Genomic DNA, 144179 nt, shown 5'->3' with positions numbered 1-144179 from the left:
AGGCTTTAATATTGCCTTAAATATTAAACGAAAGAACTCGGCGCTCATCTATTTTTCATTTATTGGGTACGAATGTAAGACGTCATCAATCTCGGATAAATTACTGACATTTTCATCTCAAATAAAAAAGGGTACACTTTATTTAGAGGGAAACGGAATTGGCTGCCGCCCCCTTCTGCGGCATTATAAGCGTCTGGGGTGTTAGTGAGGGTCGCAGATTTTTATTTCGAAACAGCTCCCTGATTTTAACCATTTAAAGCTGAGCAACACTGGAAATGGCCTTTAGCATAATACCCTGTCACACTCGCATTTTATGATTAGCGCCGAATGCATTTCGGTAACCACAGAAGCGTTTCAGGAGAAGATGTTTTTCCCTCTATATCGCTGAGTTAGAGGCTACATGGGAGAAAATTGAGGCCTTTAAAAGGCAAACCTCCCGTTTTTTCATACCGCCGCGCGAACGAGGATAAATCATCGAAGAATTACGCTGGAAATATTTACAAATGACTGCTGCACAGGGAACTTAGCGCCACGTGAATTCATTAGTCATTTAATACAGCCATAATTATATTGTGTTTGAATCGTATATTTCCGAAAGGTGAGATCGGTCAATGTAGGCCTGAGGGCCCGCCGCTGTGTAATTACAACCTGATATACAAATGGGGCCCGTAATGGAGGAACAGTCGCAGCCGCCTAGCCCGTGGTGACCCCACCAGAGGATTACCATACAGGAGGGGTGAGCCTGTCTTTCAAAAAATGAAGGGTAAAAGGAAAAAAATCGAGGTCTCAATCTCAGGCCCTGGGGTTCAGGACCAACCCCCTCCTAGCTTCACACAGCTAGAGAACTTGGCGCAGGGCGGTGGCATTAATCTGAGGGGCGAGCTAATCCGTCATCTCACAGGTACACAGAATGTTGGGGAAACGAGTACAAAGCTAGGCGGTGGGATTTATAACAAAAGCCGCGACGTGCTCAGTTAATTCACCTCGACGGTGCTGACAAGCTACTGCCACATGCATAATTCACATGCTAAAGATGGAGGGAGAGAGAGAGGAGACGTGCACACACAAACCTGGCATTATACTCAGGCCCGAATCTCTATGTCTAGCCTTTTTCCTCTAATTTCCTTAGCAGGATGGATGAATATTTGTTTATCATTCTCTCTCACTCTTTACCAGTCAGCTCTCAGGCCGTACAGCTCATTTGCATAGGCAGATTGAGATATAGAGTGAAAAACGAGATGTGGGGTGAAGCAGAACGTGGGGTTTGTGGCTGATGAATCATTCTCTTTGGCTGGAGCTGCATTACTGTAAATGTTTGATTAGTTGTAAATGGATTACTGTTAGATTTGGAGTTTGGTAGGTTTTAATGTGGTTTTTGCATTGGCTCAGTGTCGGGGAAAGGACTTCTCTGCTGGGTACCAAACCTGTTTTCTCTAGCAATAACTAGGAGATATTTCAGTGTCTTTGTCTTGTTTTCAGGCAAAAAAAAGCACTCCTTAAAAAATTATTAACATGTAATGGGGTTAATGGTTTGAAGATGGTTAAACTATTTGCCAACAGAACATGACAAATAAAAATGCTGCTCAGAATTTCACAAGATGGTTCATGCATGTATGGAAGAAGGTGAAAATGAACAGCGGAAGTGAATGGTGACCAGATTCTCTCCAGCTCTATAAAAGTGGTCCATACACCTCACACACTCTATTTCACCCCATTTAAGGACAGAATGAAATTTAGTTTCCTTTCATTTTTGGGATGCTTTTATTTTTTTGCGATGTGTTTATTAAAAAAAACATTAATTTATTCATGGTATGTGTAGGAACTAAGCCAAATTTGGAGCCGATGCTATACTCTTTTCCTTCCAAATAGTTACAACTTTGAGAATTCTCGAGTGCTGAAATGATTCTTTCATCTCAGACAATCTCATTTAATTTCTCACCTGCCTTTACCTGCATGAGGAGACAAGTAATTACAGCAGTCGAAAGATATTTTTCATTAACTGAAGTTTTGACACTAATCTCATTTTTTACTCCTTTAATTTCATTTCTGCCCACATTCATCTAATTTCTAACACTCTCCCTGGTCTGATTGTTCTTTTTCATCCATTATTCTTAAACCACTTTTTGATACCACTTCGTATTATCAGGGATAAAACGTATACGTTTCCTACACATACCATGAATAAATTATTTTTTTTTTTTAATGCGTTTACGTGCATATGCAATGGAATCCAAAAGATTTCTAGTAAAAAAGGCTTTTTTATGCAATTCTTAAACATTCTTTCCTGTTATGAATTATATTAGCAGCATGATAATATAAAAGACATTTTGTCAAGCCAATCTTAAATAAAATATATAAATCATAATATTTCAATACTATTGAGTAAGAAGAAATATTAAAATATTTCTAATTCATTTTAAATACTTATTTGTTTAAAATTGTTTATATTTTTTAACATCGGAAACATTGCTTATTTCCAGGCTTTCTTCGAGTAGATTGTTATCCCAGATTTCTAATGTGGTCTCTGACTTTTGGACCCCACTGTATGTGCTGGCACCGGGTCAGTAAGTAATCCGGTCTTTACGCCCCCTATCATGCTGTGTTTCCCCAAATCTGTTCGCCTTCCAGTTGTGACCTTTCTCAAGAGTGAGATGTATTAGTCTGGCAGCTCATGCAGGAACAGTGGCCTTAGTCTGGTGACAGCCCCAGGAACTGAGGGCTAATGGCTACAGGCTTGTAGAAACTTCCCTCATGCATCAGTCCTGCTAACACTAATGCATTATTAGTCGCGGATGCCTCACGCAAAGAGAGAGATAGAGAGAGACATCAATGTCTCTCTATCTCCCCGGGTAACATTTTAACTTCCTGTCCACACTTTTCTCTTCATTACCTCACCTTCTTCATTTTATTTCACTCCCCGTTATCTATAATCGCCGCGCTCCTCTTTTCTTTTTCCATTAACTTCTTGTCCTTTTCCCTTCACTTTTACAAACCTCTTTAACTCAATTGCCAATCCTCTCCTCCCTTATCCTTCCTTGCTTCTTTTCTCATGCTGTTCTTGTAGAAGGAAGGAATTAGATATGGAGAGAGAGAGTTTAGCAGCTCATTACTTTGCCCTCTGATTGGGTGGAGTGAGTGAGCTGGGCGATAATAAAGCCTAAATTTTTCAATACGGTTAAAAATGGGTCCGTGACAGCCGAGCAGGGGCCGCCTTAGACAGAGCGCAGAGGGCCACCGAATTAGCAATACCATACATCATAAAATCTAATTAAACCCGGCTGCATGGCCAAATGAGCTCTCTCACTCTGTCGCCATTCTATTAAACGAGCTGGAGAGGGCCGACTGAATTATTCACAGTGAAGGATTTTGCATTTATACAAAAATTGTGCACTTAATTGTCCATGCTATATTACAGATTTGGCCTTATGTTAACAATGAGCCTTAAGCACACTTAGTGGGCCGTATCCAGAGTGTGACAGAGCTTATGCGATCATCATAGTTTAAAGGATAACGGTTGCGCTACGATTTGGGAAGGTGCTCAAAGCAGGTACGAAATTGGGATTCTTTATTACAGGGTTAAGATAACAAAACAATGTATGAAAAATGCAAAAAGAGGGCAAGTATTATCTTGCTGAATGGTTCTGCGTTGCATTTCCATTTTTGCTTAAAGGAACAGTTCTAAAAATGAAAATTCTGTCTTCATTTACTCACCGTCAAGTTGTTCCAAATCTGTCAAAATATTTTTTTTTCTGATGGTCTCCTCAGGGTGTTGACAATTGAACTTTGATGCTGTGTGTGAAGTCTGAAAAAGAAACATTTAGATACAATTTAGACAAAATATCAGTCACATAAATGATATACAGCATACAAACTGTATAATTCAAGAAAAATACAGTACATTTCTTTTGTAGATCTTTGAGATTTTGACAGGTGCGGCTACAATATCCAATGAGCATTCTGGGTAAAAATGTAGTCAACTCGAATTAGAACAGGTTTGAAGCTGAGAACTCAATATATCTTTACAGCGAAAAGCCAAAGTCATTTTGTGTATTATTGCTTGTGTATTTCAAGGCCAAGACTAGGAATTAAAGTGAGAAAGAGTCATCAATCACAACACTTTCACATTTTTCCACCATAACATTTTTCAATCAATGAGCCATTTCACCATATTCCAGAGAAGGGACCTCTGTCATTACAGCTATTGCTTTTTACCCCCCCTTCCCCCCTCTCTCTGCCTGTCTCTTTCTTGCCTCTCTCATCTTCTAAGCTTTCCAGAAACACAACTTTATTATAGTTGCTGTCAATACAGTAATAATAAAGAGTGTGTTTGTAGCTGAGGCCACGGTAATACACTTTTAACAAGAGCGCCGCAGATGCGTGCCCGGTGAATATTGAGTTTTAAACCTCTTCAGCGTGTGATTTGTGGCCCTGTCAGGGTGTGTATTTGTCAGTGTCGGGGCGGTACGGGCTCGTGTTGACAGTTTGCTGGTAAGTTTGGAGTCTAGAAGGCTAAACTCGCTGATCAGCCATTATAGAGAGCCGGCTGGTGACAGTCAGGTGATGGATCTGTGTTTATCGTGGGCCGGGCTTTGCTGCCAGACATTATTATAAAATAAAAGGTAATTTTGTCAGGTTTCAATCAAGCCGCCCGTCATTTGTCATACTATGGTTTTGGCAACCACGTCCTCGCGTTGATGGATCGATGCGGTGCGGTGTCTTGCGTAAAAACCAGCTGTTGTTGAAGTCAGGAGGCGTTAGTTAGTAAGAGATGTGTGTTGTGTGTTATCTCCGTGTAAACGACCCCATGAGGTCTTAATCTCTTTTTTGCGATGGAGTGTAGCAGTTGTTAAAGCAGCATGCTACATGCTAATCCTACATGCTGTGTGACATCTTCCCTCGCTCTGTGGGAGGTATATAGTAGATTCTCTGTTTTAATCTGTTTTACTCTCACTCCTCTCACTCCATTTATCCTATGATGAGTTTTAAAAGTGTTTCCTAGCTTCAGTTAATTCTCTCTCTTTCACGTACCTGGAGGATCACAATTTATGAATTTATGAGAACTGTCTGTGACCTTTTCGAGTTGTTTTTTAATGTGACAAACATTCTTTTTATCAAGACGGTGGGGCATCAAACACTGGTGTTACCATGAGGCCATCCTGGGGTGCTAAACATTATAAGATGCTTTCTCTCAGTAACACCTTATGGCCATGTTACAAAATAAAACTCCAACCTTTTGCAGATCACTCCCATACATATAGTAAACAAAAACCGGATACCCAACATATTTCCTTGCATTTATGCATGGCAGATGCTATTTTCCTAAACAACTTACAGATAATTTAAAGGAACAGTTCACCCAAAAATGATATTCTGCCTTAATTTACTCGCTCTCAAGTTGTTGCAAATCTGCATAATTTTTTTGTTCTGATGAACCGAAAGAAAGATATTTGGAAGAATTCTTGTATCCAAACAGTTCTTGGCCACCGTTGACTGCCATAGTAGGAAAAATTACTTTATACATTTCTTTGTTCTGTTAAAAAAGATATTTTGAAGAATTTGTGGGTCACTTTTTCCTACTATGCTAGCCAATGGTGGCCAAGATGGTTTCCTTCAAATATCTTTGTGTTCGTCAGAAAAAAAAAATTATACATATTTTGGAACAACTTGAGGGTAAGTGTTTATTTTTGGGTGAACTGTCCCTTTAAGGTTCACATTTTTCTTCAGTGTGTTCAAACCCATGACCATGTGATGCTTATGCAATACTCTACTCATTTAGCTACAATGTTTGTATTTGGTCAAATACACTTCTGGATGTTCGCAGCATTTGAAAGCATTTGTAGCATCTTTCCTTCCTGAATGCCTCAAATTTGTTCATCATCTGCTTATTTTTAGGAAAACTTTCTACACAATCCCAAAGTCACAAGCTATGTAAACTTTCAAACAGCGAACACCTTGGCGCAGCACATTAGCTTTAGCACACATCATAGCCATTAGCACACCACAACCAGGGGCAATTTCTATACCGCTTTAAGCAAGAACATTTTCATAATGCGAGTCTATAAAGCCCAGAGTTAAAGTCAGTATGGTGTTCATGTTTTCTGATTCGAAACATTTCAAGCTGACCTTCAAAGTGGCTCCGTCCACAGGCAGAGCAGTAGTTAGAGTTGTAATGGGCTTTTATCTGTGATTAGCCGCTAGCTGCTCCGTCACATTTAAGTCTATAATGCTTTAAAAGTATTAACATTAATATTCATGCACACCAGCACAGGGAGAGCTGTGCTAGCCCAGGACTTTAGGTTTGACTAAGAGGCCCCATTACTGCCCTGCAGTAAGTTCAGTATAACTGCCCTCCACCACGTCACGGTTCAAACTCTGCCTGAATTTACCATACGAGAGAAAAGAAGCTGAACTGCGTTCAATCTCCATCTCCAAATCACGTAATGTAGAGAGATTTTACTAAAACAATTTCAGTTCTTTACACCTCCTGTTGGTTTTTTATTTTCTAAAAAGCATATTTAAACTGAAGTGGACATTACAGTAAAGCCTTCAACAACCATAACCATTAACATGAATGCAGGAAAGCAATGAACTGGAGGAATAATAAACTATAAATGTAGGTCGGTTAGGGCTATTTAGTAAATTGTGGACGTAGTAGCACAGTGTATATGCAAGTATGTGCCTACAATAAATATTAATAAATGATCTTAGCGGTTATAACTCCAAGAAACTTTATAAAAGTATATATATTCAAATATGCAAGGAAGTGCATGTAAACAATTTTGAGAAAATGTATGTTTAAAACTGTAAAAGGCGCAGAATGAACATCAAGGTCTCGAAAAAACTTATTGTAGGCAAAAAGTAAATAAAATCACTAAAATCAATGTAAATCAGGTCGTTGTGCCTCTTAAGACTTTTTATACTGTGTTTGGCTATATAAGACATGTTTTATTGCACTTATGCTTTTTGTTGTCCTTAGGTTGTTCCAATTGCTTCCATTGTTCACCTCATTTGTAAGTCGCTTTGGATAAAAGTGTCTGCTAAATGACTAAATGTAATGTAAATGTAATTCATTCCAAGTTAAGCCAGTCTTTATACATGTACCACTTCTCATAAGAATAAATCTCAAATTATGCTGACTTTCCCCACTTACAGCAAAGTAATTTTACTGCTGCGTTTATAGGTTAAAAACTAGCCAATTTCATGTCAAATAAGCTCTCAGGCAGGAAGTGCTGCTAATATTATGTCTTGCGTGATGGAAAGAGATGTATTCTTTTATCATCAGCTTCTGAAATACTTGATTTGTGTGACATCTCGCCATCAGGGCATCAGCTTCACGGTCAGGAGATAAAATGGTACTTAGGATAATGCGGTTGCCCTTAAGGTATGTGGAGGTGAATTATATTCCGTGATTAATAATCTGGAAATTAAAGACTCACTCATTTTCTAATTTAATTCCATCTCCAATGGAAAAATGTTCACTCTGAGGTAAATTGGCGAATAATGTTTCTAATTCAAATGCAGATGAAATTTCAATTCGGGGTGGCATTAGGAGGTTTGATTGACGAGTCCCCGGTGGATCGTTATCGCTGCCATCCACCATCGCACCAATTCCCCGGCAGTTCTCGTTATAACGGAAACGATGGACAAAATGAGTAGCAGGCATTCCCCTTGTCACAGACTCGTTCAGTCAGTCTCATCGCATGCTCTAATCGTATTTCTGCCCTTCACTCTCTCTCTCTACGCAAAAAATAATGAACAAACGCAGGGAAGGTCAGGAATCATGGGAAATTACAGTATTTGCTCTGCATTTCAGACTGATAGCTCCACGGCCTGCTGTTTCTAATTATTAGCATGTATAATTACTGTCGCCTGCCAAGATGAGGAGAGTCAGGGAAAATAAAATGGCTGCAGTAGAGTTGATTTAATGAAGGGTAAATGTCAAGGTAATTACATGGCAGCACAGGTTAAAAGCAGCGTTAAATTTCCCAGCAGTGAAGTGACATTCACCTGCCAGAGAGAGAGAAAAAGAGTCAATACTCAGCGTAAATGTTTAAAGCGATACATATCCATTAATCTCATTTTCTACAATCTGCATATATACAATAATGGTCCATTTAAAGGAAATTGTCTCTGCGTGACTCTTTCCTTTACCTTCCATCATAGCTGTCTTAAAAGATTTGTTAGACCTTTTACCAACAGGCTTCGGCAAAAACCGACCCATCCTCACCCCGTTCAATTAAAACAATCAATGGCAATGAAAGATATTTGTTCCGACACATTTAACTCTGAACCCTGTGCACTCTCCGCCCGCATGATCGCACTATATCTCCCTTCACAAACACCATCCTTGAACTTTCATTCATATTGTCACTAACAACCTATTGGACCGGCTAATACTGTCGACACTTGTTCTGTAATTCAATGTTTACATTTTGCACGTTTGTTATATTTGAACTTCTAAGGGTATTTAACACTGTTCTTAAAAATACTTGCATTGTGACATCTGTCATTTATGTATCGTATTTTCTCTTTGATTTTGCGTAATTTGAATTATTATTCCTTATACGCTTAATGTCCTGTACTTATTGTAACTGAAGACATTGCGAAAAAACTACTTGGATCTTGAATTTAGAATTTTATTATGCATTATTTCAAAGTGATTTGACTTTTGGAGAAAGTGATATACAGTATACACTGTGCACTCACTAAGTAGTAAGCAAACAAACATTTCATTCTAAACACAACAATCTTAATTTTCCAGTTGCCCCTCTTAACATCATCCAACATATCATCCAGACCTCTGCCTCAACAACCCTTCCCCTTCCCCTCTCTCTCTCTCTTTCTTTCTTTCTTTCTTTACCACCCTGTCACAGAATGGCACAATTCTCAAACATCCAATTCTGAGACATTGTAAAAGTCTATTCATTACATTTGGCATGACAGGTTAGGTGTGTATGAATGAGTGCGGGTGTCACATGAGAAGACAGGAGAGGTCACACCTCCCTTAAAAATCTAATAATCCCTGTGGTCTAATGGTCCTTCACCTCTCCTGCTCTCTTCTTCACTCCCACACGGCCGCACTTGAGCCGGCCAGTGCAGAGAGGGACATTTTCTCACCTTATTGTTCCCGTTTCTTTTCTTCCTTAGCTGAACCTCGGACTGGAGTGACAGAGTGCCACTAGAAAAGCAACCAGTGCACAGAAAGATGAGGGCCACGCAGGGTTAAGACAACAATATGTAGAAGCACTATGTGGGTTATATAGACATATATATACCGTGTGCGAGTCCATCATTGCAGCTGTTGCAATGATCATTTAAAGAGTGCTTTGCTGCAAAATGGCTTAGGATTGTACGGCGAATGTCTCTTTTTATTATAGCAGTGTGTGAACAATTTGGCAATTAGAGGTAAATTTGATCATCAGTCACGTAACTTCGTAGCCTGCGCGGGCTGTAAACAATACTTTTATTTACAAAGCGAGCAGGTGTAAGATGGTGAGCGAGACTCTCACGAAGCAATTCCCTCTTTTAAATACACTGAGAGAGGCACTTTGTTTTCATCCTAACGACCCCATTTAGAACACGTCGGCAAAATTAATGCGGAACAAACTCGGCAGTAACCGGGCCGACTAATTTTTGCTCATTTCGCGTGAATTATTGATGGCGGAGAAATATACCATATGCTCCCGCCGGAGTCACGCACATCCATTTTGCCGCGATATTGCGCCTGTTTGGTGAAAAGCAGAATAAAGTTATGGCTGTGATTTGGCGCGTAAGGTAAGTTATAGCCGCGTGTTAATCGCGTATAAATCAGGTCAGGTAATTACACAACCAGCTGCCGTCTGAAGCAGCACGAGGATCTGTTCCGCAGTATAAAGACTGATAGCATTACTTTATTTATTATCTCTTAACACGAAATTTGACAGAGTTTTTTATCAATGCAGTAGTTGGTAAGCTAATAACAAATATATTAAACAATTAATAGGCCTTAATGATGGAGTGTCTTTATAAAAAATGCGCAGATATGTATCTACAAATTATTATTTATTTTTCCCATACGAAAATAAAAAATACGATTATGGTTTAATCATTTAAAATAAGGTCTCATCACAGTAATTGTAGTTAAATCAATAATGGTTCATTAACAATTACACTTATACCTACACTTAATTATCCCGGTTTTTGTAGCATGTTACAATATAACAGCGATTCCTAAATACACACACAATAAAGCTCATGCGGTTTCTTGGATTAATTTAAAATGTAATACTGGGTAACGATTGGATTAATTCAAAACGTAATACTTGGTAACGCTTAAATTAATACATTTAAATATGTAGGCTATTTGATGTTAATAAATGATCGTCCATAATTAAAGCTCAAGCAGTGTTCGTTTTAAATGCATTATCCATTGAGGAAACTCGTACCGTTAATATATCATTTTACATGTATGCATTTAGCAGACGCTTTTATCCAAAGCGACTTACATTGCTTTATCCTATACATTTTACATAGGTATTTGCAATCCCCTGGGATCGAACCCACAACCTTGCACTGCTCTTACCACTGAGCTACAGGAAAGCTACTTAATTTGATATTATGTATCTTGCATCATTTGCATGATATGTATGCTACGTTTAGTTTCACCTTGGTTGTGACTTCCAAGCCAATGAAGTGTCATAATTGCAATCCATGAAAACAAACCAGTTTGAAATGGCCTGACACGTGCCCTTATTTTCACTGTGAGGGTACGCCACAAATGTCTCATCAACAGCCAGGAATGACAGGCCATTTGTAACTTCCATATAGGCCTTAGTGGCATTCAGGTGGACTGTTACACAGGTCTGTCTTTGTTTGGCTATAACGAGAAATCCATCTGCTAAATGAATTCCCTTCTCCTATTTAAGACCAGTCGATCAAGCAAGAATAGCTAATGATCTAAAAGAACATTTTGTATATTGGGGCCATTACTGTCGGTGATATCATAATCTTATGACATATGACTGCACACTCTGGAGGAGAAGGGGTGACACCTAGTGTTGTTTGTCTGGTATGGTCTCACAACCACTTCATGGTTCCTTTACTAAATCTAATACATTTACAAGCTTTATGTACAGCCTAGAACCAGATATTTCATCCTATATTCTTAAATTGCAGTATAAATAAAGTCAAACGATATATTGATAGTGTTCTATCAATATTTTTGCAACATTTTAATTGAATCAAATCGTTCTGAACAAGATTGGGTCTCCGTTTGATGCCATTTATACAAACAGCCTCTCTCTTCCTCTCCGTCTCTGCCATGTTTTTAAAGGGAAGATTGAGAGAACAATCACTAGTTTGTTTCATACCTGACTGACTTCAGTGATAGTCAAATGGCTGTAAGGGTGAAAGGTTAGCCTGATTCAGCCCAAGTTTGTGCAGCGAATTATGCCTAATTTCCTGGTATCAGCGAAGGGGATTTTGTTTTGTATGTAGCACCAGTAACTTTGCATATATAAACTGCATTTGTATAGCAGACTCCAGCAATGCAAAACTGCTTGGTTCTCTCTGAAGCCGGACAATAACAACCAGCGGCTATTTAACTGAAACTCGCTGTGATGTGAGAAGCTCTTTAGCCCGTTATCCACGACTTTTACTGATAGGCAAATGCGCGAACAAATTTGTTAGTGTGGTGATATTTATCTTCTCTCTCCCTCAGATACGGTCGCCATTTAGACCTAGTGTCTGATAAGAAGACTCTTCAGCACAGTTCAGTACAGAGTGATGACAGTTGTTGCACAGTTCCAGCAATTGCATGGATGACAACAGATTAGATGCTATAAGTCCCAGGATGTCAAAGAAACTACAAGAAAAATCTAAATACATACAGTATGTGAATTACATTATATTCTCATGGCTAATATAATAATCGGTCTTTCACATTTTAATCACAAAACTAAATATACTGTAAACACACCAGTACAGTTTTCAATATTATTTTCTTCTTACTATTATGATTTTATTCTTATCTCTGATTATTTTCCTACGAAGGATAAAGCACACCCTAATGCCTGTGCTTTAGCATGCTCACACACACAAACAAACACAACAACATTTGGAACCGCTAAACACATCGCTAATTGGGACATCAAACAAGTGGGTTTTAATTGGCAGGGAGGGAATGGGTGTAATGACGGGATCAGTGGCAACATCAGTGTCTTTGTATGGTTGAATAAAGAGGTCACAGGCCTTACTGTATACCACCATTCATTGCGCCTTGTAGCAGTGGGCTCAGAGAGAAACACCTGCTGTTTCTAATCAGCCCCTGTTAACCAAATGCTGGCAGCAGGGTGCTGGTCTCTGTTTATATTTTGTGCCTGGAGAATATTGAGAAGATGGGTCACTTAAAGGAGAGGTCAGCGCGTGGATACAAATGCATACAAAGAGCATCTTTAGTGAAGACCACAGGCCACAACAACATGCACATTTTAGGACATCAAATTGAGGCCTGCTGTGTTTGTGTTATCTGAACATGTGCTTATATCTTCCCCACTGTTTTCTCTAGTCTCAATTGCTTTTTCTTCTGTTAAGATGGTAATTTAGGATGGCAGTGCATACTGTATAAACAAAAGCTGCATTCAAACCCTTTTCTGGCCCTGTGACATCACCGTGGTTCACAGTATCATGCGGATACAGAGAAAAATTATAAACTTGCTCTGATCACGAAGTAATGTCTGCTCTACACTCAACAAGAGAAACGTGGGACCCAGCCTCCGTTATTTACCTTCAAAATAAAAAATAAACAGCGAAGGAGAGAAACAACCCTCATATATCTAGTGGCCGTTTTGTTGTTCAGTCCGAGATTTTTTTTTATGTTGAGGTTTGGTTCTGTTTTATGTTCGCCTTTTATTTATTCACACAAATCAGCCGGCCTTTCTGTTGTTGTTTTTTGAAGCGATACGTAATCACACGCTGGCGATGACACGCCATCCCTCATCCGAGTTCAGTTTTCTCTCTCTCAGACTACATTTACACCCACTGTGGCCTTGTGTCATTCACACATCTGCTTTTAGTTATGGCGAGTGGTAATCACATTGCTAAAGTTTAATTGTTCAATTATTGATGTGCTTTGTGAAGGGGAAACACAGACCTATCCCACACCCTCTTCTCTTCCTCTCTGCTCTCTCTCCCCTCTTCTCTCTCTCCACCAAATGGACCATATTTGAAATGGTTAGCAATTAGAGGAAGGGCCCTTTTGGTAAGTTGTGCCTGGTGCAGTCTGCTCAGCCCTAATGAAAAGCTTTTATTACAGAACCCGCTACTGCAGTTAGCAGCAAATTATGGGTCATTTCTGTCAGCCCAGGGCCCAGCCTGCCACGGCTACATTTAGATAAATGACTCGCATCAGGCAATGCCAAACAGCCAGCCGCGGGGACATCCGTCTTTTTTATTTAATACACAAACCCACAGACACTGGCTTTTATCTATCTATCATTGTTCTGGAGGATGGCGTGATGGAGGCAGGTAGACCAGATCAGATTTGTTTTTCCAGGGAGTGATTGAAGTCATCGGGGCCATAAAGCAATGCGCAGACACATGCTATCATTGTCATACACACCATTAGGAGGGCTTCGGGGGGCTTCTGTGCTTAAAATCTCCATCGATGACAACTTGTTTTTTCTTGGTCCTTTTTTATTTACATGAGATGGAAAATAATGGAAAGACAATCTCTCTGTATGTTCACAGACACACAAACCTACAGTCTCTCAACTTGGCCAGAATGGTTGATATCACTTCTAAATTCTTTACCTCATTCTGTCCTTTGAATGGCTTATGACAGGCTAGGGGGATCCATTTCTACTATGGTTAATCAGATTATTGTTTAAGATTACTGTCAGAGCAAATAAATCAATTTATATTATTTCTAAAATGACTAAATCCATGCTACATATACACACAGATCAAGATTTTTTAATAGAGAGAAGATGCTTATACATTTAAAGGCACTTTATTTATCAGTAATTATCCGTGTGTTGTGAGTCAAATACACTCCGCAGGAAGCTCATGGTATCCAGGGTCATTATGTCACTTTTCACGCTGTTCATTACACAAACGCACGTCTGTATATTAATAATGGCCGAGACTCAAAGAGGCAGTTGCCGGGAGACAGCTCGAGCTATGCCGCCAACTTCACCTGCGTAGACGGGTAAACATTACCGAGTGATCCCTCTCTTCATTACACGCGCAGGCTGATCTCTCTCCAGCGCTAATGAAGAGGACACGACTGTCTTTCTCCAGTACTAGAGAACAATCGTTTGCATTCTCCGGCTTTTTATCTGCCAGCGGTAATGAGTGACATATTCACGGAGACGCTCTTGAACATGCCTCCGATCGCGCGCGTCCCCGGATGCAGAAGCGCTTCTATTCAATGCGCACTGACCGCGTCGTGCAATTAGCACATTTCGCACATTTCTCTGCCTTTATGCGCGTGACTTTGTGACAAAATTGTATACCCTTTTCTTTCTGATTTTCAGCCTCTCTTTTGTATGCCTTTTATTCTGTGCACAATAAATTTATTTTGAGACGACAGCTTCTAACAGACGATTACACATATGCGTTGCTTAATGTTATTTTTACTTATTTAGCTGGAAAAACGGAATATAATTTTTGTCATACATATAATCCCTTAATCGTATTGTAGCTAAATCTTGTTTAGAGATGGTTCTTTGACTGAATGGTTCTTTGTGGAACCCAAAATGTTTCATATACACTGTTAAAATTAAATGTGCTTAAAAGGTTCTTCACAGCAACGCCATAGAATAACCATTTTGGTTCCACAAAGTCCATTTAGTCAAAGGTTCTTTAAAGAACCATATTGTTATACCTTTTTATAATCTAAAGAACCTTTTATGAAACAAAAAGGTTCTTCGGATGTTAAAGTGTCTTTATGGAACCATTTAGACAAAAACATAATCTTCTATGGCATCAGAAGACCTTTTAAGCACCTTTATTTTTAAGAGTGCAGGGACAGAGAAAACTGAATTTTGGTGAAACGCAGTTAGAGTAAATGTGTTTCTGCCAGTTCTTCATTAATAAATGATAAATACATAGAAACCTAGTATCAGGCAACAGTTAAAGGCTTTCTTGAACTAAACTTTCCCATGGAGACATTAAACAGAAAATTAGGCACTGTCGCCACCTATAGGTGACACAGGTTACTGTCGGGTCACTTCCAAGCTTTATATTTTTTCTTCAGCATTCTACACTCATTTGACAGATATTCCTTAAAACATATGTATAACCATGTTTTAATAAATACAAACGACTTGAATTCTCAATATGAATGAAAGAGTAAGAGTAATCGATCTATAAAATCCAGGAAAAAAGGCATGCCACTTTCTAACACTGAGGAAATATATAGATATTGACTTTGGGTAATGACTTATCAGATAATAAAACTTGATGTTGTTAAATATCCTCTTTCAAAATGACCAGAGTGCCACACAACTGTCATTTGTTTAACGGTAGTTAAATATAAAGCCTAAAATACTCATAGATGAAGCCGTCATTGTTTTTTTGGAGGTTAGGCAAATCTCAGGCAAATCTTGGCTGTATTTTCGTGACTATGATTCCTCTTTCGAAGTCAGAGTTAGTCTTAATTTGAAAAACATTTTTGCATGGCTATCAGATTGTTGATGAACGTGATGTTTGAATTTAACTGATCTTTATACAGTGCATTCTGTAAGGTCGCCGAAACAGTTCTACAGAACAGATGAGTAATATTATCACAAACAACTAGGACAAAAGAAAACAAGTGACTTGTTTGCTTTGCAGGGGCTTATTTGCATTTAAAAAGTGAACCACTAGAGGATCAGTTATTTGCCATGGCCTCGGTTATTGTGGACTTAACTGTCTCTCTGTAGAGGTTTAATCCTCGCATCCATTGAGTCTAAAGATATTTACAGGCACGACATCCAGAGCTAAACCAGTTCAGTAACAGACATCATAAAGATTACTGACAATTATAAAACTCAAACCTGGCCAATTATCCCACCTTGAAATTAGCCCGTGTTTTAGTTCGCACTGAAGTTACAATACAAGTTAAACAGTTTGGTGTAAATTGAGAACAATTGCATATTCATATGGAGATATAAAGGATGTTGATGATTTACTCTGTAAATAATCGGCATAGCCATAATTAGATTAGGCCATGTTTAAAATTTTCAGTAGTTTGAATGTCACCTACATCATTTATCAAGCTAAAAATTTTAAACATTATATGATGACAAGATTCAAGTTCAAATCCCTGCAGTTTTATTCAGACCACTAATGTTGTGCCAGCGAGTGAGACACTTAACCCTTGACACTGGCCCCACAGACTCCCCCGTCCCCTATTATAATTTCCATCTTCTATTGTGCAATGTAAGTTCAAATGGCTGGACTATCTGCAATGTCCTGTTGACTTACATTTAAGAGACCCTTCAAAATTTTCATTCAATCAGCATTTCTAGCTGTATTGTGGCCATTCAGTGTTGAATTTCAACAAAACCATATTTTTTCTGTTGTTTGACCTGTTTCTCCAGTTTTCATTTTCTGCAAATAAATGCAAATAGAAACTATATTTATATTTGAGAGAAATTTGGGAAAAAAGTTAGTTGTTCACAAAATGAAACAAAAAAACGATAATTTTACCTAAACACATACCTATAAATAGTAAATTCAGAAAAACTGAAAATAATTTAAAAATTGTCTCTTTTTTTTAATGTATGGTTGTATAATAATACAGTACACACACACAAATGTATGAGGCTTCGATACACATTCCCTTTGCTGAACTTTGACCCATGTTGTTATCAAGAGACTGTGTTTCAGACAATAGTGATCTATGCAGGTCCCAGTGGGCCTTTTGAGCAGATATCTCTGTTAGCTGTCCATCGTGTGCCTGTCTCAAAGGCCCTGCTGACTCCAGGTCAGTGTGCTCATACACACATTTATCATGTAATTACCTTGTTTGGGCTGAGTCTCTGATCTTAGGACATCATTACCAGTAATTACAGGACATTTCACGCCTCTCGTCTCTCACAGATGGGGTTCCAGACTGCACACACAAAAGAAGAAAGGAGCGAGAGTCATTTCTTCTACCATTCTGTCTTTTCAACCTTTTTACAAGCTTTCTTTTATCATCGTACCTCTTTAAGTCTGCTCATTGGCAAATTAACTAAACCATATGTGTTCAGCTGTTTGATAAACTGTATGGCACACAAGCTTCAATTATACACAGTGATCTCAGTATTGTAAGTCACGACATGGGTATTTTATATAAAAGTGTTTTTTCAAGCCAGGTATTCATTTTAAAAGGTGCTGTGTGTCATTTTCTGGAGGATCTTTTGAGAGAAATGCAATAATATATACAGAACAAATGTCTTCAGAGGTGTATAAAGATCTTAAATAATGATGTTTTTCTAAGAATGAGCTATTTCTATCTACATACACCATGAGTCCGAGTGCATTTTGCAAATACGTTATCTTCTTTGTCAAAGAAGCGAAAACATGACAGCATCTTAAGTCTGTGTCAGCCTCCGTAGTGCTTCGAAACGGAGGGGTGAAGTGAGCCATAAACTGCACCTTTCAGTGCCATTTTAAGGAAACGTTTGTACTGTAAGAACCCAATACAAAACAGATAATCAAAACCTTCTAATGTTATTCGGGGATAGTAATATTTTCCTTTGGCATTCAAAAATAAACTAACAATAACAATTTTACCCTGGGCAAAATGCACATGTAATCACGTGTGAAATAAATGTTAAGGAATATTTGGGTGTTAATCCCGTGTGAATTCCCATGTAAAATCCATGGGATAACATGTGATCACATGTGGAGACGTATCGTATCATGGGTTTTTACATGTTCTTCACGTCACTACATGTTGAACGTCATCCCATGGGTTTTTACATGTAAATCCTTTGTTTCACATTGGATTCACACAAAAATGTTGCAGAAATCAAGCGTAGACCTGTTCTGGCAGGTCACGTGAGTCTAGCTTGCATCAGCCGATCACATCAGGTGCAGCTAATCAACAATTATCAAAAATCATACAACACACACTAGACTACATTGTATTTAAGTTGCATTTCTTTACTCCTTATCAGCTGCTTAATCCTGCTGCCCTCAAAACCCACCTCCATCCCCATCTCCTCCTTTTCTCCCTGTATCCTATCATTTATTTGAATCTTGTTATGCATAATGAACTGTTCGGTTTCCCCAGGTGGGGGGGGGACATGTACTGCTGCGCTCCCGCTATGTCCATGCAAGGCAACCTTAAATTTGTGATATTGTTTAATATTTGACGACAGTGGTCCTGACAGAAACACACATTTCGAATATGTTTTTGGCACATGTTAAACACGTGTTGTACACATGTGAAAAACACGTGAAATTCATGTGTCTTTTCTGTAAGGGGTTCTTGATTATATCACTATGCAAATAAGCCATATCAACAACAACGCTATAAACTGTGTTCTTGTACTACCAGGGCCTCCCCTCAACACACACACATACATGTATACTATGTACAGTATACAGTACACAATGTACTATTCATTTGGATGGCAACAATGACATCATAAGCATTACAATGTGCTATAGTGGAATAAGATTAGCGAATTAGTGCTGTGAAATAATACCACGAGTGTCAGTGGAGAGCAGTAAAGGCAGATGCATAGATGTCAATTTAAACGGTTATTAACTGCTGGGGTTGTCTGTGCGTGTGCTGAACTGCTTACCTCAGGCAGTATAACGGCAGATGTGGCCTGTGTCGAGACTGTGTGTGTGCGTCAGAGAAAGAGAGAAAGAAAGAGAGAGGCTGGGGGTCACATTAAGCTGTTGTGACCCTCACATGAACTGGGGGAGACAGATCACCCACTCAGCAGGTGCAGCTCAGAGAACTGCAAACAGCCCTCTTCACTAGCGTATTCAGATGTGTGTGTGTGTCTGTGTGTTTGTGTTGATCTGAGCATCTATTCTGAATGCATTACCCCAAAAGGTCTCGCTGTTACATTCCTACTATTACCTGGCCGCCAAAACAGGAGCGTTTCTTTTCTTCTCAGGTTGAAGGGGAGCTTGCTGGCTGTCAGAAAAAAACCATGAGAACGGCACTTTGGCCTGACGGAAACGGCGAAACCCAACCACAGACAGAATGTGAGAAAAACAAGACGAGATACTAGACCAACAGTCCTGTTTAATAGGAAACAAATTGCTCTCGGCTGTCCTGTGACACAGATAGCAGGCCATTGATGCCTGTCCGGCTTTGTTAGGAACAATTGGGAGGAAGTGGTGGTATCCCGCACAGGGATTGGTTTCAGGCCTTACAGCCCGTTATACTGCTCTGAACAAGCCCTTGTGGTGAAGCAGTTCAGGTGCGGCTGCATTCGGAGAGAATGGAGGCGATGGTTACGGCCCTGGCTGGGATCGAACGGGTTTGGGGCAGGGGGGCTGCTCCGCCGGGGGGAAATGTGAATGAATAACGGTGTTGTTTGGACTCACAGAGCGAAACAGTGCTGCTCTCTGCACCACGGAGAGAGAAAGAGAAGAGAGCCTGTTCACATTGCCATCTAGTGAGATTCATTGTCTTTTGCCATTTTTCTAACTTGAATTCTTTCCTTAAATGCAAACTTTTCCCTTTAATGCTTACACGTTCATAATTTTTCACACATGCTAACACAACTAATATAAAACTGATAATATAAAGGATTGTACGATTTGTGTGTGTGTGTGTGTGTGTGTGTTTGGGTTAGGGTTTCAGGAGCGAGGGCCATGTTTCACTAGGTTGAATCTCAAAGACATTTTTGAGTACAGGAAACACACAGCCCCCCCGTCGAACACGGCCCTGTGGGACACACACACTCACTCCTATGTATGTAACCTGGGCCGTGTGTACACCTGTTTTACCAGGGCTGGGAACGTATTGACCTCACCTCTGCCCGGCCACTATCCGCCTGTCAACTGATCACATGCAGTAAGCACAAAGTCACATCACAGAAGCCAAACGGCCGATTCAGAAGCGGAGAAGATTGTTTCACTTTCAAATTCATCCTAACTATTTTCTTCCGACTAACTCTCTGCACTGAATGAAATGGAATGACTGCGAATCCAGTCTGTGGGATTCCAGTCTTCCGCCATGTTTTTATTGTAATTGACTGCCACCTCTGACCATAAAAAGAATTAAATTTTGGAGAAGTGCAGCTTGCACGGTTGTAAAGGCTCACTGAGCAGGCGACTAATGGGAGCTAATCTCATTTCTGTCAGCCGGCTCCCGGGGGTCAAGGATTAAGTGTTTAGGTCAGAGGTCCTTTACAAATAAGGATTCACAACTATTCAAGATAGTAAAGCTCTATATTAGTTTTATAAACAAGAGTTTTTAGGATAGAGCGTTCTGTGGTTTTCTAAGGAAAGGTTAGTTTTGAATCCAATTTTTTTACATATTCAATATTCAGCATTTGTTTGCATATCCAGTTGTGGTTCCTCAGTAAAATGCAAATGAATGGTAATTACAAAGAACAGAGATGCTACAATAGTCTGCTTATTTACACAACCAATGTCCTACTACATTGTCAGGTATGCAACAGAGTTGATATAACTGCGTTCAGTCTTAACTGTTATCCTCTAGTTCTCTCTTTCAGTCCACAGCTTAAAGAAAGTGATATCCCTGTGAACGGCACACCATCTGATTCCTGAACATTAAAGCAATAGTTCACCTTCAAAATTAAAATGATATCATTATTTACTCACCCTGGTATCATTTTAAAAGTTATTTTCTTCTGCAAAATATTTAAAAAAAATTTGGTAATCAAAAACCCATTGACTTCTATTGTATGGACACAAAAGTCGATAGGGACCAATGGTTTTCAGTTTCCAACATTTTTCTTAATTTTTCTTTTGTGTTCCGCAAAAGAAAAAAGTCATGCAGGTGGGTGTAAATAATTTTCATAACAAAAATTCTCCACCTATTTAAGCCACGGCTCTCTTCTGAATCTCTTCTCAAACACCCTGCTGATCCTTTGAATAGATCTGCATGGATAGTTGTGGCAAGAGGAATAGATGAATAGATCGATTGATAAATTTACCTACGTTCCACAGAAAGATCTCGACAACTGATAATGAACCGGCCTTCAAGGAAACAGAATAACAGTGAATTGTATTGGTACTTTGCAGCAGTGAACTGAGGGAATAATACCTTTTACTTTCGTGCATTTAAATAGGCAAGATATTTGCATCAGACCTACTGACGATGTGAATAGCAAAATCAGTGGGTTATATCTGATGTTTCCAGGTGAATAGCGAAAGCGAGAGACCCAATGAGACAACCGACTGAATGTCCATTTCTTTATGGCCTATAAACTATATTAAGTGTATAATAATGTTTACATGTGCTGAGAAGTTTATGTGACAGACAGGAAAGCCCCGAGTAATATTACATGTATATTACGGGTTAAACAAATTAAATGGCACAGTGTGACTTCAAATGGGTGTTTGTGGCTAGTTTGTTGCCATGTTCTGTAGTCAAAAATGAGCAAGAAATGTAAAATGTTTACCTACACTGCCACCTATGTATCATGTATGGAATAGCACAGCGATTAAACATGTAAAACTGCTGGTTATCTATTTCCTGTTATTTTTGGTGCATTAAAAATATAAATTGAAAACAAATGTGCCACAACTTATTTACGTTTACAAATGCAAATATCTATATCACTACGAAATGTTAACAGCAAACAGCTGCAACAAGCTACCACCAGGTACCAGACTCTGATACCATGTTTTTTTACATGGTAGTACCATAAAACTATAAATGTAACCAGCAATACCAAATAAATACCATGGTTACGTATATATTAAATTTGCCATTTAGCCCAGTTTCTGTATCAGAGCTCCACCAGAATACTTTTTTGTATGGAAAGGCAGGTTTGAGGTTGGAAAGAACAAGGGAAGTTTTGTGTCTCGGTTAAAATTACCTTCTCTAACAGAACTTCGCCGATTCTAAATAGCTGAAATGACTGTACAACTGATCCGAGCAGCATCTCTCACTCTTTCAGCATTCTCAAAGGCGGATTATATGTGGATGTGGTTCTTTTCAAAATATTGCCTCCGTTTCTCTTTTAACAAGGCAATTACCCTGTCAGACACACACCCATATCCAGCCACGGATGCACACACACAGTTTCTTTGTCAATTAACCTCTGTTTCAGCCCAGCCAGGGGAAGAGAGCTCCTGTCAGTCTTTCAGTGCATGGACATTCCTCTAATAAACCTGGTTGACAGTATGATCAGATTATTCTGGTTGCCAGGTTGCGGCAGGTTGGCGGACTGAATTTTTTTGTGATAACTTTGCTCAGATTACTAATTGTTTGAAAGTTTAATATTTTTCTTTCGGACCCTTTTGCGTACGGACCCTTAAACAGAACGAGTCTCTGTTTGCGGGAATCATTTGACGAAATGCTGTAAAATGTTCTGCTGGCTGTGATTCAATATCATGATCATTTTTAATAAGATCAGCTATATCATGCCAGAAAAGCTTCTATGTCGTCTTTGATCTGACTCCAGCTTTGATTCCGTCTCTTCATGTCCGAGACCATAAATGGGTATTTTATGAACATTCCCCAATTATATCCCTCATCAGCTTCAGTCTATTTGTTGTGAAGGGTCACTGTAAGCCATTGTACTTCTATCAGATCTTCCTGCGTTTCTCGGCCTGAAGAATGACAAATATTTACCTCTCTCCACACAAATATAAGACACCGTGAAAACCAATTACATACAGGAGACGTCTTAATTTGCAGAAGACAGCAAAACAATTCACTTACAAATCTCTCAATGAAATACTGCTAGACTATTTTGTGCACAGAAAATCTGTCATTTCCTCTCTTTTATGTCACACTCAGTCTGCGGTTATACACTGCACAGTGAGAGTGCAGAAGTGTTGTATGCCCAAATAAGTGCCTGTTGAAAAGAAGCTCAGACGAGCACGCTTCAACCCCCCTCCAGAAGAAACGCCTGCGGGGAAAGGTAATAGCATCCGGATGGCCTTAACTAAATATTCAGATTATCCTTACCTCTCATCATCAGCCAATCAATCAACAGTACCTGGAAACGTGTGTGTGTGTGTGTGTTCTGTCATAGTGGGCCAAACAGCTCAGGCTCAGGGTATAAACCCTTCTTGGCCACACTGGCCCTCTGTTTCCATGGTAACGGGTTTGCCATGGTAAAGAAAGGAGAAGGAAATTAAGATCATCTGATTAAAAGTTCAAAGTTGAAACCCATAGAAAACAAAACGGAGTCACTATCTGAATAATTCTTGGACCTCGATACACTTTGAGCTGAAATTTAAAGGACTCTGTCAGAGAATTGCCCCATTGGTGCATTTGAAAGTGTGCCTCATAGACCGGTCTACCTCGATTTTATGGATTGTATAGACTGTATACTAAAATATTGACATTTTTGCTAAATTATGAGAAATACATTACAATTGCACATCTTAAAGTGATTTTGACGTAAAAGGGATAGTTCACCCAAAAATAAAAAATTCTTGTCATTTCAAACTAAACAAAAGTAATTTTTTTCTTCCACAGAACACCGAAGAAAATATTTTGCTGGTGCTGTTACCGACATACTTCAAAATATCTTCTTTTGTGTTCTACAGAAGAAAGGAAGTCATAAAGGTTTGCAGTGACAAGAGGGTGAATAAATAATGAAGGAATTATTTATTTTTGGGTGAACTATCCCTTTTACGCCAAAAGGCCCTAAACTAAAACGAATGATGTATTAAACACAGTTTGTACTCTACTCCAAAGACCTCTCACGTACCGTCCAAGTTCCATCTGCAACCGACACCTTACATCTGGCCCTTTCCTCCGCGTTCTGCCCTGCCAATTCACTTTGCTGTCGGTCTTGTTTTACAAAAAGAGGCTTTAATGCAACTCAATTCACAATTTCCTCTCGCTCCCTACTGTAGAGGATACGACCCCATCTCGCTTCCTCCCCCTTAGCCACACACAACAGTGCGTGCTATTAAAGACAAGAGGAATTCAGATAAGCGTGGCATTAAACTCAATTTCAGATATCCGCAATCCCCAACCCACGAGCGCTACCCCCCGCTCTAACTTCTAATCTTGCTTAACTGCACAATAATACTTTATTTATCTAAAAGGGGTGGGTGGAATTGTCCTTAAGCAAGACGTGGTAGAACTTTACAGTATGCATTTCACACAAGAGCTAATCCTCTGGGAGAAAGAGAGAGAAATGGTTCCCCTTTTCGGTGAAGGTAAGAGTATCTTGACTCATGAGAAGGAATGCTGAGCTTATCTGCCCGTGGTTTTAATGCTTTCTGAAATGCTATGACAGATTAAGTAAACAGTGCATTTGATGAATAGGAGAAAAAGTCAATTGGCCATGCAGCGTGGCGATCAATCCTTACACGACACAAAAAGCTCTTTCTTACTCCGCCGTCATCTCCTTTCCAGAGGCTTAGAGATGCCTCCTACCCAAATCTGATTTCCCTCACATTAACCTCCAAAAGGGCAGGTTACATTAAAGCTGCAGACACTTCCGCAGGTGAAGAGACATTTGGAGTCTGCTGCGCTGAATCGGTTTTTAATGTTCAGAATACAGCACGCTAACCTGTCGATCAAATTTTTTGGAGCCTTTCAAAATCAGGTCAAAACACCAGAAAACAATGTCAGCCCGGTCTGGACCCTGAAGCTCACAATCGCTGCCAGGAACAAGCTGATAACTACAGACTATCCGAACTGTTTTTACACCCGTGTCATTATGCTGTGACCTTTATTACTCTTCACCTGAGAACAGAAACCTTTTCATCGAAACTCAATGAAAAAGTTATATTCATTGAATTTAACTATTTGTTACTTGATACCATTATATTTATCAAAAATATAGGAATTAACCATTTACTTGTTTTCTTCAACCGTGAATTGCTTTGGATAAAAGTGTATGCCAAATGAATACATGTAAATGAAGTTACTACCTGTATCTCAGAGCCATTAAGAGAGTCGTGTCAACTCCGTACTCGGCAATGGAACAGTTTTTTCAAATGGAGCCAGTCAATAGTTCCCGGAAGTTACAGTACTAGCGACGCATGAAGCTGCAGCAAAACAGACCGATTGAGTTGAACTTCATTTAAAGACGCAAGTCGTGTGATGAATAGGAAAAATGAAATAAAGAATTAAAAGAAAAAGCATAAATTCCCTGAACTCTCAGAAGGCTCCATGAATCACGTGACACGTGAAAAATTTGGACTTCCCTCTCTCTCAATAGCTCTGCTGTATCTTCCAAATGCTTCCAAAAGGCTAAGTGGAAAAACATTGAAGGTACTGAACGACTGAGGAGCACGATTTTTATATAGTATTGTTAGCATATACTGTGAACATTTTAAGAGATAATAATTTAAAAGTTCTGAGATCTAAATCTTAATGTTTTGGGGTAAGTTGCTACATATTCACATTTATAGAAATTCTTTACCACTGACCTTACGGCTCTCTCTCTCTCTCTCTCACACACACACACAAACACACATCTGACAATCAGATAATCCCCCAATATCCCCGAGCAGTGGATACCTCCCTTTCCTTCTTTAACCATCCTTCTATGCTATTCATACATCCACAAGACCACGTCTCTGCTTTTCCTTTTCTAATCCTCTTTGAGGACATTACCTGCTAATAAAGACACTAAGAGGAGAGAGACAGAGGAGAAAATATCATTTTACACCCGGTGGCAGATTCACCAAACTGGGTGTTTCACCAGAGCGAAGATACCTTAAGGTAGAAAGGAAGAGACAGATATTTTCCAGGAAAAAGACAGAATTCTACTCCAAGCAATGAGGTCAAGTCGTGCAGTAGCCGCAAAAGAATATGATCCAGTTCTGCGCAAATTATGAGTGTATTTGCCTCTGACCAAAATCCGGAAGCCCCTTTTCTATCTCTCTTACCACCTCAATATTTAAACTACAGCGCAGATTTCCGTTCAAAGCGGCATAGTTTGAACAAGCTCGTTTTTCACCAGGATGATCTCTTTCACATACCTGCCTGATCTCCTTACGTTCGTCAGTGACACTTGAAAGTTCATCAGAAGTATCTCATTGTTCTTTGCAAGGATTCCTTTCTTCCTCTTGAAACCAAGCTGTAATCACAAGTGCCTTGATGTGGTTGGTTATACACATATCAAGTTGTTTTTAACCAAAGAAATACTAGAAAAACTTGAAGATTTTGTGGGAAAGGAAAAAAGAGTGATATTGGTTATTTTAATATGTTATGCATAGTCTAAACACAAAGTTCAATCACTATACAGCTTTTATTCAATTATTCAAAACACTTCTGAACAGTAATAACTTTAGAAATGTGTTTGTTGAAAAAGACCTGTGCATAACCTTGCCTAAAACACCAACAAACATGGCTTGATAATTAAAACCAATACTGACTGCATTCGTATGGAGACAAGCTACACAATGTATAGATCAAAATAGTAAAAAAATCAAATTAAAGTCTGTTTTTTCCTTGGACTTCAGTCGCCTTAAACTCTGTATGAAAACAATGGTCCTTTTACATTCTTGCTAAACATTACAGATTAACCCTGACCCTGACCTCTTAGAAGAGACCAAACAGCACTTATACTCTGCCCCCTGGGCCTGTGCCCGACAACCCACACAGACATTATGGGATGCCGTTGATGTGTTTATTAGATTCTATGTGAAGTGATGACAAGTCTAAGTTAGAAAAACTGTTCCAGTGAATGTCAAGCTCTCCCTCTAGTGGTGGATAAAGGGACTTACATTAAGCATCTGAACGTTATGAAGTTGTTAAAATCAATAAGACGTGATTTGATCACATGACACAGTGTAAACTAAAACAATAATGTTCTCAGAAAAAAACGAATAAAATGCTGTTTTAAAGCTTTGTTTCTGAAATGAGGACGAGTCAGGGACCAGTCTAAGAAACGTTTAGTAAATTTAAATGTAAATGTAAAAATGACTAAATGTAAATTATTATAAATGCCTTCTCTTAGTTAAAACAGAAAATTATTTAGTTGTTAGAACAGAGATAAACTGTCTCAGATAATAAGCAATGAATTAATAAAAACAACTAATCTTACAAACAGAAAATTAAATAAATAAAAAAGAACTGAATGTGTGTTTTTTATGATTTTCAATCAAATGTATGGAAGCGCACTCCTGCCTAACTTAAACAATAAAAACATTATTTATACAAAATTAAAATCTTTTATTTAGCAGGATTGGCCATCCATAGTATACCCAGACAACAGAATTTAGATTTACACTTAAAATAAAGATCGCAACTAAAATTGTAACTAATTTAACCACCAGATGGAGCCACAATGACACTAAAAATAGTCTAAAAATCCACTAACACAGGCGAAAATACTGGTACATCTTCATTTTAGAATCATTACAACACAGTTCACAGCAAATTCAGTCATTAACCACCATTTTTTTTTAAATCCTGGACATAATCTTTACCCACGGAAGCTATGGTATTGGCTGCCTATGACGCAAAACCACAGAGTACATTTCCATTCTAAAATTGGCATTAATCTGTGTAAAACCCCTGAAGTACAAAACGAATATACGGAGAGGCTGTCCAGCAACAGACATTGTGCAAGGCATTAAGTGTATGTAATATACAGGTATGAAGTACAGTAACATGCAGATCATACTATATACTATACATCACCTATTTTCTCAAGCTTCAGGGTTAAGTCTCAAACTATAAATTCTGGACTATACTAGGCATCCAATTAGATATAGTTACCATCATAATTCAATACAGCACCATGGCAAAATAAAACTTATGTATCGAAATGAATGATTTTAACATCCTCCTGTCATGTTTAGAGCAAATCTAAAGCAAATGAACATTAAAAACTAATGAGGCAAAGGACAATTCTGTGTTCATGCCTCTGTTCTGTAATACCACCCAGTGACATGGAAATCATGAGGGTCTCGCAAAGCTACAGCTGTTGTGCCCTTTAGAAACATGAATCCAGTGGACCAATAGGAGAAGATGTCCTGTGCAAATGCTTGCTAAAGTGTGATACCAGTAGCCCAACCCCTAAATGAGACAAGCAACCACGATTCAACCAGAGTCACTAGCTGAAGAGGTCATTATTCTAGTGGTCTCTAAATATTATCGACCTTAGGTTTGGGTTAAAATAAAATGGCATAAAATTCAAGAGATCCATTGCAAATATATAAAATGAACATAAGAACACATACGACATGGAAAAGTTAATCTATTCTTGACTTGGAGATAAAACTTCCAAAAAACTAAACATTTTCAACACAAGTTCACTTAAGAAAGGGAGAAAATGTATTGAATTATGCAGAAATATAAAGACAGAGATAAAAAGCCTCTGTTTCACATCAAGACAGGCTGCCCATATCGCCCACTCAAGAAGAATAATGAGATGTGTCCAGCTCCTCCACTGATTGGTCAGAATTTTTCATGCTGTCACAAAGGATCATGGGATGGATCACCACACACCCACTGCCCAGACAGCGTGGGCGTTTCCGTGGTAACGGAGGACAGCGGCGATCTTTACGCAGTCTCAGTGAGCCACTAATGAGGGCGAGTGTGTGTGGGCACGTTTGCTCATCTCGTCACGCTGCAGTGCCACCGGGGCACGAGTTCATCTTTTGAGACCACTGGAGTAAAACAGAAAGGAAACTACTGCTTGGATCTGAGCTGAATGCCATGTGTGAGTGGGGGCGTTTGTTTGCATTTGTGTGTCTGTGTAAACTGATCCTTTGGTAAAGGAAAATGTCAGGGTTGCTTTATAATTAGGAATGCCCACAAGAAAAGTCATTCCTACACTCACACACAAAAAGCGGAAAACTTAACATCAAAATGTCATTCTGGTGTCTGTCAAAACATATGTCAATCCCTTGTCTACACATCATACAAACACGTGCACACATATAAATAGACACGTGCGCAGCCCCATTTTCTCATACAAACGCCTTTACGCAAAATGACATGAAATACATCTGACATTTCCTCCAGCTACAGCAAACAACAGCCATATCAAGGCTCTCCTCTTCAAAACACACACTATCTCCATTTTCATATTCAATAATTAAACAAGTGACGGCATAAACAGAGGAAATATATTAAAGTTAATTAACAAAAGTGAATTGATAAATAACACATTTAAAGGGCTAGGTTACCCAAAAAACAATGTCATGATTTACTCACCCTCTTGTCATTTTAATCCTGTATGATTTTCTTTCTTTTGCAAAACACAAAATATATTTTGCAGAATATTGGTAACTGGACCACAGTGGTACCCATTCATTTGCATTGGTTTTCAAAGGGTACTGCCATTGTTTGGTTACAACATTATTCAAAATATCATTTGCGACTAAGGGCGAGTAAATGATGACAGAATATTCATTTTGGGGTGAACTAACCCTTAAAGCTATTAATCTAACATGTGACATGAATCTCAATTTTAGTATAATAAATGTTTACCAGTGACTGTAAACATGGCATCCATTTCTTCAGCACTGAATTTTTTAAACTGTGGAAACTCAAAATACATTGTAAACATAAGTAAAATAGAATCCAACAAATAATGATTCTGCATTCAATTAAAAAGCATACGCATGTCTAGACATATATTTAAATAATTTGGCATGAACAGTAATGAACACCATCTTTTCTTCCCAAGCAGGCCAAAATCAATCCTTTACTAAAGCCATGATTAAAAGCCACAAGGTGCCGCAAATCCACCCATTCCTCTCACTTTCTATGTGTGTGCAACCTGCTTAAAAGATCTGCTCTCGTCAGATTTCTTTTCACCCTGTCCAAAAAGGATTTTATGTTAAACAAACATTGACATTGTGTGGATGTGTGATTCAGAATCGATTCTCGGAGGCACTGGTAATTACAACTGTCTACTTTCGCTGCACATCTTCAGAGTGTCTATCACCATGTTAACCAGTCGACAAAATGTGCTCGGTCAAACTCTGGTCCTCCGATTAATGCCGTCACAACCTGCCTGATATCGATCTCTCATTTCAGAGCATGTTGGTGCTGTTGTAGGCTTGTTGTGTGGGTGGAGATGGGTTGCATGTATTTTCACACTCCGCCAAATACCTAAATGTATACATTCACAACTCCCAGATTATTCTTTAAATACATAAACTGTAAGACACTTAAGAGACAGAATGTCCCTCCAATTAGCTTGTTTGAACAAAAATGCATGCAACTCAAAACAATGGCCGGGTACTAAATGATACAGTACCAGGTCAACATTTTTTATACAAACAGTTTTCTATTGAGCAGGGTTTATACAAGTGTGAGGTTTACAAATTAATACATTTTATACATAAATCTTTTTAAGTAGAATATAAGGCATGTACTCATAAAAAGAAAGGTGCTAAGATGGGTTTGTCACAGAAGAACAATTTTATGTTGTCGAACAAACCTTAAAGTCAGATGTATCTATAATGACTATTTCCTCCTGTCTTTAAAACCTTTTGCCACGATCATCGAATTATTGTTTAAGGTTTTTTATGGAACCATACAGCCTGGCAAATAACCTTTTAGGGATTTATTTAAGTTTATTGTTGTTAAAACAAAACAACATGCAGACAATCTACAAATAAGACATTCCTAAAATTAAATCAGGCTGGGCATGCGAGTTGAACCTTGTGTTGTTTCCAAAACTACTGCGAGTAGTGATACAATTGTACTACGAGGGCTTTTACATCACAGTGACGTGACAGAGTTCCCTTCGACAAATATAAACACTTTCTAAATTTAGTTCTCTCAAAATATGTCTCCTGACGATTGCTTTGACGCTAGTCACGTGTCAGCATTTCGTGAAGGAGGTGGGGGGGTGACATTTTGACATATAAAGCAGCTTCAAGGGCGAATTCTTCATAACAAGCGCACAAACTGTGGCAGTCGGAGCGCCCAAGCTTTTCTATCGGGTCGCGCGAGAAAGCCGATTAATAACACAACGATTCGGTTCGTTTCGCTCATATATATCGCGATCCAGCAGTGATCACACTTATTTGTCCAACTCGATGGATTTTGCCACCACTTTGCCTACTAAGAAGAGGACATGGAGAGTTGTGCGTCGATCAAAGACCCCCGCGCACCAGTGGATATCATGTGCTGTGGGCTCCGCTATGCACGAGTTGTAGTGATACAAATTTGTTCCCCTTCTGAACTCGAGTTACCATTCAAACTTGGGAGATTTAACAGCGGGGAACATCATGCACATAGCGGAGCTCGCGCTGTCTCTCCTGCTCGTCGGGATCATCGTAGTGTCGTTGCTGTCCAACGTGGTGGTGCTGATTTGTTTCTTGTATAACGCAGACATTAGAAAGCAGGTGCCTGGTTTGTTTATACTCAACCTGACTTTCTGCAATCTCCTCCTGTCTGCCTCCAGCATGCCGCTGACTCTTTTCGGGGTGTTGAGTAATGCGCATCCCGGTGGACACGTTTTCTGTCAGGTGGTCGGATTTCTGGACACTTTCCTGACCACTAACTCTATGCTGAGTATGGCAGCGCTGAGCATCGACCGGTGGGTCGCCGTAGTGTTTCCTCTAAGTTATCATTCCAGAATCCGACACCGGGACGCAGTGATCGCCCTGGCTTACACATGGGTCCACTCGCTGTCATTCTCCGTCGTAGCAGCCTGTCTATCCTGGGTGGGTTACCATCAGTGGTACGCGTCTTGCACTCTGTGTAACAAAAGAGCGATCAACGCCAAAACGCAGTTTGCGATTTACACCCTGGTGCTGCATTCGCTCACGTTCCTGTTGGTTTCGGTGGTGCTGTGCGTCACATATCTGAAAGTGCTCAAAGTGGCGCGCTTTCACTGTAAGCGCATAGATGTGATCACCATGCAAACCCTCGTGCTGCTTGTGGACATTCACCCGAGGTAAGAATATAATGACGTGTATAGGTTACTTAGCTTTACTATACTATCATTGAGTTGCAGCACCACAGGTTTGGTCCACAACACTGCTCTAGTTCTAACAGGGACTTAACACCCAGTTCCATATGTACTGTATGCATCCCATTTGGGTGACCAACAATCCATTGAATGACCTAAGTGTAACCAAAAACACACGTGCCGCATCTTGATGTAAACACGTCGCCTTCATGCTCTTATAGCCATCAGGAGCCATGCATGCTTGTTAGTTGTTAAACTCATTGGCAAGAGCTCTGAACGAAAGGTCAATTGCAACATTGCAACGCAATAAGTATTTACAATTTACCAGTCACCATAGTCCAATGTAATCAGCACATCTGGTGTCCAAAGAAAAGATATGATGAATAATCCACTGCAGCTGTGACAGAAGTTAATTTGATATTTCGAATCAAATTTGGCTCGCTTTGGGGTTTCACTGAACAGCTTGAGCAAACACCGTCACATACAGAAACACCTGGTCTGTCTTTTGAATGTTTTGTTTTTGCATTTAAATATTTAAAGGGGCCCGAATTTGGTCAAGGATGCAATAAAAGGCCCCATAAAGAGTGTATATTGATGTCCATATGTAGATTTAAACTAGTAGAATAATCATGAGCTAAAATAGAAGACACATAATTGATAGTGAGGTCATTATTTTTGTCCAGTATTCGCCAGCGGTGTCTAGACGAACAAAAAAGGAGAAGACAGAGAGCCACTCGTAAAATCAGCACCTTCATCGGAACCTTTATCATCTGCTTCACACCTTACGTGATCACCAGGTGAGCTTCTGGGCGAAGTTACCATGCAGTCATGTTTTTGTTATATTTAGGACATGTTACTAAGTTGAACGAAATGTCAACGCTGTATTTTTTCAAACATCTTTTCCTATACTGTATGTGTAGCTGACTCATGAAGAAGGGTCACCTGATTAAGCATGAGTTTAGGGAAAACTACGGTTTTCTATGCTCAGTTCAGTCATTATTTTTATTCACCATTTGTAAAATTAAAATATATTACCAAAATATAAGGAAAGAAAATAATACGGTTTGGGTAGCCTCATTTTTAGCCATACATTCTCATGATATGCATGTCTGTTTCCTTTAGGATTGTGGAGCTATTTGTGACCGAGCCATTTAATCCATATTGGGGTGTGCTGAGTAAGAGTCTAGCGTACAGCAAAGCTGCATGCGACCCGTTTGTCTACTCTCTTCTCCGACACCAGTACCGCAAAACCTGCAGTGACATCGTCAATCGGCTCATGCAGCGCAGTTCGCTGAATGCCTCCCGGCATCAGCAGGAAAATGGAAAGATTGGAAAGACTGAGGAGGTCAGGAAAGTAAGAATGTCCAAGGAAATTATGAAAAATGAGGAAGTTGAAACCAGACCTACAAACTGAGGACTGCTGTTGCTATAGAGATGAACAATCACAAAGGTCAAGCTTTTACTCTGTATGGAGAGAGAACAATGAGGGCAGTCGAGACAGCGGGATGCCAGGCTCTGCATTTCTTAACTCAAAAAGAAATCAAGATTTAACTGTAGCAAAAGTGATTTAAGTAGCAGTTTTCTTTCTTTCTCTCTCTCTCTCTCTCTCTCTCTCTCTCACTTTCTTTCTTTCTTTGTGAGGCTGCAATCCATGAGAGCTGCTAGTAAGCATCATTCAAAGAGATTCAGTAAAGCCTATTATTATTGTGGTCTGATTTGTAACTTACATTATAGTGTTAAAGTGCTGTCTAGATATATAAATAGGTGACTGCAGTGGAATTAATTAATGGAGAACTGGATACTGACAACAACATATGCTTTCTCTTAAAACTATACCACATGTTAAAATGTGAGAAAATATACATTTGCCACTAATATTGTAAGTGTTGGACATAAAACAAGAGACTTTATTTTTAGATCATGTTTTAAGTGAAACTCAATGACACGTATTTTACATTTTGTGTAGCATGTACTGTATCTTCAGGGTTTAGTTGTACAGCCCCATAGCAGTGGGCAGATCTGTTCTTACGGTGCCTTTATTTATTTAGCTTTATTTTAAAACGAAACCTCCTTAGATTACATTTTGTAGTTTTCTATATTTACGTACGCCGTTGTAAATCAAGCATGTTTTATCTGGGAGTTGTATAGGATTTGTGTTGTATTAACCAAAAGGAAAAAATTTAAACGGCAACTATTAACAAAGAAGGATTTAGGTATTTAAAGAGAGTAAACCGCATAAAGTTGCTTTTCTTTTACTTTCTTACTCTTACCTCTCTGGAGTGTTATCATATGAATTTTTACTTAATTATTTGCCCCTTACGTAAGGACACTGGCCCCGAGATAATGGGAAAAACCTGCAAAACATAGAAAAGGAATAAATTCCCTAATTGTTCTGTTGGAGGTAAAAGTAGTATTTCATAATGCAGTTCTTTGTTTAATTATATTTGCATATACGGTTTTGTATTTTTAAAGAGTAATTTCTACAGGGTAATTTATTACTGAATGTCACTTTATAGTATTATGTATTGTTTATCTTTATGAGTGTGTATGCGAGTATGTGCGCGAGTTGTTTTCCGGCCGTACTTGGAACTGGGACCATAATTACGCTTTGAGGATGTAAAAATACATGTTTATTGTGCAAATGTAAAGCCTTAGGAAATGTCTATTTTTGTTAAACAGGAAAAAATGTAGTTCTAAATTTTGCTACGTACATATATTTGTGACTATATCGACAATAAATAGAGTGGGTTAGAAAAGAACACTTCTGCCGAGTATTGTTGCTTGATGAGTTCAAAAGGCACATTACAGATTTTGAGAAAAATAACTGGTGCCACAGAATGAAATGTTGCACACAGGTATCTGGTCTTTTGTCTTTGTTTCCTAAGAGAAAGAATTGTCAGAGTAAAATTTCTATGCATAGTAAGTTAACTTCAGAAATGTAAAAAAGAGGAAAAGAGGGAAATGAGAAACACAATTACTTTCTGAAATGGTTTAAAAGAGATCTCATCCCTTCTCTGTTCAGCTGAACTGAAGACAGTTTTGCACTTTGCTATTGTGCTCCAGTTTAGAAAGCGCACAATAGAGAGAACGCTATATTAATTGCAGGTTCAGAAGAAAAGAAGTAGCAGGAATATAACAAGAAGAGTAGAAATCATGAATGCAGATATTGCAAAGCTTCAGAACTGCAAAGGAATGAGACCTCTAAAGAATTCTGGGTAATTATTACCACCTCCCTCATCATCACCACCCCCTCTTCAAAAGCAAATAGGAGCAGAAGTACATTTCATCAGAATCCAGTGCCAGCAATGATAAAAACCATCTTTACTCACGTCTTTCCCCATCTCATCAATTGTGTTTATTCCATTATATTGAAAGTTTTCATTGCCGTCATCTCAATTTCTCCATGTGTTCACAACATTGGAGGGAGATACCATCAGCAGCACAAAAAGAAATGTCTGGAATTACACCAGAAACTGCATTATACGGTACCTCTTAAATGGTCCGTTTACTAAAAAATAGCTCATTAAATGTTCAAAGAACAAGTCTTAATGGTATCTACAATATAATGCTGGTGTTAATCTAATACCTGATGTAGCTATCGATTATTTTGGTAATCGAGTATTCTACAGATTTTCCATCGATTAATCGAGTATTTGGATAAGTACTTTTTCTTTATTAAAGAGCAATATTTGATAAAACTGCAAGAGAAAATAAGACAGGTATCTTAAAATGAACAACTAATTTGTTTCCTTTTTAGAAAAATTCACATTTTATTTCTGAAATCGCCCACATTCATCCAATTCTGTAAAAAACTAAACTCATTTAGTACGTTCAATTGCTTTATTACATTCCAATTGCAATAAAATACAAATATATAAGAAACTAATACAAATAGAAAGAATAATTTCAAAGGTAAACAACTAACTTCAGCTTATGTATGATGCATTTAGTTTACCTAAATTAGTTTGAGTTTGTCAAAATTTGTTTTTTATGTTTTACAATTAAATAGTAATATATTTGTTGACATAAAAATACTGTAGTTAACCAGACTTTTATTTTGGCAGGTCATCAGAAGACACTTATTTTTGAGTGTGTTTTTGACGACAGCAGTAAAATGTTGTAAAATAAAGAGCAACTCTGGATATTAGGTTCATATCCTCATACAGCTTAGACGCAGACAAATCCATGAGCATCACTTGTTTGGCAGGTTAAACTGCGCTGTTCATTCACTCATTCACTGATAGAGCTGAAGTCATCAAGTAAAACATTTTGTGTTATTTGAAATACATCCTCTGTAAATTGCAAATAATAATACACTGTAAAAAAATTTATCTGTGATCATTTCGTGGGAAAATGAACGACTGTGCAACGTTCGGGAACAAGAGTAAACTTTCCGCTGTATTTGTCATCTGCTCTGCAGTCTGACAGGCTTCGGACAGACGAGAGAATAATCATGGTGGGCGGGATTTTCTGTGAAGTTCTACCTGTAAATGTAGATAAACTGGCTGGATTGCGTTTACATTACACTGAGATCCGATCACAATGCGTCTTCGACTACCTCTGGATAGGAACATACTGATCGGATAATATTCCAATCAGAAGTGAGTTTACACTTGTCTTTTCAAGTGTATGTGGACAACGTCCAAATACAGGTTGCATGTACATGCAGATGTGAATGCAGCCTATATCTATCAAACCAAAACTGCAAATGCGTCATATTCTTTGCCAGCAATGATAAATTCCCGCCATATGAAGGCAACCTGTTCGTCAGACACTGCAACATAAGCGCGACCTGTTAGACACAGAGACTGTGTTCTATTTCTGGCTTGCAGAAATATACATTTGAAGAACAGAAGGAAGAACTTGTTGATGGGCGTGTGGTTTACGGTTTACTATATGTTTGCAAGTAAGAGCTTTTCACAACACATACAGTACACGTGACACAACATGAGAAAACATGAGTTTTGTCTAAAATCAGTTTGTATTTCATTTAAGAGAGCAATGCAGATGTTCTAGATGATCTTAGGAAATGCTCTGAGTTTAGTTAAATACATTGTAAATGTAAAACTCTGCAGGTTCACTTTAGTTCAGTCTATTATTCTAAATAAACTGTGTAGGCTACATTGACATTGGGACTAGATGACATTAACAGAAATGCTTGTCTCTACTGTGTTTTTCTTTTCATTAGTCTCAGTGTGTTTATTGCAAATATATCTACTTGATAATAATTAAAAAAATATTAATTAAAATATAATGTTAAAAGATTTTATTAAATGTATTAAATATTTTAATTTTATGATGGTATAATCAGATACAAAGTAACTTGTAACTAGCTACTTAAGTTTAATCATTGCATACATTTTTACTTTTACTCAAGTATTTTTTACTAGAGTGACTTTTACGTTAACTTGAGGAACAATTTCACTATTTACTTCTACTTTTACTTTTAACTAACATTACCCTACCAACCTATGCCTGTCAGTAGCCATGAATATGTTTGAACAGCCACAAAGACCACTTTCAGCCTTTGCACATAATATATTAATAATTCGTTATTAACTATAATTATTAATAATTATAATTCGTTACATTTCTATAGCGCTTTTCTGGACACTCAAAGTGTTTTACATGGCAGGGGGATCTCCTCAACCACCACCAATGTGCTGCATCTACCTGGATCAAATATGTACTTTAAACATTACTGGACACGCGCTAGTCACACAGGATAAACTTTGCCGGCTGAAGTCCTTAAAGTTCACTTTAAAGATAAGGAACATACTGTACCAAGCAGTTCTCTCACCAACTTAACACACACACACACTGTTTGTCACAGTCTCGCGGTTGTCAGAGCAGAAATGAAAACCTCTGCCCTCTGTATATTTTTCTGTAATTTATTCTGCAGCGTTTTCTGTGTTTACATAACAAGTCCAGAGTTTAGCGGGCTGTGCGTCAGTAATAATGGTCCGTTGGGAAACGCAGAGCTCCGTGTGTGCTGTAGTTAAATGGATTAAACAAAGCTTCAAGGCGATTTTCTGTCCTCAAATTACTCGAGGAATTGTTTCAGCCCTACACATAACCAACACAAAATGTATTTCTACATTACATAAAATCATACATAATTTTTTGTAATAATTAATATCTCTTGTAACCTGAACCTTCTTTAACTCACACATCCAGACTGAACATAAAAAATGCTTTCTATGAATCATGTTATGATCACAATACACTACACCACACTAGATATGCATATATATCATGCACTTGCTGCCCCTTAAATGGTTGAAGAGAAAAGCTGGGCAAATATGATACATTAAACAACCGAGGATCACACCGTCCCAGACTTTCAAATGTTCTGAACACAACAAAATCAGATAGAAACATGTACCTCGTTGCTAGGAGATGACGACGGATGAAACAAACACGGATGTGCAGTTGATGACCTTAGTAGTTGTTGTAGCGACAATGCTTGCAAAGTCGCAAAAGGAAAAACAAGCCACACACGTTGCTTTCAATATGAACTATGCATTACAACGGGATTCATACACTAAAATATGTATTTAAAAAAAGAGACTCAACATATCAAATACCTGATCAGATTAAACCATTGACTGATGCAAAAACAATTTTTATGAAAAAGAAAATTATGAAAAGGGGCTGACCACGGCGACCGCAGATTAACTGAAGAAGAAAGGTTACTTGGAGCAAGTCAATCATCCCATTTTAGAAAAACAAACATTTCTTTTAGAGTAATTTAAAAAATCTTACATTACTATTTTACATGGAGTGTAAAGTTTGTATTCACAGTTATTCAAAACTATCGTCCAATTATTTGGTTATCTGCCAGTTTTCCCAGTTCTAGTATCTGCGATATTGGTTGTCCTATACCTAAAAAAACTATTAAAACGGTAATATATATAACATTAGGTAATAGGTACATATTCAAGTACAAACATTTAACTGTTTCACACACACAAATACGAGCCCAATTTTTCCTAAATTACTACTGTTCACTCTAACACACCCACACTGACACAGCACAGACCTCCCCAGGGACACATGCAGTGAGCCCAATTAAAAAAACGAGCAAGCGGATTGACAGAAAAAGAAAGCATATGAGAGAGAAATATAGGGAATAAGACTGAGAGTGAGAGATAGAGAGATTAAAAGAGAGAGATAAAACCTAAGACAGAGCTTAACACAAAGTCGATTTGTTCTCTGCTTTCCAATCATAAGCTACATATCCTCATAGTGGTACAAAGCAGTACAACGCATGTTTTACTTGAGAGACTAGCACATCAGAGATTATTCCGCAATGAATGTGACTTATTCGGATCGATCCGAAAAGACCTGCATCCCCTCTGATACCATAATCAACAGTCTTCACAAAGCACAAAGGATTTCTTTAAAATATTGATTTCTTAAGGGTTAACAAGCCATTTTTAGATGATGCGTGACATGCCAGGAGTTACGTGTGTACTGTAGTTGCACTCTCTGCTTTAACAAATCCTTTACTGAAGCTTTTAGAAGATAATGCTTTGGTTCTTTGTTCCTGACTGTCAATCTCCTCTGATGTTATTGGCCAAATTTAATGAGGACCTTGAAAAGAGTAAGGTAAGTGGGACAGACAGGCACTTCAAGCAGTCTCTTCATGGCTTTGAAACAATGTGTCTGCATGAGAAAGCCATTTAGACTGATCAATCCAGGGACAAATATACACATGCACACACCGGTGATAAAGTAATAATTTCTGTGAGCTCCTTTAAAATGAAAAAGGTCAAGGTCTATGGGCTATGCAGCTAAATCCATGAAAAAATAATCAATGTAAGGAGGATGTGGAGACATTAGGAGACACACCAGGACAAAGATACCTATAGGAAGTAACATACACAACACATTTCCTTTCTTAAATACTTAAGAACAGTGCTGCTTCAGGATTTAGATTTGAAATTAAAATTTTGACAAAACACAGTACAAAAATGTTTTCTTACATAATACTTAAATTATTATTCATTAATTCAATTAATTAACGTTACCAGAACTACAATTTATATCTAAACCATATATATGTATACCATTTGATGTCAAGAACATATGGAAAATGTCTGTTGATATATATTTTGCTGTTCTATTCTATGCACAATGGTTAGATGCATTTTTTCTTTGCATTTAACAATTAGTTTGCATTATTTCCTGCTTTCTACAACCTATTCAAACAGACCTGCAACCAAACTTTGGTTAACAACTCATCATTTGTGAATCTCTGATTTACAGCATTGTATGGTAATGACTAGCTATAATTGCCAGATTCATCAGACTGAAATATAAATTTGTAATTATTTAGTATTTATGTTTTTGTGTTTACCAGCACCCAGTTTCAATGGATAATCAAATGTCCATTAGCATTTCCATGCTTATTTTGTCAGAGTATCTGCGCATGCTCTGCCATAGTTTTAGATGGCATAAATAATTGAAAAGTTCTTTATAGAAACTTCTCTAACGTCATTCACCCCAAAGGCACAGAATAAGCCTCAATAGAGAGATACAGAATACTAAATCCTCACAGGAAGAAAAGATCTAACATTCTGATGCCCTGAATAAACAAAGAGGAACCGTCTGTCGCCTTTTCTCATGTAACACTATTTACAGTTTTGTTGTTTGTTTTATTAGGTTTCCCTCCCACTTAGTTTGCAGTCCTGTGTGTCATGTTATTAGATTAAGGAAATCGAAACATGATAATTTTTATCCAAGTTTTCATACCAAAAGTCTGGATTTACCACGGAATTTAACAACAGGACTCAAATGCTTTGACAGCTTCGAGGCTGTTTTATATCTGTACATTATTACACAGAAATAACACCTGACTATTAGTTTGCTCCTCTGCAGCCTGTGTTTTCACGGAAATTTCCACCTATTATTACTTACAGCCTTTTTACTTAAATAGGTTCCAGCGGGCGGTGTCATATAGTCAGTAATGCACTCTATCGCGCACAAACACACACCCCTACGCATAAACTTGATAGGTTGTTCAAAAGATATCCCCAGCATCTGAGCAATTAGTGCTCATTGTTTCCATAGCAACTCAAAAGACCGGTGGGAAGGAGCCAAAACTTGGACCATAAATACGTTTTTTCCTGTTTCCTGAACCTTCCCTCACTAGTCTGCAATTTTGGATTAATTTTTGCACATTCTTCAAAGTGTGACTGGAAAGACACTATTCTACCTGTAATCTTGCTTTTACAAAAAACTAAACCTTTTCGAAAGGGGCGATAGACCACACTTGATTTACACCTTCAGAAGTATTTAATAAGGAACTAGAACCTTCAGAGAAGTTGCAGAGATGTTCAGGAGAATGATGAAACCTTCAGCAGTGCCTTGAGGTGATCCCCAACAACAAAGAAGAATTCATCTACAAAACCTCTGGTGCACACGATCACAACTAGAACAGACTGTAGAGGAAGTATTGGGAACTACTAAAAGGAAGTATCAACAGATTCTATTAAGATTCCTACTACAATGTTCAAGTGCAGCCGCATAATTTATTTTTAATGATTGATTACAATAATTTGCTCAGTGAACTAACAGTTGAAGTTAATTAACCAACAATAATGTAACTGTACTGTAAAAATGATGTCATGTTTTTAAACAAGACAAGGAAAATTAGGCAACTCAAAAGTTATACTTTGTTTAATAACTGGATCAAACCTTAGCAAGTCCAACCACGTCACACAACAAGTCTGATTTGTATTTATCTATTTCAATGAGTAATTAAAACATCTGTTTTTCTGTTCATCTAATAAACACAGAGGCAGGAATAGTATTATAATTATCTCACCAAATGGTCCGAATCAGTCAACTGAATAAAAGCTTAATCAGACCCGAAAATTGTGAACCCTGTGATTCACACAAGCTAGAACATTACAAATTCATGCAGAAAGTTATGCTATTTACATGATTGTATTTGATTGCAATGTTTGATAAGGGTTCAGAAAACACAGTCAAAATCGTCTTGGTTACGTATGTAACCTCAGTTCCCTGATGGAGGGAACGAGACGTTGTGTCGAGAACGACAGATGGGGTTCGCCCTTGAGAACCAATCAACTCTGACTACTATAGAAAAGGCCAATGAAATTTGGCGAATGCAATTTGCATGCCGGGCTCCGCCCCCGGAAATCCGGTATAAAAGGAGGCCGGCGTGCAGCATTCACTTACCTTTGTTCTGAAGAGCCTGAGACCTCTCAAACTGCAGCAGAATACGATACGTGTTCGTGGCATAAGGGACACAACGTCTCGTTCCCTCCATCAGGGAACTGAGGTTACATACGTAACCAAGACGTTCCCTTTCTGTCGGTCTCTCGACGTTGTGTCGAGAACGACAGATGGGGTTGCCTATGGAAAACGCCACAACGCTGTATCGCGTCACAATCTCTAGCGAAGCGACGGTAACAAGCCTGGGCGTGTCATCTCGAAGCTTTCGTGAGACTGTAACCTTCCAGTGTGGTGGTCGGGGGGTTCCAGAGCTTTCTTGGAGAAAGATGGGTACAGCCCTGACCGGTAACTTTCACGGACGGGGCCTTAGCTCTCTATAGGCGAGAGGCCGTCCAGATCAGTTTACACCGGGTAAGCGCGACTCTTAATCAGGGAAGCGCTACAGAGGCCACCTCCTACCCGTGGGGAGGAATATGGTGGATATAGGTATGGTCTCGTCCTTGGAGGAGAACGCATGGAACGTGCGGACTGAGTAGTTAACCGCGAGGTGGAGGCCCACCTGGGGAAGCTCATGGGTTACCAGGAGTGGGAACCATTCTCATGAGGATACATCAGACGGAACAGCCCACGGAGGGGGTGTTACAGACGTCCGGTAGCACTAGGTCCGGTTAGAGCTATCTGTGATAGCTCACATGGTATCCCGGCCTAAGGGGGAAGGCTGCTCTGCCCAGCCAGCCCCCAGGGGGTGCTTGTTTGGTGATGGATGGAATGCCTATTCTTAACCAGTGTCTGGGTAAGAAGGGAGGCTGGTGAGGTACCAGTTTCTTAGCGATGTGTTCGGGTAAGAAGAAAAGGTAAATAGCACACTGACCCAACCTGTTAGAGGGTGGAAAGGTGCTTTCGCAGGCATACGCCCCCCGGATGCCAGTCCTACATGTCGCCACGCAGGACGTGGGCTGACACCGGGTTTACGCGAAGGTTGTTAACCCTTGCGAAGGTGTTTGGGCATAGCCCAACCCGCAGCTCTACAGATGTCTGCTAGAGAGGCGCTTCTACCAGTGTCCAGGAGGTGGCTAAACTCCGTGTGGAGTGAGCCCTCACTGCCAATGGGCATGGGAGATTCTGAGATCGGAATGCCGTCGTAACGGCGTCCACGACCCAGTGCGCCAGCCTCTGTTTGGAGACAGCCTTCCCCTTCTGCTGTCCTCCAACAGACACGGAGCTGGTCAGAGCTTCAGAGCTCTGCGTGCGGTCCAGTACGTACTGGACACAACACTAGTCGGGTTGGGTCTTCCTCCCCTATGGGGAGCGCCTGCAAGTTCACCACTTGGCCCCGGAGGGAGTAGTGGGAACTTCTTGGGCACGCATCCGGGCCTGGGTCTCAAGATAACGTGAGAGTTTCCAGGGCCGAGTTTAAGGCAATCCAGGGACACGGAGGATGCTCGGTGGTCCCCTACCCTCTTGAAGGAAGTGAGCGCCGTCAGGAGGGCCGTCTTACTCTATGAGGAAGATCGGAACCTCCGAGGGGCTCTTTGGGGGGCCCTGAGGCCCCCCAGGACCACTTAGGGTCCCAAGAGGGTATGGAGCGGAGATGAGGCGGATTCCGCCCTCTCGCTGCTTAGGAACCTGGTGACCAGGTCGTGTTGCCCTAGAAACTTTCCACCGACTGAGTCGTGATGAGTGGCAATAGCGACTACATACACTTTCAGTGTGGAAGGGAGATGTTAGTCTCCAGTCTCGTGAGAAGCGGAACACAATCCTGATCAAGCACCTCAGTGGGTCTTTCTCGTTGAGAAAGTCCTACATGTCGCCACGCAGGACGTGGGCTGACACCGGGTTTACGCGAAGGTTGTTAACGCGAAGGTGTAACCGCCTAGTAGATGGGGCCCTAGCCTGGGTGATGGTCTCAGCCGTATAGGGGGAGTAGCCATCTTAGGATCTTCTCGTCCCGTCTAGAGACCAGACATGGGTGTTCCAGAGGTCTGATCTGGGATGCCAGAACGTGTCCTTCCCCTGAGAGAGCAGGTCCTCTGTCAGGGGAATGGTTCAGGGGGAGTCGCTGTCCAGAGCATCGGCTCTGAGGCCAAGTGCGGTTAGACCGGTGTGGTGTAACCAATAACACTTGGTGCTCCTGCTCCCTGACCTTGCACAGAGTCTGTACAAGAAGGCTCCTGGGGGGGGGAAGGTGTGCTTCCGCCCATCCCGCGGCCAGCTGTGCGCAAGGATATCCGTGCCGAGGGCAGGGACTATCAAGCGGGCAAATGGTGGTGTTACGGGAGGTGAACAGGTTTTACCTGGGCCTACCCGAACAGCCTCCAAATGAGCTGGACTGCACGGGGGTGGAGTCGCCACTATCCACGAGGCATAAACTGGCGAGAAAGCACGTCGGCTGTCTAGTTCAGTTTGCCCGGGGTGTGTGGCCTGCAGGGAACGAGTCACCTGTTGACTCCACCATGCGCCTGCTGCCGGTGTGCCACGCTCTCCTCGGAACTCGACTCTGAAACCAGTGTTGGAGCGGTGTCATGTGCATCAACTCGAGGGGTATTAACCCGCGAGGACGCCATGTGTCCCAGGAGCCTCTGAATTGTTTCAGGGGGACCGCTGTCTGCCTAAAATGTTCATTTCAGACAGTTCAACACTGGTTGGGCACAACTGCGGACAGGTGTGCCGACATGGTGACAGAGTTGAGTTCCATACCGAGAAAGAGGATGCTCTGCACTGGGGAGAGCTTGCCCCTCTCTTGGTTGACCTGGAGTCCCAATCGACCTAGGTGCCGGAGCACCAGGTCCCTTTGTGTACATAACAGATCTCGCGAGTGTGCCAAGATAGGCCAGTCGCTGAGATAGTTTAGTACCCGCTCGCCTTCCTCCTCTCAGGGAGAAAGGGCGGTCAGGGACAGACCGAAAGGGAGGACTCTGTACTGATATGCCCGCCTCTCGCACGCGAACCGTGGGAACGGCCGGTGTCGAGGAGGATAGAGACATGAAAGTAAGCGTCCTTCAGGTCGATTGCCACGAACCAATCCTGACACCTCACAGATGTCAGGACGCGCCTCTGTGTGAGCACCCTGAATGGCAGCTTGTGAAGGTGCTCTGTTCAGGGTACGCAGCCTTTGGGGGCAACCCGCCGTCTTTCTTGGGAACGATGAAGTGCGGGTGGTGACCCACTGAACATCTTGGTTTTGAGGGACGAACTCGATGCCTGTTTTGCCAGAAGGGTGGTGACCTCTACCCGAAGTACGGATGCGTCCCTGCCTCTGACAGAGGGAGAGATGATGCCCCGAAACTTGGGTGAGTCTCTGGCGAACTGGATCGAGTAACCAAGACGGACCGCCCTCATTAGCCAGCGAGACAGTGTGGGCAGCTCTCGAGCTCCCAGGGACTGTGACAGGGTGACCAAGGGGACGGTCTGCTTCATCATTCCCACGGGGGGTGGTTCGTCGGCTGGCGGAGCTAACCATGTCGTGGGGAGTCCCCGGAGGGAAGGTTTGCTCCGCCTACTTTCCTGCCTGGCGGGACAACGGCACGCACTGTCGGTTTGAGAGTGGTGACGGCTGTCGTATGTGTACGACCTCACGCCTCGCCAGGGTGTGAGGTCGGTTCGCCGAGCACAGTCCAGTGGAGTGTGCGATCGGCTGCAAGTAAACCCGGGGAGAACAGAAAACTCAGTGAGTAAGTGGGCGCCAAGCCCTAACAAGGGCCCGGCTTTGGTGACGAGGCAGGAGTCGTCCCGTACCGACCGATCAGAGCCGTGGCTGTGAAGGTTCGGGCCCGATGTTGTTCTCCCAGGGGTCTTCCCGTCAGTGTCCCTTCTCGCGAGGAGGTTGCTGACGGGGTGGAGGTTTCCCCCTCGACCTCTGCTTCCGGGGTGCCGCCTGTGGGGGCACAGGAACCGGAGCCGATGTCGAAAGGGTCCTGGGTTGCAGGGAAGCAGACGTCACGTGAGATCTCGGAGGCCTGTAGGCGGCCGAGTCGCGGCGTGAAAAAAATGTGGTTAATTGCCACTGTCTGCTTCGCCGTCAAAAAACTGCTGAGCGCAGTCCTCGACGGTGTTACCAACAACCCACCCTGCGAGATGAGTGCATCAAGAAAGCGGACTTCCTTGCTGTCACTCTTCTGCACAAGGTATAGCCGGGGGTGTCTCTCCTGGACCACTACCGTGGACATCGTCCGACCCAGGGCCCGTGCCGCCGCCTTAGTCGCCCGTAGAGCGCTGTCAGCGGTGGCACGGAGATCCTGCATTATACCCGGGTCGGCCTTACCCTCGTGGAGCCCTCTCAACGCCCTGGCCTGGCGGACCTGCAGGATGGCCAAGGCATAGAGAGAGGAGGCAGCCTGGCCCGCAACATCGCAAGCTTTCGACACCAGTGATGCCGAAGTCTTACGTGCTTTGGACGGTAGGAGTGGTCGATCCCCCCCCAGGCGGTAGCCGTCCGCGGCACAGGTGCACCGCGGGCGGACGTTCCACCCGGGGGATCTCGACGCAGTCCTTGGCTGCCTCACCATCGAGGGAAGTAAGGGAGCCAGAGCTGGTTTCACTGGAACGGTCCGTGAGTGGAGCGTTCCAAGTTTTACACAGCTCCTCATGCACCTCCGGGAAAAACATGGCACCCGGGGTGGGCGCGGTTTGCACCGCGCACCGACCTCGGGAACCACGTATCCCCGGGTTAGCACGAATGACATCACTTCTGCTTCCTCCTGAACTCGACCGCTGGGGGTGGAGTTTGGATTCGGCAGAGTCGGATGCCAGTCTCCCTCCGATGCTGCGAGCGACATCTCATCTACGTCACACATCGTTTCCGAGTGTGTGCGTGAGGATCCGGCCGGTTGGGGAACGTTCAGAAGAGCGAATCGGGGTGCGATCGGCCCGTGAGCACTTGGCTGGCGGGTTTACGTTCACAGAGTTCCCCATATCACTAACGCTGCTAACGTGGGTGGTCATCGGGGCCGTAGCCACAGATGTCACAGCCCGGGTAGCAGACGAAATGGTGGCTGGTTCCCGTAGGAAGACAGCCACCCGTGACCGCAACTTCTGAATGACAATCTGCCCGCAGTGCAGGCAGATGTGTCAACGAACGCTGCTTCAGTGTGCTGGACGCCCAGACACCTAATGCAGCGATCGTGTCCATCCCCCTCCTCGATGAGGGTGCCGCACCCAAGAGAACAGCGGGACATGCCGCGCTGGAGAATGCTCAGTCAGTCCTGAAAAGGACTTTTAGAAAAAATCTCTAACACCTCCGGAACCGCCGAGACGCCCAGGGGAAGGTCGCTGCAGGAAGGGACGATCCGCTGTAACACGTCGTAGCACCAGCGTGTAGTTGTAGAGGATTGAATCCTGAGTTGTACTCATGAGCGAAGGCTCTGAAGAACAAAAGGTAAGTGAATGCTGCACGCCGGCCTCCTTTTATACCGGATTTCCGGGGGCGGAGCCCGGCATGCAAATTGCATTCGCCAAATTTCATTGGCCTTTTCTATAGTAGTCAGAGTTGATTGGTTCTCAAGGGCGAACCCCATCTGTCGTTCTCGACACAACGTCGAGAGACCGACAGAAAGGGAACTGCATAATAACAGTGACCAAGGATTCAATTTACAGCCAGAGGTAGCTAGTGGGAAGCCCAATGATCTATTTAAAGCACTGGATTGCGCCTTGAACGCGGCAGGAGGTGAAGCCCCAGAAGTGATCATGTCATCTTGTCATCTTGGTATGCCCAACTGACAGAGACCACCATTGACTTAATTACTATGTAAAATAACAAAAATTTCAGCTTATTTGGCGAGTGATACATTTCTAGATCATATGTGTTGTTAAATTAATTGTTACATCAGATTTTTTGTTTATTTTTGGCAGAATAGGGATGTATAGAAATCAATGATACATGTGTAAATGTTTGCACACATGCATCTTACATAATATCATTATATAAAATGCACACACAACCTTATGAAAACATCTCAGTTTATCAGCTGTGGAGCAGCACACACGGAAGAACACATTAAACCAATTCATTATCTGCAGGACAGAAAAGGCTACAGTCAAACACACATATACACACCTCCATTCTATTCCTGTCATTGTAGTGGGAGGTGAGACTTGATATGATGGAGGTTAAGCAGTTAGTAAAGGGCAGGGCACTCTAGCACACCTTAGATTCCTATGACTGTCGGACTAGGTCAAATCCCCTGGCCATCACCAAGGAGACACAGCTTTTGAAGCTCTTTTTATCTTTGTTTAGCTAGGGATTGACGATTTGTATTAGACCCCTTTTGTAAGGTTGATTTTAATGGTCTGATGAACTGGGCTTGTTTATTGTTTAATTCTGTTATATGAGGTCTACTTATAACGTCTGCATGGTTTTTATATCCAAAAAATAAAAATCAATAAGTAATAGGATATTTTCTACCCAGGTTTTGAGGGCAGCTCTGCAACCGCTCGGTTTTAATGGGCGTGCTGCATTGAAGATACTTGAAAGTAAACATCCACCGCTTTTATTGGATAGCAGTTTGCGTAGTTGGAGCCTTCTTTGAATTTGGTTAGAGACGTAACGTTAGGTTACACTTTAGCACCATTCACAGTTTTCGCACGGCATTAGTATTATCTAGTGACCTCCTGTGAATTATAAATGACATCCCCACATCAGTATTTCATGTGACGCATTTGCACGGGATGATTTTACTCAAATTTACTAACTTATTTCCCAGATGTGAGGGCGAGGCTTTGTGTACAGTTTGTATAGCCTATAGTTGTAATAGGTTTAATGATATATGACCGTACCTGGCAGCATTTGAAACCAGTGATCCTGTACCGGTCAAAAGATTGACGCGATCGCGTGTTTCAATTTATAAATAAACAAACGGAAGACTCCCGGTAGCTTATGGATATCACACAGCACCCGAAATAATACCAAAACACTTCAAAACAGCCTCCATTATTCGCAAACGGTTGATAAAACCTTGAAAAATTATATATGAACCCACCAAATCACAGAGATCCCATTTGCACGTGCTTAAGATCACAGACAACCTCTGCAATTAATACAAATAACTAACGTTATAACGACTTTCCTGTAGCTCTGTGGTAAGAGCATTGCATTAAGGTTGTGGGTGCGATCCCAGGGGATTGCAAATACCCCTGTAAAATGTATAGGATAAAAAAAACGTAAGTCGCTTTGGATAAAAGCGTCTGCCAAATGCCTAAATGTAAATGTAGACGTTAGAGAGTCCCGCCCCAGAGAATTGTTAGTCTTTATTGATTGACGATTGGCTCGTTCTACTGGAAGGCGGGACTTTCTTCGCTAAAGCGGCCTTAGTTGCCGCTAAATTTAATATTAGTATCTTTGGCCTAGTTTATACATTTATAAAGTTTAATCCATTTGTTCCCCACTTGCTTTCACCAGGAAAAATTGATACTTCAAAATATAAAAATAAAACATTCATACCACAACAATACCCTTAAAATCCTAGTAATGAAAGACCAGTATAGAAAACATTTTGAGCCCTGTTTGACTATGTTCCAGACGTATAGATCTCACAATGAGCTCAGTTCAATCGGCTTTTCTCTCCAATGTTTTGAGTTCGATCTCTAAATGTTCCTGAAAAACCTGAGGACACTTTGTTCTGACTCTTTGTCCTGCTTTTGTACTTAAGGCAGTCATGCAGAATAAAACACCAACCACTGCACTGTTATAAAGACAGCAATCAGTAAAACTTAAGTTTATCTTCAATATAGTGAGTCCAAGAGTCTGTAAAGGCTAGTAATATAGTTCTGTTATTTAATATAATTCACATTTTTCAAATTCAAATGTTAAAAAATTAATGATTAAGTATCTTAAGTGTCCCTCCTTGTTTAAAATCCCCACAATAATCCAGGTATGACTACCAAAACTTTGTTATTTAATGAACCAGAAAATGTACTGAACATTTTTTACTGTATACATAAAGATACTTTGACACAAAGACTGATAGACCCCACTGTATACGTCCTTTATAAATATTTCATTTTAAGTAGAAAAAATATAATTGGAGAGAAGAGATAAAAGCCAATGTCTCCAATTAGCAAAAAAAAGAGTTTAAAGGAGAGATGTAGAAAGATGAAGTGGAGGAAGCAGGAGAAAGCGTGGGAGATGCTAGGTTAAACGCTGCGTCTATGTCAGTGGTTATTAGACTGTATACTGACTCTTCCAAGATTCATAATTGCTAAAATCTCTGTGTGTATGAGTTTGTGTGTGTGCGTGTGAAAGTGTAGGCGGACATGTGTGGGTGCCTGTGTTAATTAACACTCACTTTAATCATTTAATCAAACAGGAGAATTGGCATCCCAATTTGCAAACAACTGCATCTGCTGCAGCATGTCACCAATGACGTTTCTGGCGATGACATGCTCTCGCTTATTCTCATGACAGCAGCAGGACCCAGAAGATCTGAACTCATGTGCTTTCAATGATGTGACAGTTTTAGGCTTGCTAACATCACCGTCACTCAAAGCATACTGTGTATTTTCTTGGTAGTGATTAATGTAGCACTCATCAGAAGAAAAAGTTATCATAAAAAGTTTCTGTTGAGTCACAGAATATGATTAACCACATATTTTACGACCGAACAAAAGGCAATCATGGCCCGCCAAAAAAAGAAAGGTTCAATGTGTCATACAAATATTCAGAATGGAATAAAATCGAACATATGTAAGAGTGGTTTATAGTCAGCAGCAGCAAAGAATTCATTTTTATTAATTTTGCTGGCTAAAATCTTTAGTAAAGTGGTTGTGCTGGCCCCATTACCAGTTCATAAAGTCTATCCTTTGACCCACCGTTTGGCACTGATCTTATTCAAATCTATACTATGGGTTGAAGCAAAAGGTCTGATCATTCGATTACACTTCATCCTGAAATTTATGACCCTCAAATGTCAGAGCAAGAGAGAGATGCAAGGAATTATCCATCCACCCCCGAAAATCAATTAACCCAAGACCCCTCATTCTCCTCAAGTGCAATTCTCATCATTCTTGGATTAACGCTTGAACATCAATTAAAGGCACATCACTGTGGCTTGTCGTGGGCAGAGAACGAAAATCTGTGGTCAAATTTTTGAAAAACTACTGTTGTGCTCCCACTTCTTCCACAATAATAGACCCGTCCTCATAAATGTCAACAGCCCCCCATAGTACAACAGGAGCTGATGGTGATGTGTTGGTGACCTTCAGCATGAAAATTATCTAGACAGTTCTTCAAATAAACCAAGAACGTGGTATGTCAAGATTTGTTCATAAAGCAAGCATGTTTTAGGTTAAGTAGATCGATTTGTTTTTCAAGTTTATCTGAAGCTGACTCTACGGTCTTTTCTAACCGTAGATGTACTACTAAAATCATGTAACAATTAATGTACTTCCATACTAACTGAACTGTAATTTAAATAGTAAGTGTTACTTAATGAAAATCAGAATATTCCCGTGACCAAAAATATGAACACATGCTCGATAATGTGACATGACTTAGACCTAGTTTAATATTATGTGCACAGTCTCATCTTTCCAGAGAGGTACATTTTAATTGCCAAAGTCTCAGTTAAAATGAGAATGAAACAGGTTAATTAATATGACGGTATGGGGTTGAACAAAGAAATGAAGTTATACCTCTGCTGATCAGACTGTTTTTGCTAATTTAAAATATTACTTTACTCTGTTATTCTCAAACACCTTATGGATGGTAATAACTAGGACTATCCACAGTCTAAAAAGTAATGCCTTACACTTAAAATACCCCTTTGTTGTTTGGCCTTCAGACCCCATCAGGCTGCAGAGGGAATACAGGGGTTATGACAGAAATTAAAGACCAAGAGGACAGTGATGAGTGACTCACAGATGTGTCACATGGCCACGTGTAGGCAGCCAGACACGCTAACGTGTGTGCAATCATCAGATTTAAATTACAGACATTCTCTTCCTCTATTTCCCAAAGTCTCTATTTTTATGGTTAGAATCAAACGATTTATCGCAATTAATTGCATCCGGAATACAAGTTTGTGTTTACATATTGTTTATAATGTGCATTTTGTATTTACAAACACAAAAAACATACACATACGTAACAGAAATGCTCGCATTGAAATGTGATAATAATAATAATGCTGACCGGCTTCTTCATGCTATAAGCACAACTACAGTAATGTCTACAGTACAGAGTCTCTAATTAACATCTTCTTAAATGTCAATGCAATTTAAAAAAAGGACAGCTGAGATAGGGCAAAACAAATCTAAAATTGGTACAAGTAGTGCTGGAGAGATAATTACTGTGATATGATCATGCATTACTTCTTTAAGTATCATAACATTTCACATTGGTGTACTGAAATGACTTGAAATATTATGACCGAACATTAAATACTTTCGCTAGAGAGAGCAAGGTGTTTAGAAGTAAGAACTGTTTTTAAAGTGTTTTATACATATGAACATTGAAGTAGTCCTTTTGAAATCTATTTCAAGTTCTTGAATTTGCCTGGTTGGGAAAGCCAATGCAGGTGAGTATAGACCATCTGGATGCACAGATTATTCAGAAGTCTGGTTATAAAAAAAAACTCATGTGGCGCCATAACAGGAAATGTATCCGGAAATATTTCAACAGCTTGGTGTATTCCATAAATGACTTAATTAATGTCTCTGCTACCATTCTGTAAGGAACTTTTCTGTCAATAACTAACCCAATTATATCTGCCTCACATCTGTACTGCTGATCTCATTGTGAAATAGTGTCCTATTGCTTCCTTCATGCTATGAAATGTTATTTTGGTTTATTTGTATCCTGTCTAATGACGTGTATATATATAGGACTATATTTGGCCGAAAATACAACTATTTAAATATCTGGAATCGGAGGGTGCAAAAAATCTAAACATTAAAGTTGTCCATCAGCCTGTTGCTATAAAGAAAACTGTTTGTTTTAAGCTCTTCATTGGCTTAACGCAGTAATGATGTTGTGATGAGTAGATGAAGCGAAAATTTAAAGCTTTACATGGATACCAAACTTGATTCCCAAAGAATCGGCAGCAGCAAGCAAATATTGTAGGCATGATTCCGATCATTTTTGTTTGTGATTTTGCTGTATCCACTCACAAAAATAATATTTGTATATATTTACAGAAGGAAATTTACTAAATATCTTCATGGAACATAATATTTACTTAATTTCCTATTGATTTTTGGTATAAAGTAAAAATCTATAATTTTGACCCATACCATGTTTTTGTTGTCAATTGCTGCAAATATACGGCTACTTGTGGCTTATAAGTGGCCGTTTTTCATACTTGTGTTCTATATTTCCCGACATGCAATGCTCAGCAATGTCAGTGGAGTAGGTAAACAGCTATATATTCTCATAATATTACGGTTATTTTGAAACAAAATGTAGTTAGGCGAGATTGAATGTGTTCAAATCTGCAGTTGATTATTAAAGGAAGCATCTACTTAAAAAATACCTGGGGAGATTTGAGCTACAGGCAATCGGCAGTTCTTATAAATCTCAGGGCTAGCTCTGATATCTTTATTGCGGTTAAACATGAGATAAAATTATATCTAAAAGGCAATCTTTGGTCTTATATTTGTTTCTGGGCAAATCTTTTGATGGCAAAGTTAAGTTTCACTGTCTATTTTTTATTCAATGCTGTATGGAGTGCTGCCTACTGGAGTGACGTTTCTGTTGTTGACTAAATTATTTGCTTGTTATATTTGCTATTGTACAAACTTTAAAATAAAGCATTGTGAATTGCATTATATTTATTTGCATATATCCAGAATCACATATTTGTTTTATAAAAACGACAGGAAGGGTCGTTGTGTTTTGTCATATCTCATTTAAATTCGTTTTAACCTAAAGCTACATTAAAATAAATATTATATTACGAACTAGGATTGCATGTGTTTGATTGACTGACGCATCAAGTACTCTGCTGTTCCATTTCTAATATACAGTAACCAAACTCCCAAGTCTGAACTTGCCAAATCCGATCTAGCAAGAACACAAGTCTGTTCTTTGCATTTCTAAGAATTGAGACTGGTTTTGTGGTCTAGGGTCACATACATCAAAAGGTTCTGCTTGAAGTATTGAGCCATGCTACATTCGTAATAATCAACATGGATTTTAATACTTTGATGGTCACTCTTTTGGGAATGCATATTTTAAATGAGGGCTGTTTGTGTCCTAAGAGATTGAATCAAATACCAGCATCACAGTGTGTAAAAATCTTTGACCAAGCTAATCTTTCAAATTAAATAAATCTGAAATCGGATTCGTTTTCTAAATGATCACAATTTGTTCCGAACAAAATAGGGTTTCCAAATCTTCTCAGTGTGTTATTGAGAAGTATTTTATACTTTTAAAAGACTGTAATGCACGAAGACTGCTCCATTATAACAGAAGTACTAAGTATAAGTCTTTTTATGCATTATTATTTTCCACTACAATCATGCTAAAATAAACTTAAGTACTTTAGATTTCTTCAAGTGAGTGTAATTTTTTTTGTCCGGTTTTCTCCTAAAATCTGTGAATAATACAGAGCATGCCTCTGTAATTTCTACACAGAATGCTTTAGAATTTATGCAGGGCGGTATCAATCACCGACTTTAACTTCTCCAGTTCTTGAAGCACGTTTGAATAATTCATTACAAGAATATTCATCGCCTCCAAGAGTTTGATGCAAATAAAAGTTTTGATTAAATTGTCATGACACCACCAGGGCTGTTCTCAAAAGAAAAAAAAATGCTAATCTGAGTTCAACCTCATGGAACCATCAATTTGGGAGATCAAATAAAACAGCAGTCAGATATATAATTGTTTGCTATCACAATTGAAATTTAGTCTAGTGCATCTAGACTTTCATTAAATCAGGGCAGACGAATCATAAAGAAAAAACACTCCAATTGAGTCATTAAATAACCTAAATGCTAAAAGACATCCCACATTATGACACAACTTTCACCATATAAAGCCTTGGGGACCACTAAATAAAAAAAAAACGTAAAATAATTTATATCATGTAAAGAGCCCTATCTTTCCATTATCATTTGCCCACACACTGTAAACAACGCTTGAAATCAACATACACTTAAAAAATATTTTTTGCTGCTTGTTCAATTTACTCAACTTGCTAAAGTTAAATCAACACAACTTTGTCACAACGTGATTTTTTTATGTTTAGCCATATAACTGAATCCATTCATGTATGGAGATGGTGGTCTAGTGGCTTAAACCACTGAACTGGTAAATCAAAAGGTTGCTGGTTCGATCCCAGCAACCACCACCTGTGTGTCCTTGAGCAAGACACATTACTCCATTTTGCTCCAGGGGGATTGTCCCTGTAATAAGTGCACTGTAAGTCGCTTTGGATAAAAGCGTCTGCCAAATGACTAAATGAATGTAAATGAACATAAAGGAGTTGTGTTGTGTTAACATAAAAAGGTTACAATTGGGGATAGGATTGCATTATGAGAGTTATTTTCTCAAATAAGTGTTATTTTATGCATTTTTCAGTAAGAAGAACCACTTGTTAGTGTTTAATGTTCATTTATCTTTTAGCTTTTGAAGAGTTTGACATATTTTTGAGTTATGTGGTTAACATTGTTCAGAAAAGCGTTGCCTTTTGTTAGGTCGAGGGTTTGGATATTGTTTGATACTGATAGATGGGGTGGTCCCAGTGCTAAAAGATGCCGGACATGAATCACATGCAATGAGTCAAAACTAAGTCATATGTCTGTGTTTAGTTAGCAATCCCGCATACATGCATAATGTAAACAACACAAAGGGATAATGCAATGATGTACTGTTTGCTCGTGCTGTAGTTCCATCCCCCATGCTTCCTCCAGCAGCTCGTTGTTATCCGGAAATAATCGTACAGCTGTATCTCTCTTTTATCAATTTGAACAAACATAATACTCTTCGAAGATACGAAGTATGCAATACTTCTGTATAGGTACTCGAGATTAATATGAGATTTGCAGAAACTGTGTGTGTTACCTCATCTTTAAGGTCCAAAGCCAGCCCTTCATGAATTCAAAATGTGCTCTTTGAACCAATCAGACTCCCCTTATTTGTGGTGCCTTCTTGATCCCAGAGCGGCCAATACAGCAAATTTATACTCATTATTGTGGGAACGGATCACACAATCATCCTTCTGATGATGCCCTGCAGCCCAAATCGCACTCTATCAGGTCTAAATTACTACCGTGGGCAGGGTGAAAGTGGTATTTATGAGTGTGGGTATGCATGCGTTTGTGTCTCAACTACGTGTTTTTATATTGTATATCAGGCTAAAAGTGCTCGACACTTTGTAAACCCTTTTTTCAGAGCAAATCTGTACTCAACGGCTGTATTCATCTATACGAATACATTAATTTTTTTTTAAAAATATAAATATCTTCCACAGATAAGGATTTTAAAACACATCTGAAAACCTTCCCCATCCAACACAGGATTCACAGACAGTGCGTGATTATTCTGCAAGAGATACATTACACTCTAACAGCACAAAGCAGCCAATCAAAACTTCAGTATTGCCTAGATGGCTTCGGACAGCCAGATATTAGCCCAGGCCTGAAATCCATCTCGAAGAAAATATATGTTTTTCCCTATGAGATTCAAGCTAAAAACAAACAATGGATGAGTCGGTCTCTCTGAAATGTTTGTCTCTCCATCCGCCCACAGAAATAAGGCACTCCTGTATTTCTCTAAGGATTCTGTGAGATGCAGGTGAAAAGGAGAAAGACATAGTTAGAATTGTGTTTGAGGAAATGGAGCAGAGAGCCACGAAAAATGTGCGTGAACGGGTGTGTGTCTGCAATGTCATACTCCATCAAAGTGTGGCCAGCTCATCGTGAGTAAAATAAAAGAGTAGATGCTTTGAGGTATATTTTTATGATATGTCATACAAAAGATTTAATATTATGGTTCGGCGATTCAGCCTTGTTTCCTGGTTCATATTTAGAGATTTACAAAAGCAGTAGACATTCTGAAAGGATACAATTTTGAGGTGGAAACACAAACGATAGCATTTTTTGAGAGGCCTAATTTTCTTTGAATAATAAACCACATAAGGAGAATGGGGCTGAATAAGAATTGGTTGACATTTTTAGGTCAACTGGCCAAACAATAAAAACCTGGGCTGCATTAGTGCAGGAAATACATGCAAGTTTAAAACATTTTTAAGGACTAATCGGATGATTTATTATAAGTTGGTATGATTTATTCGGGTGTTTGTGTCTGGGACATATTTTGCTTAAAAACACTCAATGGCTGTGTAAACAAAACCCTTTTTGCCTCATCACAAACAGCTATGCTCACAGCAACCCGTTTTGGTGCATGTCCCTTTAAATGATAATAAATTACAGCGCACCCCACCCCCCTTTTGTACGGCTTGTCACCACAACATACGTGTAGTACTGCCACAGCAATGGTTTAGCTAAATTATGTTTCCTCAACTCCTCTGCGGTTAGTTTCGTTTTAAACGTCTCAAATCTATCGTCCGGAGACTAAAAAATCTGTCACAGTAAACAGCGCTCACGTTGTGCGTGTATGCTTGCCTGAAATCCACGGAATGTGCACCTCCCGATATCAGCGGAATTACGTGGATTTGAATGCTTGTCGTTGACAAGTTATGACGTAACTAGTATGCTGTGACAGATTTTTCAGCCTAAGGACGAATGATTTGAGACGTTTAAAGTTAAACTAACAGGAGGGAACGCAGTGTTATTCATTAGCCAAACAAACATTTTGCCACAGCGGAACATATTAATGCACATAATGTATTAACATACATACAGCTACACTCCAGGCGCCCATTTGCCAAATAACATATAGAGTAAGTTTAACACTGGCTTTGGATGTTCTATTTAGCCCGTGACTGAGTTAGCTCCCTTTGCTATCATATGCTAATGTTATCCTCCTATATTTACATTTACGTGAATTCAGACTGTTGATAAATACTAGTAATAAATTATAATAAGATCCTGCTTTTACGTCACAACAAGAGCGAAATCTTAACCGCTCGATTTCTGACATGCTTGCAGGGAAAGGCTCATCAAAACAAACTTACTGAGATCTTGTTTTCACATTTTCTGGGTCGCTAGATGCAACGGGGACCCGATTATAGCACTTAAACATAGAAAACTGAGGATTTTCATCCGATAACTGAAATATTTCACGTCTATTGATGCTGAAATCCCTTTTATTTAGCATATTTGAAACGTTTGGTGATTAACTCCCACAGGCATTCAGAGAAGCTGCTGGTCAGTGAAACATCTGTGACGGACGAATCAATTAACAAAAGATTTTCCAGTTGATTGCAGGTACTTACACGCCTATTTCTTGTTTTAATAAATAGGATATCTTTTATACTCCTCTGTCTGGGGATGAGATGGTCTAAATTTTCTATAATACTTCTATAAACGCTCATGTCCCTTCCATACAGATGCTGCCATGTCAACACAGATACTTCCTGCCAAGATCTAAGAAGTTTAAAGAAGACTTTAGACATTTTGACAAATATTCATTACAGCAAAGAACAGCTGAGAAAATTCTGCAGAGACCATCGGCATAACCAGTCAGTATGCCAGCTGTTCTTCCAAAGACCATGAAGCTCTTAGATCGTGGTAAGAACAAAAGAGCTCGTCATGGGCAACAAAATGCCGACCCTAACAGGACCATAATCAGATTTACTGTCTGAGTTAAGCCCATTGAAGGAATGTTCTGACCTGCATGCAATCTTTTTGTGACACCACCGTCTGGTAGATTTTGCTGAAGTCAAACAATCAGACCATCAGGTCACTAAACATTCTTGTTCACTTACTGCACAGTCACATTACTGTCAGATATATTCTGGTATATTGCTATCACTGTTTATATTCTGTTATACTAAAAGATACCCATACATAGTTTTACTTGTGTCCTATCAATAATAAGCAGTGTTACTAATGATGGGCAGACCTCTGGGAAACCTGCAGCAAAAAATAAAGGCAACTAATGTGGACAGTATGACCTTGGTCATAAAAGAGCAACAAAGGAAAAGGAAAGCTTCACCCTTAAGTGTGCTCACTGCTCTGACATCATTCACATCTCTCATTACTATAGATACAACAGCGAGAGCTGATTAAGACTGACCTCAGTACAGTGATCAAAAACAGGTCATTTTTCAGCTTTCGCAACTAACCAACACAGTACAAGGGAAATTACAACAAGCCTAAACTTAACATATCATTTTAAATTGCAATCATTATTAAATCCCCTGTAACATAAGTCTTAATCTGGGGTGAATTTAATAGTTTTCAACTAATCATACAAGTTCCATGATTCATGAAATTAAAACGTATTTTAAAGGACATGTTCCGTTTATATAACATTCCTCACCGAAATGCAGTGAACAAACAAACACAGCTGAACTTTGTGAACGCAGTACTCTTTCTCCTGTTGGAGCTGGTTGACGTGTGACATGCTCCTTCTCCCGCTCTACCTAGTTGACGGCTGGGCAAAGAGAATATATACAGAAACTCAATAAAATGTTCCATTCCATTGGGGTGAAAGCGACTCATCTTTTTGCTGTCATGAAGGCAATCTCAGCTGCCTTGTTAAAAAATAAAAACATTAAAGCTGAAATTCAAACTGAATGATGATAATACATGATGAAAAAAGCCTTGGCTCGTTAGAAACCAAGTTTTGCCTCTTGGTATATAATCTTTGGTGTGGGCGTGCTCTTTCTTCTCGCTCTTGTCGGTTGACGCGTGGGCGTGCTTTTCTGGGAGAATTGTCCAATAAGGGAAAATTTGTTACGTAAAGGAAATTCATGTTCGAAAAGAACTTTCCGAAAGCTGTACGAATGCTGAGGGAGTGTATCGAGAAGAGAAACACTACGTCATACGTCCAATTACTTTTTTTGCAAGTTGACCATGTTAACCATGAGATGCCAGCACGTTTAACACTGTAGTCAGAAGTCAGAATGCATGAAACACTGTGGCACCACCCATTTAAAGTGTAAGGTTTAGAGGGAGTAGAGCTATTGTGCCTCATACTTATATAAAATTATCTTGCAAAAAAAGCAATGGAAAAAAAAAAATTCACTACTTAGAATTTTTTATTTTTGCGTGAACTGTTCCTTCTATCTTAATTTACTCACCCTCAAATTTGGAAGAATGCTTGAAACCAAAAAGTTCTTGGCCAGTGGCTCAATTGACAGGCACAAAAAAGGATGTTTTAGACAGTCCTATTGATAAGATGCTTTAATGCGTACATTGTCATGAATTCGCTGTATTCTTTTTGTGACAGATTTAAAATCAGCGGATTCTTAATATATTTAAAATATGTGGCCTATAGCCTACTCAACTCCCAAATAAGAACGGCGTTATATGCACCCTGCAGAAGTCCACCGCTCTCCTAGACACATTAGACCTCGTTCATAGATCATACTTTTACATGTTTACCGACAATAACGTTATAGCCTAACAAACAATAATTGTTAAATGTTTCATGTGGACTTTTTATAAATTAGAAGTTCATTCAAACTGGGAAGTTTAAAAAATATAGCATTGTACCTAGAGCAGATTTAAATCCAATTGCCACAAATAAAATGATATTAACTGCGTGAAATTTTGTGGCATTTATCCTTAAACATAACTACTACTTTGTACATAGGCCTATATACTGACAAAAATTGCTTTTACTTATGGATTTATACATTTTTCATTGAAACAATTACAGAACATCAAAACAGTACAACAAGCATTTGTTCGTCAGGTCCGTGCACTCTCATGCATGACATATGCACAGTATTTGAATTCTGTGCTGTTTTTTTTAGTTTCCTTGTATTATCCATCTGCGATTTGCATTTGGTGGTTAAATGTCTGCAATGGACCTGTGTGTGAAAAGAAACGCTATCTCATCAGCCTTTGGTATCTCAGATCATTTGTGTTGCATCAAAGCTTTTTTAATTTCCATTTTATTTCAAAGACGATGTACCTAGTGGCATTTAGAATATATCTTTTTAAGCTGCTGATATTGTATGTACTTAAAATCATTTCAAATAAATTAGGTTTCTATGGGTGCTACAGCTCATGTAAATACATATCTGGAACCTATGAGCTGTACCATTTCAAGTTAGATGTACGTCACGTCGGTCACGAGGCTACTTGAAAGTAGTCAAATAGTTTTGACACAAAAAAATATGGTCTAGTAAGTGGCATTACACTGGTAAGTTAAGCGATTTTTAAATGCATGGATTCCACTTTTTTACTATATGGTAAAGGGGCACCACCTCCACTATTGCAGGAGGGCCACCGCAGTTTGCATTACGCCACTGTTCTTGGCATTGATTACCATAATAGGAAATTTTTTATTTATACATTTTTTTCGTTCTGTTAACGATCTTTTAATGTCAAAATACCACCATAAAAGTGTCTTAGCTTGTAAAATGTAGGAAAGCAAACCGTTCTGGGGCCCTTTTGACTACTTTTTCTTACATTGGTCAATGGTGGCAGAGAACTGCTTGGTGGTTACAAGCATCCTTCCAAATATCTTTCTCTGTGTTCATCAGAACAAATACATTTATACAGATTTAGAACAACTCAAAGGTGAGGTTTTTTTGTGAATGGTCCCTTTAACGCCGTTTCATATGGCGTCCACCCTTCACTCAAAAACTCCATTTGAGGCTTGCGAAAAAAGTCCGCTGTTAACTATTTATTTGTGTAAACAGTCTTTGCTGCCATCTGGAGGTTATACAACTAAACTGTATAATATAATAAATCCCTATTGACCGACTCGTACACATCCAGTTACAGCAACGACACAAATGTAAAGCTAGAACAACATTTAGACGAGCACAAAACAATAAACAAATAACGTACTCTTCCTTTTTCTCTGCACATGCTGTATTCACACAAAAACATCGAACAAAGGCCTGCCAAGTGCTGTGTTACCAAAAATGCATTTCTTGTCATCGTTTACTCACCTTTATGTCGTCGTGACCACGAATCAGTATTTCTTTCTTCCGTTGAGAACAAAGAGATTTTTGACATTGGTTCTACGGTAGCAACTTTGTCAAGCTCCGAAAACATATAAAACAACATAAAAGCATGTAAGGGTATGCGTTGAATTTGTGATATATAAGTCTAGGCTCGCTTGACAAATTGCCAAGACATCCACAGCGCTATCTTACACCTGCTCGAGCGTAATAAAATTTTTAACGTTCAGCACGCTTAACTTCACGCAATCGCATATTACGCATGCGCTTTGTGAGCCAATCAACGACGTCAACGCGCTTAAGAGTCGACTGAACTTAGTCACGCAGCACGCACGCAGTGTTGAGAACTTGGCGACTTTGCCGCTTATATTTAACGACTTTTCAGACCCGTTTAGCGACTTATTTTTCAAAAAGTGATGAAACGCAATGACTATGGATGGACGTGTCAACATGAATCTCGATTTTAGCTGTTCAGTGAAAAATTACTTGAGTTCTTGGGGTCGAGTTCACTCACTATTACATCGTTTTTGTTGTCTGCCAACATCCATCCATCCATTTTCTACCGCTTATCCGAACTACCTCGGGTCACGGGGAGCCTGCGCCAATCTCAGGAGTCATCGGGCATCAAGGCAGGATACACCCTGGATGGAGTGCCAACCCATCGCAGGGCACACACATTCACTCATTCACTCATTCACTCATTCACTCATTCACTCATTCACTCATTCACTCATTCACTCAAACACTCATTCACTCATTCACTCAAACCCTACGGACAATTTTTTCCAGAGATGCCAATCAACCTACCATGCATGTCTTTGGACCAGGGGAGGAAACCGGAGTTCCCGGAGGAAACCCCCGAGGCACGGGGAGAACATGCAAACACACACAAGTCGGAAGCGGGAATCGCACCTCCAGCGCCTCAAACCCTGGAGGTGTGAGGCGAACGTGCTAACCACTAACCCACCGTGCCCCCCCTGTCTGCCAACAGACCAACAAAAATAATTGAGTATAAAAAATAATTGAACTTAACCTATTTATTGTGCATTTGGATGAATTGTTTTAATATAATACTTTATTCGACAGCTCAGAGAGTACAGATATGAAGAAGACCTGAAGCGCTTTTCTGGAAGGTTATAGCTACTTTCCATTGAAAAGAGTTGTCAACACCATGAACTAATGTTTAAGGTTAGGTCTTTTTATACTATTTACAATATAGCGTATTTATATGAAGTATTTTATGTCTTATTTGGTCAAAATTATGGTTGCCTTGACTGAAATAACGTCACTCTCATAAGCCACATCAGAGCAAGTACACAGGAAACGTAAATATCATTTTTAGCGATAACAGTTAATGTTTCGAGCTAAAACAATATAATTTACGCATAAAAATAATTGTTTAATATAATTCTAATAACTTACTAGTAACCAGATAAGTTCTAAAATCTAAAAACATATTTATTGCAATTCAATGAGAATATATTAATGACTTAAGTGGAAATTAATATTTTCCTGATCTATGTACGTCACTAAAGCATAATAAAGCATACATTGACATAAGGCATCAATTTCCAAGTTTGAAGTTGTGCTGTTTTCACAGTCCTTTATCATCCTTTTGTCATATTGGATACAAATGTAAGTCTGCTTGCCAGGGAACATTGGGCGCTCTCACATTTCATAAGATACTCACAGGGGTTAAAGTGAAAGTAATGTTTTTAATTTCTTGTTTATTGCAAGTGTATTTGTACAATTCTACCTATTTGTTTCTTGTACAGAAAAGTGACGTTTCTGTTTTGTTGAAACACCTTGGCTTCTAGTGTATTTAAAAAAGATGAATGAAATAACTTGTCCATTGATTTTTTTTTCCTCAATCATCGAGAACAAATAATCTTACAGCAGCAAGTGCAGTGATGAAAGTGTCCTGCACCTAACCCCCCCCCCCAAAAAAGTAGTATCTGTCATTTAAATTTTGTCCACAGGTGAAACCAGCCACCCAGCACACCCAACAAGAGTTTAATTTGTGTTTAATACATTTGTATATATTGTCTGTTCATTCCTTCATTGTCAGGGCTACGTCCACAGAAAGGCAGGGTCCCTTAGCACCTGGGCCAGGTGCTGGTTAAACGGCCTGTAGAAGTCTTGCAAAATCTCCTTGGTTATGGGCAGCATTGGGCCAAGATTTCGATTGGCTGGTCTTCTGGTGTTGGAAGCGGGGCTCTTTGTGATGTCTGCTTCCTTCTGGCGAGTGAGAGGTCCTGTTAGGTAGATGTAGCAACAAATGAAGCAATATGCAGGTAGATGAAGTAACAAATTAATATGGGTGATAGATAAACAAACCTAGAAAGCAAACAATTTAATATATGTTTATATAGAAACATAAGGACTAACTCACCTAACTGTAGAAAGTCAAAGACACTCCGCATGGTGTTTTTCCGGTTGGCAGCGTGATCCTCCAATCGTAGAATGAGAATTTGCTCCCTACTGAAAACGCCCAGCCAGTCCAGCAGATATATAACATAAAGTCCAACCTGAAGCCTCACCTACAGGAAGCAGGAAAGAAACAATCAGAATCGATACTGTCGTATACAGTATGCTGTATGTATTCATTTGTTCTTGCAGAGATTATTGATTTAACAGGACCCCTTTGAATCTTGTGAATTGTATACAGACGCAAATGAGATCGGAGAACCAGCAAAAAAAGTAATTCCTTAGCAGTCAGATGAAGGACGAATCGGACGAATCAATCTCATTTTTTGTTTTATGAAAAGGAATAAAAACATGGTTTGGAATGACAACAACTGATTTGATGTGTTCACCAACAGGGGGACCCAGAGGTTCAGTAGTATTGGGCAGTAAGACAATCCTATATATTTTAGTTCAACATGTACTGATGTTTCTTTCTAATATATATTTTTAATCCTATTTTATTCTGATCTAAATCTGAAATGTTTACGTATACAAAGTTTCAACTTTAAAAATAATTTGCTGGTTCATCAAACAGCTTGAAATGTGAACTATCAAGCCATAAATCAAGCAGTCATGAGGTTACGGTAGCTATCTATAAAACTTTTACATTTCTTTAGAGCTGCTTTGGTTTTAGCCTTCTCCAGAGATAAATAAATATAAATTTCTGGCTCCACAGCTCCAGAACAGCATCTTGTCTGTCTGGGTTCACCTAGTGGCTGAACCAATTATACCAGCTGGGCGTGAGTCCTCTTTAATGAATTGAAGAAATGCTTCCCCTTAAGTGAAAATTTTATCATTATTTCCTCACACTCATTCCAAACTGTATAATTTCTTTTTTATGTGGAACATGAAGACACATGAAAGTGAGTAAATGAAATAGAAAATCACATATTACATTAAAGCTGTACTATCCCAATGGATATGCATTATGTTTCACAAGTGCAGTTACACTCACGGGCATTAAATTGTTGAGGGTAGTGTTGTAAATACAGGAACGGATGGAGCTCTCAGTCAGGCAGGCCTCAAACATCTCCAGCGATTCTGATACTCGCACGTGAAAATCCTCCACAGATTTATTAGCCATGCCAAAGTACAGATAGTCTGAGTAAAGCCTGCTCGCACACAAAAAATACACACATGTCCACAGTGCGACACTTAAGAGAACAATCTAAAGAGCATTCAAGCACTCAGCAATCTACCTCCGGTTCTGATATCTAGATATAAAAGATGATTTGAAAAAAAGAATAGTAATAGTAAATCGTACCTCTCTACCGGGTCTCTGAGCATCACAATAAATCTGGCATCTGGTTGGACAGCATGAATGAAGTCTTGTACAAGAAAAGGAGGTTCCACCCCCGTGCCGTTGTTGTAGAAATAAATCCAAGCGTTGTTGTCCCACATAGTGGATGCACTTGCTTCACCTGTCAATCAGCCAATGAATTTAAGTGGTAGTTCACCCAAAAATGAAAATTCTGTCATCATTTACTCACTCACTTGTCATTTCAAACCTGCATCATAATGTCATTTTTAGTAAGCTTAATATTGATAATTAAGCAGATATTTAATGGCTGATAAATATAACAACGTTCATTGTTTGATTGAATAAAAACTTGGAAAACAAAATAAAAATTACTTTTCCGCACCTATTTGTTGTCTTTATAATAAATGCTAAGCAGTATACAGAGGATTGTGATAAGTCATAGGAAAGGAAATAAATCTATGCCTTCAAAAACAGACCAGGCAGAAAAAGTCTCTGATTATTAGCAAAAGGTCAGAATCCTCCTTGATACCAGCCAAGTTAATATTTTATTAGAAATTGTGCTCGGAATGCACAAGCCGGTGAATGATGTCAATGATTATATCTGACTGGGGTATTTAATATGGCTTTAATATCACAGGTCTCAGCAGGAACACAAAAGAGACTTCCATAATTATTTTAATGCCTCTGCTATGAGTCATAACAGAAGGGCAGACCTAAAGAAAATAAAGGGAAATAAAGGCTGTGATTTAACCAGTGTCATTTCAAAAGGACCATCCTCATATTAAAAAGGGAAAAAGGAAGGACGACCTGTTGTAAAAGTACTCTTGAGTAACTAAACCTTATTTTTTGTAATGCAGTACAAAGGTAACTTTACCTATTATAATGTCAACCTTTTTGTGGCTTTTGTAAGAGATGTTCATCAGCTGATCCTGAATCTGATTGGCTGCTTGGTCAAACAGATCCAGGTAGTCTTTCAGTGGGTAGGGGTTATGGAAACCATTACTCAACCTGATGATACCTAAAATCAGAGTACAAATGTGAGATAATATCATTATATGGTGATCTAAGTGGTTGCTACGAGGTTGCTCTTGTTCTGATCATCTGGTTTCCCGATGTGTGTGGGACCTTTTTCATTGTAAGAAGCAGTAGTGTCATAATGCATGTCCTAGCAAGCATCACTAATTACAGGGCGATGTTTGCTAGCTGTGAAATTGTGTAATAATTGAAATGTGATAAAACCCAATGATCTGTGGTGGAACTAAGCAGATGCTCTCCACAGTAAGAAAATGAGACTGACGGAGAGATGGATAGGTGTTTTACTTTCAAACAGCACCATTTATAAATATTCACATTTCAACCTCACATTGACATTGACATCTCACATGATTTAATACTCTCAGTGGAATCCCAAACTCACCAAACCTCTTTCTCGTCCACCAGTGTGGTTCCTTCATAGTGGTGAAATGGACCTCGGGATGGAGCCGTAACCGGTCGTAGAGGTCCGTGGTGCCACATTTGGGCTGACCGATGATGTAAAAGAAAGGCAGGCAGCGCAGACGGTAATGACTCCCTGCATACTGATGAAGGTGAGCCGGAAAGGCTCTACGCAGGTGATCATATATGGCCTGAAAGCGCTTCGAATAAAGAGCGTACAGGTTTTTCCCATATGGATCTGCTGAGACGTTTTCAAGGAACTCCTCATACCAGCATGGGTTTTTGAGATATGGAAGGAACTTGCGAGGAATGGCAGAAAACATCTGTGAGGGAGAAAAAGCATAAAGTGTGACTTGAAAATGTCATTATTCATGACGGTATTTACGTTTTCATCATCAGGTTTGATTTGTTTTATTTGAGCTTGTTTTAAAAAAACTGCAATATAATTGAAATGCACGTACTTGTGTCTCTTTCTCTCTAAGTTCTCTAAGCTTAGGGACTATTCTCCGTCGAAAATCCACTCGGGCAACAATACTTCTCACTATTTCTCTCACTGCTGTGTAGTCTGTAGTGATGTTAAGGTTAAGGGTCAGTTGTGCGGGGTGAGATATAACAGTAAGGTGATATGGTGATGGTGTTAAAAAGAGCCCTTTCTGGTCCCTGGTCAAGATGTAGGAAGCCATGATGAGGACGGTGACTATAAGCCCAAAAATAAAACTTATAATCTTGATTTTCCTTAAAGATCCCAATGTCCAGGGACTCCATGCTTGGTTTTGCTCTCTGCTGTATTCTATTATAGTCAATACACTCATCCACCTGTTGCCCAGGTTTAGAAATGCAGGCCTGTTTTCGCAGTACTCTAGTTTTTCAGCCAAGCCATTGAGAAGCCCATGTCCGTGGTCCATTTTGTGTCGCGATAATTTTATCCTCTTTGCATATAAAGTGAACCCCATTGATGTGAGTTACTGTCGGGCGAAGATTGCTCCATCACGCTGCTTGCCTGAAGTATACCGCATCCCAAAAGAGCTATACCAATGAAATCCACATCTTTCAGACAGCAGATGCGGTGTGGCTTCAGGTCATTGTTTATAATGGAATACTTGTGGGCAGGGAGACAGACGCTGGAATGAGAGAGCCGGCTGCCTGGGGCTTCCAGCACGTGCGGCGATGAGCAAGACGTGTGGGAGAAGATTACAGCCGCCTTCAATTTAGCTGCCACAAATGACACAGCGGCACTTCTGCGCAAATTTTGTTGTGAAGGTCACAAACGTGTCGACAGCATCTTAGGTCTCAGAAATGGCTATTCCTGTAAGACAGATAAAGAGAATTACAGCAAACAACGCCATAAATACAAAAAAAGAGTTTATTGATTTGAGCTTGTCTGGAAGTTTGGAAAACATCTTAATCATAGCTCAGATTATGTCTTTTTGTGTTATATTCCTTTAGCCAAATCCAAATAAATGGGACAACTATTAAAATACAGTTACCATAGCTAGCTATAAAATATAGTAGAGAGAAGAGAGCATATATTATTTTTTGTTGTCAAAGAACAATTTAACCAGAAATGTTCAAATTGTAATGAGACTTGACAGCAGATTTCGGTGTCAGAAAAAATCTGAGCACATTCACACTGCACGGCATGATGACATCACTTATGAAAATCAAAACGATACATGTGTTAGGGAACTAGTTTCTGAGAAAACTATCAAATGTCATCATTTTTTTGATGTCTCACAATTGAGACAACAAAGAGACCGCCATGAAGTTTCTATGCGGTGGGATGCCAATAATAACAAGGTATCTGATTGTCTCACACATGGCAGTAATACTGTGATGAGGTTTGGATCAACAGCAGAAAAACACTGGCTGAAAGATCACATAAGTTTGGGTACAGTATGTATCTGGGCACAGCGTGTTTGCGTATGATGTGTGTTTTGGAGAGTTCAGTGCGTTTTCCATTTAGACATCGTCACCTCAGGACATGCCTAATTAATATCAGAGCTAATATGTACTATTTTTATTTGACACCACCCACTTTCTTTCTCTATCTCTATTCTGTACTCCTTTCTTTCCGACTGTTTCTGCGACTAAACAAACTCACAGTGAGGACCCAACACAAAATGCCCTGTGATTGAATCTGTTTGAATGTCAAAAATTGTGTTTCAATTTACATTTATTTAGCAGATAATAAATGTATTATCCATGAAAATGTAACCATACAAGTCTGACATGTTCATTTTAAAGTTGTAAAGTAGAAGTGAAAGTAATGCTGCCCAGTTTAGAGATGAAACGAAACATGAAATTAAAAATGTTTGAGTATGTTCTGCTTTAAGGTGTAAGGAATAGTCTTATTTCTGATAAACATCTGCAAGTCAATATTTAGGACAGGTCATATGGCTTGGTTATTTAAATCTTTCCATCTACAGCGTGTGTATTAAATCCAACGAGTCTTCTTCACATCATGCTATGAACATCACAGTCAGGTGAGGAAAGAAACACAGGCACAAAATTAAATAACAATACAGTTCCCCTAAATAAAGAAATAAACTCTTGTTATTATTGGATATGCAGTATTGGAAAGTCTATATCCGGGCTATTCAAAACCTAAAATGAATTTGTTGAGCTTGTATGGTTTCTTCTTTTCACTTTGGAAGATTAAAGGTTCTGCTGGGGTTTTGTTGGATGATTTTCCTTCATCCTGTCATCAGACAGTCCAGAGCTGTAATTTAATTCCTAATTGTGGTTAAATTTACCTCAGGGAGGTTATTAACAGAAATGTGACTCTCCTAAAGCCCACACAGACCACAGTTAACCATGCTGAGCTAATACATAGATGTGGGGCTTATACATTATAAATTCCTATTTGTGCATGAAAATATCATTTGAATGAGACAGGGAAAGAGAGATTAATAAAAAATGAAAAGAGATCGTCATAAGGGGACATGTGTGTTCCCATGGAGATGAAGGCAGGTGTCATTGATCTCTGTTGCCATGGAAAAAGATTCTAGGAGTGTTTATATGTGTATCCTGACCTTAAATTACATTCTAGTGACGGTTTGAATTTCTGAGTCACGTATATTGGCAATAAGCAAGGAGTCGCTATGCGTATTTGAGGTTAACATCCGTCTTTGTCAGCGTGGGTATCTATTTTAAGCATCGCCGTTAAATTTCTGATGAGTTAAGCTCAGGGTTGAGCTGATGTTGTGCGTTGTCACTTTAAATAAATTTTAGAATAACAAACCAAGCTCCAAGTATGGGGAGCTGAGCCATCTGTGAACGTGTCTTCATTATAAATCTGAATGAAGTAGAGGAGGAGTCCGGGACAGTGTGATGATGCATAAGTGCTGAAATGAGCACTCGCTGCAGGAACACCGCAGCTCAGTGATTCATTACTGAGAAGCCCCGTCAGTTTATCTGTCAGTCAGAACTACAGGTGAAGAGCTGCTTTTGATCGTGTTTACGTATAGCCAGCATTTAAACGCATGAGAACATAATGCAAAGCTCTTTTGAGGAGGAGTGAGTCATTTTGGTGAAAAATAATGTCTTTAAAAAGTAATGACTGTTGATAAATAGGCTTCTTGTATTGAAATTCATTAAAAGCGTCGTGTTTACAAACTCCACATGAAAATATTTTTTTTATTTGCAGGAAATAGATACGGGACAGATCTTGAATTTTACAAATAAAGTTCTAATTCATCTTAGAAAAACACAATACTAAAATGTTAAGTGTTTTTTAGAAACAGGACAAACGTGAATATATAATGAATAAGACAACTTTCATGTGTCTTTGCATTCTCTCAATCTTTCACATTGCTGCTGGCAGACTGTCATTCCTTGGGTTTTTCCCATTAAATTTAACACTGGACAAGACTGGACACTGGACTCATGCCGAAATGCTGATTAAAGGCCAACTGTATTTTCTGCAGCTGTGCTTGAGACCAAAAAAACACATCACATGTAAAGCTTTTGAATTGCAAGAACACGATGCATAAATGTCTTGGCAACATTATTCTTTGGAATCTATCAGACATCTGGCTTACATTACTGCATTGTAACATAACAAGGACTGTTTAATGTCAGTTAGAAATGATCCACTGTGTATTCTTTATGAACGTGACGCAAGATATTTTTACAACACAGGGACCAATCCATTATCATAAATAACCAACCCCGACAACATATTTCTAGTGCACATATGTCTTTCTGTACACCCCCTGCCCGCCCAAACCACAGTCATAAAAAGGGGTGGCAGAACTGGCAAGACTGTCGCCTTAAAGCACAGAAGCTGCCCTGTGTGTGCCAGGCACTGCCATGACTAATGGAACAGAGAATGCAGGAATTGATCCGGATGGAAGGGAATGCCAAGGATCCTGGGTATAAGTTGCAGCTGGAGTCCATATAGAAACACAACAAAGAGAAAAGGCTAAACACACAAAATAATATTTAACATGCATACTTTTTTAATTATAAATCAAATTGAATTAAATTTTGTGCACAGGTTTACATATAGACCTGTCAAATCTAGTTTTATTGATATACAGTACACACACAGTGACAGTACATGTTTCACAATACACTGTATTGTAAATTACAGCAGTATACTAATGTTTTAAATTCCACCCTGACCTTCACTGAGCAGTTCTATTTAAAGTACCTTTGAAAAATAAATGATTTCTTATATCCTGTATGTCTGTATGACTCCCAATGAGCAAGGCAACTTTGGCATTGATCGAACAAATAAGGTGTTGGTAGTAGATAATCCTGCTCAGAGAAAATACAGAAGGCAAAACGCTTGCTATCATCTGTCTCTCAGCTCATCTAAATTCCCCTATAGTACATTCACACACACACACAGACTGACAAGTACACATTCCATTTGTACATTGTCAATAGAGGGGAAACATGCAGAGATAACATCTATCCCGCAGTCTGTACGAGTGAGAGGAAATGAATGAATGTGGCAGCAGATAGAAACAGATAATGAAGCTCAGTGGAGCGCAGTGTGAATGTTAGTTAGTTATATTAATATATACTGATTACATCAAATAATCTGTGCTGAATGCCAGTGCTTTAAATATTCATTAAAGCCACCTATTCAAAGCATTGTGGACAGGGTAAAATATCTGTAAAATCTTGCTCCTCGCTCCTTTTCATATGTATTATAATTATTATTTTCCATAACAAACGTTTATCAAAGTAAATACATTTTTATATATTTATAAATAGTTAAAAAATATATATAATTTTAAATCACATATTTTTTATATGTAATTATGTATTATTTATTTGTTGACATGCCCTTGTTTCTCAGCTTTCCTCCGAATAACAAATACTTTCAAAAGACACTAAAAGAACAAGAATGTGATGTGTGCCAACAGATAACGGTTCAGTCTCCAAAATGACAGTTCAATTAATACAGTCACGCTGTAAACAACTCAGATGCTCCCTGAGCTATACAGCATACAATCTATTAAGTTCAGTAACATATTCATCTACATATTCGCCATTGGCAAAATTTCCGTTTCTCCGCAATGAGGGCAGCCGGCATCAGACATCACTTTCATTTATATTAATGTTTTAGTGCTTCCTAAATTACTCTCAGGCTTGATAAATCACTTTGCGCATGCTATTTAATCTATTTGCATTGACACACATTTTACTTTGTGCTATCATGGAATCATGCCCTAAATCACAAGGAAACCACAAAAACAAGATGTGCTATTTTGCAAGGATGAGGTGAAAGACGTAGATCATTTCAGGCATACTATGCATTTTTAGACATACAAACAAGGCCTAATGCTTTTTAGCATTAACAAGCTAAGTAAAAAAGGGGTTGCTTCAAATCTTTTGACAAGATTTAACACAAACGGTTTTTTTTACTTCGGCAGGGTGGTTGCACGTGACATTTTCTTGTTAAACTATCGCTTATGATTTCTTAGGCAGATAAATATAAAGGCATAAATATTAAGACAGTAATTATTAGTGACAGTGGGGCGCATCTGGCAATCAGATGTGCTTATGAGCCATGTTTCATGAACTTCTATTAAAGCAGGTCTTTCTCTCAGTACCCCCTCTGATATTCCAGCGTTCCTATGTACTGTATGATGACGATAGACTTGTGTTCTGTTTGGCAGATTTGTTTTGCAGCTTGACGATGTTTGTGTCTTAATGCTTGAAACACCAGGGATGTGGTTTGCAGTTGATTTCAGACCGTCTGTGGTTTGATGGAAAGCTTCATCGTGTTTGGTGTGCACCATGTGTGGCACCAGAGCGAGGAAGCAGTGGAGATGTGTTTACGTAACCCTCGCTGAAATGAGCAATAACACATCAGAAAAGAAGTATAATTAAACAAAAGAGATGAGAGAAAGGAATTTCCCTCAGGTGCTTAGCTGCCAATTTGAGGGGAAAATGAAATGCTTTTAGAATGAAAGAAAGAAAGAAAGAAAGTACCATTGTTACACACTAAAGTAGAAAAAACTTGACACATCATTTACTATAACAAACAAGTCCAATGGAGCCACAAGTTCATCCATCAAATCCTAATTAACTGACAGCAACTGAGAAAGAAACTGAGCCTGAGTACAACCAGACCAAACTGGTTGAAGCCGCTCTGGTGAAAAACAGCAATCTAAAACCTTCAAAGGACAAACAACTCATATCTCTATCTGTGAGTTTTCAGAACCCACAACACACATGAGACAAACTAGAGCAGCTAAAATCTCACAACCCGTCTGTGAGTACTGAAAATGAAAAGGGATGGTTCTACCAAAAATTGAAAATTCTTTCATCATTTACTCACCTTCTGGTCATTCCAAACCTGTATGACTTTCTTTCTTCTGCAGAACACTAAAGACGATATATGGAAGTACGATGTTAAAGGTCCAGTGTATGAAATTTAGCAGGTGAGGTTGCGAATTGCAACCGATGGCTCATGTTGTCATGTTTTCGCTATTTTGCAAGAGATGGAATATTTTGCAAATTCCATGCAGGGGGACCCGTGGTTTATGTAGATAGAAATAGTTCATTCTAGGTTAATGAAAAAATATCGCTTCATTATGTTAGGTGTTTATACAACTCTGAAGACATAGTTATGTCTATTTTATTGCATTTCTGTCAATATATACACAATGGACCATTGACCAAACAACAATGACCTCCTTTGACTTCCATTGTATGGACCCAAAACCACAAAGACGTTGCTCAAAATCTTTTGTCTTCCACAGGAAAACGAGCCATTTACAGGTTTGAACAACATGCAGGGGGAATAAAGCGTGACAGAACTTTTATTTTGGGGTGAACTATCCCTTTAGTGTAGTTTATTCAAGGATAGCATTCACATTCACAGCCAAATTGTGAATGAACTTAACTGCATTTAGTATGATAAATGTGACTAAAAGGCATATTCTGATGCTGCCGTGTAAACATATCCATGGTGTAACTTATTTACGCTGAAGAGATACAAATTTACATAATTAATACAAAATTGATCAGCAACATCATCACATGTTTAACTATTATGTGCCTCCTAAAAGTGCTTTGTTGAAACACTTGTATGTTCTTGATGAGAAACTCAGGACAAGCTCTTTCTGTCCCAGAGACGCACACAGTACAACAATAGATTCAGGTTCTTGTTGCCAGTTAATCAATAATCTCTTACTTGTTGCCACCCCAATGCACAATTCACAAGGGTAATATGTAGCCAATGTCAACGGTGCACAAAAATCTCAAGTCACCCTGATTCTGTCCTGACAGATAACAGCCACTTCAATTGATCTCATAAATAAACTATACATCGGACTGGACCTTTAATTAAAACCGCTGTGTAAGATGTATGATTCTTCGAGAGAAGTATAAAATTGAATATAGAGGGAATATAGAGAGAGTGTATATAGAGCAATTGCTGTGCCAATGAAAACTGAACTATAAAAAAATCAAAGCATTCTGTCTCATCGCGTTACAGAGAGGAGGAATGCCGGAAGATATTTACATATTACAGGAAATTTGTTGGAATGTAAAAGACACTATAATGTGATGGGATCCCAAATTGTGGATGTGTAACAATTTTAGAAAACAAACTCATAATAGACAGCACACTTTGTTCTGTCCTTCCTTAGTAGGCCATGCTATTCTAAACCCAAACAATGAAGCCTATTTAACCAGAAAATGCCATTGGCCTCATCCTATCTTGGGATAGTGGCTGGGTAATGTTCCATGCATCATTAGAGAGGGCAGCAGACCAAACCTCCTGGCACAGATGACCAGAAGACCAGGGAGAGAAAGCAGTGAACTCACAAAGCCCACAGATCAGGCACTCCCTCTCTCCATTAATACTGGTCCACAATATTTATGTGTCTATTCCAAATGGACATGACTGAGTGTAAAGCTGTACCCCAGGGGGCCAGACAGTTGAACTTATATTATGACTGAGTCAGATCTAAATCTGAGCTTGTTTACACATTTTCACTACCCCATGTATGAAGATACTATTAATGCAAGAAATTACCTCCAGAAGTGAACCCCGGAAAATACATTACCGTAGTTTCTTAAAATATATAATTATATATACAATATAATGTAGTCTGGTTAGAACTGTGTAAATTTATATTATAAGAAAACATTCTGTCGGGAATAAACTTTGCAAGATTCTTTGCGTGTGCGTATTATCAAAAAGTAAAGCAGTGTAACTCCCGAGATGCCTGCATTATGAATCACACTGGTGGAATGGGCCATCAAGTAAATCCCATCAGCTCTCCCAAGTACTGTTTTATTTCTTCTATCTGGCAGGAATCCATATTAAACTTGAAAAATGCTGTTTAGCATCCTTCTTTCATACAGTACTCAGTTTTTGCTCTGAATAAAACAGAAGTACAAGTACTGTAAAGTATAAGTGTGGACAAGAATGGTAAATATGTGGAGTCCATTACAGTTAAGTCACAAGGTCATATAGTGATGCCAAAAATATTTTACGATTGAAGTCAGCAGACCATTAATGCAACCTCAGTGAGGCGGGCTGAGGCATCTCCCTATTTGGCCCTTTCAGCCGTGCTTAACACAAGGACAAATACCACTTTGACACCATTAAGACCAGCCAAAACCACTCAGGCAAGCTAATGCTGCTTACAAATTACTTCACAATGGCACTCATGGTCTTGTGCACTTGCAGGCAAACCTGTCTGAAACAAATAACATGGTCAACGAGAGTTTATTTTCGCAATGAATAATTTTCTGGCGGTATTGGTGTTGCATAAAAACATCAACAGAAGGACGAAAGGTTTGTCTCTTTTTTGTTTCCCAATGTACTTCCTCCAGTGGCTAAAGCCAAAGCTGTTTGTAAATCTAAGGATATATTATCAACTTTTAATGACACAGAAGAAAACAAAAATAGTGACCCAAATTTACATTTCATCAGGACCAAATTTTCATTTAACCAGCATTTCTAGATGTATTGTGGCCTATTCAGCTCATGTGTCTGCTGAATTTTAACCTCAGGAGTGAGATACAGTCATCCATCAGCAATGTGAATGACAGAAAGCATGACAAGCTACATGTACAAATATGACTATTGTATTCTTTAAAAGTGAATATGAACTTCTTTTCTTTGTAGTGTTTGAGGTCTGAAAATATAAAGAGCATCTTTTCTGTTATTTTGACCTGTCTGTTGACTTCATTTTCTGCAAAAAAATGTAAATAGAAACAATATTCTTATTTGACATTTGAGAGAAACATTGTTAGAAGTCCACAGAATGAAACAAATTTGATAATTTACCTAAACATATACCTATGAATTCAGAAAAAAATATTTTACGAATTAATCTCTTAACGTTTTTCTGTGGCTGTAGCTTTTGACTGTTCATTAACCTTATCACATTACTCTGTGCAAGCAACATGATAAAGCACCAAGCAATAATAAAAAAGTAATAAAAAGATATATATATATATATATATATATGAGTAACATTATTTCTTTAATGAAAGTTTTGTGTGAGGTAGCTGGCCAAGTTTCATCGAAACAATCGGTGCAGAAAATGTCTGCAGATTTACTAGGTAATAATCTCTGGCAATACAATAAAAACATTGAACTAAAAGAGGCAATATAGAAATAACATTATAAAAAAGACATTTCAGAATGCTCAAGAGTCGCATTACTTGAGTTTAACAACTTTCGTTATTTTTAAGGTCTCTTTCTCCCCCGCACAGCTCACAGTATTAAAAATTCAAAGCTGTATTATATCTGATTTGCTAAACTATATGAAATTGCGAAAAGAAAGAACGGAGAGCCTTCATGTAGCCTAAATCGTGCCAATGAACAGATGACATGAGTAATGAATAAAAAGATTCTCTCTTATTTCCTTTTCTTCCTCTTATATTATGATTCCATTGGTTTTTGTCTCTAACAACACACAAACACACAGACCGTAACACAAAGGTAAACGAAAGGAGCCACTTAAAAACACACACAGACAGACACAAAACCACAAACACAGCTGCAATTCAGAAGCCGAAGGGAATCTGTCTACCTGTCAGGCCAAGCTTTGTGACTTTCACAGAAAAAAACGACAAGAAATGTCTATAAAAGCCCTAAGCACTAGTGTGAGGTCTGTGTGAGAACCCTGCTGACACTCACTGCTGATTCCATCACTGTTGAAAGCAACAAGGACAGCATACGAAAAGCTCCCAATACAAAATACGCTCCTCTGAACGTACCTTAAGGAATACCAGACATTTGCTAGGCAAAATTACGATAAAAATAACGCTGACAAAAGTCATCAAGTTTTTTTTTTGTCGTTAAATAACATTATCATTAAATGCCAAAAGAAGAAAACGTCACGAAGAAAACTAGTAAATCAGCCGTTGATAACAGGCTTCAGGATTAATGTTTGAGTAAAACATCTGGTGTGTCCCAGAGAGACGCAAAACCAGGACTCTAAGAAACAAATGTTGAGATAGATGACAAGGCCAAGGAAAGTATGTGGCTGAGAAAGGTTAGCGTGTTTATTTCGAAGTGTGTTTGTGGCAAACTAAAAGAAAACAGAAACCAGATCCGCTATGCTATAAATACAGTTTGAATCTGAAAGTGTGTGTACATGTTTGTCAACCAGAGGTAGATGTTGGATGTAATGTGAGGCGTGTGACGCAAGCTCGAGGTCAGACTGTCTATGTGTGTCTATAGACAGAGGGTCAGAGAGAAATGAAAGACTTGGTTGTTGGTATGGACTCATCGAAGACTGATATATTGGACATCTGCAGATCTGGGACTGCCGAATGTCTTTCTAAGGAAGTGACTCTCCAACCATCCAATATCCACTCACTTTGCCAACAATTCCTAATACATCACAGCAGTGTAGTGTATACACTCCAGAGCGCAGTTCCCTTGATAAACAAGAAAGCACTCCACATTTGAAAAAAGTGATTTGTGATTTCTTTAAGAAAATGAATCATGGATTTATTGTGGTAACCATGTTTTTATTTACTTGTTTGTCCTTATTGTTTGTGATTTTGTTTGTCATAATAGCATCTGCTCTTGTGATGAGACACTGGTAAATTTCTGACCGGTAGGACTATCTATATAAACGCTGTATAAATCCATTAACATGCATGGTGAATATATTCAACCATTAAGTTTAGTCTGTCAAGATGTCTAGGGCTCTTAAAAAATCATACATATTTCAGTTAAATACTTTTTTGAAAGCTTCTGACGCGATATAAGGGAGATCCCGAGATCATTTACAATGATGCTTCCTTAACAAAAGCTGCACCTATGCTGTTTTGGAGACTGTGGTTACCATGGTAAATTGCTGGGTGATTGAGAATGCAGCCGGTGTCATGCATCTGAACTTGCCTGAGGTCGCAGACAGCGAATCTTCTTTCACAGCAATGTGAGCATCTCCATCGATCTGAATGAAACATCGTGCTGGAGAATATCCCGATGAGAGCAGCGATTTGTCAAGAGAGAAACGATTCTCAATGAATGACTTCTTACTGACGCTTAACATTCAATGTCAGAGAAAGCGATGTGGAAATATTTGCGTTGAATTGTAATCTATAAAACGTTTAATGCCACAAATTCAGCGCTAAAACCTTCACACTTCAATAACACGATATAACAGTTGCGGAGAAAACTTAATGTTACCTTGACAAGTTGAACACCTCAATAGTCCCTGAGGATGAACGTGCGTTACGTTTGATATATTACATCCGTGCGCGCTGTATATAACTTTCTGACGACTGACTTGATGAAAGCCTTTCTGTCTCTGTCTCACCACAAACCCTGTGTAAACCCCCCCCCCCTCTCTCTCTCTCTCTCTCTCTCTCTCTCTCTCTAGTTCAGTAGAGGTTCTTGTGGGGAGGAGGAGGGCTTGCATCACATTCTGAAACTGATGTGCTCTGCTGCTCCCACAAGGCCACCTGGTTATGACTATACCTTTTACCATTTTAAACTTCAGAAATTCATACTGACACAGAATAGAAATGATTTCATAGATTTAAATAGAAGTAATCCTGCTATTCCCAATATACTCACAGATGCTTTATGTATGTATATTAATGTAAGTGATCTCTAGCTCTAAATCTTCATGTTATACAAAATCACTGAACATCTTTCACATTAAAAATGTTTAATTTGTAGAGATATATTGTGTTTTTTGTCAAAGCTCTACATTGCTACCTCACCTTTTATTCGCAAACATCTCATGTTTTAACATGTTAAACAACGCTGAGCTTTCTTCATTACACTAATCTCTCATGTTGGCACTAATTGACTTTCATGTTTACATTCTTTAAACGGATATAGTGTTTTAAGCACAACAGCTTTGCATCGCACTCCTGCTATTTTCGTAAATCTACAGGATGGTGCTAATACTATTAAAAACTCATTTTCATCTTCCCTACGATGGATTCTCAAAAGTCCATTGCAGAGCCTTGAGATTGACGGGAAGGTTGAATGAAAAAATGCTCAATTTAAATTCTAAAAAGAGGATACAGTAGTCGTCCTCGGTGTGCGTTCTAAAACGTCTTGCAGCGACACATCCTTTTCCTGTGGGTGAGAACATCTGAAAGATTATTCAAGATGCATTCACTGCAGTTCAGACGCCAACATAAATGAAGGGTGAAAAGAAGCATGAGTAGTATAAACAAAAGTCATTACATAATTGTTACTGATCGCGTACAAATTGATTCATCTGTTCTCAAGCACTCAGAAGACATTCAAATGACAGACCACAAACACAGCAACCATGTTTTAGGAGAAAATATTTTGCAGCATCCATCAGGTAACCGAGAAGAGTTCTGAGGTTTGTCCTCTTTTAGAAACTATTCTGCTGAATATGGGAAATGAAATATTGATATATAAACACTTATTTTAAAGTATAATAAAAAGGAACTTAGTCATTAAAGCACCAAGGTCATGTATACATTTAATTCAAAATTTGCTTTGTGCATCCTATGTGTCTTTTGAAGTGATGTTAAAGTTCCATCAAAAATGAAAATTCTTACCCTCTTGTCTTTTCAAACATGTTTGACTTTCTTTCTTCCGCAGAAACCAAAACAAGATATTTTGAAGAAAGTTGTTAACTTTACCGGTTAACAACATTCTTCAAATATCTTCTTTTGCGTAAACGATGATATAATCTTAATTTTGGGGTGAAAAATCATTTTTCTCTATATACGCTTATTATGCTGCAAATTATTGGGAGAAATCATCTCACATTTAAATATGGTAAAATCTTATAAACAAACTGAAAGTGTTATTCTTAGTTACTGAAATCATTAGCAAAAATATGTCACACTCACACAGGGTTCTCACATGCCTTATCTTAAAGGAACTCCTTATTTTGCTGGTAAGGCACCACTATGTCTGGAAATTCGCACATTTGGGTAATTTTCACATTATACCAAAAATGATCATAAACACAAATTATGACTAGAATTGGCTCATTGTCCAACTGTCTCGTTTATTTCTCATCATTGCTGTTTTTAGCTGCAGTCTCTAATTTCTAAAGTAAAAAAATTATGAAAAACTTGTTCCTACACAAGTTGATGGGAATACACTGTTTCAGATGACTTAGTTTTTTTGTAAATCTATTGTAAATCAATGAAACTTGATTTGTTTGTGTTCTAGCAGTATGATGCTCTAAATTCTGGTGCCACGTCTCAGAACTAATCTCTCTTTCTCTGTCTATCTCTCTGTGTTGCCAGTAGTGCCAGCCCACCTCTTCAAAGAGAGCTGCCTGCTGGGAAATCAAAATTTAATTTACCGTAACGAATGGGATTTGACTGATACTGTCACATCCTCACATTTGTTCAATGGTCTGTCCGCAACTTGGAGATTAACAGCTAGGTCTTGTCTCGATGCAGAAAGAGACGAAATTGATTTATGTGATAATGTTGGTCTGAACAAGTAAAAACATTTTCCTGTCTGATGCAAGAAGAGAATTTACTCGGTTTATCTTTAGACTGATGGAAAGGTGGCAGAGAAAGATTTTTAACTGCCCAATGTGGCTCACACAATGCACATCTGCATGTGGAAATGTTTTCACATGGATTCACCTCTTCTTTCTTAACTTCTCCTTCGTTCTTTTTTTCTCTAACACACAAGGGGAAATCCCTAAAAATTACGACAGGCTGCAGGGTTTCTGCAGAGAGAGAAAGAGAGAGAGAATTAAGGCATCCTCAACTGACCAATAAAACCCTTCAATTTCTGTTATCATGATCCAGCTCTGGATTATCCTCCTGGTTTGATACAGTTGGTGAGTCATCGGTAGCAGGAGGGGGATGCTGCAAGATTAAAATAATGATTTACAAAAGTTAAATGCAAGTTTCTTAAATAGATTTTATCTCGATGTTGACAATTTAATGATAAGCTGTTGTCTATGAATCATCTTATCTTTGAAATTCTCACCACATGCTGTAAGAATAAGTAAAGCCTAAATCACCAGCAAACGTTGTTTCCAGTAAAAGAAAAGAGCACCGAGAGGCTTTTACTATTGGAAATCATGTTATATCAGTCCAAAAGTAGAAAGTCTCTAAAGTACTATTTTGAAAATGTTGTTTGAATAAAGCGACATGTCCCTCATTTATATTCATGACAAAAGCATGTTTAATTTCATGGTTGAGTGAGTTGTTTATAAACTTCTCATCTGAATGCTGATCAAGTCATCATTCTGCTCAGAAATCCTGTTTGTTTTGATGAAGCTGATGATGTTAATCGAGTCGATGAGGAATATCAAATCGCTTTTTGATATTTTATTCAGGTCCTTTCTATAATTTGTAATCTGGCGGTCCACTCAACGCAAGTGTAACCTGGTTTCCTGATTAAATGTCAAAACGGAATCCATCACAGATGACTTCATGAATCTCATCAAATTGTTTTGCCAGAACTCATATTCATTTTTAGTTTTTTGACATGCACTATAATGTTCAAAGCCTGCACTGCACACAGTACGATTCACCATTAGGCCATCTGAGACTAAGTCTGAGAATCCTAAAGCCAAATATGTAGTCTTTGACTGCTTCTATGACATGTTCATAGAAGAATAATGACCAAATCTTTCCTTTCATAAAAGTCTGCCTGATGTGTCGCACATTTTTTAGGGGCAGTCGTGCATTTCTCCTGTTTCCTTGTGTGTGTCCATTTTTAACAAGCCTTGACTGTTGTAGAATCTGACATTAATAAAAACTGAGATTCCACTGTGTGGTGTGAGTAATAGAGCTCAGATCATGTGGGTACAGGACTATTAAAAATAACACATTGTGTACCTGCATGTAGACTGGAGGATCGTATTATGTCTTCTTTTGAATTTAGATCTCAGAAAGGAGATATCCACTAAAAGTCATCTTAGGTTAAAGGAACAGTTCATGCGATAATTAAAATGATGTCTTCATTTACTTACATTCAATTTGTTTCAAATCTGTATGAATTTCTTTTTTCTGATGAACACAGAGAAAGATTTGGAAGAATGCTTGTATCCATGCAGTTAATTCCCACCATTGCCTACCATAGTAGGGATTTATTATTTTTTTGAGTTGAACAAAAATAGTATATTTTTACAGAATGTAGGAAAGCAAGCAGTTCTGGGGCACTTTTTACAACCATTGTATTTTTCCATACTACTTTTGCCTTTAAAGGATCCACAATCACTCCAGTTCAAACCCAATGCCCTTTGGTTAGTGCATTGTCTCATGATAAAAAGAAGTTGTTGGTTAGAGGCCCTGCCTTCTTTTTATCTCATTCGATACAGGGTAACCATATCTGACAGCAACATTCTTATTTGTCAGGATACGTTCTTCTGCTTTGATGGAAAATATAGTGAAATCAGGCTTGAAGACTGAGAATCTTTTTATGGTGGTGTCAAAAATCATCTGTAAGTTTGAACTTTCGATATTATGGAACAGGGGGGAACGCAATATGACAGTAACACCCATATAAACACTGCTGCAAGATTCTTACTAGATTCAGAAAATCTGAGCATATTACACCAGTCCTCAGATCCTTATGGCTACCAGTTACTTTTAGGATTAAGTACTATTACTTGTTTATAAATCAATAAATGGCCTAGGACTGAAATACATTGCAGATATGCTAGCTGAACATAAACCAAGGGTTCACTCTAAACAAAGGGAATTCACTTTTATGGCGCCGGTAGCTCTGCATCAATGCTGACGAAAGAAGACAGATAATATATTCAAAATCTTCACCAAACGTGAACATTTTAATAATGCCTGTCTAAAAAAGATATCCACAGAAAAGTGACAAATACCAAAGATTAAAGCAAGACAGCAGAGAACGGCACAGCGCTATACATGTTTTAGCGACACGCAAATATAATGTAGACAAAATAAATAATTTCACACTTGAGGAATAGCAAGGCAGCAGTACTGTATTTTTATTAAGTGCCAGAAATGAACACTTAGCACATGCTGTTTATGATTCTGCAGAAAATTATGAAATGATTCCCTTCTGAGATTAATGGTCTATTTTTAATTCACACTTTAAGTATTTACCATTAAAGAACAGTTACTGTTGCAGGTTTGGCAGAACTTTGAAACTCTATTAAAGAGAGTTTTAGACTTACATTTACATTTGGCAGACACTTTTATCCAAAGCGATTTACATGGCATTATCCTGTACATTTATACGTGCAATCCCCTGGGATTGAACCCAATTTCTATGAAACCCTGCCAAGGTGGGTTTGACATTGGGCGAAAGCATCTTCACTTGCTCCAAATTGTCCTATGGCTTTATCATCAATATTGGGACTGTCTAGTGAATACAGTTGTTAGAAAACGGTTAACTGGCATCATAAAATATCGATTGTGTAATTTTCATGTACACATTAGGTTAAAGTAATGTATGAAGTAATGTATAATTTCACAATTCCCACTGTACTTGAGCTTTCTGTAAGATTTGACAATTAATTGACCCGTTAGGCCTTAATCTAAGTCATATGATGACGACAATTCCAGATTTTAATGAAGACTCTGACCTTCTTAGTCTCTATGGGTGTTGGTGCATATGCTTAACATGTCATGTGCTCCTCTAAGCAGCTGGCAAAGGATGAGAAAACTGAACTTCTCTAAACAGGTGAAGCCTGGAGTTGATTCCTGCCCGCTATTTTTATGGTTCGTAATGTAATTAAAGTAATGCAAATTGACGGGAAATTGTTAAAGTTAAGATCTGGTAGAGCAAGAAATTGAATCCCTCATGCAGGAAAGCAAAGTATAATTCGAAAATATTGTGAATCGTCTGCATTGGTGAAATTACACATTTGATGTTATCAGAAAAGTAAAAGTATGGTCTGATGAGGTGGAAATTCACTCTTTGGATCCAGTCAGTTTAGGTATTAGAAATAGAGAACTAAGTGAACACAACGGGAGTTGTAAAAAGGATAGTTTACCCGATTATGAAAGACTAGTAACCATACCATACCATAGATGGGGAAAAATACTTGATAAATGTATTTGTTCTGTTGAACCAATTTTAAATTTTATTTTTTGAAAAATTTGAATTTTTAATAATTACTTTTGACTAGCATTGTAATTTTTCCAACTATGGTAGTCTGGAAGTTTGGTTACGATCATTCTTCCAAATATCTTTCTCAGTGTTCATAAGAACAAAGAAATCTATAAAGATTTGGAACAACTCGAGGTTGAGTTAATGGTTTGGGTGAACTGTCCCTTTAAGGGGGGCTATTTTAAGGCCCTTTAAAGCTCCTATATTGTGTAACTCAGAAAGTTTCTGCATATCTCATGTTAATCTTGAATACTTACAGAATAGTATTGTACCCTTCAAATATCCGTAGAGTCTTTAGTTTGATCACATTCATAAAAGACAGGTACAGCTATGATTATCTCTGAAAACAGACGACGCGTGCGGAGGGGAGGGTGGAACTAAAGCATGTGCGCACCCATTGCAAACAAAACACAGACATATGACTAAGTTTCACTTACCACGTGGGATTCATGTTGGGCATCTTTTAGCGCTGGGACCGCTCCATCTATCAGTTTCAAATGATCTCCAAATCGAGCGTAATATCCACTGTTTACATAACATCCACCAATGAACAATGAAAAATGCCATGAACAAACAAACACACCTCAACTATTCTCACTATCGCAAGAGTAACGAGCTGCAGCTGCAGGCCCAATGTGGAGCCAACCTTGACGCAGTGCAAGCAGCCGATCTTGATGGTCTTCCTCTCGCTCGTTGGTTGATGAACGGTTGGGCTATTTCTTTTGCCTTGCCATGCTTTTCTCGGAGAATTCCACAATAAGGGACTAAGAAATATTGTTACGTAATGTATTTTCACAGAACCTATATGAACCTTGGGGGAGTTTATCGCACACAGAAATACTGCGTCATACGTCCAACTAATTTTTTGACAAGTTGACCATGTCAAGCATGATAAGACTGAACGTTTAACATGGTAAAGAAGTCAGAATGCACGAAACAGCTTGATCTATAGTACTACCACACATTCATCTTCAGCATAACTTTTGCTTCCCATGTTTTTCTCTCACAGTGTGTTCTTGGATGCATCCCCTCTGCAAACTGTCAGATTTCACAACAAGTTCTGCCAAGCTTCAAATTGCCATATTTGGAAGAATGCAGTGCAGATGCAGGGAGTATCGACACTAGCAGTTGACAGGTCAGTGAGTAGTTTGTGTTCCAGAGAACAATGCCCCTTGTGACTGACTCAAAGTTCATTCTGGGGTTCAGATTGAGGAGAATGTCCGTTCTCATCTTCCTCTCATGACAAATATAGATTTTCATTCACCATCATTTCAAAAACACAAGTTTACCAACCCACCGCTACCCCCTCCAATCCCACATCCAACACTTCATCTGACTTTTCGCCTCATCTCCACCTCCCTCATTCTTGTGGTTTCATCCTCAGATCAGACGTCATGTTGCCGTTCCCACAGAATCCAGTCATCATGACCGTTTCCCCTCAACTGCAGTTCCATCAAACCACATGCAGGGCCAGAAGGCCAAATGCTCATCTCAAACCAAAATCACTTTTTCATGGCTATGGTGCTGTGGAAAATAGACAATGACACCGTGAAGAGTTACAAATCAGCACAGCATCTCATTACTTCACGACCTTGCAGTCATTTTTTGCACTGTGGGAAATCTTCTTGTTAGCTCGTTTTGTGCTGCTTCTCAGTTCATTAATATAACACCAGAAGAGAAACATCGTAAAAACATTTCTGATATTTGATTTATTTGCCATGTTTATTTTGAAATGCATTTGTTATTTCCTTCTAATCTAGATACAGACTCTTTCTTATGTGGGAAATCTTAAATCTTCTCACTTAAAGTGTCTTTGATCCACATTTTCTCACAGTAAAGAAAAGCTCATGTCTTTACTGTTTGTTTTTCTACTTAGTTGTTTGTTGAAACAAATTTTGTTTCCTTAGATCCATATTTCTCCCTTTTGTCTTTATTTTATCTACTAAGCATGAAAGAAAGCTATGCTTATGAAAAATACCATTAATATTACAGACACGTCGTTGTTTATATATTCTGCAATATGAAACAAATGATAACTTGTGTTATATTTGTGGTGTAATAATTCTCAGAAAACTAAAAGCAGCATGGTTAAACAAAAATGAACCTCCCCATTCTCTTCTTTCTTTCTTGTCTGTCCAAAAATAGCTTGGCTGCAAAAATGGATCAAGATTATGATAAAGCACTGCATTTACAATCTGTATCTGTGTGGCTTTCAAGTACTTAAGAGAGCTATTTTGTCCATCAAAAAAATCATTTTCTGCTTAGTGTTCTCCTCTGTATATATGACAAAGAGTCTCTATGCTAAACGGCAGTAATGCATCCAATTTTTTAAATATGAATCTCGCAAATCAAAATATGTGTAATAGAGACTTGACTCAAAAAAGCTTTAAGTATCACTGTGATATTTATTTCAACTGTTAATACTGGAGATGTCTTGTCTGTACAGGTCTAAAAATTATGCACAAAATTCTTAAGTAAAAACAAAATGTTGTCAAATAATGTTAAATTCTTTAATTTTATCTTGTAAAACCTTATGAGAGTGTCCTTAAAAAAGTACACTGAAATTCACAATAATGCAAAGACTTTTCATGGACTTTCTAAAAAATATAAATTCAATTAATTTCCTCCGTGCAAACCATTACAGGCTCCAAAATTCCTGACAAACACCCAAAACATTTTAACAGAGAAAAGTTTCTATGAAAAAATTATCAGTCACATTTAACAAAAAAAAGGTAAAATATATTGGAGGAAGTGCTTCAATGTAATTTAGTAAACTGAAGATTTATAAAACGTCACACAGCCTGGCTCTAAGCCACTCCAGTAAGTCCATCTAGCGGCCAGAAATGTAAAAGCAAGCAGATTGTTCATATTTATTACTTTCTCGACTTCAGTTTAAGGAAAATGTAATCTCTACTCTGCTTTATTCTGTTAGTCTCTGAACATTCCAGATCAATTCTAAACCCCTTTAAAAACTCTTATTGAAACTGACACGCGATTGGGTCATCTGTGTGTGTACAGAAGTTCCCTCCATGTTCTTCTTCATGGCTTTATTAAGTGTGTTTAAAATGATATCTTTGTTGTTAACAATGTTGTAGGTGGTGAGGTCGGCCAATTTCTGAAAGTCCTCAGGTGCATAAGTCAGTCTGGAGGTAGCAAACGGACTTGAGGAAGTGGTGTAGTCAATGTCAAAATCTCCATCCTTCATCTCAGTCATACCCTCTCTCTTCACTCCTATCACACAAATACACACATAGAACCATTTACATGATGTTGCAGAAGATTTCCATTCTGTTCGGATTCATTTGAGTCAGTGATAATGTATGGTCATTATTCTGAAATTACAGCGGGTATGTCCAATGTGTTGATGTCTTACCAGGAGCCTTGAACTGTTTGAATGTGATGTTGATCAGGGGGAAATGAAGCACTATGGGAGCCTCTGGATTTTCTTTATCCTCAAACACATAAACTTCTTTCATCGGCTCGGACTCCAACTTTTTGAAATCAATCCTTGGAAATGGAATCTTGCGATCGCTGCAGTACTTGTGAGTTTGTTTAAGGGGCTATTGGACACATGCATTATAAAAATATGATCAATGCAAAGAAACAGTTTCTTAGTTCTTGACATCGTATATCTTCATGAATTCTTCACCTTAAAGTGGTCAACATCCCAAGCGTAGTTCAGAGACAGAATGACATCTGCACGTCTTTTAGGGCGAAGCACTGGAGGAAATCCTGACTTGATCACAACAGCAGAGTCTATAAGTCCAACCGTAGTGTCGGCTGGTGTCAGAGAATTAGGGAAAGCATCTGGATGGGTTTCTGCAGACACAGAAGAAAGAAAACATTATAATTATAGTGTTCCCAGTTTAATTCGATTAACACCTATTAAGGACACTAATAGAACTAAACATGATGTTCTGACCCTCCAATGTGGTGAAGTCACTGTTCTCACAGTAGTTCCTATGCATGTGGAAACCTCTCAGAAAGTTGTTTGCTTGACTGATAATGGGGCGGCAGGTCAGAAAGTTGCTCAGCTTTTTTGCCATTTCAGTCATAGGACTGATGTGTAGCGTGTCCAGCGTTGACGCTTTATCATCCGTGTCTACAGTTAAAGCAGGATAATAATGACAATAGCATTGTTTATTGTTTGCATATGAACAATCAGAAAATTAAAATTTGTTTATTCATATTTTAAGTTATGCTAACTTATCTAAGCTTATTGTACTGCCTTTCTCTCACCTGTCTGTGTCACGTCCTCTCCAATCTTGTGAGCCCAGGATGGAATGACTCCAGTGACAACACTCCAAATCTGAGTCAAACTCAGAGAGAAAACACTGCTCCATATTCCTGTAAATCCAAACACATTTTATTTAATGCATCATTAACTGTGTCATAACGTGTCAGAACAATATGAGGGTTTAACTGCTATTTTTAGAATTAAACGGTCTCAATCTATTTACCCAACTGAGTGAACACTCCAGTTTCAGGGAGTTGCCTGACCAAGTGACCAAGATAATATTCACTCCCAAAGTTCTGTGCAGGTATGAAGGCTCCATACTTGAGAAATCCAACCTCATACGGCGTGAATTCACACCATTCTGAATAAATAGAAAAGAACAACACTCAATGTATGTTATACAGTAAGCATGTTTAGCATAATGTTCTTAAAACCGGTTGGTATATACTTTCTCTTACAATCTGAATCATATTTTTTGGAAATGGCAAACTAATCAAATCAATAAAAAAAGTGTAGGTGTATTTGGGGGAAATTTCAGGTTTATTACAACACTGGTGACTCATTGTCACAGAAAAAGGTGTGAACTCTGTTCAACATTTACCAGACTCCACTGTACTTCCAGTCTTGCCATTCTTCATGTTGAGAGCTGTGTAGATTGGAAGTGGGTTCTGGCCCTTTAAGAGGGCCTTCTGCTGTTCAGAGAGTGTCACCATTGTTTTCTGAATAAAAAAAAAATTGTACAGATCACTTCGAAATCTTCGTTAAGACAATGATATGCCAATAACATTCAGCTTCGGTGTTACCTCTCTGTTTATATAATTGAAATGTACATGTGCTATCTGATTTTGAAATGGAGCCAAAACTAGCAGTCAAATCTCTGTACCTTTCCTTGGATAAGATACTCTACAGCCAGACCCCACATGTCGATGAGAGAGACGAGATGTCCTTGTTTTTCTTTCTCTTTCATCTTTTCTCTGTAGTGTCGTAGCTGCTCTAGTGAAAATAAACTGAACACACTTTTAGAGATCTCCTTTTTCACAGACTCCATAGTCACATTCAGATCACTGCTTGACCAGTCAGCATCACCATAAAGAGATGCCAAAGTCCTGCGAGACAATGAGAGGAAATTAAAGAGAAAAAACATCAAGGATATAATTCAGATTGGTTGAACTGGAGCCTGTAGTTCTTATTTCACTCACCAGGTGGAGCCAGAAACCCCTGTGATGTAGGTGACAGCATCAAGAAGCTGGAGCTTCTGTAGTCCCCTAAGACTTCCATATGTGCCCGTCATTGCCCTCGACCCACCTCCAGAACACACCACAGCCACCACTGGCACCTGAGGAGTCACAAAATAAATACAGTTAATATTTTTGTTAGATGTCATGTCTGTTGATTTTACAAAAGTTTGTGTTTGTTTCCCTGCCTTGCTGGGTTCAGGAGGAGAGGTGAGTTTCAGAGCTCTCTGTAGCGCTTTTGACACAACTTTTCTCCTCTTTACCAGAAATTGATTTTCTTCCATCGGGATATCAAAACCAAGACGTACATTCATATCTTCATTAGAACTTGAAAACAAACACAAAAAATTTACTCTGTGAACTGAACTTTGGAAGTTTACAGTATTATATCCGATACAGACCATTTGGATAAAGAATTTTGAAACTGTCACTGCACATTAAAAAAGAATGTTTAACTGTTTACCGATCCTCTTGGTTTACTTGCAGATCTACAGTACCCTAGGAATGTAAAATAATTTTTTGTTATTAACATTCCTATTTTTACATACCGGGCACATAGGCTATATATATATATTTTTTAAATAAACATATATGCTTTATGCTTTATGCTGACTTAAGTTGCTTGTTCTCACCTCTTTAACAGGCATAGAGAGTTTGAACTGTTTTTTAGCGGGTATTTGTTTCATATAGATCGAGGACAGAGGGTTTACAGCATTCACGTTTGCACCATCCACTTCTGTCACATCCTGGAAAACACAGTTAGATGATGAAACAATCATAAAGATATTTTTGCCTACAGTTTGATATATTTTATTACACAAACCTTTATAGCACATAAAGAACAGAAGGGGGAACTCAAATGTTATGTGATCTTCAGTATATGTTGATTTGCTATAATAAGAACAATGTAACTAAGCACACACCTGTGATGGCATGAGACTAAATTCGGTCTCCAGGTCTCTATTGATGTAGTAGCGCATGGTTTCTGAGAAGCTGGGATTTTCCTCAGAGTCTGAGATCAAGCAGTCCTCCTTAAATGCACCTCTCAGTTTTAATAGCAGGTTATTCACTGAAATAAACACACACACACACTCAAACACACACACAAAATATTTTTAAGCATTTAAAAAGCTAGTTTTTAGCTTTGCTGTGAGAAACACGTGACTGTAAAATATACTTTGGTATTTTATATCATTAAACATGCTTTTGGTTGTTTTTCACTTTTTAAAATACAGCCTAAATATATATTATTTTTTTGAAGGTCTGAACCCAGAAAGATCTCTATTTACCATTACTCCTAAGTGTTTCTGCCTTTACGTCAAGTGCACAGAATGGACCAGCCTAGAATGACATTAAAAGTGGTTTTAAAAAATTTGCAGAGTACATTCAGTTTTACTAGACACAACAAGCAAGAAAAAATATTCATTTTCACACCACTTTTTACAGAAAATTGGACTTCATTGATATTCCAACCTGTCCTTTGGAGTCAAAGAGATGATTATTTGCTTAATTCTACCCCGTGGGGGCGTGTTTGTTTTGTTTCTCATGTGCTTTTGTTTTGCCTGTATCTTTTTGATGAAACTGTAATAAATGTTCTTACCATCAACACTCCATTAGAGAAGTAGGGCTTGGGGCTCTCAGAGCTTTAATGAATAAAAATAATAGAAGAACATGCATTTGTTAAATTAATTCTTTTGTGTAACATTATTAATAGCTAATATGCCATTGCTTGATTTCCTAATGCAAAACCAATAAAAACAGTATTGTTGTTTTTGATGTTATCACAAATTGTCCACAATGTTTTACTCACCTTTCGGTCATCTTAAACTCAACCCACAGTTCATTGCTTTTCTGAGAAAAAAGTATATTCATAATCAGACTACTGCATCAGCCAATAACCAATAAACATTTCTAAGATCTGATGTCTATACACCGATTCAAAGAAGCAGGCAACAAACACATCTGAGAGATTAAAAAACAGATTAGAAATGACCAATGTATTATGTATGCCACACATGTCAGCGATTTATAGATACATCTGGCCATGCAAGGATATTCAAAACCTGTATGAGTCACATCCTCAGTTTCTACTTACTGTTCAGTCATGTAAGAACTTACCTTATCATCTGAAATGAAGCATTTTTTTAGGTTTTGTCCAAGTGTAAGGTTACTGATATCAAAGAGAATGGTCGAACAGCAGTCATCTCTTGTAAAGCGGTCATCATCATATATGTACAATTCCAGAATATTCTTAGAAAACAAGAACATAGCGACAACAATTAATTTTTTCCTCCAAATGGTTCAGGTTTTACATGTTTTGTTTTGCTATTTGAATTCCCAAGACAAGGAAAAATAGTTCAATGGCCATGGGGGTAAGAGGCCAAAGGCATCCAAATAATCTTATAATATTTTCAAAGGCAGCATTTCACTAATAGTGACCTTAAAAGCAGAGAACAATAAGAATACATTTTCATATATCATTTAGATAAGATTTAAATAAATTAAGTTAAAACAGTGAGGACAGAGTATAGATCAATGTTACGCTTTGTTGGGGTTTGTTTGAGAAATTGATTGTCATACCTTGACACCACTGTGTACTCTGAATGAAAAGGTTTCATTCCATTCAGGAGCCTTGTTGTTTCTGACAGTCTTGGTTCGATGACAGCAGGCACAGGCCGTGGGTAATTTCAAGAGGATGTAGCAGTCACACCTAGAAACTGAAATATTACAGGGTATTTTATTTTATACTAAATTATTCTTCAAAAGCAAGTAAATCTTATTTTTGTCACAAATCAAAATTGTGAGATACAAGCCAGGCTGCTGTTTGACTCACAGAGGTCACGTGAGCTTCTTATTTTCCCTCGCAACACGGTGACAGTGAGATTCCAATAGGGCATTAACTCCTGTAAAACAAAATTCATGTGCATTTTTCTTTAGGTACACTTTAAAAAAATGTTTTTACTGAATTGTAATGTTATTTTTTTACAGATTTTTCACGTACAATTAAATAGAACTGTAAAGATATACAGATAAAAACACAAAATGTATTTCTTTTATACAGTAATCTTTTCTGTGGATCAGTTTTCTATATTGTAATCTCAACTATATAAACATGTGCTGTTGCTCACTGTAATAAATTAAAAAGATTACAAGTTTGCTGTCTTTTGCTGTAATTTGACCATTTTTATCCTATTTCAAAAATCTGTAAAACATTCTGTAAAATTGAAAATTTTACATCAGTTAAAATTAGGGATATCCCGATCACACTTTTTGTTCCCCCGATCCGAGTCATTATATTTTAAGTATCTGCTGATCCCAGTCCCGATCCGATATTTGTGTTTTCCGTGTTCCGTATAGGTGCACGCTCCAGGTATATTAAGGTTATTAAAATATTATTGTTTAACAGTTCAGCATACCATAAATGATAACCTAACACACTGTTGCAGACATTAAAATGACAGATTCAGTATTTTTCAACTAGCCAAATTCAAATTTCAGAATTAGATTAAACAGTAAATGGCCCTGTTTATCAATGAAGTATAGTTTAAATGCATAGTTTGTCCTTGTTAAACAGAGCTTAATTTGACACTGCCTTAAAACTAAAATACACAACTCAAACTGTCATCTGTGTCATTAAGTTTGTTGTAAAGCTCCCGTAGAGCGCTGAATGAAGGACAAAATTTGACAGCTCGCGTTCTCGTTCACGAAACTTGAGTGATGGCAGAGGTGATTGAAATGATCGGACAAAATATTGCCGATCCCGATCAGGTTAAAAATGCCTTGATCGGCCCCCCATCCTCATCTTTGCGATCGGCTCGGGATATCCCTTAATTATTTCAATACAAAACATTATTTTCAAGACTTTTGTTCTGTGTTGCACCCGACTTTAAACACATGCCATCTCCATCTTCCTGGCAGATCTTGCAAAGTGCCCCAAATTCAAATTGTGCCTGACAAACATTTGTTCTGCTTCTTATGTCTTTGAATAAGATCTATTGAACAACAGCATATTTTGATTTTGGCTTTGTTTCCCTGCATGTTCCCTGCAAATCTTCCTAGACAAAGCAAATCACTGATCAAGTCTATTTATTTATTACAAAGCTGTGACGTTAGTAAGGCTGGTGCCATCCAAATGCTATAAAATGATTTAATTATTAATGAGTTACCTTTTGCATGTTTGTGTTCTCAGCAGGACTGCTGTGAAGAGGAAATGACAATCTGACTGTTGCTGTAAAATATAACAGAGCAAACCTGAGGAACTTGTTCGTCCCCAACCCTTCGCACCCTTATGACATATTTGAAAGAAATTTTCAATCTGATTGTTATGATTACTACATAAAAATGCTAAAATTTTGGATTAAGATCATACTGTTGTTTCAATTTCCATGAACATGTTTTGTCTTGTGTTGGTTTCCAATACTAGTTTTCCTAAGTGTGGTGGCGTAGCTCCACCCGTTCGGTTTAGCAAAAAAATATAGCTGGGAACATTTTTAAATACTGCTGGCACGTAAATTACTCTTTTAAGATTTTTAAGATTATGTAATGTAAGAGAAGCAAAGCTGATGAATGATTTAGCTAAACTTTATTGGTAGGCTGCACTGATCTATTGATGTATATCAGTGTTCCTATTCATCCAGCCCATTGCCAAGTGCTTTTCCTGTTACTTCATGCATTTCTTATCTTATGCCTACAATCAGTTCTAACTTGCTGTTTTATGTGTGTGAAAGGCAGGGATTTTAAACCATGAAAGGCAGTGCTGCTATTCTGAATAGGTGAAGAGTTATGACTGAAGGGCGTATGAATGAAGGCACGGCACCCTTTTTCTGTTTGGAACTGCCTGACATACCGTATAAATAGTAAAAAACTAGAAGGACTAAAAATCGTACTATAGTTGATAAAGATCTTTTACAAATAAACAATGGACATTAACCAATCCGCAACGAGAACCAGAAGTCTTACCAAATGTCACATTAATCAGAATGTTTCAGAGAAAGAAGTGGGTGTTGGTACAGAGTGAATGTTTGTATTGGTGTGGTCGATGGTTAGAGCTGTTAAAATGTTGTTATGATACTGGTGCAAACTGTCACACTTACACACCCAAACAATGCTATGGCAATAATCATTCAAATGAATTAGTCATATCAAAGCTTCTTTGTCATTAATTCTCTCCAGATTGTTCTCAGGCTTGGCTCAAGTAATTGTCGTGATCATATCTCAAACTATCAAATAGATTTTTATCAAGAGATTTAAATTCAGACTAAACAGCTAAGCTAACCATCATCCTATTAAACCAGTTTTTAGTCTATGTTGTTTTTAATACATTCATTTAAATGTAGGGACTTTAAAAATAATCAGTGCTTAACTCCAGCAACATCTTGAAAACTTTAGCATCTTTAAAGTACTATAATGCAAAAGCATTGCAGGACAGTGCTGTTTTCAGTCACTGATTAGTAAAAATTGTGTTTTGATATGACAAATAGGCTGACAAAATAACAGCCTATTAATAACAAAATAGGCTGACATGTAGCCTATAGCCTATGCCCACACACAACACACCTGAGGGACATTATTGTACACAAAATGCATCAATGTAAATCGTAACCGTTAAAGACTCTATGCTGATCAATGTAAAATCACTAGCCAAGATTTAAACGTTAAGTAGGAAACTCACAGAAAAAAGTGTCATTTATGAATGAAGTGCTGTTTTGTTTTTCTGCACCTAGAGTTATTTCAAACTGGTGCTGCTGTTATTAATTGTTCTGCGTTCATAGAAAACAAAAGTGTACTTAGAAGCTCTTTATCGTTTTTCAGACGCTTTCAATTTACGACGCCAATCAATATAAAACATATTGTGGATGTAATAGATGAACACGCAGTCATGCACAGGAGTGACAGCGCTTGCGCTGATGGAATCAGAATGAATGGCAGGGTAACATCATATCAAATTCTTCCTTCTACTAAATAATGACTTAGCAGTTGATTGTGACATTTATTATACAGTATTTATTTGTGTTTGTTGTTATCCCTTTGAATTATACACTCACCTAAAGGATTATTAGGAACACCATACTAATACTGTGTTTGACCCCCTTTCACCTTCAGAACTTAATTCTATCTGGCATTGATTCAACAAGGTGCTGAAAGCATTCTTTAGAAATGTTGGCCCATATTGATAGGATAGCATCTTGCAGTTGATGGAGATTTGTGGGATGCACGAAGATCCCTTTCCACCACATCCCAAAGATGCTCTATTGGGTTGAGATCTGGTGACTGTGGGGGCCATTTTAGTACAGTGAACTCATTGTCATGTTCAAGAAACCAACTTGAAATGATTCCAGCTTTATGACATGCTGCATTATCCTTCTGGAAGTAGCCATCAGAGGATGGGTACATGGCATTTAAACGATGCCCAATTGGCACTAAGGGGCATATAGTGTGCCAAGAAAACATATGTACATACAATACTATAAATACCTTATTATGTGCGACTAAAATGTGAATATGCAAATAGCTACTAAAAAAGCTGTGGGGTTCGAACATTCTGACATGCAAAGTGAAATGTGCACGTGACTGAGCAGAATGCGAAGCTTCGTTTGTTATGGTCACGTGATTTCTTAGTCTACAACACAAGGGATATTTTCCAAAAGGAAGTGAGCATGCCTATGCACTACTACCTTCGAAGGGCTGAGCCCTTGAAGTGAACTCTTTGAAGGGTGTAGGGCACATGTCTCTCATTTATGCGTTTGGAACTCCCTTTACAAAGGGAATGATAGGCCAAATGTTACCTTGACAAAGACGCACGTGCACTGTGAATACAACGCTAGTTTGTTGAAAATAAACAACAATTTCAATATTTTTTGTTGTATATTGTGTAATTGTGTTTAATATATTTCACCTTGTTTTGTCACTTTATAAAGAAAATTACGTTAAATCATATTTATCACTGACAAAAATAGTGTAAAACATATACAAACTAAATTATTGTATATTTAAATTTAGGTAACGTCAAAATCCCGCTCAATATTTGCTTCAAATTGCGTCGCGAGAACTCATAATCCAAGATCACGTCATCACAAATGGACCTCACTTCCGTGAAAGTGACCATGGAATGTACCTTTCGCGAACGGACTTCTGAAAGCGCCAATCGCGAAGGGATTCAGGTGTTCACTTTTGTTTGGAACGCCCCTACAAATGGCTTCCCCTTCACCATGGGCCCTTCAAGGGCGCATAAATGCTGTTTGGAAAATGCCCAAGGTTCGAATCATGGCTTCATCTGCACGCCCATTTTTGCCTCGGTTCAAATGTCACATCACTAGTGTGGATGACAATTTGGTTACTAGGACTTGCTTTGTTTGCTAGTAATAACACATTTGACCAAGAATGGCATTGAACAAATGTAAGCTTAAGCTGACTGATGATTTATAAAACCAGGCTTCTTGACACAAAAGGTCTATCTAGTCGTCCAAAATTTAAGAAAATCCCAATCACAGTCATGACAAATAATGAATATAAATAAACCTTTATTAATCGCACATATTTAACACAGCGTATTTTAAATCTACTTCAAATCCAAGGATAAATCTCTCTGACATTGGAATTTGGAATCACTTCATGTTTTTCTAATAGCTTTGTTCAGTGCGTTTAAAATTATGTCTTTGTTGTTAACAATGTTGTAGGTGGTGAGGTCGGCCAATTTCTGGAAGTCCTCAGGTGTATAAGTCAGTCTGGAGGTAGCAAACGGACTCGTGACACTGGTGTAGTCAATGTCAAAATCTCCATCCTTCATCTCAGTCATACCCTCTCTCTTCACTCCTATCACACAAATACACACATAAAAACATTTATTTGATGTTGCAGAAGTGCATTTAAGTGTTCCAGGTCTCCATGCTGTAGGACAATATTCATGTGAGATTCTTAATAGCTTACTGTGGAAATGTTATGGTCATAATTCTGTGAAATTACAGCTTGTGTGTCTAAAGTGTTGGATGTGCTTACCAGGAGCCTTGAACTGTTTGAATGTGATGTTGATCAGGGGAAAGTGAAGCACTATGGGAGCCTCTGGATTTTCTTTTTCCTCAAACACATAAATTTCCTTCATTGGCTCTGACTCCAACTTTTTGAAATCGATCTTTGGAAATGGAATCTTGTGTTTACTGCAGTACTCCTGAGTTTGCTTCAGGATCTATTGGACACACACACACAAACATTACAAAAACAAAATAAAAAAATCTATATACATTTACGTCAGACACTGACCCACTATTAGTCATTAAGGTCTCGCTCACCTTGAAGGGGTCCACATTCCAAGTGTTGTTCAGAGATAGAATAACATCTGCACGTCTCTTAGGGCGAAGCACTGGAGGAAATGCCAAATTGAGTAAAGCACCAGCATCTACAAGGCCGATGGTGGGGTCTGCTGGTGTCAGAGAGTTAGGGAAAGCATCTGGATGGGTTTCTGGACACACAGTAGAAAGATCCCATTATATTCAATTCAATTGACACTGAGCAGCACTGACAAGACTAAACAAATGATGTTCTGACCATCATCTGCCGAAAAGTCACTGTTCTGACTGTAGTTCCTGTGCAGGAGGAATCCTCTCATAAAATTGTGCACTTGACTGATAATGGGGCGGCCGGTCAGAAAGTTGCTCATCCTCTTTGCCAGTTCAGTCATAGGACTGACATGAAGCGTGTCAAGCGTTGACGCTTTATCATCCGTGTCTACAGTTAAAGCAGGATAATGCCATTAAAATAAGTAGTTATTAAAACATACCTAGCTGTTGGTATTGCCATTCTCTCACCTGTCTGCTTCACATCTTCTCCAATCTTTTTAGCCCAGGATGGAATGACTCCAGTGACAGTACCCCAAATCTGAGTCAAACTCAGAGAGAAAGCACTGCTCCACGTTCCTTGAAACAGAAACCCATACACATCCTTTTTAATACGTCTTTAATCGTTTCCTAATGTGAAACTTCCATCACTGTTGTGGACTTCTCCAAATAAACATATCAGTAAACCGATTTACTGTAAATCGATGTGTTTATCTATTTACCCAATAGAGTAAACATCCCAGTTTCAGGGAGTTTCCTGACCATGTGACCAAGATAATATTCACTCCCAAAGTTCCGTGCAGGTATGAAGGCTCCATACTTGAGAAATCCAACCTCATACGGCGTGAATTCACACCATTCTGAATAAGACAGCAAAGAAAAACACAAACTGGATGTTAGTGATTGTTTAGAGGGGACATCATACAACTGTTTTTTTCCACCGCTGTATCAGAATTATTGAGTCACTATATTTTTCAGTGAAAAGACACAAATATTTTACCAGACTCTACTGTAGATCCAGTCTTGCCATTCTTCATGTTGAGAGCTGTGTAGATTGGAAGTGGGTTCTGGCCCTTTAAGAGGGCCTTCTGCTGTTCAGAGAGTTTAACCATTTTTTTCTGAATAAAAAAGTTAGGACTAACTTAAAAATCTTTAATGGAGACAATGATAAAATTTGTGCATCTGTGTGATCCTAACTGCATTACAAACGTACTAGGATTTTGACACAAAAACTAGCAGTCAAATCTCTGTACCTTCCCTTGGATGAGATACTCAATAACCAGACCCCACATGTCGATGAGAGAGACGAGATGTCCTTGTTTTTCTTTCTCTTCCATCTTTTCCCTGTAGAGTCGTAGCTGCTCTAGTGAAAATAAACTGAACACACTTTTAGAGATCTCCTTTTTCACAGACTCCATAGTCACATTCAGATCACTGCTTGACCAGTCAGCATCACCATAAAGAGATGCCAAAGCCCTATGAGCCAATGAGAGAACATAAAAGAATATAAATTGTACTATGATTGTGAACCATGGAGCCTGTAGTTATTTTTTCACTCACCAGGTAGAACCAGAAACTCCTGTGATGTAGGTGACAGCATCAAGAAGCTGGAGCTTCTGTAGTCCCCTAAGACTTCCATATGTGCCCGTCATTGCCCTCGACCCACCTCCAGAACACACCACAGCCACCACTGGCACCTGAAAAAATAGAAATAAATCAAATAAATAGATAGAAATTATGATTGTACAAACGTTTGTATTTGTTTCCCTACCTTGCTGGGTTCAGGGGGAGAGGTGAGTTTCAGAGAACTCTGTAGAGCTTGTGACACAACTTTTCTCCTTTTTACCAGGAAAGTTTTTTCCTCATTCGGGATATCAAAATCAAGACGTACATTCATGTCTTCCCTAGACCTTGAAAATGCATATAATTAATAATAACTTACAGACTGAGAATTTAAACATTTTTGTTGCTACAATTTTTATTAATAATACAAATATGATTCAAACTGTTTACCGGTCCTCTGTCTTTACTTGCAGATCTATGGTACCCTATTAAACAAAATTCTTTGCAGTTATTAAACAATCACGGTTCAAATTTTTCACTTTTCAATTGAATGTGAAGTTATAGTTGATATTTTTAGTACTGACCTCTCCAACAGGCAAAGAGAGTTTGATCTTTTTTTTGACTGGTATTGGTCTAATAGAAACAGAGGACAGGGGTTCTACAGCATTCACATTTGCACCATCCACTTCTGTCAAGTCCTAGACAACAGTAAATAAACAAGGTTCATATGATTAAACAATTATATATTTTGCCTACTAGCTGTACTTGATATACAGTAATTTGTCATACTAATGTTTTCAAACCTTAACAGCAAGAACAAGTTGAAACTCAAATGTTATGTGATCTTCAGTGTAAATAGCTTTGTAAACAAGATCAATGTAACTAAGCACACACCTGTGATGGCATGAGACTAAATTCAGTCTCCAGGTCTCGGTTGATGTAATAGCGCATAGTTTGTGAGAAAGTGGGATTTTCCTCAGGGCCTGAGATCAAAAAGTCCTCCTTAAACGCACCTCTCAGTTTTAACAGCAGGTTATTCACTGAAAACAAACACATTACTGTTTTGTAAGCACTAGTTCTCATTTGGTTCTTCATTAGAAGAATGTCCAGGATTTGTTTGTTTCCAAAGAAAAAAACTCAATCGTACGGTTTTGGAAAAACGTCAGAATAAACATTTAAAGTGAACTATTGCAATGTCAAAAATGTACAAACTGATGTGTAATAAATACATAACAGAAAACCAGTAAGTATTTTTAGACTGACACATTTATACAATTATTATTTTCTAATATAGGGGTTGGATTTAGAATTCTATTTTTTTAGTTTTACATAATTGATATTGCATAAAGGAATTATAGTCTGTTTAATATTTGACCTGTGTTTCTCGCTCCTTTATCTTAAATGTGTTCTTTCACTGTGCGTGCGTGCATGCATGCGTGTCTGTATGTGTGTGCGCGCGTGGGCGCGTTCTTGTCTGTGTGTCCGTCCGTGTGTGTGTGTCTATGTCTATGTGTGTTAGTACGTGTGCATATTGTGTGTGTGGAGCGTTTGTATGTGGGTATGTCTGTCTTTTGTGTTTTCACCTTTTTCTTTTTTTTACAGGTATATTTGATTCGCTTGTAGTCAAAATGTCTCATGTACAGCTGCTTTGTAACAATGAAAAATCTAAAAAGCGCTATAAAAATAAAGTTGAGTTGAGCAAGTTAAGTCGAATGAGTCTGAACCCAGAAATGATCTCTCTGGTGATTATTTCATTCCCCTCTGTTTACTGTTGGTCGACTCTTACCATTAGTATTTCGTTTTTCTGCCTTCACGTCTAATGCACACAATGGACCTGCCTAAAATAAACCAAATATTTATTTTTCAAATACATACCATTTTACTAAGAAAAACAAGTCACAAAGTGATAAAGCTGTATAAAAACTCTTTCAAAGGTTTGTAAAAATTTTACAAATATAGATTACGGTACTGTTCTTACCATCAACACTCCATTGGAAAGGTATTGCACAGGACTCTCAGAACTTTAGTATATACCAGAGAAAAAATATATAAAACAGCTACTTAGTAGTTATGTAAATGTAATGCTATCAAGTGTACTGTGCAACTTGTTAGTGAAATTACTGGATTGCAGATGTTTTCACAAATGTTTACTCACCTCTCTGTCACCTTTAACTCCACCCACAGCTCATTCTTTGTCTGAGAAAAATGTACGTACATTATAATCAAACTAACAAATAACTTCTTACAATACTGTGGAAATAAAGAAGCAATGTTTATATAAATGTAAAAATATAACTGTCAAATGCTGTCAACTGACCTTATCATCTGAATAGAAGCACTTTGTCAGCTTTTGTCCAAGTGTGAGGTTGCTGATATCAAACAGGATGGTAGAACAGCAGTCGTCACTCGTAAGGCTGTCCGCATCATAAATGTTGAACTCCAGAATATTCTGAGAAACAAGAACAGTGTGAACAGTAAGCAACAAGAGGTTAAGGTTTTACATGTTGCTTTGTCTTATGATCTAATTCCCAAAGCAAAGACATATTAGAAAATTTGGGAAATATTCCGGGGTTTAACTACAAAATTGTATAGTGACAGTAATAAACTGCATCAGCAGTACTAAACTGACATGTTTAAAGATGTTTTTCTTTTTTGTGTAGAATGATGTTTCTACAATAGTGACATCAACTATGTGGAGCATTGTTCCACTTCTTAAGAACAGTGGGGCTGGAGAATGAACTTGTTAGGTGAGCTTGGATGGTCTGGTTTAAAAAAGCCTAAAATTAACCAAATTTACACCTTGACACCAGTGTGTACTCGGAAACGGAAGGTTTCATTCCATTCTGGAACATCATTGTTTGTGATAGTCTTGGTTCGATGAGAGCAGGCGCAGGCCGTAGGTAATTTCAAGACAACGTAGCAGTCACACTGTGTCACTGAAAAGAGAGAGAGAGAGAGAGAGAGAGAGAGCAAGAGAGAGAGAGAGAAAATAAGAAAATGGAGCATGCCGCATTATACAAGAAAACAAGGTCAGTTGTCAAAAATATAACTGGTCTGAAGTACAGTCACTTCTTATTTAAAGTTTCACTTTTAATTTTTTCAATATTTGGGAACACATAAGATTTCTGAGGAATGCTAGACAAGAAAGGAAGCTCACACAGGTCCTGTGACTGATTGAATTTCCCTCTCAGCACTGTGACAGTGAGGTTCCAATATGGCATGAACTCCTGTAAATAAGAATTTAACCAGATTAAATCTATTTTTAGACTGGAATTAGTGAAGAAATGAATAAAAAATGACACAGATTGTTGAACTCATAACCACAGAAGCATACATATTAACACTTCACCTTAAAAGTAGGTAATACGCTTAAAACTTTTGGATGGGGTTGCTTTTCAAAATATAACCCATTATAGACTAGTTGCGAGTTTCACACAGTGCGTACGTGTTTTGTTGACTCTTCCAAGGCAGGAGGCACCAGAACATAGTAGATTAAAAATACATTTGTCTTTCCAAAGGCTGTAGGAACATTTAAACATTATTTTCATAAAAATCTGTTGTTTCTAAAACACGTTGTTTTGTTTATGTACAGATAGACTAGACCTATGTGTAACTATATTACATTATTAATATTCTTGTATTTGTTTCACTTCAGCAAAAATCTTGCATCGGCTGATGCGTGCGCCCACAGTACTTTAGATAAGTGGTTCTCAAACTTTTTGTTGTGAGGCCCCCTGTTTGCATTGCTTTGTGGCCCCCCAAATAGATTTTTTTTTAGAAAATTGAAACAAAATCTGTGGCCCAACTGGATCCATCTTGGGGGCCCCAGTTTGAAAACTATTGGTTTAGATGGAGGAGCCGCTGTTATTTTCATAGATAATATAACTACTGTAAAAGAGCAGCCTGGGCGCAGGAACGTAACGTAATATTGCTTACTGTATAAAGGGTTAGATGTCCAATGTTGTGACTAGAAACTTTTTAAACATATTAAATACCTATTTCTATTCATCCGAATTTGATAGTAATAAAATTATTGTTGGGGCATGACCCACCTGTCCAACAGTTAAACACGCTATGTAGCAAGTTAGATTAGTAATAGGCATACTTCAAATTAAGCAAAGTAGTTCATGATATTCGAGTATCTGTGAGAAAATGCTTTCTCTCTTACCTTCTGCATTGTTGTGTTCTCGACAGGACTACGGTGAAGTGTGAAAGCCAAGGCATAACCATCTCACAAGTCTATGTGGAATATAAAAAACCAGCAAAACTTGTTTGTTCACAGCCCTATGCGCCCTGATAAACTATTGGATAGTGTTTTGTACCATCGACAGATTTACAATGAACTATTTGAGTATCTATACTCTGGAATACATTTTCTTCACCAACAACTTACTGGGTATCTCACCAAGCATGTTCATACTGAAGCAACCTTCCTAATAACCAATCAGATTGTAAAATAAATTTTAGGGTCAATGTTTGTTTTAGTCATGTATACCATACTTAACCAATCATTTTATTCTGGTATAAGGGCTATATTATAATCATAGTTTGGATTACTGGTAGGGATTAAAATGAGTGCTGCCCGAATGTTATTGATCCAGGATCAAGAAAAGATCTTACTTGGCAAAATCACAGTTACGTATTAGAACCACAACAATAAGATTACTGCATCATGGGTCAACGGGTGCTCTAGGTGTGAATTTTTTTTATTATGTGCAAAAAAGATGAAGAAGAAGGATGAGGTAATTTCTGACAGTTAAACCCTCATCTGCCAACATATCACCGCCTAGCCCTTCATTATTGAAATGAACTCTACATGCATATTCTAACACAACAGAAGGGCGTAATTGGCACTACGCCAAGTAAAGTCATCTGTTAATAAAGTAAAATTACTGTTTGCTATGCGACAAAAATAACAATCAGCAGATACTAATAGTACACCGTAAAGAGAGGCCATAGCTTCTTTATCATGATCATTGCAAAAAAAGTATTTAATCATGAATAATCATGTTGAATAATATGAAAACACTTTTCCAATAAGTATATTAAACAAATAATTGTACTACCATCCGCAAACACCAGAATCATAGAGGAAAACATTCGGTTCTGATGATGCCCTGGTATAATCAGGGGACTTAGGAAACATTACTGCTGGCCAAAATGCCTTAAATGTGCTTTTATTTCTTCTAGAATCATGTTTTATGTATAGACAGTATGGAAAACAATGTGTGCTAAGCTTATTGGTCATGAAAACGTTAATGTAGCGACTTTTGATCGCACATACTATGTTTTCATTGGTTACATAACAGGCTGGAATCCCGCTGTTAAGGTAAAACAGTACAAAAAAGGATAGTTGGAGAGTTAAAGGAAAACTATTCAGTTACGTCATAAGCCAAGGCATGTCAGGCACGCCCAAACAACAATATATAAGAACAATGAGAAAATTAATAATATGAAGGCCTACATTAGAGAATGGACTGAAGTATTCTTGCCTATACAAGATGAAAATGACTCATGAAACAACACAGTATAATAATAATATAGCATTTTTTTATTCAGCAAATACATTGATGTGAAACCAAGCACATGTTTAACTAAAGCATTGTACTAACCAGGGATGCACAGATACCAGAAGCTATATCGGGCCGGATACCAAGCTCATGTAGTCGTACTCATTGATATACCGACACCAAAGACTGATACCTCACCTGACATTGAAACAATACAGTATAATAATAATATAGCATTTTTCTATTTAGGAAATTCAGTGAAGTGATACAAAAAACACGTGTTTAACTAAATCATTGTACTAGGGATATACAGATAACTGTATCTGCATCGGGCCTGATACCAAGCTCATGTACTCTTACTCATATAGATATACCGACACCAAAGACTGATACCTCACCTGACATTCCTGACTTAAAGTTGTGCTTCATAATGTGTTTTGAGGCAGAGTTATTAGTTTCAGTGTGTTGTGCTTGGAAAATACAGGTACAGGCATCGGCATTGGTATTGGTTTTGGCTAGTACAAGAAAACAAATATGGGTACTCGTACTCGGTCTTTAAAAAATGGTATCTGCGCATCCCTAACTTACTATGGCAAACTAATTTAATAGACTTTAAAATTAATGACTTAACAAGAGATTCTGTTTCTTTTCTGGATGGATATTTAAATGACATTAGTCATTGTGAACGACCAGCTTCCTGTTCAGTGGTGTGTTTGAAAGTAACAGTGGCCCAGCTCATTTTCTGATGTTTCATTTGGATTTCCTATTAACCGCTTTGTTCAGCACTTCCAAAATTACATCTTTGTTGTTTATAATGTTGTAGGAAGTGAGGTTGACAAGCTTATCGAAGTCCTCCGGTGAGTAGGTCATTTTGTGAGTGACATATGGACAGGAGTCACTTTTGAATTCAACATCAACTGCTCCCTCTTTCAGCTCCTTCTCGGTTAATCTTTTCACTCCTGCACCAAACACATTATTGTAATACAAGATTAGAGTCAGAAACACAATATTTAAGGAATGTCAATATGATGCTGCCTTACAACAACTTTCTTATGCATCAGGATGTGCTTACCAGGAGCCTTAAACTGTTTGAATGTGACGTTGACCAAGGGAAAGTGAATCACTATGGGAGCCTCTTGATTTTCTTCATCCTCAAACACATAAACTTCCTTTAGTGGCACTGACTCCAACTTTTGGAAATCAATCTTTGGAAAGGGTATCTTGCGATCTGAGCAATACTTGTGAGTTTGCTTCAGAACCTATTTGGCAACGTAACAAAAACGTAAATAACATACATGTACAGTAATGTTGATAATACATCACCTCCTTACACCAAACATTTAGTAATCTTTCAGGCCTCCCTTACCATGAACTGGTCTTGGTCCCAGGAGTAGTTTAGTGAGATAATAACATCTGCATGTCTTTGAGAGCCTACCACAGGAGGGAATCCGGTATTAATGGAAAATCCAGCATCAACCAAACTAAGCATGGGATCCACTGGGGTCAGGGTGTTAGGAAAGGCATCTGGATGTTTTTCTGCAGGCAAAGACTATTGTTAAGACTATGCAAGATTTTCAAATGCAAAAAGCCATGATTGCACTTCATGCAATGACTGACATCATTAAACAGACATGTTAAAGGTTCTTTGTGTAAGTTTCAGAGGCCACTATTGGCGATGTAGGAAATTGCAACCTACAGCTCCGATACCCCCCTCTCCCTCCCATTAGAGAAGCTACGGTTGCCGTCACAGGACAAAAGGGTTCCGTAAATGATAGCGGCCATTATCGGTGGTGTTGATAATTGCAATCTACGTCTCACAGGCGAACAACAGACCGAAGCTATGGACACAGGACAGAGATGTCGTCGTCTGAGACAGCTTAGCGTAACCTTTGCAAGTCAAGTGACGAGGTTTATTTACAAAGAAAAATAAATAAAATTGCCACGCCGATGTTTATTTGGGTTTTTCTGCCGTTTTTTTTGTCTCGATTTCGCCTTGCTGCATCGTATTTTCTCTTTTTTTGAATGAACAGATTGACGCTCTATCGGCTCTTGTGCAGAGTATGTGTGGTCCGCCATTATCGCAAATTTTGCTTCTTACTGCAACAAAAAACCTTTATATTTCTAATAAAAACACGACAAGAAAATGCTGTTATTGTTCTTCCTCTTCTTCTGCTAATCCTATGTAGTCGCTTTGCAAGCTGCCTCAAAACTCAGCCGAAGAAGAACATAGTCCCGTGCATCCTTCGTTTTACGAAACGCGCTTAGTTTGTCCGTGTAGTGCTACTATAGGAACATGGCTGTGCACATTGATTAATTACATGTAAGTGCCCGCGGTGTATATACATAAAATGGCTCATTGTAAGGTAATATAAACATTTCGGTTCATTTTGTGAGGTATTTCTTCACCACTCACAACATAGTTTTGTATTATATATTCCATTTTGGTGAATAAATCCTTCAAAATCTTACACACTGTACCTTTAATTGCTATCAAATAGTTATGGTCTCTAAAAGTTGAATATTATATAATATATATAACAGGAGATATCTCATGATAGCTGATGTAATGGAAGAATTATCTTTGCATAATAATGAAGCATACGGTAATGTTTACACAAGAGTTATCAATTTTTTTTTTTTTAAATTCAGTTTCAGCCATAGTTTACAATGTAAAAGATTATTACATAAATGTACATAAAGATTAAAATCTGTCTTGTCCTGTAGATGGTTTGCTCGCGCGCTTTAACCTCATGAGCAGATGCGTTCTTTTCTGGGGAAGTGTCCAGTCTTTGCTCTTGCAAATTCCACTGTGTACATAGCAAATCCGGACGAGTGCAACTGGCTCTTAAAGGGAATGAGAAATTAGACTGATTGCTTTACTGCATGTTACGCCCATAAAACACCCATTACTCAATAAGAGAATCGGGTCAAGCCGTTTAGACCATTTTCCCGTCGTGAAACTTAGCAAAAGTGGATTCGGACTCTCGACCTGATTTTGCCAAGTGGTTGATGTCCTCAGGACAACATATTTTGTTGACCTAAGGACAATTTTTTTATAAATAGAATATAAACCCACACCAAACCCCAACCCTAACTTTAACCTACCCCAAAAATCAGATGAAATGATAAGATGTTGTCCTAAGGATATCAACCACTTGGCAAAAACAGGAGAGCCAGATTAAGACACACCCTGAGTGCACCTGTGCCGTGCGCTTAAGACCATGCGCTTATCGATAAATAGGACTTTGTCTAAAATTATTGACTTGTCAAAGACATGTTTTGAGGTCAATCAAAATGTTATACCTTATTAAATAATAGGGATACTTCACAAAATCTGTATAAATTTTTGTTATTCAGAGAAAGACATTTTGGACAGATTTTGCCCCCCATTGACTAACATATTTGGAAAGATTACAATGGTAGTCAAAAGTTCCCCAGAACGGTTTCTTCCTAATTTCTTAACATATTTTTCGTGTTCAACGGAACGAAAAAAGGGTAAAGTAATTTTACCTACTATGGGAGTCAATAGGGAACAAGATCTGTTTGGTTATAAGCATTCTTCCAAATATCTTTTCTGTGTTAAAAATATATATAGTATATATAAATACTGCTAGTTTATACAGATTTGGAACAACTCGAAGGTGAGTAGATGACAGAATCAAAAATTTTGGGTGAATTTTATCCCTTTAAATCATAAAGATGCACACTTTCGGTGAATAGCACTTGTTTCCCAAACCTTTCCCTGTGATGAATCCAGAGTTCTCATTGTAATCCCTGTGCAGCTGCAAACCCCTGAGAAAGTTGAACATCTGGCTGATAATGGGGCGGCTGTTCATAAAACCGCTCAACATTTGAGCTGTGTCCGTAACTGGGCTGACCAAGGACGTGCCGGGTGATTTTTCCTTATTAGCAGTGTCTTTAATATGAAACAGAGAGATAGATTATATATACGAATTTACTCACTGTGTATAATCATGAACGCCTGTTTTTATTACATAATATGAATTTGGGAATACCACTGCCTGGGGTGCAGCAACTTGGATACTAAATCTGGTTCACCTTATACCTAATAACACAAACTCACTTGTGTCACTGGTTTCCCCTCCATTCCCAGGGGCCCATGAAGGGGCAATTCCAGTGGTGAGACACCAGATTTTTGTCAGACTTAGAGAGAAAACATTGCTCCATATTCCTAAATAAGCACAAAAATACAAACATTCATGTGTGCATACAGTATATAACACTACAAGTTCATGTTCAGGGCAGAATACTTGACAGAAGAGGAGATAAATGCATTTCTACAGATGCAGAATTAACAACAAGTGTGAACAGGACACACATTGCTACTCATTATGCACAAACTCACCCAATAGAAAGGACAACCTTGTTTCAGGAAGCTTCTTGACCATGTGACCAAGATAATATCCACTACCAAAGTTCTTTGCAGGTACAAATGCACCATATTTAGAAATTCCAACTTCATAAGGCGTGAACTCACACCATTCTAAATGGGGGAAAATGAACATGGGAGTATTAATATACTGTACTTACAGTACTTTAAACACAGGCACCCCAAGCTACAGTGAAGAATTACATCTATTTTTTTATCATTTAAGAATAAAGCTGCATGGGCCACTTTGGATAACTAAACTATAAGCTTGGGTTTTAGCATGTAAAAAAATGTACAGAGCCAGACATTTGAATACATTTTTAAAAAGCTCTTCACATTGTGCTATACAATATGTTATATTTTGGGAGTAAAACATGGGAAACATGGAGTTGCAAAACATGGGGGTATAGGACTGTACTACAAACTAAACAGCCATTAGCTATATTTTTGTCTCTTACTGCTACAGTACATACCAGCCTCCGTTGTACATTCTGTCTTGCCGTCCTTCATGTTAACAGCTGTGAAGATGGGTAAAGGGTTCTGGCCCTCTGACAATGTCTTCTGCATTTCACTCAACGTGCCCATGGGATTCTATGAAAAGAAACCATTTATTCATAGTTTCCCAAGTCTGACTCATTATTATAGAGATGTTATTCACTCCACCTCTGTCATTTACAGCAAACAAGCAAATATAATTATTACATACAATTTTTAAATGTATGCATCCAGTACCTTTCCTTGAATAAGATACTCTATAGCAAGACCCCACAAATCAATAAGAGATACGAGATGTCCTTCTTTCTCTTTTTCCTTCATCTTCTCTCTGTAGTACCACAGCTGCTCAAGAGAAAATATACTAAATGTACTTTTAGATATCTCTTTTTTTGCAGACTCTATAATCTTAACCATGTCTGTTTTAGACCAGTTAGGGTCGCCATAAAGAGTAGATAAAGCCCTGAAAGACAGAAAAGAGGCTCTTAACAACAGATCTTCCATTCTTGGTATTTTTGTGCATTGACGTTTAAATAGAATATCAAACTCAAACATTAACATATTTTCAAGAATAGTTTAGCTTTCTATTATTCAATGTTCACGGCGACTCAATGGCTTTTATAATTGACACAAAAAGCAACTTATACTGAGATTTCTATAACAATGCTATTCATTATAGAAATGTTACTGCAGTATTTATTAACGCTGACAGTCAAGAGTTCTTATTTCGCTCACCAGGTGGAGCCAGAAACTCCTGTGATGTAGGTGACAGCATCAAGAAGCTGGAGCTTCTGTAGTCCCCTAAGACTTCCATATGTGCCCGTCATTGCCCTCGACCCACCTCCAGAACACACAACAGCCACCACTGGCACCTGAGGGTCATCAAACACAAAAATATAGATTTTGCTTTAATAACCTAATAATGCTCGTGTTTGTGAAACTCAGGATCTGATGTTGCTCATTTTCATCTGTATTACCTTACTGGGTTCAGGGGGAGAGATGAGATGCAGAGCTCTCTGAAGAGCTTGTGACACCACTTTTCTCCTTTTTACCAGAAAATTATTTTCCTCCGTCGGGATATCAAAATTCAGACGTACATTCATTTCTTCACTAGACCTTGAAAATGCATGCAAACAATAACAATTTACAGAGTGAGAATTTTTTTAAACCTTTTTGTTGCTACAATGCTTATTAATATACACTGACTACAAATAAATGATTCAAACTGTTTACCGGCCCTCTGTCTTTACTTGCAGATCTATTGAACCCTATTAAGAAAGTAGTTGTGAGTTATTAAACATTCATGGTTTCGATTTTTCACTTTACAATTCAATATGAAGCAAATTGATCTTTATAGTACTGACCTCTCCAACAGGCAAAGAGAGTTTGATCTTTGTATCGGCTGGTATTGGTCTAATAGAAACAGAGGACAGGGGTTCTACAACATTCACATTTACACCATCCACTTCTGTCATGTCCTAGACAACAGTAAATAAACAAGGTTCATATGATTAAACAATTATATATTTTGCCTACTAGCTGTACTTGATATACAGTAATTTGTCATACTAATGTTTTCAAACCTTTACAGCAAGAACAAGTTGAAACTCAAATGTTATGTGATCTTCAGTGTAAATTGCTTTGTAAACAAGATCAATCTAACCAAGCACAAACCTGTGATGGCATGAGACTAAATTCAGTCTCCAGGTCTCGGTTGATGTAGTAGCGCATAGTTTGTGAGAAAGTGGGATTTTCCTCAGGGCCTGAGATCAAAAAGTCCTCCTTAAACGCACCTCTCAGTTTTAACAGCGGTTTATTCACTGAAAACAAACACATTACTGTTTTGTAAGCACTAGTTCTCATTTGGTTCTTCATTAGAAGAGTGTCCAGGATTTCTTCAAAATTATCTGTTAGTTTTCCACAGAAAAAAACTAAATCGTACGGTTTTGGAAAAACGTGGTTAAGAAAATAATAAAGAAGGTCAGAATAAAACATTTAAAGTGAACTATTGCAATGTCAAAAATGTACAAAACTGATGTGCAATAAAAAAAATGGATATATAACAGAAAACCAGTAAGTATTTTTAGACTGACACATTTATACAATTATTATTTTCTAAAATAGGGGTTTAATGAGTCTGAATTAGTCTGAACCCAGAAATGATCTCTCTGGTGATTATTTCATTCTCCTCTGTTTACTGTTGGTCGCCTCTTACCATTAGTCTTTCGTTTTTCTGCCTTCACATCTAATGCACACAATGGACCTGCCTAAAATAAAGCAAAAGGAAAATTTTACTGAGAACATCAAGTCACAAAGTGATAAAGCTGTGTTTGTAAAAACTCTTTCAATGGTTCGATAAAGGTAGGTTGAAATATAATTTTTTAATTTATTATTTTTATATAATTTGTAAATTTAGGTCACAATTTCTAACATGTCTTTGTGGCAAAAATGTGTAGCGGTACTGTCATGGGCGCCGTAAAGGGGTGGAAGGTTAGGACGATTCTAAGGGCCCAGCCTGATTCAGGGCCCAGAAGAGCAGACCCCTTTTTATTTTCCTATTTCTTTTCTCTTTTTAATACATACATTAAATGTGCTAGGGGCCCTCGTGCACTAAATGTGTATTTTGTCCGTTTTGACCATAGATTTAATATTTAAAAAACAAATAATGTAATTACTGTTTCAGTCACACCCCTCCCTGCTCCCTCTCACAATGGTTCATTCCAGCTGCGCTGTCCGAGTTACGATCGCTAGTGTGACGTCTCTTGCTCATTAGACTTGTTATGATGCGGCGCAGACAGTGACACACGCAGGCAAGTCACATCAAAAGTCAGGGCATCAAAAACGGAAAGAAAAGAAGGAAAGAGAAGACAGAGAACGCCAAAGTCGACAGTATGTCACACAGTTTTTCAAAAAGAAAGGTAGTTTGCCCTATTCCTGTATTCCAAAACTTATTTTTCTTGCTACATGACCTGCTTTTATCTAGCTAGCTTAGTAAAATATTTACTGAATTATGAACACAGAATCAGCGGCTGCTGCACACCCACGTCCTCCTTCCCCCACGTCCCCGTCTTAATCAGCCGAACAAGGTGAGCCTGAGCGCGAAACTTCGCGAAGATTTTAGCCTCTAAACACGTCTTATCTACTGTATTCGCCACATGATGATAACTTTCCAAAACAAAAAGTAATCTACACGCTTCTAAAACGACAAAATCAGTTTGCCGTGTCGTGTGTTCTGTGAAGTGACAGTGCTGCTGCTACGATCGATGCTGTCAAACTTGACGTTCTTAATATGAATAAAATGCCCCAGAAAATAATAATATAAAATTGAATAAAACGTGTCTCTTCTGTAGCTGATGTTTCCTGATTGAGCAGTTTGACCCAGCTAAAGCTTGTTCATGTAAAGTATATGTCAATATGTGTACATAATGTTCTGTTGTGCTTGCAAATGCAATTGAGATAATAAATGTCCTCCCTTTTATGTAAACAAGTACATATTTCTATATTTTTTCTTGTTTTTGTAGGCTTTGTACTCATCCTAAACATTTTAACTATGCAATTTGCTAATTATCTTTTTTATAAGTATACAGGGCATGTTTATTGGGTTAAATTTTATCTGTAAAAAATGTAGGGGGCCCAGAAATTTTGGTTTCCATAGGGCCCAGAAATTCTGGCGGCACCCCTGGGTACTGTTAGAAATGTTCTTACCATCAACACTCCATTAGAAAGGTATTGCACAGGACTCTCAGAACTTTAGTACATACCAGAGAAAAAAAAAATATGAAACAGCTACTTAGTAGTTATGTAAATGTAATGCTATCAAGTGTACTGTGCAACTTGTTAGTGAAATTACTGGATTGCAGATGTTTTCACAAATGTTTACTCACCTCTCTGTCACCTTTAACTCCACCCACAGCTCATTCTTTGTCTGAGAAAAATGTACGTACATTATAATCAAACTTATTAATCATACTACAGCTAATAAACATTTTTAAAATATGATGTCTACTGATTTAAAGGAATGGGCAAAAAATAACTTCATACAATACTGTGGAAATAAAACAGACATTTAAAAATCAATGTTGATATATATGCAAAATATAACTGTATTTAGGCCTGTTTCACATATGCTTGCATATAGCAGCCCTCAAAGTACAAAAAGCTTTATAAGTCACATTATCATTCACATTATTTCTACTGTCCACAGATGTGAGAACTGACCTTATCATCTGAATAGAAGCACTTTGTCAGCTTTTGTCCAAGTGTGAGGTTGCTGATATCAAACAGGATGTTAGAACAGCAGTCGTCACTCGTGAGGCTGTCCGCATCATAAATGTGGAACTCCAGAATATTCTGAGAAACAAGAACAGTGTGATAAGGTGAGGATAAGCAACAAGAGGTTAAGGTTTTACATGTTGCTTTGTCTTATGATTTAATTCCCAAAACAAACAAATATTAGAAAATTGGATTGAAATTTAGCAAGACAATAGTGACATCTACGGAGCCCGGGAGAGGACAGGCGCGGTTCACTTAGTTTTGTCGTGGCCACGAGATATTAACTCGTGGGAACGTGATAATATGATGAGACCACGACATATTATCTCGAGGGAACGTGATATGTTGTCGCCACGACATCAGCTTGTTGAGGTAACGATATCCGTTTCTCGTGCCCACGACTTCTTATGTTGAGGGAACGACATCCTTATCTTGTGGTCACGACTTAAATGCGTGCGCGTCTAAGCACCTGGAACTATCAGAAATAGATAGGACTATCATCATATTTATTTTTAATTAAGATATATCGCTGAACTTATTAAAAACACACACATTCGTTTCCTTTTAGTCGTTTAAATTTTTTCCTGTGATAAATGAACAGGTTTAATTGCGATATGGCTGGGATGTCAGAAGCATATTTTTTACAATATTCCCCTTGATATTGTTATTTTAATTATTATTATTATTTGGTCTTAGTTGTTCTACAATTAACAATACATTTATAAATGAAAAGTATTGTATTTAACATTTAAAAAGCAACAACATATACTACTTAATAATAACCCAACAATAAATCGTATTTGGGCCTATATTTGGCAATAAGGAAAGTGGCTATTGAGCCACCTAAACCACCGCAAGAGAATTTCATTCAACATGACAGCCCTAATCGCCCTAATCATTACACGTTACGTATATTTGCGGGAACGTTACGATATGTGTGTGAACGCGCGCACACATTCCAGAAAATCACTGGCAGTCTGAACCAAAATCAAACGATCTTGCAACACATTTGCGTGATAATTTTACACTCCTAGGCAAGTCCTGGGACACATTATGCATGAATTATCCGAGATCTCTTTATGAAATCGGCTCATAACTTGCTTTTCGGACAAGATGCGGCCGGAATGCTACAGAAGCACAGTACTTCTAAAGCAATATGGGCCAGTATGAATTTAAAGACAGAGAAGACTGGTACGCTGATTGTGGAATTAAATTATATAGACAGACTGTCTCACATATTGATTTCATTTCAATCGCGTCAGTAGGTTTATTTCACTATTTAATCCGAGATGAAGCAAATAGGCCAGAAACACTTGTGACGGAACTTCTCGCATTATTAAAAAGATTTAAATTGTGCGCAATCCCGCGCCGAAATTGGAGCCTTGAAATCATTATAAAATGTAAAAACGAATCATTCTTAATAATTACAATATCAAGGGGAATAATGTAAAAATATGCTTTTGACATGTTCGTGCAGCCCAGACATATCGCAATTAAACCTATTCATTTATCACAGGAAAAAATAAAAACTACTAAAAGGAAACGAATGTGTGTGTTTTAATAAGTTCAGCGATATATCTTAATTAAAAATAAATATGATGATAGTCCTATCTATTTCTGATTGTTCCAGGTGCTTAGACGCGCACGCATTTAAGTCTTGACCACAAGATAAGGATGTCGTTCCCTCAACATACTAAGTCGCGGCCACAAGATAAGGATGTCGTTCCCTCAACATAAGAAGTCGTGGGCACGAGATACGGATGTCGTTCCCACATTATAGGATCTTGAGGGAACGACTTCACATCGCGTGGCCACAACATAAGGATGTCGTTACCACAACAAGCTGATGTCGTGGCGACAACATAATATCACGTTCCCACGAGTTAATATCTCGTGGCCACGACAAAACTAAGTGAACCGCGCATGTCCTCTCCCGGGCTCCGTAGACATCAACTATGTGGAGCATTGTTGCACTTAAGAACAGTGGGGCTGGAGAATGAACTTGTTAGGCGAGCTTGGATGGTCTGGTTTAAAAAAGACTCAAATTAACCAAATTTATACCTTGACACCACTGTGTACTCGGAAACGGAAGGTTTCGTTCCATTCTGGAACATTGTTGTTTGTGATAGTCTTGGTTCGATGAGAGCAGGCGCAGGCCGTAGGTAATTTCAAGACAACGTAGCAGTCACACTGTGTCACTGAAAAGAGAGAGAGAGAGAGAGAGCGCGTAAGAGAGCGAGAGAGCAAGAGAGAGAGAGAGAGAGAGAGGGAGTCCAAGAGAATAAGAAAATGGAGCATGCTTTACATTATACAAGAAAACAAGGTCAGTTGTCAAGAATGCTAGGCAAGAAAGGAAGCTCACAGAGGTCCTGTGACTGATTGAATTTCCCTCTCAGCACTGTGACAGTGAGGTTCCAATATGGCATGAACTCCTGTAAAACAAAATTAATTCTATCTTGAGACTGGAATCAGTGACGAAATGTATAAAACATGACACAGATTGTTGAACTCATAACCACATAAGCAGAAATATTAACACTTCACCTAAAGGAAATACAATTAAGCCTATTAGAGGGGGTTGCTTTTATAACTCAATATAGACTAGTTGCGACTTTCACACAGTGCGTACGTGCTCAAACTTTTTCATTGTAAGGCTCCCTTTGTGTAGAGTGCATCGCTTTGTGTCCCCCTCAGACTTATAATCTAAAATTTATCATTTTAAATAAACCAAAAACATTTTTATTTATACAATGCTGGAACGTCATTTTTTGTGGTCTTATATAACTTTTTCGTAGATTTTATGCCATCAAACATCAGAAAAATGTTTCATAAAATGCCACAAAATCTGTACCCCAACTGGATCCATCTTGGGGGCCCCAGTTTGAGAACCACTTGTTCAGATGGATGCGCCACTGTTATTTTCATAGATAATATAACTACTGTAAAAGAGCAGCCTGGGCGCAGGAACGCAACATAATATTGCTTTCTGTATAAAGGGTTAGATGTCCAATGTTGTGACTAGAAACTTTTTAAACATTAAATACCTATTTCTATTCATCCGAATTTGATGGTAATAAAATGATGGGTGGGGCATGAACCACCTGTCCAACAGTTAAACACGCTATATAGAGCAAGTTAGATTAGTAATAGGCATACTTCAAATTAAGCAAAGTAGTTCATGATATTCGAGTATCTGTGAGAAAATGCTTTCTCTCTTACCTTCTGCATTGTTGTGTTCTCGACAGGACTACGGTGAAGTGTGAAAGCCAAGGCATAACCATCTCGCAAGTCTATGTGGAATATAAAAAACCAGCGAAACTAGTTAGTTCACACAGTTAGTTTTAATCATGTTTATCGTACTTAACCAATCATTTTCTTCTGGTATTAGGGCTAAATTATTTTCAGGGTTTGGATTACTGGTAGGGATTAAAATGAGAACTGCTTTAACAGGAATGTAATTGTTCCAGAATCAACAAAACATCTTATTTGGCAAAATCACAGTTACATATTAGAAGCACAACAATTACATTACTGCATCATGGGTCATTGGGTGCTCTAGGTGTGAAAAAATGTTATTTTGTGCGATAAAAATTAAGATTAAGGATAATGCAATTGCTGAAAGTTAAACCCCCATCTGCTCACATATTATAGCCTAGCCCTTCATTATTGAAATATATAGACTGTATATACATATATACACACACACATATATATACATATATATATATTCAAACACAACAGAAGGTCGTAATCGGAACAACGCCAAGTAAAATCATCTGTTAGTAAGAAAGTAAAAGAATTTATAACAATACAAAAATAACACTCGGCAGATACTAATAGTAACTCAGTTAAGAGCTTCTTTCTCATGAATATTGCCAACAAATATTTAATCATGAATAATCATATTGAATAATACTGTAACAAGATTAAAAATATGGAAGGAAGGAGGCGGGAACCGGCAACATAACATTACATTACATTTATGCATTTGGCAGACGCTTTTATCCAAAGCAACTTACAATGCTTTACCCTATACATTTTTTATAGGCATTTGCATCCCCTGGGATCGAACCCACGCTAACGCAATGCTCTTACCACTGAGCTACAGTGGCAAACATTTAAACAGACTTTAAATAAAAACAACGTAAATAAACAGCCAGCAGCCCCTCATGGACGACTGCCGGCAACAATAAATATAAATATAAATATAAATATAAATATAAATATAAATATAAATATAAATATAAATATAAATATAAATATAAATATAAATATAAATATAAATATAAATATAAACTTAACATGTGTCAGGGCCCGGTCCTCTCTCTTCGATGGTCCGGTCGCTCGTTCTCTTATAAGCTCCCGATCTCTTACGTGATTCGAGCCCGGTGTGCGCACAGCTGGCGCTCATTCACAATTACTCAACGGTCTCGAACCACGGTCTCGCTCCGCCTACTCCACTACAAATACTAAAGCACTTTTCCAAATAAGTATGTTAAACAAATATTTTTACTACCATCCGCAAACACCAGAATCATAGAGGGAATCATTGGGTTCTGATGTTGCCCTGGTATAATCAGGGGACTTAGGGAACATAATTGCTGGCAAAAATGCCTTACATGTGCTTTTATTTCTTCTAGAATCATGTTTAATGTATAGAAATGTACACTTCATTGGAAAAAAATGTGTGCTAAGCTTATTGGTAATGGAAATGTTAATGTAGCGACTTTTGATCAAGTTTTGATCACACATGCTATGTTTTCATTGGTTACATAACAGGATGGAATCCCGCTGCTAAGGTAAAACAGTACAAAAAAGGATAGTTGGAGAGTTATAGGAAAACTATTCAGTAACGTCATAAGCCAAGGCATGTCAGGCACGCCCAAACAACAATATATAAGAACAATGAGGAAAATTAATAATATGAAGGCCTACATGAGAGAATGGACAGAAATATTCTCACCTATACAAAATGAAAATGACTCATGAAACAACACAGTATAATAATAATATAGCATTTTTTTATTCAGCAAATACATTGATGTGAAACCAAGCACATGTTTAACTAAAGCATTGTACTAACCAGGGATGCACAGATACCAGAAGCTATATCGGGCCGGATACCAAGCTCATGTACTCGTACTCATATAGATATACATTTTATATTTCATTTCGATTTCCTATTAACCGCTTTTTTCAGCACTTTCAGAATGACATCTTTGTTGTTTATAATGTTGTAGGAAGTGAGGTTGACAAGCTTATCGAAGTCCTCCGGTGTGTAGGTAATTTTGTGAGTCACATATGGACTGGAGTCACTTTTGAATTCAACATCAACTGCTCCCTCTTTCAGCTCCTTCTCGGTTACTCTTTTCACTCCTGCACCAAACACATCATTGTAATACAAGATTAGAGTCAGAAACACAATATTTAAGGAATATCAATATGATGCTGCCTTACAACAACTTTCTTATGCATCAGGATGTGCTTACCAGGAGCCTTAAACTGTTTGAATGTGACGTTGACCAAGGGAAAGTGAATCACTATGGGAGCCTCTTGATTTTCTTCATCCTCAAACACATAAACTTCCTTTAGTGGCACTGACTCCAACTTTTGGAAATCAATCTTTGGAAAGGGTATTTTGCGATCGGAGCAATACTTGTGAGTTTGCTTAAGAACCTGTTTGGCAACGGAACAAAAACATAAATAACATACATGTAGAGTAATGTTGATATGCATCTCCTCCTTATGCCAAACATTTAGTAATCTTTCAGGCCTCCCTTACCATGAACTGGTCTTGGTCCCAGGAGTAGTTTAGTGAGATAATAACATCTGCATGTCTTTGAGAGCCTACCACAGGAGGGAATCCGGTATTAATGGAAAATCCAGCATCAACCAAACTAAGCATTGGATCAACTGGGGTCAGGGTGTTAGGAAAGGCATCTGGATGTTTTTCTGCAGGCAAAGAGTATATTTAAGACTATGCAAGATTTTCAAATGCAAAAAGCCATGATTGCACTTCATGCAATGACAGACATCATTAAACAGACATGTTAATTGCTGCAACGTCATGCACTTGTATAAAATAGTTATGGTCTCTAAAAGTTGAATATTTTATAATATATATATATATAACAGGAGATATCTCACGATGGCTGATGACGTAATGGAAGAATTATCTTTGCCCAATAATGAAGCATACGGTAATGTTTACACGGATTGTAAAGAAATTATAATAGGCTACATAATAAGGACTAAATATATTCCAGTTTAAAACCGTCAGTATCTATGAAATATTGATAAGAATAAAAATTTCCACGAAAGTAAATGAAGGGAGTTATAAAAAAAATTAAGTACATTTTCAGTTTCAGCCCTAGTTTACATTGTAAAAGATTATTATATAAATGTACATAAAAATTAAAATCTATCTTTTCCTGTAGATGTTCTGCTCGCGCGCTTTAACCTCACGCATGAGAAGATGTGTTTCCCTTCTGGAGAATTGTCCAGTCTTTGCTCTTGCAAATACTGGGGTGTACATAGCGAATCCGCCACTGTGGGAGTGCAACTGGCTCTTAAAGGGAATGAGAGATGAGACTCTGATTGGTTCACTGCACGTTATGCCCAAAAAACACCCATTACTCATTAAGAGAGTCGGGACAACCCATTTAGACCACGCGCCCGGGCAGGCCGACCGTTTTCCTGTCGTGAAACTTGCAAGAGTGGTTCGGACACGTCCTGAGTCCATCTGTTTCTTCCTACATTCTTCAAAATGTCTTCTTTTGTGTAAATTTTTTTCTACTATGGGAGTCAATGGTGGGCAAGATCTGTTTGGTTATAAGCATTCTTCCAAATACATTTTTCTGTGTTGACATTTATACAGATTTGGAACAACTCGAAGGTGAGTACAGGATGACAGAATTACATTTTTGGGTGAAGTATCCCTTTAAATCATAAAGATTGCACACTTGCGGTCAATAGCACTTGTGTCCCAAACCTTTCCCTGTGATGAATCCAGAGTTCTCGTTGTAATCCCTGTGCAGCTGCAAACCCCTGAGAAAGTTGAGCATCTGGCTGATAATGGGGCGGCTGTTCATAAAACCGCTCAACATTTTAGCTGTGTCCGTAACTGGGCTGACCATGGACGTGCCGGGTGATTTTTCCTTTTTAGCAGTGTCTTTTAAATGAAACAGAGATAGATTATAGATACAATATGAATTTGGGAATACTACTACCTGATTACCGGCAGCAACTTGGATACTTAATCTGGTTCACTTTATAGTTAATAACACAAACCTTCACTTTTGTCACTGGCTTCTCTTCCAGTCCCAGGGGCCCATGAAGGGGCGATTCCAGTGGTGAGACCCCAGATTTCTGTCAGATTCAGAGAGAAAACACTGCTCCATATTCCTAAATAAGCACAAAAATACAAACATTCATGTGTGCATACAGTATATAACACTACAAGTTCATGTTCAGGACAGAATACTTGACAGAAGAAGAGATATATGCATTTCTACAGATGCAGAATTAACAACAAGTGTCAACAGGACACACATTGCTACTCATTATGCACAAACTCACCCAATAGAAAGGACAACCTTGTTTCAGGAAGCTTCTTGACCATGTGACCGAGATAATATCCACTACCAAAGTTCTGTGCAGGTACAAATGCACCATATTTAGAAATTCCAACTTCATATGGTGTGAACTCACACCATTCTAAAGGGAGAAAGATGAACATGTGAGTATTAATATACTGTACTTACAGTACTTTAAACACAGGCACCCCAAGCTACAGTGAAGAATTACCCCTATGATTTTTTTATCATTTAAGAATAAAGCTGCATGGGCCACTTTGGATAGCAAAACTATAAGCTTGGGTTTGAGCATGTCAAAAATGTACAGAGCCAGACATTTGAACACATTTTTAAAAAGCTCTTAACATTGTGTTATATATTGTGTTATATTTTGAGAGTAAAACATGGGAAACATGGAGGTGCAAAACATGGGGGTATAGGACTGTACTACAAGCTAAACAGCCATTAGCTATATTTTTGTCTCTTACTGCTACAGTACATACCAGCCTCTGTTGTACATTCTGTCTTGCCGTCCTTCATGTTAACAACTGTGAAGATGGGTAAAGGGTTCTGGCCCTCTGACAATGTCTTCTGCATTTCACTCAACGTGCCCATGGGATTCTATGAAAAGAAACCAATAATTCATAGTTTCCCGAGTCTGACTCATTATTATAGAGATGTTATTCACTCCACCTCTGTCACTTACAGCAAACAAGCAAATATAATCATTACTTAAAACATTTAAAGGCATCCAGTACCTTTCCTTGAATAAGATACTCTATAGCAAGACCCCACATATCAATAAGAGATACGAGATGTCCTTCTTTCTCTTTTTCCTTCATCTTCTCTCTGTAGTACCCCAGCTGCTCAAGAGAAAATATACTAAATGTACTTTTAGATATCTCTTTTTTTGCAGACTCTATAATCTTAACCATGTCTGTTTTAGACCAGTTAGGGTCGCCATAAAGAGTAGATAAAGCCCTGAAAGACAGAAAAGAGGCTCTCAACAGATCTTCCATTCTTTGTATTTTTGTGCATTGATGTTTAAATAGTAAATCAAATTCAAACATTAACATTTTTTCAAGTATAGTTTAGCTTTCTATTATTCAATGTTCACGGCGACTCAATGGCTTTTATAATTCACACAAAAAGCAACTTATACTGAGATTTCTATAACATAATGCTATTCATTATAGAAATGTTACTGCAGTATTTATTAACGCTGACAGTCTAGAGTTCTTATTTCACTCACCAGGTGGAGCCAGAAACTCCTGTGATGTAGGTGACAGCATCAAGAAGCTGGAGCTTCTGTAGTCCCCTAAGACTTCCATATGTGCCCGTCATTGCCCTCGACCCACCTCCAGAACACACCACAGCCACCACTGGCACCTGAGGGTCATCATCAAACACAAAAATATAGATTTTGCTTTAATAACCTAGTAATTTTCTTGTTTGTGAAACTCAGGATCTGATGTTGCTCATTTTCATCTGTATTACCTTGCTGGGTTCAGGGGGAGAGATGAGATGCAGAGCTCTCTGAAGAGCTTGTGACACGACTTTTCTCCTTTTTACCAGAAAATTGTTTTCTTCGGTCGGGATATCGAAACCCAGACGTACATCAAGGTCTTTGGCAACACTTTAAATATCATAAATAAACATGATAACTGTGAGAACAGGGTGACTTGGAACTGATTCAGTATTGATTGTGTTTTGCATACGTCAAAAATAATTTAAACATTAAAGGGATACTTCACCCAAAAATGAAAATTATGTCATCATTTACTCACCTTCGAGCTGTAAAAAATCTGTATAAAATTTCTGATGAACACAGAGAAAGATATTTGGAAGAATGCTTATAAGCAGACAGATTTTGCCCCCCAATTGACTCCCATAACAGGAACAATTACTTTATCTTTGTTTTGTTCTGTTGAACACAAAAGAAGACATTTTGAAGAATGTAGGACACCAAACAGTTCTGGGGCACTTTTGACTACCATTTTTTTTTTTCAACTATTGTAGTCAATGGAGGGCAACATCTGTCTGGTTATAAGCATTCTTCCAAATATCTTTCTCTTTGTTCATTAGAACAAAAAAAATGTGTATAGATTTGGAACACCTCGAAGCTAAATGAGTAAATGATGACAGAATTTACATTTTTGGGTGAAGTTTCCTTTAAATGTAAAATTTGTTACCAATCATCTATATTCAGTTCCACATCAATTTTTTCCTTTGAAAGAAAAAAATATGTTTAATTTCAGAAATGCATGCATCTCAAATTTATATGTGTATTCATTTAGCCAGTTCTCACCAGTCCTAATGGCAAAGAAACTGTGATTTGCTGTTTGGCTGGAAGTGGTTTGAAAGCTATAGACGACCCAATGTCTTCATACTTTGGATTTGCACCATCCACTTGATTTGTCTCAGTCTGGACAAACTACATGCAAGTAAACAAATAAACAAAACTTTTAAAAGCTCAAATATGAAGTACTGTTTGCATACTGTAGAAGAAGCCAGGGAAAATATGTAAATGAAATGTGTAATTTAGTAATATTACAACACTACTACTACTGTCTATTATGGCAGACAATAAATTATGGCAATATCTTTTTGCCAGATTAAGTTTAATTATTAAGATTAAGATTATGTGTAAGGAATGTCCTTTCGTGATAGACGACCCACATTTTCAAATAACATTCTGCTTTCAGGGGTTAAAAAAAGTTCAGTTTCCAGGTTTCCGTTGATGTAAAAATGTAACGTCTTCGGATTGTCCTCAATTAAAATGACCTGATCCTCTTTAAAAGCCCCCTTCAGCTTCAACACAATGTTCTGGATTGCTAAAGAAGAAAAATTGTACAGTAAATCCACTTACACCTTGGGACATAATAATACTGAGAATATCTAACTCTTAATAGCTGTATCATTTCTGTGTATTTCAGATACAAAAAAGTATTTGTATGGTGGTTTGCATGCAAATATCTGCATTTACCTTCAGTGTGAGGAAGCTTGTCTACCCCCACCTTCAGCTCACAAAAAGGACCTGCCTGGTTTCATGGAAAAACAAAGCTTTTTTGATCAAGGTTATCATTTACATCTACTTCTTTAAGGGGTTAGTTAGTATGAAAGAGCTTGCGGGCCGTAGTAAAACTGCAATTTATTTTTATATTTAGCTCTGTCACACTACATTGAAATTGATATACACTGAATGTAGTCTTATAACACACATCAACAGCTGTTTAAAAAAAGTAAGAGACCATTAAAAATATTAATTTAATCAGCATTTCTAGATGTATTGCCGTTCCAGTCCTGTGTCAGCTGAATTTCCACAAAATCAAACTTCAGGATATCTATTCCGCCATGACCTGTCACAGTTGTTGTATGTTTTGTTTGGTTTTTTCCTCCCATTGTTCATTTCATTATTAGTTAATTAGTTTTCACTTGTTTCATTATTAGTTAAATAGTTTTCACTTGTGTCTCATGATTAGTTTATCCCCAGCACCTGATGATCCCTCGTTATGTGTTGTATTTAAGTTCTCCCCTAAAGTGTATTCCTTGTCGGTTATTGTTTATGTTAACGTGTGTTTTGCTATGTTTCCTTGTGGATTAAATAGCCTTTGGATTATATCCCCGTTGTCATATGCTCTTGTATCCCCATTACACGTGACATGATCAAATACAATTATATGTCATGTACACTACCATGCTAAGATCTCCGACAGTTGTCATGACAGAACTTCTTTTAAGAGTTATGTAATATTTCAACAGGTAAAAAAAAGTGTTCTTACCACCAACACGCCATTAGTCATGATAGGGCTCGGTACCTCAGAGCTGCAATGGGTAACCACAAAAACGTTTTTAATCATATTTGTGTGTATGAACGTACAATATCTTGGAGAAAAAACAAGACATTGCATTTAGCACGAAGCTGTCTTTCAACTCTGATTATTATATGCAAAATGAGCAACAAACAAAACTTTCAATTCATGTTTATTAAAAAACAACTCTAAGTTGTTCATTTTGTCTAGCTTCAACCTCAGTCCTAAATATAACAAATTAATCTAAAAGTAAAACCATAAAGGCAATATTCACCCACCTGTTTGTAATCTCAAACTCCACCCACAGCTCATCTTTTTTCTACAAAAAAGACATTAACCGATCAAATATCCAATAAGTTGTGTGTCAGCTTTATATTGTATGTCATGGTATTTTGTCATCTCCTCATAGCACTGACAGTATCATTTAAAATGAAGCATTTTTTCTCTTTCTTCTCAAGTGTGAGGTTATCAATGTCGAACAAGACGGTGGTGATCTGATCATCTCTCATGTACGGGTCATTGTCATAGATCTGGAGCTCCAGAATATTCTATATAGGAAAAAAAGTGATATAAATACAGCAAATAATGTTACGTCATTTATTTGACAGGTACAGCAGCCCTGAGCCAGGTTTACCTTGACATTGCTCTGGACCCTAAAGTGAAAGGTTTCGTTCCAAACAGGCTTGTTGCTATTTGCGACAGTCTTGGTGCGATATGTTCGAGCAGATGCCGTGGGTAGGTTCAAGATGACATAACAGTCAGATTCAGACCCTAAGGAAAAATGAAAATTGTAGAGTGTTGGCACTTTCCATACACACTGTCTTTACCGTGTAAATGCATTTTTAACTCGTGCATGTGCTACTGTAAAAAAGCACAATGTATGTCACAACCACACACAAAGGCACCAGCATAGCAAGTCTGAAAGAGCTCAGTAAACACACAAGTTTGAATTTGTTTTCTGTAAAAGCACTTGAAACACTCCTCCAGAAAGTAAAGACTACTGCATTATTTGGAAGCTGATAAAATGCACTTATTGTCTTACAGTAGTCATATGACGTTTTGATATTGCCATGTAAAACTGTGACTGAAAGATTCCAGTATGGTTTCTCTTCTCTCTGTTGAACAGAAAACAAAGTTCGGTAATAAACTAGAGCCACGATTTTTTCTAGGTAGAAACAAGATTCGCTTACCTTAAGCATTATGGTCTGCAACGTATATCTGCCTGTGAAAAGCAAAGAATTTGTAACAAGGTGATCAGTATGCAGCTTGAAAAGCAGGTTTTTCCTTCTTAATCATTCCTAGAAATAGCTCAGCATTATAAACACTGGTCCCACATCTTATAACGGCAGAAATAGATACTTTGTGTGATGCCCACTTAAGTGTTATCACATTTGTGGTAGGTTTTGTAATTTTTATAATTAGTGTTTGAATGTTTAATCCAGGGTAATCAACCTGTTGACACCATCCTTGCACTCAAATATTTGATATGAATGTCAGGAGTAATTGTCGTGTCGACAGCAGGGGGCAGTGTGGCGATAATTGTGTTCCGTTAGGGCTTTACGTCAGTTTGGTCTGCTTTGCGGTTTTCCTCTTTCTGCTAAGCGAGATGAAAAACGGACGCATGTTTTGCCTAGTCTCACTTCTTTCTCCTGTTTCCAGAGAGAGCATATAAGCTGTATACGTAACAGCAGAATCCGTAGCAAGATCCGTTTGAATAAGTAAATTTTGACGGTAAAACACGAGACAAGACAAATACGACGGTACAATCTGATCCGCAATCTGATACTTTTAATAAACATGCAATACAGCTCGAATTGAGAAATAATTTGTACATGTGGTGTGACATAGCAGAAATTTGGAAAACAAAGTGTTAATATTACATTGTGTCATAATTTATTAATATATATATATATATCATATAAAATAGCATAAGAGAGATTTATCTTCATTGTTTTTCTGTTTTTTTTCTCCATTTTTTTGCTATCACACCATAGGAAAAAATTGCATATTAGTCTGTCAACTAAATATAAACTTATACATGCATGCCAAATAAATTGTAAAATGTGCTAAAAAAAAACTAGACGAAATAAACCAGCTTTCTATAGGAAACACATATTGACCAACAACGGATGAACATTTAAACAACATTCCAAATATAAGTTGCTCTAAAAGTAAAATCAAATTAATTACCAAAAGTCATAAAACTACTGTTTTTATTTTTCACTTTGATAAGATCTTGGCTATGTTTGCAAATGGTTTCAGAGAAAACTTACCTAGATAAAGCCAATGACTAACTGTCCAGCTTCAGAAAAATGTCATCTGTGAATCTGTATTTATAAATCAGATTATAAGCAGCCAGTCGTCCATGATTGGACAAAAATGAAGGTAAAGTGTGATGACTGGAAACCCAGGATAAATTGCTCTTTGTACATTTGCATGTTGTTTTACCTTTACCTATTTGGCAGACCCTTTTATCCAAAACAACTTGCGGGGCATTTGAGGTGTTATTTGTCAGTGCACACATTACGTGGAAATGGAATCAATGTCTACCTGACATGCCCTGAAAGTAAGCTAATACAACATGCTGTAATAATGCAACCTAACTATTCTTTTTATATGTCTATTATAATTCACTTTTTTTACGTGCATGTCTGCAGACTTAATTTATGAAAACTTAAATTGTGAGTGAGAAGATGCCCGGGAGTTTTATCTTAACTTTTTAACTTTGCACACCTCCACATGCATAGGTTGTGCAGCAATGTCATTAATATTATCACATTTTGCTTGAATGATGGTCCTAGTGTCAATTACCTTTTGCAAAAACTTTCCCATCCCTTATATACAGAATAAACTAGTGAACGTGGAATGTAAAAGTTATGTTGCCAGTGCAATACAGTAGGTTACTTTTGCTTGTGCAAACATATGTGTACGACTTTACTTGTATTCTGAAAATATAGACATCCCCATTCATACAATATGTATCATTACTATATTAAAATCATAAATGTCACAGAGAGATTTTTGAAAACAACACAGAGTCTTTCACATGGGTCAATGACAAATAAGATTTTCAAGAAAAAATATATATATTAAGCAAAACAGAATGAAAATGCATTTTTATGTCCAAAAAATGTCTTGTTGATTTATATTGGTTTTACAGCATTTTAGGGAGCATTTATTCATTATTAAACAAGATTTCTGATTTACCACATAGAAAATGTCAGGTGGTGCGACCATATATTCATTTAAAATAATATACATTTAATGTACTTAGCACTACTGAGACTTGTAAATATGAATCATTTTAGTGTCTAAAATGCATATCACATGGTAAATTCCCTTTCTATATCTTTATTTATTGCCCTTTTATTCCAATTCATATAAACGGCTGCTTTTATGTGTGTTCAAACACCCATTTTTCCATAAGGACTTTTTGTGTTTTGTTTTTAACTGTAAAAATGATTTGTAAGCGTTATATAAAGGTTTACATTTATATTTCTTACTTCATTTTGCATTCGCAGTGGGAATTGATACTTTTAAATGTAAATTTGCTGGTTGCACAACCTGACCATGACCGGTGGCACCACCTGACGTTGTGATCAATAATGATTAATATTCACAAAAGAAATAGAAAGATATGTCAATGAATTTTATTCAGGTTTCAATCGGCTTTTGTATATGAATCCTCTGACCAATTTATACGTTGATATGATAACATTTGATCATCGTTTCTTTAAAAATATAAATTTGAAACCTCAAGGAACACTTAATTTGCATATTCCTGATCAGGAGGGTTAGTCTGAGCCTCTACTGGAAGATCGACTGGATCATCTGCTGCTGATGAATTCATAGATTCATTCAGGTGTAAAGTTCATTATAATGACTAACAGTAAGTCTTTGAGAACGGGTTTCTCAAGCCAGGTGGCGCATTAGATCAGGATTGGATAAAAAGAACCTTGGTCTTGTCGAGGTTTCCATTGGGAAGCTTCTTAAAAATAGATTTTCCCTGAAGCAAACCCGGCGGCTTCTAGCTGCATCCATGTTAGCACGTCACGTTTGTTGTGGTAATTTCACAGTAAAATTATGTCGTGATCAGACCAAACACGAGTGGCGTGTTAAGCGCGAATGATTTACATGTTAAGTAGTGATGTGTCATGCGCAAAAGATGCGGCTCTGAGAGCCGATGATTTGTAGTGAATCAGAAGAGCCGGCTCGCATCGAGTGAGAGCCGTTTCCCAGTTTTTTTCCTTTCGCGGCTTACCTCAAGGCAGAACTTTGTTTTGATTGGTCAGCAATCGCATCGCGGCCAATCAGATGTGAGGATATGGGATCATACCATTATGTAAAAACAGAGAGGGGGGTGAAGTGAAATACTACAGCTGATGCTATAATGGAGGTGAGGTCTTATCTTGAGGAGCCTATCATCCAACGAGCAGAAGACCCACTGAGCTGGTGGCAGGCCAAGGCCTCAGTCTTCCCACGCCTGGTGAAGGTGATGGAGGGTAGTGTATTGTGGCAACATCGGTTCCTTCAGAGAGAATCTTCTCAAAAACAGGGCAGATAATCTCAGAAAGAAGAAATAGGATCAGTCCATCAAATCTCCTATTCACCCCACTAAAGTGCAATTAAGCTGGTATACAACAGCGCTAAATTATCAAGGTGAAAGTCATCATAGCTTGCGTAGTATAGACCCAGCTCCCAACCCAACTTTGAGAATAGATTAACGGCGACATTTTTTTTTTTTCGCTCGAAAAGAGCCACGTTAACGCAGCACGATAACGCCGATAACGGCCAACCACTACTAAAAATTCACCGTAAAGAGAGGCCAAAGCTTCTTTATCATCATCATTGCAAAAAAAGTATTTAATCATGAATAATCATGTTGAATAATATGAAAACACTTTTCCAATAAGTATATTAAACAAATAATTGTACTACCATCCGCAAACACCAGAATCATAGAGGAAATCATTGGGTTCTGATGGTGCCCTGGTATAATCAGGGCCCTTAGAAAATTTAACTGCTGGCCAAAATGCCTTACATGTGCTTTTATTTCTTCTCGAATTTATGCATATTTATTCAAATGTACACTTCATGTGCCAAGCTTATTGGTAATGAAAACGTTAATGTAGCAACTTTTGATCGCACAGACTATGTTTTCATTGGTTACATAACAGGATGGAATCCCGCTAAGGTAAAACAGTAAAAAAAGGATAGTTGGAGAGTTAAAGGAAAACTATTCAGTTACGTCATAAGACAAGGCATTTCAGGCACGCCCAAACAACAATATTTAAGAACAATGAGAAAATGAATAATATTAAGGCCTACATGAGAGAATGGACTGAAATATTCTCGCCTATACAAGATGAAAATTACCCATGAAACAACACAGTATAATAATAATATAGCTTTTTTTATTCAGTAAATACATTGATGTGAAACCAAGCACATGTTTAACTAAAGCATTGTACTTACTAGGGATGCATAGATACCAGTATCTGTATCGGGCTCGATACCAAGCTCATGTAGTCGTACTCATTGATATACCGACACCAAAGACCGATACCTCACCTGATATTCCTGACTAAAAGTTGTGCTTCATAATGTTTTTAAGGAAGATGTATTAGTTTCAGCGTGTTGTGCTTGGAGAATACAGGTAAAGGCATTGGTATTGGTATTGGCGAGTACAAGAAAACAAATATAGGTACTCGTACACTTTGTTTATAAAATGGTATCAGAGCATCCCTAACTTACTATGGCAAACTAATTTAATAGACTTTAAAATGAATGACAAGAGATTCTGTTTCTTTTCTGGACGGATATTTAAATGTCATTAGTACTTGTGAACGGGCACATTCTCTGGCACCCTCTGCATCTAGTACAGACCAACTTCCTGTTCAGAGGTGTGTTTGAAAGTAACAGTGGCCCAGTTCATTTTTGTGCTTATATTTGGATTTCCTATTAACCGCTTTGTTCAGCACTTTCAAAATGACATCTTTGTTGTTTATAATGTTGTAGGAAGTGAGGTTGACAAGCTTATCGAAGTCCTCGGGTGTGTAGGTCATTTTGTGAGTCACATATGGACTGGAGTCACTTTCGAATTCAACATCAACTGCTCCCTCTTTCAGCTCCTTCTCGGTTACTCTTTTCACTCCTGCACCAAACACATTATTGTAATACAAGATTAGAGTCAGAAACACAATATTTAAGGAATATCAATATGATGCTGCCTTACAACAACTTTCTTATGCATCAGGATGTGCTTACCAGGAGCCTTAAACTGTTTGAATGTGACGTTGACCAAGGAAAAGTGAATCACTATGGGAGCCTCTTGATTTTCTTCATCCTCAAACACATAAACTTCCTTTAGTGGCACTGACTCCAACTTTTTGAAATCAATCTTTGGAAAGGGAATCTTGCGATCAGAGCAATACTTGTGAGTTTGCTTTAGAACCTATTTGGCAACATAAATACATAAATAACATACATGTACAGTAATGTTGATAATACATCTCCTTACGCCAAACCTTAAGTAATCTTTCAGGCCTCCCTTACCATGAACTGGTCTTGGTCCCAGGAGTAGTTTAGTGAGATAATAACATCTGCATGTCTTTGAGAGCCTACCACAGGAGGGAATCCGGTATTAATGGAAAATCCAGCATCAACCAAACTAAGCATGGGATCCACTGGGGTCAGGGTGTTAGGAAAGGCATCTGCATGTTTTTCTGCAGGCAAAGAGTATATTTAAGACTATGCAAGATTTTCAAATGCAAAAAGCCATGATTGCACTTCATGCAATGACAGACATCATTAAACAGACATGTTAATTGCTGCAACGTCATGCACTTGTATCAAATAGTTATGGTAGTTGAATATTATATAATATATATAACAGGAGATATCTCATGATAGCTGATGTAATGGAAGAATAATCTTGGCACAATAATGAAGCATACGGTAATGTTTACACGGTTTGTAAAGAAATTATAATAGAATGCATAATAAGGACTAAATATTTTCCAGTTTAAAACCGTCAGGATCTATGAAATAATTAATATGATAAGAATGGAAATTTTCCATGAAGTAAATGATGGGAGTTATAAAAAAAATGTCAGTTTCAGCACTAGTTTACAATGTAAAAGATTATTATATAAATGTACATACAAATTAAAATCTATCTTTTCCTGTAGATGGTCTGCTCACGCGCTTTAACCTCACGCATGAGCAGATGCGTTCTTTTCTGGAGAAGTGTCCAGTCTTTGCTCTTGCAAATTCCGCCGTGTACATAGCAAATCCGCCATTGCACGAGTGCAACGGGCTCTTAAAGGGAATGAGAGATGAGACTCTGATTGGTTTACTGCACGTTACGCCCAAAAAACACCCATTACTCAATAAGAGAATCAGGACAACCCGTTTAGACCATGCGCCTGGGCGCGTCGACCGTTTTCCTGTCGTGTAACTAGCAAGAGTGGATTCGGACATGCCCTGAGCGCTTAACAATGGAAGTCAAAAGTTCACCAGAACTGTTTCTTCCTACATTCTTCAAAATGTCCTCTTTTCTGTTCAATTTTTCCGACAATGGGAGTCAATGGGGGGCAAGATCTGTTGAAGCATTCTTCCAAATATATTTTTTGGTGTTGATCAGAACAAAGAAATTTATACAGATTTGAAAGAACTCGAAGGTGAGTAAATGATGACAGAATTAAAAAATTTGGGTGAAGTATCCCTTTAAATCATAAAGATGCACACTTGCGGTCAATAGCACTAGCGGTCAATAGCGGTCAATGTGTCCCAAACCTTTCCCTGTGATGAATCCAGAGTTCTCATTGTAATCCCTGTGCAGCTGCAAACCCCTGAGAAAGTTGAACATCTGGCTGATAATGGGGCGGCTGTTCATAAAACCGCTAAACATTTTAGCTGTGTCCGTAACTGGGCTGACCATGGACGTGCCGGATGATTTTTCCTTATTAGCAATGCCTTTTAAATGAAACAAAGAGATAGATTATAGATATGAATATACTCACTGTGTATAAACAGGAACGCCTGTTTCTATTCCCTAATTTGAATTTGGGAATACCACTGCCTGGGGTGGCATCAACTTGGATACCAAATCTGGTTCACCTTATACCTAATAACACAAACTCACTTGTGTCACTGGCTTCCCCTCCAGTCCCAGGGGCCCATGAAGGGGCGTTTCCAATGGTGAGACCCCAGATTTTCGTCAAATTTAGAGAGAAAACACTGCTCCATATTCCTAAATATGCACAAAAATACAAATATTCCTGTGTGAATACAGTATATAACACTACAGGTTCATGTTCAGGACAGAATACTTGACAGAAGAGGAGATAAATGCATTTCTATAGATGTACAATTAACAACAAGTGTCAACAGGACACACATTGCTACTCATTATGCACAAACTCACCCAATAGAAAGGACAACCTTGTTTCAGGAAGCTTCTTGACCATGTGACCAAGATAATATCCACTACCAAAGTTCTGTGCAGGTACAAATGCACCATATTTAGAAATTCCAACTTCATATGGCGTGAACTCACACCATTCTAAAGGGGGAAAAAATTAACATGGGAGTATTAATATACTGTACGTACAGTACTTTAAACACAGGCACCCCACGGTACTGTGAAGAATTACCCCTATGATTTTTTTATCATTTTAGAATAAAGCTGCATGGGCCACTTTGATAACAAAACTATAAGCTTGGGTTTGAGCATGTAAAAAATGTACAGAGCCAGACATTTGAACACTCTTAGCTCTTAACATTGTGCTATATATTGTGTTATATTATTTTGGGAGTAATACATGGCAAACGTGGAGGTGCAAAACATGGGGGTATAGGACTGTACTACAAACTAAACAGCCATTAGCTATATTTTTGTCTCTTACTGCTACAGTACATACCAGCCTCTGTTGTACATTCTGTCTTGCCGTCCTTCATGTTAACGGCTGTGAAGATGGGTAAAGGGTTCTGGCCCTCTGACAATGTCTTCTGCATTTCACTCAGCGTGCCCATGGGATTCTATGAAAAGAAACCATTTATTCATAGTTTCCCAAGTCTGATTCATTATTATAGAGATGTTATTTACTCCACCTCTGTCATTTACAGCAAACAAGCAAATATAATTATTACATTATGAAATTTAATGTATGCATCCAGTACCTTTCCTTGAATAAGATACTCTATAGCAAGACCCCACATATCAATAAGAGATACGAGATGTCCTTCTTTCTCTTTTTCCTTCATCTTCTCTCTGTAGTACCACAGCTGCTCAAGAGAAAATATACTAAATGTACTTTTAGATATCTCTTTTTTTGCAGACTCTATAATCTTAACAATGTCTGTTTTAGACCAGTTAGGGTCGCCATAAAGAGTAGATAAAGCCCTGAAAGACAGAGAAAAGGCTCTTAACAACAGATCTTCCATTCTTGGTATTTTTGTGCATTGATGTTTAAATAGTAAATCAAATTCAAACATTAACATTTTTTCACGAATAGTTTAGCTTTCTATTATTCAATGTTCACAGCGACTCAATGGCTTTTATAATTCACACAAAAAGCAACTTATACTGAGATTTCTATAACATAATGCTATTCATTATAGAAATGTTACTGCAGTATTTATTAACGCTGACAGTCTAGAGTTCTTATTTCACTCACCAGGTGGAGCCAGAAACTCCTGTGATGTAGGTGACAGCATCAAGAAGCTGGAGCTTCTGTAGCCCTTTAAGACTTCCGAATGTGCCCGTCATTGCCCTCGACCCACCTCCAGAACACACAACAGCCACCACTGGCACCTGAGGGTCATCAAACACAAAAATATAGATTTTGCTTTAATAACCTAGTGGAAACTCAGGATCTGATGTTGCTCATTTTCATCTGTATTACCTTACTCGGTTCAGGGGGAGAGATGAGATGCAGAGCTCTCTGAAGAGCTTGTGACACCACTTTTCTCCTTTTTACCAGAAAATTATTTTCTTCCGCCGGGATATCGAAACCCAGACGTACATCAAGGTCTTTGGCAACACTTTAAATATCATAAATAAACATGATAACTGTGAGAACAGGGTGACTTGGAACTGATTCAGTATTGATTGTGTTTTGCGTACGTCAAAAATAATTTAGACATTAAAGGGATACTAAAATGAAAATTCTGTCATCATTTACTCACCTTCAAGCTGTTCCAAATCTGTATAAAATTTCTGATGAACACAGAGAAAGATATTTGAAAGAATGCTTATAACCAGACAGATTTCCCCCCCAATTGACTCCCATAGCAGGTTCTGGTTGCGGGGCACTTTTGACTACCATTGTCTTTTTCCTACTATGGTAGTCAATGGAGGGCAACTTCTGTCTGGCTATAAGCATTCTTCCAAATATCTTTCTCTTTGTTCATTAGAACAGAAAAAGTATATACATTTGGAACAGATCGAAGCTAAATGAGTAAATGATGACAGAATTTTCATTTTTGGGTGAAGTTTCCTTTAAATGTAAAATTTGTTACCTATCATCTGTATTCAGTTCCACATCAACTTTTTCCTTTGAAAGAAAAAAATTTGTTTAATTTCAGAAATGCATGCATCTCAAATTTATATGTGTATTCATTTTGCCAGTTCTCACCAGTCCTAATGGCAAAGAAACTGTGATTTGCTGTTTGGCTTGAAGTGGTTTAAAAGCTATAGACGACCCAATGTCTTCATACTTTGGATTTGCACCATCCACATGATTTGTCTCAGTCTGGACAAACTACATGCAAGTAAACAAATAAACAAAACTTTTAAAAGCTCAAATATGAAGTACTGTATCCATACTGTATTCACAACACTGTAAGAAGCCAGGGAAAATATGTAAATTAAAATTTTCATTAGTAATATTACAACACTACTACTACAGTCTAGTATGGCAGACAATAAATGATGGCAATATCTTTTTGTCAGATGGCATGTGTAAGGAATGTCCTTTCGGGATAGACTCACATTTTCAGAGAACATTCCACTCTCAGGTGTTAAAAAAAGTTCAGTTTCCAGGTTTCGGTTGATGTAAAAATGTAACGTCTTCTTAAATTTCGGATTGTCCTCATTTGAAATGACCTGATCCTCTTTAAAAGCCCCCTTCAGCTTCAACACCATATTCTGGATTGCTAAAGAAGAAGAAAGTACAGTAAATCCACCTACACCTTGGGACATAATAATACTGAGAATATCTAACTCTTAATAGCTGTGTCATTTCTGTGAATTTCAGATACAAACAAAAGTAATTGTATAGGAGTTTGCATGCAAATATCTGCATTTACCTTCAGTGTGAGGAAGCTTGTCTACCCCCACCTTTAGCTCACAAAAAGGACCTGCCTGGTTTCATGGAAAAGCAAAGCTTTTTTGATCAAGGTTATCATTTACATCTACTTCTTTAAGGGGTTAGTTAGTATGAAAGAAATTGTGGGCCATAGTAAAACTGCTATGTATTTTTTTAACACAAAGCAAATTTAGCCCTTTTTAGCTCTGTCACACTACATTGAAATTGATATACACTGAATGTAGACTTATAACACACATCAACACTAGTTTAAAACAATTATGAGACCATTAAAATATTCATTGAATTAACATTTCTAGATGTATTGTAGCCATTCCAGTCCTGTGTCAGCTGAATTTCAACAAAATCAAACTTCAGGAGTGCAAAGACTAAAGTGTGAAAGACTGACAGCATGACACATTGATAAAAATGGGTTATCAATTTTTTTAGCTTTTTATAAATACAGTACATGTAGAAAAAAAATTACTGTTGTATTGCTTAAAAGTGAATATTATTTATTTTCCTTTGCGGTATTTGAGATCTGAAAAAATACACAGCATCTTTCATCAGAGCAGATCTATCCCGAATACATTTACATGTCATGTACACTACCATGCTAAGCCCATCGAGAGTCATGACAGAACTTCTTTTATGAGTTATGTAATATTTCAACTGGTAAAAAAAATGCAGTAAGGGTTCTTACCACCAACACGCCATTAGTCATGATAGGGCTCGGTACCTCAGAGCTGCAATGGGTAATCACAAAAAAAGTTTTCATTCATATTTGTGTGTATGAACGTACAATATCCTAGAGAAAAACAAGGCATTGCATTTAGCACGAAACTGTCAATCAACTCTGATTATCATTTGCAAAATGAGCAACAAACAAAACTTTTAATTCTTGTTTATTAAAAAACAACTCTAAGTTGTTCATTTTGTCTAGCTTCAACCTCAGTCCTAAATATAACAAATTAATCTAAAAGTAAAAACAATAAAGGCAATTTTGACCTACCTCTTTGTAATCTTAAACTCCACCCACAGCTCATCTTTTGTCTACAAAAAAGACATTGACCGATCAAATATCCAATAAGTCGTCTGTCAGTTTTGTATTGTATGTCATGATATTTTGTCATCTCCACATAGCACTGACCGTATCATTTAAAATGAAGCATTTTTTCTCTTTCTTCTCAAGTGTGAGGTTATCAATGTCGAACAAGACGGTGGTGATATGGTCATCTCTCATGTACGGGTCATTGTCATAGATCTGGAACTCCAGAATATTCTATATAGGAAAAAAAGTGATATAAATACAGCAAATAATGTTACGTCATTTATTTGACAGGTACAGCAGCCCTGAGCCAGGTTTACCTTGACATTGCTCTGGACCCTAAAGTGAAAGATTTCGTTCCAAACAGGCTTGTTGCTATTTGCGACAGTCTTGGTGCGATATGTTCGAGCAGATGCCGTGGGTAGGTTCAAGATGACATAACAGTCAGATTCAGACCCTAAGGAAAAATGAAAATTGTAGGGTGTTGGCACTTTCTATACACACGGTCTTGACAGTGTAATAGCATTTTTAACTTGTGCATGTGCTACTGTAAAAAAACACAATGTATGTCACAACCACACACAAAGGCACCAGCATAGCAAGTCTGAAAGTGCTCAGTCAACACACAAGTTTGAACTTGTTTTCTGTAAAAGCACTTGAAACACTCCTCCAGAAAGTAAAGACTACTGCATTATTTGGAAGCTGATAAAATGCACTTATTGTCTTACAGTAGTCATATGACGTGTTGATATTGCCATTTAAAACTGTGACTGAAAGATTCCAGTATGGTTTCACTTCTCTCTGTTGAAAATAAAATAAAACAAAGTTAGGTTATAAACTAGAGCCACGATCGAGATTTTTCTAGGAAGAAACAAGATTAGCTTACCTTAAGCATTGTGGTCTGCAACGAATATCTGCCTGTGAAAAGCAAAGAATTTGTAACAAGGTGATCAGTATGCAGCTTGAAAAGCAGGCTTTTCCTTATTAATCATTCCTAGAAATAGCTCAGCATTATAAACACTGGTCCCACATCTTATAACAGCAGAAAGAGGAACTCTACAGTATCCTTTTTTAGATCCGTTTCAATAAGTAAATATTGACAGCAAAACACGAGAGAAGAGAAACACGACGGTACGATCTGATCCGCAAAGAAATGTCGTCTAAGAAAAATGGGGAGGGGCTTTATTTTTAATAAACATGCAATACAGCAAGAATGGGTAGTTGCGAAATAATTTGTACATGTGGTGTGACATAGCTAAAATTTGGAAAACAAAGTGTTAATATTACATTGTTTTATATTTTATTGTTATATATATCATATAAAATAGCATAAGAGAGATTTATCTTCATTGTTTTTTTTTGAATTTTTGCCATCACACCACAAATTTGCGTATTAGCCTGTCAACTAAATATAAACTTATACATGCATGCCAAATAAATTGTAAAATGTGCTAACATTACTAGACGAAATACACCAGCTTTCCATAGGAAACACATCTTGACCGACAACGGATGAACATTTAAACAACATTCCAATTATAAGTTGCTCTAAAAGTAAAATCAAATCAACTACCAAAAGTATTAAAACTTTTGTTTGATTTTTCACTTTGATAAGATCTTGGCTATGTTTGCCTGTGGTTTCAGAGAATACTTACCTAGCTCAATAGATAAAGACAATGACTAACTGTGGTCCAGCTTCAGAAAAATGTCATCTGTGAATCTGTATTTATAAATCAGATTATTAGCAGCCAGTCGTCCATTCTGATTGGACAAAAAGTAGAGCAAAGTGTAATGACAAAGTCCGGAACCCCAAGATATATTGCTCTTTATACATTCCATTTGCATGTTGTTTTACCTTTATATATATGGCAGTACTTTTTATCCAAAACAACTTGCGGAGCATTTGAGCTTTTCTTTGTCAGTGCATACATTACGTGGAAATGGAATCAATGTATACCTGACGTGCCCTGAAAGTAAGCTAATACAACATGCTGCAATACTGCAACCTAATTTCTCTGTTTTTATTTCTATTATAATTGACTTTTTCTACATGCATGTCTGCAGAATATAGCCCGCGAGTTTTATCTTAACTTTTTAACTTTGCATACCTCAACATGCATAAGTTGTACAGCAATGTCATTTATATTAACACAATTTGCTTGAATGATGGTCCTAGTGTCAATTACCTTTTGCAAAAACTTTCACATCCCTTATATACAGACTAAACTAGTCAACGTGAATTGTAATAATTATGTTGCCAGTGCCATACAGTAGGTTATATGTGCTTGTGCAAACATATGTGTACGACTTTACTTGTATTCTGAAAATATAGACATCTCCATTCATACAATAGGTATCATTACTACATTAAAATCATAAATGTCACAAAGAGATTTTTTAAAACAAAACAGAGTCTTGCACATACAGTCCGGAATTTTCGAATGTGTTTTTTCATATTTGGCTCTTAGGCATGCCTCAAGTAATCATTGTGTAATGTGTGCGGATTGGAGAAAGATTTCGGATATGACAGATTTCCTTGTGTTTCCGCAACAGCATTAAAGGTGCAGTTTGCTACAATTTTGCAGTAATCTATTCAAAAACCACTAAGCTAATGTTATATATTTTGTTTAGCTTAGTCCTTACCATATCTCAAATGTTTCCAACTACTTTTAAATCATGAGATAATCGCAATTCAAACTGTGCATTACGGCCGCCGCCGTCGAGAGTCATTACTTTTCAATGTGAGCCGGCGGAGAGCAGCAGCGCGGCGCATCTTGGCCGTCAATGAGAGTTGAAATCAGGTTAACTTAATGGTAATGAGCTATGACGCGGTTCGGTGGCAACCAATCGGAACGTAGACGTCTACCGCTGGAGAGGATTCCACAGAACGCCGCCCTTCCGACCACATTTGTTCCCAAGCAAAATGGATGAGAGGTTGATGATTGCTGTGGCGGGTTCCCCAATCGTATACAACGCGTCCCTGTTTATGTACAAGGACATAAAAAATACAAAGATATCTGAGATTGATTGTGTTTCTGCTGAGTTGCTGATGATGTGCATTAACGTTATACATTTTCTGTAAATAAGCGGGAATTTTATCTTAACTTTACGCCATAGCATGCACAACAGTGTTACTGCTGCGGAATAGTATTTCGTTAGCAAACGTGTAACTACAATAAAGTTCTTTCCACCGATCAATTTCTTGTTGTCAGTCTGCATAAGATCAAGCTTGTTTGCTTTGCTCCCCCTTTAAATGCAAGATTTAACTTTGATCTACGTTTATATGCGAGCCTCTGCGGACTGCGCGCGCAACTCCGCAAACGGACGAGACGTTATACTTGACGCGTTCGCCGTTGAGTGATCTTTAAAACGACAGGGGGCGCACAAACGAAATAGTCCTGTAAATCCGCAGGAAGTAGAAGAAAATTAGGAATTTCAAAAGTAGTATTTCCATAGATTAACCCATTGGATGTCTTTATGTTATATAAAATGAGAAGATATAAGAACAGTTCAAAAGAGCAATGTTGTAAATATTGTTTTATTCCGATACAATATAAAACAGACACATTGATCCTAAAAGATGTCTTTACAGGCGTACCTGTTCAGCCAAAATCTCTTCAAAGCTGTTCATGTTGACTACGGCGCCGCGGGCACTGTTCGCTCGAGTCACAAAAATTGTTGTGCACGCCGCCCCGCGAAATGAGCTCGCATCACGAACACCGCGATGACGTCATATATATATAGCGCAAGCGCTAGCTAACCACGTAGGTCTATGCTATGCTATGCTAGTTGATACGTAAGCTGACTAAAACAGTAAGAAAGAGATTTGTTTGATTTCACTACCTATAGCCTTATATACATACTAGCTTATCCAGCACTTACTGTTAAAGACGTTAATGGTAACTTTAGCAAAGTTCTAGTGAAATGTATTTTTAATGCTATTTTCTAAGAGTTGCAATCAGGCTATAAAAGAGTACCCAAATAGACGTTCTTTCAGCCAATGGAATCACTCGGGGTCCTAAGGGGACCGAATTCGGTTTTGATCGATTTCACAAACTGCACCTTTAATTGCCTTGCCTTGTTAATTTGTACATATTTACATATGTGACTAACCATTTGAAGCATACTGTATGTTTTAATCACTGCGAAAATAGCATGTATTTCACAAATATTGCAGAATAGTTCTAGAGGTAAAAACGAGTGAGTCTTAAGGACGTCAATTAACTGATAGGCTCAGCACTGACCAAATTTGCATCCAGGAGAACAACTCCAGGTTGTTCTTGGAGCAGATTGGGATGTGTAAGATTTGATCTGTGAATACCTCACATTACGTGATATTCTGGACGAAACATCGGACCCGATCGAGGCCATGGATACGATTTTTTCGAAGATACTTGATAGGGGAAAATCTGTCACAAAATCCTGTATTCTGAGCCAGGTTAAAGGGATAGTCCTGGCTTAAACTAAGCTGTTTCTGTGAAACCGGGCCTATCTCTCCAGTCTGAGACTTAAAGATCTTTGGCCTCATTTATCAACAGTGCGTAGAAAAGGTTCTATATTTTGTCATACAAATGAAATTAAGAATGTGTTTTAGTACAAAAAAATCTGTATTTACAAACGTGTGTACACGGTTCATACACACAATTTATTTGAATGTATGTATATTTTGTCCATAGGAAGAATGAGGATTATTTTTATTTTTCTCTCTTTGTTAAATGTGTTTATTGATGATTATAATAAGTTAAACTGAACGTCATTTTAAATAATATAAGCCATAATGTGCAGCCTCTGCACACAAACGCAATCTTCTTCTTGTAGTGTTTGGTGGCGGATGGCATACCAGCGTCTGGTACGTTTACCGCCACATGCAGAAATTTGGGAGTGTTGAGGCTGTACAGTGGCTAATATGACTAAAAATGTCAATTTATTGAAAATGTCAACATGTCGCCAGGAGCCGCTTTTTGGAATTATGTGCTTCAGGAACTCTTAGAACGGCGGACCCCATATACTCCCATTTTATGAAGCAGAGAGGGCTGCAGATTTACCAAACAATCTTCTTTATAGTTCTACTCAAG

At 38.1% G+C, this 144179-nt stretch overlaps 7 protein-coding genes across 7 annotated transcripts; 1 reads left to right on the top strand and 6 right to left on the bottom strand.

The window, feature by feature from the left end:
* The first annotated feature begins 30978 nt into the window (after positions 1–30978).
* On the top strand, positions 30979–34091 carry gpr26 (G protein-coupled receptor 26). Its single transcript, XM_056768592.1, has 3 exons — positions 30979–31958; positions 32657–32770; positions 33096–34091. The coding sequence occupies exons 1-3, from the start codon at positions 31288–31290 to the stop codon at positions 33385–33387; spliced, it is 1077 nt and encodes a 358-aa protein (XP_056624570.1). The 5' UTR covers positions 30979–31287; the 3' UTR covers positions 33388–34091.
* A 29765-nt stretch (positions 34092–63856) lies between these two features.
* Positions 63857–79552, bottom strand: chst15 (carbohydrate (N-acetylgalactosamine 4-sulfate 6-O) sulfotransferase 15). The gene is made up of 8 exons (XM_056767080.1): positions 79453–79552; positions 67784–68628; positions 67306–67645; positions 66763–66906; positions 65892–66048; positions 65583–65739; positions 64554–64701; positions 63857–64416 (listed from the first exon to the last, which is right to left on the bottom strand). Exons 2-8 carry the CDS (start codon positions 68273–68275, stop codon positions 64232–64234), a joined length of 1623 nt encoding a protein of 540 aa, XP_056623058.1. The 5' UTR covers positions 68276–68628; positions 79453–79552; the 3' UTR covers positions 63857–64231.
* Positions 79553–87714: 8162 nt separating this feature from the next.
* On the bottom strand, positions 87715–95150 carry LOC130436949 (cytosolic phospholipase A2 delta-like). The gene is made up of 20 exons (XM_056768003.1): positions 94968–95150; positions 93635–93704; positions 93382–93518; positions 92920–93051; positions 92612–92652; positions 92402–92444; positions 92091–92142; positions 91725–91870; positions 91434–91547; positions 91265–91299; positions 90990–91128; positions 90766–90902; positions 90450–90672; positions 90168–90285; positions 89790–89927; positions 89569–89676; positions 89252–89431; positions 88979–89148; positions 88703–88889; positions 87715–88560 (listed from the first exon to the last, which is right to left on the bottom strand). Exons 1-20 carry the CDS (start codon positions 94974–94976, stop codon positions 88295–88297), a joined length of 2445 nt encoding a protein of 814 aa, XP_056623981.1. The 5' UTR covers positions 94977–95150; the 3' UTR covers positions 87715–88294.
* A 3154-nt stretch (positions 95151–98304) lies between these two features.
* On the bottom strand, positions 98305–104900 carry LOC130436427 (cytosolic phospholipase A2 delta-like). The gene is made up of 20 exons (XM_056767068.1): positions 104863–104900; positions 103852–103921; positions 103494–103630; positions 103012–103143; positions 102850–102890; positions 102673–102715; positions 102481–102532; positions 101589–101734; positions 101279–101392; positions 101145–101179; positions 100903–101041; positions 100692–100828; positions 100385–100607; positions 100132–100249; positions 99854–99991; positions 99603–99710; positions 99343–99522; positions 99087–99256; positions 98797–98983; positions 98305–98613 (listed from the first exon to the last, which is right to left on the bottom strand). Exons 1-20 carry the CDS (start codon positions 104869–104871, stop codon positions 98411–98413), a joined length of 2382 nt encoding a protein of 793 aa, XP_056623046.1. The 5' UTR covers positions 104872–104900; the 3' UTR covers positions 98305–98410.
* A 1512-nt stretch (positions 104901–106412) lies between these two features.
* On the bottom strand, positions 106413–118625 carry LOC130436426 (cytosolic phospholipase A2 zeta-like). Its single transcript, XM_056767067.1, has 20 exons — positions 118578–118625; positions 117721–117790; positions 117420–117556; positions 115305–115436; positions 114971–115011; positions 114792–114834; positions 113302–113353; positions 112761–112906; positions 112451–112564; positions 112320–112354; positions 112064–112202; positions 111822–111958; positions 111327–111549; positions 111068–111185; positions 110571–110708; positions 110289–110396; positions 109941–110120; positions 107571–107740; positions 107277–107463; positions 106413–107163 (listed from the first exon to the last, which is right to left on the bottom strand). Exons 1-20 carry the CDS (start codon positions 118584–118586, stop codon positions 106955–106957), a joined length of 2388 nt encoding a protein of 795 aa, XP_056623045.1. The 5' UTR covers positions 118587–118625; the 3' UTR covers positions 106413–106954.
* Positions 118626–120359: 1734 nt separating this feature from the next.
* On the bottom strand, positions 120360–129156 carry LOC130436837 (cytosolic phospholipase A2 zeta-like). Its single transcript, XM_056767817.1, has 21 exons — positions 129018–129156; positions 127935–127966; positions 127787–127859; positions 127379–127515; positions 127161–127292; positions 127023–127063; positions 126715–126757; positions 125919–125973; positions 125612–125766; positions 125241–125366; positions 125125–125159; positions 124430–124568; positions 124185–124321; positions 123691–123913; positions 123436–123553; positions 122937–123074; positions 122649–122762; positions 122350–122529; positions 121141–121310; positions 120848–121034; positions 120360–120734 (listed from the first exon to the last, which is right to left on the bottom strand). Exons 2-21 carry the CDS (start codon positions 127941–127943, stop codon positions 120526–120528), a joined length of 2421 nt encoding a protein of 806 aa, XP_056623795.1. The 5' UTR covers positions 127944–127966; positions 129018–129156; the 3' UTR covers positions 120360–120525.
* Positions 129157–132136: 2980 nt separating this feature from the next.
* LOC130436836 (cytosolic phospholipase A2 zeta-like) lies at positions 132137–140245 on the bottom strand. Its single transcript, XM_056767816.1, has 20 exons — positions 139991–140245; positions 139833–139905; positions 139425–139561; positions 139207–139338; positions 139069–139109; positions 138760–138802; positions 138058–138112; positions 137741–137904; positions 137385–137510; positions 137269–137303; positions 136653–136791; positions 136425–136561; positions 135928–136150; positions 135669–135786; positions 135173–135310; positions 134891–134998; positions 134542–134721; positions 133300–133469; positions 133012–133198; positions 132137–132898 (listed from the first exon to the last, which is right to left on the bottom strand). Exons 1-20 carry the CDS (start codon positions 139997–139999, stop codon positions 132642–132644), a joined length of 2472 nt encoding a protein of 823 aa, XP_056623794.1. The 5' UTR covers positions 140000–140245; the 3' UTR covers positions 132137–132641.
* Between the last annotated feature and the right edge of the window lie 3934 nt (positions 140246–144179).

Source organism: Triplophysa dalaica, chromosome 15 (assembly GCF_015846415.1).
Source record: "Triplophysa dalaica isolate WHDGS20190420 chromosome 15, ASM1584641v1, whole genome shotgun sequence".
Classification (NCBI taxonomy): Eukaryota; Metazoa; Chordata; class Actinopteri; order Cypriniformes; family Nemacheilidae; genus Triplophysa; species Triplophysa dalaica.
The sequence above is the reverse complement of the archived record's forward strand: the minus strand, read 5'-3'. Positions and strand labels throughout refer to the sequence as shown.

Coding starts and splice junctions, on each gene's coding strand:
- gpr26 (XM_056768592.1), top strand. CDS start 31,288: ATGCACATAGCGGAGCTCGCGCTGTCTCTCCTGCTCGTCGGGATCATC. Junction 31,959..32,656: donor CTTGTGGACATTCACCCGAG/GTAAGAATATAA, acceptor ATTTTTGTCCAG/TATTCGCCAGCGGTGTCTAG. Junction 32,771..33,095: donor ACACCTTACGTGATCACCAG/GTGAGCTTCTGG, acceptor TGTTTCCTTTAG/GATTGTGGAGCTATTTGTGA.
- chst15 (XM_056767080.1), bottom strand. CDS start 68,275: ATGGGGTTCACTTTATATGCAAAGAGGATAAAATTATCGCGACACAAA. Junction 66,907..67,305: donor GTGGACGAGAAAGAGGTTTG/GTGAGTTTGGGA, acceptor CTCTGATTTTAG/GTATCATCAGGTTGAGTAAT. Junction 64,417..64,553: donor CTTTGACTTTCTACAGTTAG/GTGAGTTAGTCC, acceptor TCTACCTAACAG/GACCTCTCACTCGCCAGAAG.
- LOC130436949 (XM_056768003.1), bottom strand. Junction 93,052..93,381: donor GAGTACACAGTGGTGTCAAG/GTATGACAATCA, acceptor TTGTTTTCTAAG/AATATTCTGGAATTGTACAT. Junction 91,548..91,724: donor TTAGTCTCATGCCATCACAG/GTGTGTGCTTAG, acceptor TGTGTTTTCCAG/GATGTGACAGAAGTGGATGG.
- LOC130436427 (XM_056767068.1), bottom strand. Junction 103,144..103,493: donor GAGTACACACTGGTGTCAAG/GTGTAAATTTGG, acceptor CTTGTTTCTCAG/AATATTCTGGAGTTCAACAT. Junction 101,180..101,278: donor TCTCTTTGCCTGTTGGAGAG/GTCAGTACTAAA, acceptor TTTGTTTAATAG/GGTACCATAGATCTGCAAGT.
- LOC130436426 (XM_056767067.1), bottom strand. Junction 114,835..114,970: donor GAGTTAAAGGTGACAGAGAG/GTGAGTAAACAT, acceptor TATGTACTAAAG/TTCTGAGAGTCCTGTGCAAT. Junction 110,397..110,570: donor AAGGTTGTCCTTTCTATTGG/GTGAGTTTGTGC, acceptor GTGCTTATTTAG/GAATATGGAGCAATGTTTTC.
- LOC130436837 (XM_056767817.1), bottom strand. Junction 125,974..126,714: donor TGACTAATGGCGTGTTGGTG/GTAAGAACACTT, acceptor CCATGAAACCAG/GCAGGTCCTTTTTGTGAGCT. Junction 123,075..123,435: donor AGAATGTACAACAGAGGCTG/GTATGTACTGTA, acceptor TTCTCCCTTTAG/AATGGTGTGAGTTCACACCA.
- LOC130436836 (XM_056767816.1), bottom strand. Junction 134,722..134,890: donor AGGGGAAGCCAGTGACACAA/GTGAGTTTGTGT, acceptor TTCATTTAAAAG/GCATTGCTAATAAGGAAAAA. Junction 132,899..133,011: donor CAAACAGTTTAAGGCTCCTG/GTAAGCACATCC, acceptor TGTTTGGTGCAG/GAGTGAAAAGAGTAACCGAG.